At 42.3% G+C, this 140,186-nt stretch overlaps 1 protein-coding gene across 1 annotated transcript; it reads right to left on the reverse strand.

Moving 5' to 3' along the window:
* Positions 1-20,083: 20,083 nt before the first annotated feature.
* TPH2 (tryptophan hydroxylase 2) lies at positions 20,084-116,516 on the reverse strand. Its single transcript, XM_082742857.1, has 11 exons — positions 116,284-116,516; positions 113,663-113,815; positions 110,953-111,136; positions 110,742-110,842; positions 105,928-105,995; positions 83,590-83,786; positions 78,717-78,852; positions 58,857-58,983; positions 29,845-29,940; positions 21,579-21,712; positions 20,084-21,448 (listed from the first exon to the last, which is right to left on the reverse strand). Exons 1-11 carry the CDS (start codon positions 116,386-116,388, stop codon positions 21,274-21,276), a joined length of 1,476 nt encoding a protein of 491 aa, XP_082598983.1. The 5' UTR covers positions 116,389-116,516; the 3' UTR covers positions 20,084-21,273.
* Between the last annotated feature and the right edge of the window lie 23,670 nt (positions 116,517-140,186).

Here is a 140,186-nt window from a genome sequence, read left to right on the forward strand (position 1 = left end):
AATTCATCCAATTATTTTTTCATTCAGAAAATATTAACTGAAAGTCTACTATGTACCAAGCATTCTTCTAGACACTGGAGGTACAGCAGTGAACAAGAGGGGGAAAGATCTCAGCTAGAGAGATGTAAGAATAGAGCTTTGACAACTATCATATGATCTCCCTGATATGAGGAAGTGGAGATGCAACATGGGGGGTTAAGGGGGTAGGAGAAGAATGAATGAAACAAGATGGGACTGGGAGGGAGACAAACCATAAGTGACTCTTAATCTCACAAAACAAACTGAGAGTTGCTGGCTGGGGGGGGGGGGGGGGGGAGGATATGGACATTGGGGAGGGTATGTGCTATGGTGAGTGCTGTGAAGTGTGTAAACCTGGTGATTCACAGACCTGTACTTTGGGGGATAAAAATATATTATATGTTTATAAAAAATAAAAAAATTTTTTAAAAAAAGAATAGAGCTTTTATTCCAGTAAAGGAAGACAAAATATGAATAAAATATATGTATGTTTGATGGTGATAGGTGCTATGGAGAACCAATACAGGAAAGGATGACAGGAAGTGCTGAGGGTGGCAAGATGTGAGGAGGAGGGAGCAGAGAGAATTGAACAGTAATGCTTCACTGGAAAGGTAGCTTTTGTGCAAATACCTGAAGGAAGTAAGAGAGCAAGACATTGATATCCAGAGCAAAAGCATTTTGGGCAGAAGAAATAGCAAGTGCAAAAGCCCTGAGGCAGAGGTATGGTCGTTATTTTCAAGGAACATCAAGGAATGTGTTATTTCTGAAGTAATGTGAGGGGAGAGAGAGAGTAAACATGATCTCAGAGAGGTAAAGGATGAAGATTAAAAATCGTGTACACTCTTTTAGGCCCTTCTAAGAATTTCGGCTTTTTCTCTAATTTGAGAAGCTTTTGGAGGGATTTGAAATGAAAGACATGACCTGAGTTCCATTTCAACAGGATCACTCTGGCTGTGATACTCAGGAAGACCATCAGGAAAAAGGGACAGCAGCATGGAAACCAGATAGGAAGTTACTACAGCTATTCAAGTAAGACATTAATGGTGGCGAGGACCTGAGTGATAGCAGTGAAGGTAATGGGAACTGATCAGGCTTCAGATGTATTTTGAAGGTAGAGACAACAGGATTTATGGATTGAATGTTGGGAGCTAGTACAAGAAAGAAGGATTTGGGCTGATTGTGGTCAGCTGAATTATTGACTAATTCCTCATGTCTCCCAGCATTCAGCATCCTTCTCATTACCCTAATATGGGCAGCATCTGTTTTCCCACACCTTGACCATGGGCTCTACCATACACTTAAATTTGGCCGATGACATGTGCAGAAGTGACTACCTGCTGGTCCCAAACTTAAATCTCAAGAAGTCTCACATGTTGTGTCTTGCCTTCTTATACCTCTGCCATCAGCATGAAAGAATAGTCCCTGCCTTGTCTGCTTGCTCCAGAAAAAAAAGAAACAGGTGGACTAGAGCTGCTCGGGTGACCCCCAGACCTACAGTAGGAAGCAGAGTCACCTTAGCCTCTGAAGTTTAAAGCCCAGGTGCCTCAGCAAGGCCAATCTAGATTATCCAACTCCAAATCAGCCTTCAGATACAGGAACAATAATAAACGATTATTGTTTTAAGACTTTGAGAGTAAGATATGAAGCAACAGCTAACTGATACGTTGAACAACTTAAGAGAGATGTATTTACAAAAACAAGGAAACCTACGAGAGAGGCAAGTTTGGGGGAAAAAATCAAAGTTTTAGTCTTGGACATAGTGAGTTTGAGTTTCCCATTACGCTTTAAAGTGGGGATTAAGTAGAAATTGCACATATCAGGGAAGAAGTCTAGGCTAAAATATAAATTTAACAGGCATAGGCACTTAGATGTTACTTAAAGCTTAAGATTAGGTAAGATCTCCAAGGAAATGAGGAAATGAGTATTGCTAGAGAACAGGTGAAATCCAAGCCTTGGAAGCCTGCAACATAGAGAGGTTGAGGAAATGAGGAAGAACAAGCAAAGAGACTGAGTAGAAGCAGCCAGAGGCATAGGAGAAGGCCCCAAAAGAAGGCAGTGCCTGCAAGCCTAGTGACTAAAGTCATGTACAGAGTAAGAGAGCCATTGGACCAACTGTACTGAAAGGTGAAGTGAGAAAAAGACTGAAACATTACCATGAGGATCCTGCAACGTGAAGGTCTGACAATTTGACTAAGTTTCGGTAGAGTGGTAGGGGCAGAAACTCAGTTGGCCTGAGGTCTAAAGAGTGGGAGAAGATGGACAGGGTCAGTATGTATAAATAGCTCCTTAACAATTTTTGCTAAATAGCGGAACAGAGAAATTGGGCAATAGCAAGAGGAAGAAATGCAAGTTTAAAAAGTATATTGGGGGGACGCCTGGGTGGCTCAGTTGGTTAAGCAGCTGCCTTCAGCTCAGGTCATCATCCCAGCGTCATGGGATCGAGTCCCACATCGGGCTCCTTGCTTCGCAGAGAACCTGCTTCTCCCTCTGCCTCTGCCTGCCATTCTGTCTGCCTGTGCTCGCTCTCTCTCTCTGACAAATAAATAAATAAAATCTTTAAAAAAAATTTTTTTAATAAATAAATAAATAAATAAAAAGTATATTGGGTTGTTGTTGTTGCTTTTTAATGGTAAGGAGAATAGCATTGTTTTTTTTCCTATGGTGATGAGAATGATCCAGAGGAAAATGAAAGTTTAAGAAAGACAGAAGGTTGATAAATGGGTGAGAAGACAGTGTAGATGGAATTAGAGCTAGAAAACAAGTAGTTTTGAATGGGAGCTTATGGAAAGCCTTTTGACTACTTCTATTTTCTCAATGGAGTAGGAAGCAAGGTCAGCTAAGAGAGGGGATAGAGCAGGTGATATGTGAGCTTAAAGAGAGAGGAGAGGGGCATCTGGGTGGCTCAGTGGGCTGGGTTTCTGCCTTCGACTCAGGTCATGATCTCGGGGTCCTGGGATCAAGCCCCACATCCGGCTCTCTGCTCAGCAGGGAGCCTGCTTCCCCCTCTCTCTCTGCCTGTCTCTCTGCCTACTTGTGATCTCTCTCTCTGTCAAATAAATAAATAAAATCTTTTAAAAAGAGAGAGAGAAGAGGAGAAAGTCTGACATAATCAAAGAGAGTGGGAAAGTAGATGGACCACGTAAGGTCAGGCTGCATAAGCGCCTCTTGGGTGAGTGATAACAAATTTAAAGTGAGACCAAGCAGGGGTGCCTGAGTGGCTCAGTCAATGCGGCAACTGCCTTCATCTCACATCATGATTCCAGGGTCTTGGGATCAAGGCCTAAGTCGGGATCCCAGCTCCATGGTCTGCTTGTCCCTCTCCCTCTGCTCTGCCCCCGGCTCATGCTCTTTCTCTCTCTCAAATAAATAAATAAAGTCTTTCAAAAAATGGAAAAATCAAGTGAGATCAACCACAGTTGTGTGTTTGTCTACAATCACATTCTGTCGCATGGTTATAGGCATGGAGTAAGAAAATAGTATGGCTTACCCAGGTTGGGATTTTCTCCAGCAAAACTCAGAAAGCGAGAACGTCCATCAGAGCAGTTGAGGGTGTGTGCGTTATCACTACAATGACAGACCCTGAAATTTAAGCTGGAGAAGAAGGGAAATGTATACAAAAGGCAGGTGAGGGAGAATGGAAAGAGGATACCAGGACTTGCACGGTTGAGGTCACCGAAGGGAGCTGCAGAGTTGGGGTGGTGGTGGTAGGAAGAAAGTTATTGGAAACAGAACCTACAGAGAGGTTGCAGTTACTGGCGATAACAATGTTGGGGTATGCCAGAAAATGAAGAGTCGTGGGAGTCTGGAAGTCAGGTTGCGTGGTGCAGAGGGCAAGGAAACTCGAATCTAGTGTATTAAAAGATTCATCCAGGCTCTGATGTTAAATTGTAAAGAATCCCACCAAGAGGAATGTTAGAGAGAGAGCCAGCGGGAAAAAAGATAAAAATCTTCCAGAAACTCAAATTAAATGGTTTGGGGTTTCCGCAAAATATTTATTTCCCACTTTAACTGAGTTCATAGTAAGTAGTATTCAAATTTACCTATAACACATTTAACAGGGATCCTAGAAGTCAAGTGGAACTCTGTTAACCAACCTCCACTAACCAATTTGCCAGGTTAGCTGATACTCCCGGGCTCCCTCATGGAGCCAAGAGCCGCAGAAAGCCGAGGCCACGCCCCAGGCAGTTCACTCAATGGGGCTCCCATCAGCAGAACTGGGTGCTTGCCAAGGGCCGCTCTGTTTGTTCCCAATTCTGTTGATGCCATTTAACCTTGCTTTTGTATGTATAATTGCACAATTTAATGAAATATCATGTAAGTTCGTGATGTTGAATCCAAAATAAATAAATAAATAAATAAGCCCTGTCTTTGAAAACCATGTGGAATGTTTGGGAAAGACTTCATAAAGGTGAGTCACTAAAAAAAATATGCTGTCAGATTAGATGTGAGTGAGACAATCGTAAAGTATTTTTAAAAGAATCATAAAAATGAAGGTGTCAGTACCCAGGCTGCTGTGCCCATGTCTTAGGTTATTGCTCTACTTGAAGAAGCCAAAGCAGAACTCACAGACAATAAATTATGGTTGGGGCTGATGCAAGGAAGATGATGCCGAACTCCAGCCAGGGGACATGGACCCGAAATGAAGACGGCGGATCTACAGGAGAATGCTGGGGAAGGAATGTAAAAGTATACGTTCTTAACGTAAGTAAAATCTTTAAAGTGTCTTTTTTAAATAATCTACTGCTTTAAACAACTTCTCCAGTTAACCAATTTAACTACTGCCCTGAATGCATTAGATTAAAGGGCTTCTGATGTTACTTTAAACTAGACCGGCATCTAGACAGGCAAACCACAGAGATGAAACGATTCATTCCTGAAGTAAGTCCATTCCAAACACGGAAAGAACATTACCTGGTTGAACTGGACAGTGACTTTGATCTTCGCTGTTATTTGTGTAAAGTCGTACCATTACCAAAATGGGAACCGTGTTACACAAGCATCAAGGCCACACACTGGCCGTTAAGGCAGGCTGCTCCTGAATCCCTAAATAAATGAGAATCCCTGCATTGAAGTTTCCCTTTGATTCCTTTCATATCAGAATAAGAGTTTTGGTATGATGAATTACGTTGTAACGTTACATTCATCATTCACAGGGTAGGCTGCGTGAATGTGGTTATGGGGAACGTAAATAATTAAACTTGTCCAGAAGGATCTATATCAGTGTGACATAGGAAATATAACCGTGATTATGCTGCTGCACAATCTGACCAGTATTTCCACCCAAGTCCAGAATGTTAGCTGAACCAGGCAGTCCAGAGGACAGAGACAGATGACCCTACAGGGCAATCGCTGCCAGTAGAGTAAGGAACAGATGAGAAGCATTCAGCGTGGGGAAAAGAGGAAAGCCATGTCTTTTGAACACTGTGATGGACTCTCTATTTTAAGAAACAGAAGAAAATGAAAAATTTGTTGCAAATGGTAAGAAATGTCCTGTTCAAAGGAAGCAGCCTTCCTTCTAAGTAGAACAAGATCACCATGAGATACACAGAAAAGGATAAAAGAAAAAAAGTTGTGTGATACAAAGAAGAAAACTGGAACCAAATCTCTTTGCTCAGCCACATTTAACTAAGGTTTCTGCACATTCTTTACTGAGGATGATTGAAATTCTTGTCTCATTATCATCATTAAAATGTACCACATATGCTTAGACTGAGGTTAACCAAATACTACACCTTATATAGTTTTCATCTCAGAGCATGAATTCAGTCAAAAATTTCAAAAGTAAGGAACCCTTCCAGGTCTTGTAGGAGCTGTGATTCAAGACTGAGTTATAGCCCTATTAACTACCACAAGCAAAACCCTGGCACTCACAGCTGATGGTATCTCTTTTAGAATAATTTAGTGGTATCTATCAGGTACTATGAATTCTTCATACCTATTCACCAAGTGATGATACCTCCAGGAAGCTAGTCTATAAAAATGGAGAGTGGAAAGGCATTTATACACTAAGATTTAGAAACAATTCACATTAAGAGCTTTAAAGAAATGGTTAAGTAATACGGTGGTGCATTTGTATGTTACTGGGTCTTCAGCGCCCTCACAGAAGTCGTAAAATGGCCAATACATATGCATAGAGATGAGAATACTTGTTATTTTGAGAGTTGGGCCCCGAGTTCTTATTGACATAGAAACTACTTCATCATGGGAAAGAAGGAGCAAGCTCATATGCTAAAAAGAGTGGGGCAAGTGACAGAAGTGAGTGAGATGGCCCAGGTCTAAGAGATAACGTGGAATAGTGGGAGTGGGGGTGAGGCTCGCTGAAGGGTGCTTCCCCAGCTATAAAGACAACCAATCCTCAGCTCTGTCTGATTGTATCTGGGAGTGTGCACTTGTGTAGCTAGAAATGTTGCATCTCTTCTGATCTTTTTTTTTTTTTCTTGCTTTCTTTCTTTCTAAAGGAGCTAACCACCTGAATTTTTTTTAGGCTTTTTGTGTAATGGCCAATATTGTAAAGCACCACTTAGAGCTCAGGGGCTGCCAGGGTGACTCAGTGAGTGTGTGTGTGTGTGTGTGTGTGTGTGTGTGTGTGTGTGTGACAGAGAGAGAGAGATAGCAAGAGAGAAAGAGAGGGAGAAGAGAGCTGAGGATAGCCTGGGTAGACTGAGACTAGCCAAAGAATAGATAGCTAGACTACCCTGCAAAAAAGTTTCACTTGGGGTTGAGGGAAAAAAGAAAAAAAAGAGAAAGAGGAGAGAAAATTAAAAAACCAGCTAACATAGCCATAGACGGGGTACGAACTTGGAAGAACAAGGATTTTTTAAATATCTAATTCTTAGGGGTCACACAAATTTTCAGCAAAGAATGCCATGTGCACAGGTAGCCTGGGTAACAGTGTTAGGGGGAGAGAAAAGGACAGAAGCTGTTTGTTCTTCCACCTGGCTTAATGTAGTCAAGGAAGAAAGGAACTACTTTACAAGTGGAGAGAGAAATGAGTTCCAAGCTTTAATAAAACAGGAAATCAGAGAGAGAGGTATCATAAAAATATAATCCTCCAAGAAGTCCAGAAATCATTGCTAGGGCATTGGACAGCCCACGAGACAGAAATCAATGAGTGTATTAAGGTAACCTTATCTGCCATTCCTAGATCTCAGTGGTTTAAAACAATAGAAATTTATTTCTACTACACATCACAGTTCACTTGGTGATGCATAAGAGACTAGTAGTTCTGCTCCACACAGTTATTCATGTTCTCAGGCTGACAGACTATGTGACACATGAATTCCAAGGTTACCCAGGGCATTCGGCTAGCTCTTGGTAGGAGAGGGAGAGAATAGAGAACCATGCAAATTATTTCTATGACCCACATTCTACTATCCATAATTCAATCATATGGCCATACCTAACTATAAAGAAGGCAGAAAGTGTGGTCTAGGTGTATGCCCAGGAGGAAAGGAAAACTATCTTCTCTGACCCAGTTAATTCAAGCACATTTGTTTAAATCTTAAAGAACTGGGTAACATGTACATGGATGGATGGTTGGATGGATGGTTGGATGGATGGATGATGGATGGATGGATGGATGGATAATAGGATATATAGATTTGGAGGACAAGTCCCCAAATATTTGTATATGTATTTATATGTCTGTATTGGGGGGAATATATATCTTCATACATAATAGAAGTTTGTATGTTTGCTCCTTCTTAGTCTTCTCCCATTGTTTCCATGGTTCACATGATCCTGCCTCCCCAGACAAAAATTGACTAAATAAGATTGACTAAATACCTTACCCATCCTAGACCAGTCAGAGCCCCATTAAGTAGAGTTTGGAATTAAAGAAGAGAAGCTGCAGTTTGAGTTCTTTTTTTCTTTTTTCTTTTTTTTTTTTTTAAGATTTTATTTATTTAAAGGAGAGAGAGAGTGAGTGAGAGAGAGGCAGAGGAAGAAGCAGGCTCTCTGCTGAGCAGGGAACCCAACACGGGGCTCAATTCCAGGACCCTGAGACTGACCAGAGTCAAAGGCAGACGCTCGACCAACTGAGCCACCCAGGTGACCCTGCAGTTTGAGTTCTTGAATTGGGAAGTCCTAGCAGAGACTGCGAGTTGTCCACAGCAATAGGGTTGTAGCTGGATACCTGATAGCACCTTTGACATTTCCCAGCTTCAAGTGGCAAAGTGTGGTTAAGTGGTTTAGTTCAGATCAAAGGACTGAGAGCAGAAATTTGGAAATTCGGTATGTAACTTCTAGATTATCTCCTACTTGAAAGATAAGCCCTTTCTCCTAAACAAGTGCTGCCTCTACTCCATCCCACAAATTGAAAACTTGGATATGCTAGTGAGCAAATTTCAACCAGGCAGACCCTGTCAATACCCCAGGGAATGGCAGAGCAAAAAGATGGAAGAAACCTAGAATCCAAAATGGCTACATGGAGCAGACCTACCCCATCACCCTGGAGAGAGACAGAAATACACTTCTTTTAAGCCACTGCATTTCAGAGGCTCTTTGAGACAGGAGCTCAGTTTTTACTGAAATAATACAAAGGCCATGAACTAGAGTAGCCACATGCATGTCCAAAACTGAAAAAAATCAGTGTTCAAGAGCAGGAAAAACACCAAAAGGAAGCAAAGATAAGAAAACGTTCTGTCTTAGAGAAATGAAAAGAGTAAACATTATTGCTGTCTTGTCAAGGACCAGAGCCCTTCCTTCTTGATGTTCTTGAATTTCATGGATAGCCTTTCAATAAATGTCCATTTTTGCTTAAGCTAATTTGAGCTTCTGCTGCTTATAGCTATAAAACCTCTAAGACTGTAAGAGAGCATGAGTTTTAACAGCAGCTGTGTCTGTGAGGTATATAGGTCATATTTTTTTTAAGTAGGCTCCACAACCAGCATGGAGCCCAACACGTGGCTTGAACTCATGACCCTGAGATCAAGACCTGAGCTAAGATCAAGATCAAGAGACTTGAGACACCCAGGTACCCCAGTGTACATATCATTTATTTACATTTCATTCAATTTCCCAAACATCTTATAATGAAAAGACATTGCTTTTTTTTATAGGAGAAAGGTTATATTGAAATTTTTTTCTACTACAAGAGCGCTTAAATAGGACAAATAACCCTTCTAACAGAATTCTCTCTTAGCTATACTTCTTGTCTGGGTGTGCCAGATAATACATTAATAGTAATGATACTCTTCACCATATATCTATCATGGGCAAGACACTGTTACTATAAATTTTTAATATGTAATCTCATTTAATCTTTGCACCAAGTGTATAAGAAAAATAATATCTGCATGTTAAGAATAAAGAAATTGGTTAAATAACTTCCTCAAGGTAAGCAAAATTAAGCCACCCTCTCAAATGTCCTTATTCTTAATCTCTGGAATCTATGGATACCTTAGGTGAGGGAGCAAGAAAGAACTAAGGCTGCAGATGGAATTAAAGTATCTAATCAGCTGGCCTCAAAATAGGGAGATGATCCTGGATTAGCCAGGTAGACCCAGTGTACTCACAAGAGTCTTGAAAGTGAGGAAGGAAAGTAGAAAAGTCAAGAGAAAGAGATGCGATCACAGAAGCATGGTCAGAATGATGCAAGGTAAGGACTCCACCCACCATTGCTAGCTTTGAGGACAGAAGAAGGGGTCATGACCCAAAAAATGAATTTAAAAATCTAGAAGCTGGAAAGGGCAAAACAAAACAAAACAACAACAACAACAAATGAGATTCTCCCCTACAATCTCCAGAAATGAATGCAGCCTTATCAGCACCTTGATTTTAGCCCAGTCAGACCCATGCCAGACTTCCAACCTAGAAAACTGTTGTTCTAGCAGCTAAGGTTGTGATGGTGTTAGAGTAGCAATAGAAAAAATAGCACACTATTTCTGTGAGAGAGCGGCTTGTGGACGTGGAAAGAAAAGAAAGCAAAAAAAAAAAAGTTTTATCTGCCCATGTGGCTCAAACTGGCCCCAGAGAAGGTCTCCTGAAAGTGGTCAGAGAAAGTTGCAATTGGTGATTGAGGTATAGAAAGGTCTGGTGTTTTCTATGGTGGGTGGACCCTGAGAAATAGTCAACAATGTTAATACACTTTCTGGCAGATTCATCACCTCTGAAAACCTTCAACGACCATATGACTGAAGAAAAATAGGTTTTATGGAGTCTGGGAAAGAGCTGACCTAGAGATATTGTTATAGATATGTTAAATGAATTTTGAAAGTGGAAGTAATTTAGTGGTTATATAATCCAATCCTCTTTTCCAATTTTTTTATTTATGAATATTTTAACAGCTTTACTGAGGTATAATTGAGATACCAAAAAAACTGCATATATGTAATGTTTATAATTTGATAAATTTAGACACACAGTGAATCCATCAGCACAGCTGAGGTACTAAACATATCCATCACCTCATATCCCTTTGTTTTCATTTTGGTTTTGGTTTTGGTTTGGAGACTGGGTTTTTTGGGAGGTGGAGATAAGTTCTGGTAAGAACACGCAACATAAGATCTATACTCTCCCCAAAACTTTAAAGTGCATAATACAGTGTTGTTAATAGGCATAGTGTCATATAGCAGATTGTTGGAACTTATTTATCCTGCAAACTGAAACCTTCTGTCCATGGATGAATTCCCTATTTCTCCCTCCTTGCCAAACCTGGAAATCACCAGTTTACTCTCTGCTTCTTTGAGTGTGACCATTTTAGAAACTTCTTATAAGTGGAATTATGCAGAATGTGTCCTGTGGTTGGCTTATTTCACTTAACATAATGTTTCCCAGGTTCATCCTTGTTGTTGCATATGGCAGGACTTCCTCCTTTTTCAATGCTGAGTAATATTCCCTTTTCTGTATAGAAGAATTAACCTCATGTTCCAAAGAAAGGAAAATATCACTCCTGTAATAAGGTAGGAATCTGAGTAGGAACATATGGTCCACATGCATGGAACTTGACTGACTATGCTCATGATTATATCCAGGACACAGGTGTTCCATTCATACCTCTGCATGCCAAGGGCCCAGTTCTTTGGAGTCCATAATCCCTTAACCCTTAAAGTTCTTCTTCTTTGGCTTCTAGGACCACACATTCTTGATCCTCCTACTTTTCTTCATGCTCCTCCTCTGTTCTCATTTTCTTTCCTCTCTGCTCACCGCCTTTAGAGCCCACCAAGGGGTCTTTCTAGCCTGCATGTTAGATGATGTCAAGTACAAAAGTGGGGAGAGAGTAAAGAGGGGGAGAATGGACTGACCAGTGGTGGTGTTACCACTTGTGTAAGCTCACTTCATCCACTCAAAAAACTAGGACATTAGATGAAAAATCAGCACATGCAAAAGGGAGTGATTAAAATGAGATATCTGGGGTAAAGACCCACCTGAAGCCTCATCATTTAAGATCTAGGGACAAGCTCCATTAGGCACAATAATTTTTTTTAATGGGGCAATAGATATAGTCTGGACAATAAAAACCTAGTTGAGTTTCTACCCAATCCATCTTCTCCCAGAACCAACTCCCTGCTCATAGGAAACAGTCTCTGCAGTCATATTTAAACCACATTACTCTTCCATTCTGTCCACAGTCAATTAGACCATAAACAGAAGCTGACCCATACTGCAATAATCAGATTCTCTTTCCGAAGAACTTGAAATCTGAATTCAGATGCAGTGAGTCTGTCTTTCGCTAAAACTATAACATGTAAAACTCGGGAGTTCTGAAGTCCCCATATTCTACCACGCAGATGGGTAAGTATGAAAATCCCATCTGCAGATTTTAGAGAAGATTAAAAAAAAAAAATTCCCAGAAAGTAGAATGAAGCAGATGTGCAGAGAAGGCAAAGGTGAAAACAGAGAGCAAATTTAAAGTCTTTCCAGTTACCAGCTCTTTTTGCCAGCCCACTGCACCCCTGCTCTTGGGCTCCATGAGCCATATGTATGAAAGCTCCCCATCATTGGCCAAACCAACCCAAATGATACAAAATAATACAAAAACAAAAGTCAACAAAATAAACATTCAGGAATGGAAGATAAAGCTAACAGTCGATCAGTTTTTTATTACAATGTTTCCTGAAATGAGGCTTCATTTCAGTTCACATGTCCAATGTCCCTTCTCCCCACATGTCAGTTTTTGTCCCACCTAACCTCAGTCCTCATGTAAAGGCGATCACAAGGATAATGTCTACACTGGCGGTTAGAAAGAGCACTATATTCAAAGTTGTTTAATTTAAAACCAAGATGACAAGGATGTCAGAATAAAGCTCCAAGTAATTCTAAATCCAGCTACAGCTCCCCTTTCCATATTAGAATATTTTTCTGAAAGTGAATTCTCCAGGGAAGAGGACATCACAAAGGAAACAGATGGTTATTTTAAGGCAAGTAGGAGACACTCCATATTGCCTTTCCCTCGCTCCTTCCTTAAACAGGAAGGATTTAAGCAGTTACGGCTATTCCTCACACACATTTCAGCCATCCTGTTTATGCAGTGCAGTAGATAGACAGATAATTGTGCTACTGCTCTACAGAACAAGCAGCTGAATGTGCAATGGGACTCCGAAATGGAAACCTCGTCGGTTCGCGTTAGCGAATCATCACACGAAACAAATTGTTCACTTTTTGTTCAGTCCATTAGCTCCAAGGATGAAGCGAATTGCTCTCCCAATACATAATATTCCAATTTCCTCTTTTCACTTAGCACCTCCCTTTCCTGCTTTACAAATAAAATGCATTTATATTCTGAACTTAATTTATTCCCTCTGACCAGGACTTTATTCTCATTAGAGACAGCCCTAAGCAATTGCTCTCTGAAATGAAGCCTTGGGAATGCAGTGCCTCTGAGAGAGAAGAGGTTGGTTGGGCCTGCCTTTTAGTAGAGGGACTGATGACTAAAACATGGACCCACCAAGCATTCTGCCCTCTGGCTCAGTTTTTCTGAGATAGAGTTGTAGACTGGCCCAGAGCCAATTTATCATGATTCAATGAACTTTGAATAATAGTTTGATCTTCTTAGTGTGTTTCTTCCAGAAAGTTCCAAAATTTTATATTGTTCCATTAGTTTAAACAGGCTTTTATATTTTTAGCCCCATTTCATAGATACAAATTTTGATGTCCAGAGAGAAATTGAAAAACATCTCTGAGGTCACTGAATCAGGGAATATCTGTTGTCTTTGAATTTCCAGGTACTGAGTTAAGGCCATCATGCAAATGATCACAAGCCCACAGATTCACATCTGAACGAGACTCAGTTCTATTAACATCTGGTCAAATGGAAGTATGAAAAGTCACAGAAATAAAAACAATGACCCATAGCACTGGATGGTACTTCTTTGGGCCATTAAGATACAATGATTTCATAATCTAAATTGTGAGAAAAGCTGGAGATGTTTAAGGGTTCATGATTTTAAACAAGAAGAGAAAAAAATTAACCTTTGTGATGTAATTTTTATGGTTAGATATATATATGTAAAATTAATTTTTATGATAATTCTATAAAAACATATTCTCATTCCCATTTGCAGAAAACAAAACTGGAGCTCAGCTAGTAAGCAGAGAAACCAGACTATGTACTTCCATTTACCTGACTCCAGAGCCCATGTTCTTTTTCTAGAATCTGAGAATTTTTGTTTAGAGCTGCTCAATTCGACTGCAAATCAGATCCTCCTAACACTTACAGTAAAAAAAAAAAACAATGACAAAAAAAAAAAAAAACTGGTACAACAAAAGTCTTATCCAAGTATCTTTTTTTTTTAAAGATTTATTTATTTATTTGACAGAGAGAGATTACAAGTAGGCAGAGAGGCAGGCAGAGAGAGAGAGGAGGAAGCAGGCTCCCTGCTGAGCAGAGAGCCTGATGTGGGACTCGATCCCAGGACCCTGAGATCATGACCTGAGCCGAAGGCAGCGGCTTAACCCACTGAGCCACCCAGGCATCCCTTATCCAAGTATCTTAAGTTTAATTAGCCTTGATATTCTTTTTCTATGGGACAAATCAGTGGCTTCCAGACTGAATCTCAGAGAGTCACTTAGAATCCAATTAAACCCTTCCATTGAGCAAGTTTGCTGACCACATCTTACCGGAAGAAGTCATACCGCTTCCAGCATTAGAGGAGGATAAACAGGTCAGACATCCCAGACTTCTATGGCACAGAATAAACCAAAAGGATATAAATAGTACTTCTCCAGGAAGCTGTGATTTCCAAAACCAAGAGGAAAACTGTGGGAAAAAAAGCACGTCTAAAATCTCCTGCCTCTCCTTTTTGTGCTTTTATCCTAGGCATGAGTGCTTTTTTTGGAGCCCATGGCCACAGCAGGAAAATGAGAGCAAGGGAGGAGGGGCCATGCATTAGCTCACAGACCTGGCCAAGTCCAAAAGTACATCTTAGCTTCAGGTGCAGCTAAAGCCATGAGCTTGACAATAGCATTAAGACATCATCTCTATCTCTTGCTCTTGGTCCTACATTCTCTGCCTGGTGGCTCCTAGAAATTCTAGACTCATAAATTACCACCTTCTAGTCATGGAAGAAAGACAGCAGCACGCCTCTTTCCCAAGAGTTCCAGAAAAGGCCAGGGTTTGACTTTAATTGGCCCACCTCAGGTCATGGCCCCTCCCTGCACCAGTCACCATAATATATCTCACTGACAAAGCCTTGGCCATAAGCCCATCCCCGGAACTGAGAGAGTCAGCTTTACCCAAGGAATGAACAGAGTGTAGGGGGGTGTTCACAAAAGGAAAGGGAGAGTCACGGTTACTGGTAGAAGAGAGGCAAACAGCAGCTGGCCAGTGTAAGCAGAGCAACAACCATCCTCAAACGCATAGTTCCAACATGGAAAACCCTCTGTCCAGGCTCCGTAGGAGTCATGGAGACTTTTCCCTCTGTTCCCAGGCAGACTCATCTTGGCAATTAGCTGTCAGCTGATCACCAATCCAACGTGCTGGAGTGGGCTATGCTGATGATCTGTACTTGCTGTAATCATTTGGCTGGGTGAATCAAATTATACTTTCCAATGCCACTTCAAATCAGGATTTCTGTGTCTGCACTGGTTTTCAGCAGTAAGTATTACCCTGCAAGTTATTTTCTTTGATATTGACTGTACGTAGGGAAAGGGAGGAATTTCAGCTTCTTTTAAACTCTGTTCCACGGGAAAGACCAAAAAGTTTTAGAGATTTGTGAGGAGGCTTAATTAGGATCCATTCCAACTTAATGGCTAGGCTTTCACACTGAAAAGGATAGGGGAACATGTTCTGCCCTGGCAAGGTAGAGATTTTTCTTCCAAGTACCTATCTGATTGGGGAACCTCATTCTTTCATAATGTCATGTGCCGTGATCAATCAGATGTAATGATCAAACGGAAGTTTGCCTCGATCGATCCCAATAACAAATAACTGCTATAGTGGCAAACCTAATGTGTTCTTCACTTCAAATTCACTTGCCAATAATTGGCCTCATTAACGTCTGTGAAGTTAGCTGTTCACTAAAATTGGGCAAGCTGTACATTAGATGTGTTCAGTGGTTTTCAATCCTTTGGGAATAATAGACCTACTGAATCAGCATCTTGCTAGTTCCATGAAAATTAACAAGCTAAAAAGTAGGGACTGCAAGGGATTTGGATGGAGTGAAGGAGGCTCCAGGAAATTCCCACCACCTTCCTATTATTAATATTATCTTTTCCAACCTAAATATGAGGGCTAGGTTTGCATCTGTTTTAAAGATTTGATTCTGACAGAAAATGAACTTGATTTCTCAGTGCCATGAGCTTTGAAATTACCCTACCCACATCTGTCAGATGTTTTCGTTGTTCAATTATAAAAACTGTATCCAGACTGGATTATGAGAATGCTATTTGCAGGCATATCATGACCACAGATGCCCTTAAGTCAAACATCAGGCTCACTATGATCTTCCCCAAGAAGGAAATATACACCCAGCTGCTGCACCAGACCCAACCTTCTTGGGGAGAGGAAGAAATCACGGTAAGGGAAGCTTTCTGGGGTACCTGAAATATGCATCTGGGGAGATGGGAAGCAGCAAGAAGAATGGAAATAGACAACTGACTCACTTAGACTTCCATGGTCCACTCCCAACCAAATGGCTGGATGGCATGGTGAACACAAAAGTTCAGTGTACCAGGAGATGAGGGAGCTTTTTTGTCCTGAATTAGCCTAAAGAGAGCACTACCCATCAGCACCAAGAATGCCTCATTTTCTACTTCTGTTTTACTTACGCAATTAGTATTTGTGATTCACAAGGGGAAAAAAAAATAGGCATGGCTTTTTATCCTTAAAAGTTGGCCATGGAAAGTGTAACATGATGTTGCTTTGTCAAAGGAAGCTTTCTGTATTTGCGGAAGACACAGGATATCATTGGATATCTGCTTCCCTGGTCAAATGATAATCCAGGTACCAGTTACGGCAGTTTCCTAATTTTTCATCTGACAGTTCTAATCCACCCACTCAATTTAGTAACTTGTTTAATCACAACATCTTTTAATAGTGTCCACCGTGATCCAGCAAGACACTGTATTGCAATGGCCTCCTAACTGGTTTGACCCCACACTCCCATCACATCCCTCTTCAATTCACTTCCGCACCACAGCCTGAGTAACCTCTTAAAAATGTAAATCAGATCTTGCCACTGTCTTGCCATGCCCCATCCCCCCATTACTTTCCACCCCATTTAGAACATAACTGACCTCCAAGGGCTCCTGAGTGGGACAGTCTGCTAAGCAACACACTCTTGGTTTCTGCCTCAGGTCATGATCTCAGGATCATGAGATCAAGTCCCCTGTTGAACAATGTGCTCAGAGGAGAGTCTGCTTAGAAATTCTCTCTCTCTCTCCCTCTGCTCTTCCTACTTGTGTTCTCTCTCTCTCTCTCTCTCTAATAAACAAATAAATAAATAAAAACTTAAAAAACAAAAACCCGATTCCCTCTGGAACCCTGTATTATCTCATCCTTGCCTCCCAGACTGCCCTCTTGTCCTTCCTCGGAAGCCTTTCCATGGCTATAATCTCACTGCCTTCTCTTCCAGAAACCCTCTTTCCATGGGTCTCTTCACGCCTGGCTTCTTCTCATCCTATGGTTCTTAGTCAAATGCCATCTGCTCAGAAAAGCTTTCCCTGACCACCTTACTCCTTCCCCCTGCCCATTGCTCCTTATCCCTCCAATTATTTTCTTCATAAAACTTGCCATGGTCTCAAATAATGTTTTTTTCTCCTGTATCTGTCCACCAGAATATAAGTTCAAAATGGGCATACACTTCTCTGCCTTATTGACCGCTATATCCTCAGTGTCTAGAAAAGTATCTCAGATAGTCCCCGATATGGTCTAAGCCACTGAATAAATGTTTTGAGACCCAAGTCATATTATAAAGCATCACTGTTTGATGTTCCAGAACTAGTTTCTTTTGAACACACGTAAATCTTATATTAGAAGAAGTGTAATAGTCTCACTATTAATTCCCTTACCTCTTCCCAGAATATGTCAATCTACACAAGAATCATTTCCCAAAATAAGAGAATGCCTCTGGAAATTGAAGAAGGAGAAAAAGAAAAAAAAAAAACAAAAACAAAAACTCAGACACACTAGAAAACTCTGGGCTGCTTTCTTTTTCATTATAAGTAAGACAAGGTTCATGAGAGTAAGCATCAGTGTTTGATTCTTTAGAAGTTGAAAATTAGATCAAATGAATTGGAGGACAACTACATCGAGTGTTAATGTTTTCTTTCTCGAATGAAGAAAATGAGATGATGTGAGCCATGACTCCATTTGAAAATGAAACGTTGTATTTCTATTTGCTCCCACGTTAAAGCACACTGTTTTTCATTTTAGACTTTTCATGTTGGTAAATGTTGCAATACTTTACATTCATTAGGCTGAGGCCCATTTACTACGCGCAAGCAAGACCAGCACGAATATATCATCCCCATCAAAAATCATTTCTAAATTACACAGTAAATAAATGAGACTAAACTAGAAACCCAAGTTCCACAACCTTTACCACTAGTGTAATAAATAAATAAATAAATAAATAAATAACACCTTGGGTCAAAGTTCCCTACTTTAAAACATGTAATTTATGGGGCACCTGGGTGGCTTAGTTGGTTAAGTGTCTGCCTTCGGCTCAGGTCATGATCCCAGGGTCCTGGGATCAAGTACGGCAACAGGCTCCCTGCTCAGCAGAGAGTCTGCCTCTCCCTTCGTCTCTACCCCCTGCCTGCACTCTCTCTCTTTCTTTCTTACTCTTAAAAAAATAAAATCTTAAAAAAAAAAAAGATGCTATTTATGAACAATCTATTGAACTCTCATTATGCCAAATAAACTGATCATCCAAGAATGTATTGGATGCCTGATCCTAACTCATAACAGAAAAAATGCTCAAAAAAAAAAAAAAAAAAACCTGGACTAATCATATTCCGGCTGTCTTTTGCTAATTTGTGATGCATAAAAACCTGGTCTTACTAGAAATCTCTTGTTGATTTCTGATTAGCTTGTTATAGAATTTAGCAGCAAAGTCAAAATAAAGTAGCAATGCACAATGAGACAACAGTGAGCAAGAGTCTTCACATTTATAATTGTCCTTGATTCTATTTCATTTAGCTTGAAGTCATGAGTCATAACGGAGACAAATGGTTACACAGAGCAGGTATCAAATATGATGAGAAGCTAGCTGTGATTATCTTGTTGTACGATTTCCATTTGGGGACTTTTTCTGCCAACACTTTTCCTACGATGGCCATTAAATTTTATAGGATTTTTCCCACCATTAGTTGTAATGGCATTTGTGTGTTAAATGCTCACAACAAATGAAAACCATGATTCCATTGTTTCACACGGTGAAAACCATCATTACTGATTTTCCAAATGGAGAACAAGTCTAAAAAGAATCAAGTAATTCCTCCACCGTGTATGATACCTACATAAGCTCTGTGGGAAAGCCTATTTACTTTGCAACTCTTCTATTTTTGAAACAACATAGATTTTGCACATATTAAAAGAAAAGAAAAGAAAAAAGAAGATGCCACTACAAGACAAATCAAAAGATAGCTCAAACATTATTTTTGTTGAGGGCGTTTGTTTATAATTAATTATAATTCTTCTTTCAATTCACTTAGCTGAAAACCTCCCCTTTCATGGGGCTAGAAGGGAAAAAACCTAATGGCTATTTACGGCTTTTTTGTAAGGGTGGGTAAAGCAAACCCAAATTATGTAAACAACATAGAAGGCAAACAATAAGAGTTTCTCAGCCAATTTCCTTCTTTGAGAAAATTCAGCAACTAGTTCTGGAAATTTCTGGATTTATTGTTCTGGGTTATTCTAGGTTAGTATTTATAAGTAAATAATTATTCAGGATCATCTAAATCTAGCGAACAAGATATAAAAAATTATGTATTTGGGGACCTATAAAATTACTGAAATGCGCAACTACTAGATCATTCTAGGTCCTCTTGGTTCAGCTAGCTCAACATTTCTCTAACACCAATAATTTTTCAAGGCACTATCTCTTTCATCTAAAATAGCATTGAAGTACTAGGTGTTATACTTAACTAATGAATCATTGAAGACTGCATCAAAAACTAATTATGTACTATACGGTGTCTAACTGAACATAATTTACAAAATTGCATTTTAAGTTGCATGACTCTCACTTTCTGTCTACCAAATCCCCTTCCAAAACTCAGTTGTTCCAAGAATCCTTCAGAAATGAAAGATCCTCCCTCAGGAGTTAAGGAACCTCTATTCAAACCTCTGATTTATTTTCATCTACCTCTCTCTGAGTCATATTTTTACTCTTTGTCATGTCCTCCCTGAGTATATGTAGTCCAAAAGCTTCTGACTCCAAATGGCCCCATGTGAGTATCAATTAGTTTGAAATCACATGCAATTTGTTATTAAAAGAACACCTTGGAAATTGCATAAGCAAATATTTTAGAGCTGTTAAATTAAAAATCATTTGGTCATCTTTTTCTTCTCTTCTTTCCCCCCGCCCCTCTTCCCCCCACCCAGCATTCTGTATGACGAAAGGAGCGTGAGAGGAACCATGGTTGTTTTTGTTCAGAGAATCAGAAGAAACTTATTCACGCATTCAGTCGTTTTTTATTTGTTCACTTAATCACCTGATGATACCTCTTAGGGCAGAGATAACCAGACATGTGTGGTGTATCACTACCATTGGCCCAAATCTGCCCAAACTTTGGGCAAACCGAACAAGTCCTCAAGAGACCTGGCTTGGCTTGGAGCTGTGGGGGGAGACAGCTGTACTACTGGCAGCCCTTGATCACAAACCAAATCCTCTTTAGTGATAAACCTTAGTTGTGATAAGTATTGGTTTCCCTTCTCTGACTACACACAAATCCACCAAGTTGAAACTTCTCAGCGATCTAAAAGTGGGGTGCAGCGGGCTGTAAATGTTAGTGCATGCTGACTGTGCCTAGCACTTCAGCTCTCTGAGATCCATTTCCACAGCTCTGAAATCGAAGCTCTCTGATATTAGTGTTCTCTAAGAGAAATGGGCTAAACAATTGAGCATGATAATCTACTTTATTCCAGCATAAAATTCATAGTCTCAAGATTTTTTTGCCCACCGTTTAGTGTTTCCTAATGGCCCCTCTGGAAGCATTTTCTTCCAAAATTCTTTGGAAAGCACGTCACCCCTCAGTTTCTACATGGTCAATGTCCCCTATCTGTTCCATTTGTAAGATGTTCTCTTTTCTTACATTGTATAAATACTCAATTGAAAACCCATTCCAACTAGTGTGCTCACTAGTTTTCCCTTTTGAAACAGAATACTGAATCTTTTGTTAATGTGGTGGGAGGTTTCACACAATTCTGGGTTCATCTCAAATAATGCTGTGGAAACACTGGGGCTATAGAAACAGTTTCACTGCTATTTTCATTTTATCTAATGAACATAGGGGAAAAGCTCAGATCTGAGAAGGAAAAAGTAATAAGCTAGAATCAGAAGAGGGCTATTTGTTACCAATTTTAAAGAGCTGCAGTTTGGTTAAGGACACCAAGCAGGAAAGGTCAAATCTATTGAAGACGTTTAAACAGGTTACATTTCAAACAATGAGTGGTTATCTGTAGTCACTGGGTTCCTTATGATGTTTCACACATTAACACAGTAAATTACACGTAGATAGAGATATACAGAATTGCATGCTTACTAGCCAAGCCATGACACAACACAGAAAGTCATCAGTGTTACATGACATTGACTGAATTGCTGCTAAGCCCCCAAAAGATCACACTGGCAATGACACTGGTTCCAGGCATCAAATCCCCAGATACTGGTTCATCTTGTTCAAGGCATCACACACTGTGTTCAAATCACTGCGAAGGTCCTGCACCACATTTTCAATACTTCGGGTGTCTTTCAGAATTTCAATACTCTGTGTGTAGGGATTGAAGTACACGGAGAAGGGACGGGTAATTGACTTTGCAAAGTCCCTGCAAAATAAACGGAGATAGAAGGATATGCGATCAACTCTCACTGGTAGAAGAGACACAGAGAGAAGGAAGGAACAGAGCCAGAAGAAATAAAGTTATTTTCTGTAGATGGGAAAAAAAACAAGTCTACCTCATCTTTTCTTTGGCTTCTTCAAAACTTTCTGAAACAAAGTAGGCTTCCTGGAAAGTGGTGATAAGGCATTCCTGTAAGCAAGTTGTCTTTGGGTCAAAGGCTTTCACACATGCCTTGTCAGAAAGAGCATGCTGCAAAACATACCACAAAACCTGTTAAACTCCGTAATGAGACTTCCAAAGTGCCATGATGTCGTGTTTCTACAACACAGATCAGTATTTTTACAGAATTGTTCAGTTGCTAGTCGGCCATGAAATATGGTACTCTCCCTTACGCAGGGTAAATTGAGTGTTTGCGTTTTTGTTTGCTTTTGTTCAAGTCTGTTAGAAGCTGGGGGGGGTGGGGATGAGATTATGGTATTACTTTATTTATTATCAGACAAATTCATAAGGAAGGACAGTTTGGAGCTATATCCCAAAAGAAATGGAATTTTAAAACTATGCTATGAATAGAAGCAAGGAGAGAACATAAATATGGCCCTCAATTTATTGCCATAAGCAATGTACTGAAATTTCACTCAAATGGCAGAAGTAATAATTACCTGCGTGGAAAGGTAATTGGGACTCTGACTGAACTATTTGTGGCCTCATTACGAGACATTTTAAGGCCAGGTACTGTGTATCAACAGAGTCTGGAGTGGGCTTGAATATTTTAAGGATACTTGCAAAGCATTCATTTCCCTTCCAGCAAGCAGAGCAGAGCAAAATGCCGCAGATAAATATTGTCAGGTAGGCAAAAAGAACTAATATTAATAGTTATAGTTATGCTCAGACCAGGCGTTAGGAAAACAGGGAAGTCAGTGCAATTACTCTTTGAACCATCATTAGCTCCATTCAACTCACTACATGACTGGCACAGAGAACAGCAAGGAACAGTGAATGATTATCTCCTCGAGATCAGTTCAGCTAGGCTAAAAGTGCACGTGCTACCTGCCTTTTTATAAGCCCTGGGTTAATGGTTCTCAACCCTCATGTGCGTAAGAATGACTGAGGGGCTTGTGAAAAAAAAAAAAAATACAGATACCCAGCCTCAATTTTATTTAGCAGGTCTGGGTAAGTCCCAGAAATCTGCATGGTAGAGGCATCCAAGGTGATTCCGACCCCAGAGGTTGTGAAGTCTATTTTAAGAAATACTCCTCTAGATGTTGTGTTTTCCTGAAAGGTTCAATTAGCTGGGGGAGAGTGGTGGACTGAAAGAAGGGGCAGCAGGAATCTCCCTGATCTGAGAGTAAAGGGGCTTCACTCGAGATGTTGCTGCTGTCACGCTGGGTAACTGCACCATGGTCTTTCACCTCTCTGTGCCTCTGTTTCCCTAACTGTAAAGGAAAGGCTTGGGCGGGATGATTCCTGAAGACATGGCATTCCAGCTTCTGGGTTTCACCCTAAGTACTTTTCCACCTTCCAGTGTAAGAGGTGCATTGCTGAATTAACCAGAGAAATGCCACAAACCTTTCCCGTTCCATTTCTTGGTATATTCCCCAACAATTTCAAAATGCACGGCATGATTCACACCCTTCCACGAATAAGGCTGCGGTTCCCTAAGTCTGAAAATGTAACTACAAACCAAAAAACTGGCATGTCTGAGAAAGGGCACGCGGCCCTAGCCCACATGTGATTTGCATTCCCGCAAAGTTGTGTTATCCACGTCGATGCATCCGTGCATCAGGGGACGTGGAGGGCCTCTGGGAATGAACACATTCTTTTTGGCCCACAGGACAGTTTCATTAGAAGTAGAAGGTCACTACACCTGCAAATGTGTTTGTGCTAGATTCAGTCCAGGGCAGTGAACATCAGGGGATTTGGGTTCCACATGACTAATAATTCTGTCTACATTTTATTTTATTTTTTTTTTAAGAGTTTATTTATTTGACAGAGAGATCACAGGTAGGCAGAGAAGCAGGTAGAGAGAGAGGAGGAAGCAGGCTCCCTGCTGAGCAGAGAGCCTGATACAGGGCTCAATCCCAGGACCCTGAGATCATGACCTGAGCCAAAGGCAGAGGCTTAACCCACTGAGCCTCCCAGGCACCCCCTGTCCACATTTTAAAAACAACTTTACAGTTTCGAGAAACAAATGTCTTTTTTTGAGAACTGGCGCTGCTCTGCAAAGAACAGCCTTCCTACCGACTTGCTGTGGTGCTCAGAATTAGAAGCGGCTTCCTTCGCGGCCGCGGACTCGGGGCGTGCTTGACTTCGATGCGTCGTTCTAAGTGTGCGGTCCCCCACCAGCACGTAGGAAAGGAAGGACAGTGACTGACTCAGTGTCCTTGATCTTTCTGTTTTCTCATCCTCACAATCAGGGACGTGGGCAGAGCAGCAGCCGGACAGACTGTGAGAACACTTAAACCACTGCTGATGAGAAGGTGAAACTCATCTGCTTGGGTCTGAGATGCTTTGATGGGCCCTTAGCATGTATAACAAAGGCCTCCCGAATGTGTGTCTACAGCAACAGGGACGGAAGTCAGTGCAGCTGTAGAAAGAACTGTCACATGACATTCCACTGGATACTCAGATGAGCCCGTGTAGTCACTTTAACTAGTAAAGAGGAGAGTGGACCAGGAAAGAGCCCAGAGGACAGAACGCTCTGCCCCAGACTTCAAGGACAGTCAAGGACAGGCTTCAAGAAACCTGAGGCAAAGACCATCAGGCAATGCATTTCACACTTGCCGAATATAATATTCCAAGGAGAAACTGGGAGCTGAGTGTTGCAAGCTCTCAACAAGGCAGTCTACCCTCGGGAGCCTGCTGGGTCCAACATGCTAACTACCTACTGGGGACCCTCCATCCATGGGGTGTGGGACCAACGCTGCTCGTCGGCTATTACAAAAGGGAATGATAGTGGTACCTGTATTAGCCTGGAGCATGACAAGAGCCTGGAGTTCGGGGGGCAACCGCCAAGTGAGGCCGACAAATGGGGGGGGGGGGTGCTCACACCTGTGAGGGGTCGCATTTCCCCGACAGTGAGCTCTTCTGCGGGCTGCCTGCCAGGGACATCCATGCAGCCTGAATACTAGAGTGTGGCCCCAAGGCTAGGAAAGGTCCATGTCTCTACTGATGCCCCAGGGGCTGAAGCCCTGTTGAGCTCCTGTCACGTCTCTCTCTCCGCTGCCTCAACTTGAGGGAGCAGCCCTCCCTTCTGTGTCCACAGTGGATTCTCTGTAAACATTGAGCCGCACTGCTTGATGTCCCCAGGGAACTTTGTGGTGACTCCTTCCCAAAGTGTTAACAGTCTGGTATCCTGAAGTCCACAAGAACTCATCCGGCTTCAGCAGACAGAGGCCTTCTAAGGCTAAGAGAATGTGGCCGATGGTCCTTTAGTCTTACACCACTTGAAAAGTGCAGGAGTGCTTAAGCATCACCTGCCATCATCCAAAGTCTCTCTAAAAAGACTTTTTTGGATTTACCCAGAGTGCTAAAGTCAAGTAGGCAGGACTGGGAGCTGTGATACCGGGGTCCTAAACACACTGTTCCAGAAGCATGATATCAGAGGAGTGAAACTTCCCCAGGTGGGGACAGAATTTCCTCTTTCAGAAACTGAAAGGACCGATCAACATGAATTCCTTGCAGTATCATTTGAAAAGGGCCTGCAGATGCATTGCATTTCCCAGCCTCTCCTCCCTCTGGCCCAGGTGGCCCAGAATGGCCGTGGCCGCCTCTCCCACTGGCCTCAGCATGGCCTTCCCATCCTTCCCAACAGAGGTGGCCATTAGCAATTAATCGGCTTCGATGCACAAATTAAGGCTTATTTGTCATTCCAGCCTTTTAAATACAAAAATCTTTTTTGCAACATCAAGTTGCCTAGAACCAGTTGTTATCTAAAGTTCCTGCATGACTTTGGGTAAGTTATCCCACCCTATAAGTCTAGTCTAGTATTCGTCTTGGAAATGGGGATACGAATAGTATCTGTAAGCCAGGGTTGTGGTAAGAAACGAGGGGCGCCTGATTGGCTCCATCAGTTGAGTGGCTGACTCTTGATTTCAGCTCAGGTGGTTGAGATCGAGTGGCACATGGTACCCTGCACTCCACGGGGAGTCTGTTTTTCTCCCCCCCCCCCCACCGCCCAGTTGCTCTCTCTCTCTCTCTCAATAAGTAAGTCTTTAAAAAAGGGGGGGGGGACTAAAAGAGGTAATGCATACAAAGCACTTGGCTCATGGGAGTGCCTGGTTTACTAAGTGATCACGGACAGTTCAGCCTTGAGATGATGGCATTCAACCCCGCCTGTCACCACTGGTGCGGCTCTTCTCCCCCAGGGGTCCAGAACCCACAGAGAAAATAACATGGCCCCTGCTATGAGGCTTCCAGGTTTCAGACTACCACAGTGCCTCCCCTAAGTTCAATTTAAAATCTTCCTTCCTCCCAACCACCTGCCTTTGCAGGCACTGAGTTACTATCTCAACTATTCTCCATGGAAATCCTGTGATCATCACCCTCTATATTAGGACTGGTTTAAGTTGGGAAAAAAGTCAAGCGTGAAGTCAGGTTTAGAGGTAATTTGGGCCCTAGATTCTAAATAAGAATTTGCAAACACTCCCATGTTCACACTGTAATCTTCTTTTCCTCCATCATAACAGAAAATATATACATTTATATATGTACATATGCATGCATGTAGATAATATTTTTTGAACTTCCCTCAAATGTCCCTCCTAGTAACCAAGTACAAAGTGACATCCACACTGCTATTGCTCAATCTGGTGATAATGGCATCACACCTTTTTTTTTTTAATCAGTGATGTTGCAAGTTTCATCAATGTGAATAAGCTGCAGGCATAAGGGGAAAAAAATCCCTCTTCAAACAATCTCTTTATACAAGCTAAAGACCTGTTTCCAACTCCCCATGCTCCAGAGTTTGCTCTGTCTTTACTCACAGTGCTGGTTTCGGGAAAAGGTGGGTGGTGGGGAGGGAGTTATGAGCCATCTGTGCAGGGGAAAAGTGGGAGAGCTCTGCAGTGGTGAGTCCTAACTCTAGCCATACCGCTGACAGGATCCACAGGTGCCTCCAGCCTCTTCTATACGGCCTAGTGGGAATTCTAGCCACTGGACGGAGCTGCTGCAAATGGCTATAAACATGAATGATTGTAATAAACACAAGTCTGTTCTCTGAATGCTAATTAGTCCATTAAAAAGACAGTATGATAAAGTCAGTGTGCAAGGAGGTCCTAAAACAAGAGCTGAAAAAATAATAATAATTAAAAAATTTAAAACTATCAGCTTTGTCAAAACCTGAAAGCAGAATAGATGGATTGGTATGTACTGCTTCAGCAACTACTACGGGGTAGGTGCTAAGGCTGTTTTCAAAAAAATCTAATCCATGCCCTTAAGGAAATAGAGAACTAGACTTTACCTTTACCCATAAAAAAAGGAGAAATTGCCTTTTTGCTTTTTAGACGTATTAACATTTTAGGATAAGACTCAACCATTTCATCAGTTAGCAATCATTTCCTACCACCACCAGGAACAAACGTCACTGTTGCTTGCCTATGAGGCTTGAATTCGACAGCGACGCCTATCAACCACTTTCTTAAAATCTCCCTACTAGAGACTCCAAGTTCCTTGAAACATTAGAACTTTAATTGTGGCTTTGTTGAATAAAGTGAATAAATAAATGAGTGCATAATAAATTTAAAAATGAGACATAATATAGTAGGGTCAATTCTGAGATAGAAAAAGTGTGAAAGACCTATGCTATGGATAAACACCAATCAATCATCCTACTTTCAACCTTTTTTTAAAGTCAGACTTCCAAATGAGTTAGCTCATTATCAGCTGCTCCCCAGAGTGATGAAGGTATGGTAGAGGCCCTACCAAAACACACTTTTAGAATTCCCAAAAATATATCACAGAACAGAGAAGAGAGAGGGCAGCCACTGATGAGGTTAAAAGAAGTCTTTGTGCTATCAGATGTAGCTTGTACAAGCTTTTCCATATTTAGGTTCTCTCTCCAAAGACTGTCAAAAAACAAGCATTCTAATCATTAAAAAAATAAGAGGGAAAATGAAAGTTATCCTCCGAACTATACATACACCCCTTGGGAGTACTTGGTCAGCTCTGAAGTACAACACCTACGCCCAGGAAAATTTAGCCTCTTAAAGCAAATTTTAAAGTGTTCTGTTCAAGGAAAGAAGGTGCATTATGGATATTTATGTAAAAGTAATAAAGATTACACCAAAACCTCCCACAGCTTAGCTGGGACCTACATTTAGGCTACAGTTGGAAACAAGAGATCTTCCACTGCAAAAGGTAACTACTTTCGAAATTGTTAAGTGTGTTTTACACAGGAATTTTTATAGTGCTCTCACTAAAGCTATCTCCCTATCCTGAGTTCAGAATTATCCTGTGTCCGTTCAATTAGAAGTTAGACAGAAGTACTCGGAAGCTGTGAGAGAGTTCTGGACATTTGCAGAGATTGTAGCGGAGATGAGGATTGGGAAGGAGGTATGGGAAGCATCTTGTGTTATGTATTCTCCGTGAGTCACCAGGAGATACTTCTCATAACAAGAATTTCTGAATTGTAAAAATGGTCCAAAGTAGCAATCACTGGGAAGTTGGAGTGGAGAAGTTTGAGAATGGAAGAATGCTAATGACCAGAGGTGATGGACCAGAACAAGATTCACGGCAGACAATGCCCTTTGGTGTACGTAGCCCTGGCTGATTTCCATTTCCAGACATTTCTGTCCACACCAATAGGAACAAAAACAACACACTCAACCCAATGCTGCCTATACATGCCCCATTAACCCGATTAGAGGACCCTGTCGAAAGTCAGGGCAATGAGAGAGATTTGTTTCTTTTGTTTCTGGCATCATTTATAAACCTTCTGAGAATGTAAATAGATGTAGCTCAAGAGCTAAATCATTTTCTAATTCTTTTCTCATGGAAATCAAGAAGCATTTTACAGAAGGCATGGGTCTTGCAGGGATATGACATCATGCTATTGCTGTGGGCTTTGGCCGCTGTACTGAAATTAACGCCAAGTGGCTTTTTGTTGCTGTACAGAACTTTGTTTAAAAAAAAATATCAACACATTACATCAGGCTTTTGTCATGTGAAATGTTAGCATCTATTCCAACTACATGGAGCTCCAGCAGCTCCCCAAACAGACCAGGATTTGACAAGAGCACACATGCTGCTGTCCCCCTCCTCCTCCTCTTCTTTCTCCTCCCTCTCCTCCTCCTCTACTCCTCCTTCTTCATTATTTATATCCCCAGTGACTGGCACAGTACATGGCACATAGTAGGTACTCAACCAAATGTTTGAGGAATTAATGAATGCCTGAATGGAATCATAAAGTGAACACTCAATAAGACAACAGTTAACACTGTACCTTTCAAGAATATAAACAACCAAAAAATTCCAATAGTCATCTATTTGCCAACTATATTATATAAGGATAATCAATACCCCAAATAACAACCTCCGCTAAGTCAATAATCCTGATCTTAGTCTCAGTAATCAAAGAAAGATTAAACTATGTTTAGTACCATTTCCAGATTATACATCATACTGCATTCTAAATTCACCAAAACTTGTTACCTTCCCATGGTATGCACAGCAATTCTTAAGTAACCAGGATATTTAAATTATCAAATGATCCAGGCCCCAACACTTCTGAATAAATGACCAATTTACTGCATTTTAACCAACTGAGCCACCCAGCATCCCTTTATTATCTTTTAAGACCAAAAAAAAAAATAAAAAATAAAAGCATTCCTTAGGCATTACTATACATATTAGCTACCTTTCTGAATGTAGGTTCATTTAGATTTTTTTTTCCAAATTGTATATGTCCACAAATGTTTTAATACACATTAATTTTGAAAAGGCTAAAATAACCTCAAATTTCTCTTGGAGGAGTAAATTCTAGGGTATCCATGGGAGCCACAGGGATAACAGAAGTGAAAATACCCAAGATATCCTTGCAAGGAAATTTCAATCAGGAGGATCACTGCTAACTTGGCTGCCCACTTTTCAGCACTCAATTTAGGCCAGTCATATGTTATCCAACATTTGAGCATACATTCGTCTTTCCTGTTGGTCTGTGCACATGGCTGCTCGACCATCTGAGTCACACCACAAACCTACAAAGGCATGACCCATTTTCAGAAGTGCAAAAAGTTAGGTCAGTGCCCACATCTGAGGTGCCAAATCCTCTGTATTAAATATTTATGGGGTACCTACGAGTAGAACTGCTCAGACAAACAAATCAATATTTCCATGACCTTGAACCAGTTTGCCTGGGAAGGATGTTTTCATTCACAGCTTCGTACCTTTAATTCTCCAATGGAGGAAAGGAGTCCTGCTCCATATGCCCGCAGTTGCCCTTCTTGCTTGCAAAGGCCAAACTCGATTGTGAAAAAATAACACTGAAAAATAAAAAAAAAAAAAGAAAAGAAAAAGACATGGACATACATCCAGTGAACTAGTCAACATTGTTCTTCTATAGAATAAAATGGCACCCAAAATAAAATGGTGCACTGGGCATAGTTTCTTCAACAGTGTCAATTTAAACACATTTGAATTAAGAATATTCATTGAAATCTATTCCCTTGCTTAATAATCCCTCCCTAGGCTAAATGTGTATGGAAAACGTATTAGTTACTAAGAGATTTATGCTTAGCAGATTCAGAAACCCCATAAGTCAAATCATATCCCCAGCAATAATTTTTTAAAAATCACAGACTTAGAAATAAATGAATATGTCACAGTCATAACACTGTAAGAATATGCTACTGTTGGGGCACCTGGGTGGCTCAGCCTCTTAAGTGTCTGACTCTTGGTTTTGGCTCAGATCTTGATCTCATGGGTCGTGGGATCAAGCAGCACACGGGGCTCCATGCTCAACAGGAGTCTGCTTGGATATTCTCTCTCTCTGCCGCTCCTCCCACGCACACTCTCTATCTCTCTAAAATAAATTAATTAATCTTAAGAAAAATATAGAACATATTACTGTTTACCAAGTTGTGTTTCAGCTAACATAAACAAAGTTCATGGAAATGTGGAAAAATAACTTGGAACCCAGTAATTCCAAACTGATTTTTGCAGTTTGTTTATTCATTCAGCAAGCATTTGGTGAGTACCTACCAGGTGCCAATGCTAGGCAAAGAATTGTGGTAAAGAAACAAGAGTGAGACCAAAAGAGCAAGTACACACTTACCAAGTTACCCAACCAAAATTTTAGTATGATTTTTTTAGCAAGAACTTACATGTATATCTACATATGTTACACACATAGATACACGTATATGTGTGTATATGTAAAAATATATATATATGTATACATATAGTAAGAACCACTTCATTGACTGAGTTTTGCCAGCATCAACTACTACAGCTTTCCCAAGACACTGAAGTCTATAACTGTTTCTGTTGATTTTAGGAAACCAACCTAGACAGACAGAAACCTCTGCACAACCAAAAATCTCAGGATGCTCTTGAGAGAGGCTGAAATCACACTACTCTTGCCCAAGAGAAAAGTGAGAAGTTGACAATGAGCGAGCGAATTGCATCAAATTAACACTGTCCTGCATGAGTGACGACAGAGCACTGACAGTGTTGAGAAGGAAGAATTTACACACCCCTGGAAAGTGGAAAATGGTAATTATTTCTGGCCCACGGCAGTTTGCTCTATTTTCATTTGGAGGTTGAGATGTCCCCTGGTTCAGAAGGGTTTTATACTTTTTTAGGTGTGAGGAGGATCTGGGAGGTCGAGTGGGATGACCCCGAAGGACTGGTCCTTGCAGGTCATGGCACTCAACCTCTCGAGGAAAACTTCCTTTTCTGATTCACCTCCGCAGAGGGCTAAAATTAGAGTCCTTCCTACCCCCATCAGTACCCGCAATGCCCGTCAACTCTCCGGCTTACCCTGCTCTGAATGTTCTCTCTTTTCCATCATACCCTCTTTTTGACATGGTCTTTAATTTCCGTATGTATGTTCCCCATAGTCATGTGTCTCCCCACCCTAAACTCTGTGCTTTGTAGGACAGCACCCCTGACCTCCACCGACGAGATGTCAGCAGCAGCCCCCACCCTGCTTGCAACAGCTAAAAAGGTCTCTAGACATTAAAAAATGTTCCCAGGGGACCAACTCTCTTCTGCCTCAGAACCACTGATACAGAATTTTGTCTGAAACATACCAAGGGTGCAATAAATAGTTGGTGAATAACTAGCAAATGAGAGAATTATCTCTAAGTCAGGTTTGCTGTGTGGAAGTGTGACCAGGAAGAAAGACAGGAAGGGACCTGAGCTCTAGTCTCGGCCCTGCTTCTTTTTTTTTTTTTTTTTTTTCTATTAATTAACACATAGTGCATTACTAGTTTCAGGTGTCAAGTTTAGTGATTCATCAGTTGGGTAGAACACCCAGGGCTCATTAAATCCCATATCCCCCTTAATGTCCACCACCAGCCACACTCAAGTTTGTTCCGTACAGTTAAGAGTTTCATGGTTTGTCTCCCTCTCTGATTTTGCCTTATTTTATTTTTCCCTCCCTTCCCCTATATTTATCTGTTTTGTTTCTTAAGTTCCACGTATGAGTGAAATCATACGATATTTGTCTTTCTCTGACTGACTTGTTTCACTTAGCCTAATGCCCTCTAGTTCCAGGTTATTGCAAATGGTAAGATTTCATTCTTTCTGATGGCTGAGGAATGTTCCATTATGTGTGTGTGCGTGTGTGTGTGTGTGTGTGTGTGTGTGTGTACATACCATATCTTCTTTATCCATATATCTGCTGACAGATATCTGGGCTCGTTCCATGATTTGACTATTGTGGACATTGCTGCTATAAACACTGGGATGCAGTTGCCCCTTCAAATCACTATGTTTGTATCCTTTGGGTAAGTACCTACTAGTGCAATTTGCTGGGTCATAGGGTAGCTCTATTTCTAACTTTTTGAGGAATCTCCCTACTGTATTCCAGAGTGGCTGCACCAGTCCGTGTTCCCACCAGCAGTGCAAGAGGCTTCTCCTTTCTCTGCATCCTCATCAACATCTGTCAATTCCTGCCTTGTTAATTTTAGCCATTCCGACTGGTGTGAGGTGGTATCTCATTGTGGTTTTGATTTGTATTTCCCTGATGCCCAGTGATGTGGAGCATTTTTTCATGTGTCTGTTGGCCATCTAGATGTCTTCTTTAGAGAAATGTCTCTTCATGTCTTCTTTGGCCCCACTTTTAATTAGCTCTGTGACCATAACCTCTCTGGCATGTAGTTTTTCTACCCATGACATCCATCCATTCATTCATTCATTCTATAAACACTCCTTGAGCACCTATTATATTCCAGAATTTGCTTTAGCTGCTAAGGATATGCAATGCACACAGCAACAAAGTCCTTAATCCCATAAAGCCTATTTGCTACTGGGATGATATATAACAACAACAAAAATCGATATATAGGATAGTTGCAGGTGGGATATGCTATATAAATAATAAATCCACATAATGTGTCTGGTATTAAGCAGCAGAGATGACTGCTTTAGACAAAGTGGTCAAGGAAGGCCTCTCTGAGGGAGTGATATTTAAGCCGCAACCCACTTGAAAAGCAGCCCTTTGTGCAAGATCTTCGAGAAAGAGCATTCCCAGCTGAGGAGGCAGGTGCAAAGGCAGGAACAGATTTATATTTCTAAGGGCAGTGGGAAGTCATGGGAGGGGTTTCAGGCAACAGACAGACATGTTCTGATTTCATTTCAGAAGATTGTGCCAATGCTGGGTACAGAACAGGCCGTTGGTGGGGCAAGAGTAGAAGCAGAGAGATCAGTGAGGAGGCATAGGCAACCAAGGAGCTAGGAGGTGAATGACTTGGAAAAGGACTTGGGCCAGGGGGTGCAGGGCTTGGGGAGAAGTCAGTATCACAGAGACCTCAGCAGAAGAACCAAAATAAGAGATCTGAGTATGTGTCGAAAAGTTAAAATACAGCCCTCAAGTGTGTCTCCCCATCCCAAATTTTTATATATATATAATGTTTTTATTTTTTAAAGTAGGCTCCATGGTCAGTGAGGAGCCCAACACGAGGCTTGAATCACAACACTGAGATCAAGACCTGAGCTGAAATCAAGAGTCGGAGGCTTAACCAACAGAGGCCCTCAGGCACACCCATCCTCCAAAAAAGTCTTGCACAATCCTGGGTACAATGAAGAGAAGTGATTGTATTGTCATAGAACAAGAGTTCTGGAAGTTCAACCTCCCATTTCACCAAAAGGAAAATTCAAGTTTAAGGAGATAAAGTGATTTACCCCAGGACAGGTCTAGATGGTGAGATCCAGAGCTCCAAATTTGAAAGAGCTCGACCTCTGTCACATTGGAAAGTTTCTAGATAAAAGATTAATAGATGCGTGGTTCTCCCTTACCACCAAAATGGAGAAATAAAAGTCTAAAAGAGGAAAACTAGAGTTTCATGGCAACTTCTTAGTGTGTTTTTGGTTGATTTCCCTAATATATATTCCATTTATAGTGCATGAGGTAAAACCCTTGGAGGCTTAACATTAAATACAGAAGAGTTTGTTTAAAAAAAAAAAAAAAAGAGAGAGAGAGAAAGAAAAAAAAATAAAGAAGGAGAGAGAGAGCACGCTGTCATGTTCAAAAGCCTACAAAATAGCCATACGGAGAAAGCTACGGGAGCATTCAGGTCAGCCTAGTAAGGGCATTTTTACTTTTCCTTATACTACATCAGTGCATACAGAATGATCTAAATCAAAACAGGCTGAGAGAGCCCCTAAGAATGTCTGGGGAGCCACACGCACAGTCTTCACATAGATCTGGCATCCCTAACCTATTTTAAAACAGGAATTTAAAGGTCTGCATCAACTCAACTAAAGGTTCAAAGTTACATCTATCAGTGTGTCTTTGGTCCATGTGCTTCTAGAATCAGGGCAAGCTCAGAGGAAAGAGCCACTGTGAATCTTCCTTCGCATTATTCAGAGTGCTCTCTGGCCCCATACCTGGTCTGGGAGTCCTTCCAGAAACTTTGACCTTACAAAGCTCCATCTGTTCTTTTACTCTCTGTTGTCCTCAACCAAGGAAAGCCTACATGCTAACTTCTACAGCCTCTTCCCCCGAGAGAATTAGACCTTTGGCTTTAAGACGGTTTTCCATTTGCAGCTCCATGTGTGGCTAACAGATAGAGAGAAACGGCAAAATGTACCTGAACCTCAGATATTGGCAAAATTTTAATTATGGACATGCTCAGGACAATTCTTTTCTGTTTTCAAGACTAGTGGAGATCTCACAAGACAGTGCCCTGGGCGTGATCACTGACGGAGAAGCCAGGACAGATGCATCTTTCTTCTGCCTGGTTTTAAAAGAAAAGCCTGCTTAGAGTTGGACTGGCTGACCCCTTGGAGACCTTTTGGAATTCAAGGATAACTAATTGCATCCCCAAATTTTAAGAAAATACAATTTGTTTTCTTTAGAGCATTCTCCAGATGTGGATCTATAATATGTTCCCTAGAGATCTGCCAAATAAATATCCTACCTATTAGGAAAACAACAACCACCAAAAAAAAAAAAAAAAAAAAAAAACCAGGAATGTTACAAGAACACCTGTAAAAGAGAATTGCAGATTCTTGGCCACTAATGTCTTTCAAACAGAAACAAATAATACTGAGATTATCACCTCCCAATTAAGAGGTACCTTTCATCAAAGCCGATGTTCATGAATTCCAAATTTTACATACCACTAATATATGTAATTATTTCTAAATATTTTACTTGAATATAATTACATATAATCATTAGCTGAAAACCAAAACAGGAGTGATAGAGCGGACCTCTTCCACAGAAGAAAAGCAGAATCATTTACATACATGCAGTCATTAAGCAGAAAAAAATTCTGACTGACAATCTGAAATCCAAACACTGCTATGGAACAGAGCTACAGAATGTACCAGGCAGAGCAGGGGCTTAGGAAAATGAGATAGGGCACCCAATGCTGCCATCTTCAGGTCACTACTGGTAGTACACCACTCTCTCAACAGATGAGGTCTAGCCACGCGGGCTGTGGTGCAAGCTTGAGGGAACCAAGTTCATAGACACTGGACAGACCAGCAAATACACACTGGCCTGACATGGTGACTTCCAAAATCAAATGCTGCAACATATTTTTGCTGACTGGTGTTAGGCACCTGAAGCTTTTGCTAAGGCACATATTCCAATCAGAGAGAAATACAACTTTTTCAAAGAACTCTTTTTTTTTTTAATGATTTTATTTACTTATTTGAGAGAGAGCGAAATCACAGAGGGAGAAACAGACTCCCAGCTGAGCAGGGAGCCCAATGCGGGACTCGATCTCAGGACCTGAGATTATGACCTGAGCAGTAGGGAGATGCTTAACCGACTGAGCCATCCAGGAACCCCTCAAAGAACTCTTGATGAAAAAGACATTTAGTATTCCAATTGCCTTTCTAAAGGGCCCTTTTGCCTCCCACTTCCCCCCACCACCTGCATCCCTTGAAATAATTATATCTCCTCTTCCTGAGAGTCATTCTGTATTCTTAAATTGGATTGAAAGAGTGCCCACAAACTTCTAGAAAGAAGCCCAGTTGTCTACTTCTTTCACTTTCTCCAGGAAAGTGGTTTCCACACCTCACTTAGTAAGTGCCTGAAGGAGGGAGTAAATGATATATTTTCTCTACCACTTTGACTAAAAATCTGATCTTTACATATAGGTAGTATATATTTTTAAATAATTACATATATCCTTCCACATATAGAATTCAGTTATCCACATATCCAGGACACAAGCACAAAGCACAAAGCTAGCAAAGAAAGTTTAGAAAAGCTCTGAGATGTGTTAAACATAGCAAAAAGTTCCATGCTAAATTCGAATTGCTTTACATCTAAAAGAATCTCAGGCCCTCACTGAAATCTTATTTATCCTTATCTTGTACACAGTCCAAAGTTTACTTATGTAGTGTTAAGCCCATACCCTAACATAACAGGAGAACATGAAAAAATACATAAAATTCAGACCAAACAACTCAGAAAACACAAAAATATAAAATTTGACACTTGAGCATACAATCCTAAACATTTCCATACTTGAAGTTATCACTAAGCAGTTTAGCAATGATGCTAAAACATCAAGATAACAAGAAACTTAGCCAGAAGATGTCCCAGTTTAATGATGCAATCTCATGGATTTCACTTTACTACGAACTCATTATCTTACTGTAACTTGAGATAGAGCAGTTATTACTACATGTTCCCATTTTATAGATGGGAAGACTGAGACTCAACATTCCAGTGATTTTCCTAGATTCCACAACTTGTAGTAGGCAGGGCTAGGAATTAAGCTCATTTCCTAACTTCAAATCCACAGTTCTTTCTCCATCAACAAAGCACATTTATGAATGTAGGGTGCCGGTCAGTCAGTCACAGGGGCAAAGCAGTTCCTGCTGTTGAAACAATGAAATCCCAGAGTGGGTGTAGACCTATAACTCTGCCCTCTCCAAGTTCCCCACTCCCATGCTGCCCCAGCTTCTAGGTTGCATCCTCACACCCTCCCTACACCACCATCACCACTGCTCTATAACCTGGCACATAATACTCAGTGCCTGACAGAGTGCCTGGGTGACTCAGTGGGTTAAGCCTCTGCCTTCAGCTCAGGTCATGATCTCAGGGTACTGGGATCAAGCCCCGAATCAGAGAGCCTGCCTCCCCCTCCCATGCCCTCTCTCTGCCTGCTTCTCTGCCTACTTGTGGTTTCTGTCTGTCAAATAAATAAATAAAATTTTTTTAAAAAATACTCAGTGCCTGACTATAGAGCTGGGACCTCAGAACCCCATTCTCGTACAAGTGTTGCATGCATCTGTTCTATTTGGTCTCTGGATCCTAACAAATGAATAAAGGAAGAATGCTCTTCAAAGATGTTCTAACATCAGGGTCTGCACCTCTAATAGGTGCAAAAAAAAATTCTTTTTAAGCCCCCAATTCACAGTGCTTTCTCTAACATCTCTCCATCTTAGCTCAAACAAGTAGCACATCAAAATACACACTTGAGGACTGCTTGAAAGATGGAACCATTCCAGGTCTCCTCAAATTCACCCCTCTCCCACCCAGTCCCAGCTACTGGGGTTTGAATTTTAGTTCCATCAACCTTTCAGTTTATAAGCAGCAGCAGGTAACTTCTCTCCTTTGGCCCCAATTCCCTTCATCTCAATTAAATTGCAAATGACAACAGGATTGGGACTGGAATGAGGTGTGATAGCTAAGCCAGAAGCTTTGGGACAGAAATGTCAAGACAATACAAATCACCATTGGCGATCAGAAGTGAACACAGGGACTGCACTGTTTCAGGCACAGAAGAGGCTCAAGTCCCTGAAATGTGTCCCCCGCCCCAATCACCAGATGTCTGTTTCTGTTGTCGTTTCTTTGACCATTTAGTCTGCAAACACTCCCCAAAGTAGCGCAGAAAGCCACATCCCACTAGGAGGCTGTGACTACGGCAGGGCGGTGTCCCCAGAGCATGGCGTCTGGAGTGGGGAAGGTCTCTGGGACGGAGCTTCAAGAGAGAGCAGAAAGGCGGATTTCTTTGATATTTGGCCCCAACTAGTCCTGTGTAAAACACAAGTGTAAGAGACACTCAGAACTGAGAGCTAGAACCCATCCGTTGGTCAGCTGCAGTCCTGGGGTTACAGGCACATCTCAAAGCCCCTCCAGCAGAAGGAAGCCGCTGCTCCCATGTTCACAGACCTGGGGGGGCAAAGGGGGGCAGCGCAGTGGCTGTGCAGATTCCAAAGACTACTGTCCTGATGCCTTGTGTGATGGTAGCTACACCCTGATCTCTGCACATCTCTGTGGCTCTTGGCAAGCCACAACCTACTCCAGACACACTTTCTGAATTGATATTTACTCAATTTTCCTGTGCTAAACTCCAGGTGAGACTCCAAAAATAGAGAAAGATGTGGTCCCGGTGCTCGAGAAATGTGCAATATGGCTGGGGAGACCAGATTAATATAAAAATAATAATTAAAGAAAACCTGCTGTTTTTTTCTCTTGCTGCAAACTCACTCTGTCTTGAAACTAACTGCACTGTGCTTATCTGTCTCAGAGCACAAAGAACATGAAGTCTGTACTGGACTTTGAAGGATTAATAGGATCTTAGAAGGGCTTTGGGAAGTGTGGAAGTTAGCAGAAAGAGTCGTATCAAGAGGCTGGGTCGGGGGGTGCCTTCTGGGGACCCAAAATGAGCATCAAAGGAAGGTAGAGGTGAGTCAAATTATGGAATGTACTAGATCATAGGATCCACTTGAACTGACAGAGACGGCTTCTTTCACCAGGGGTTCTCCTCAAATCACGACAGACAAAAACAAGTAGAGAAAAAGAGGACGGTTGGGATTTGAGTAGCATCTTGTCAGCTAGAAAACAGTGATCCTGAGTTGTGGAAACGGCGTATATTGTCTTAGGTTAAGAACTGCCATTGAATGAATTAAAATGTAAAAACCTAAGCTCTGAGGAAACATTATAGCAAACCTTGTGGAAAATTGATCATCAAATATAAGAGGAACATCCGTAGAGGGGAAGAAAAGCGTCAGCAGAAAACAACTTTTATTGAAGAACACATCGACACAGGCGATTTCAGCAGCTCTGCTTTCATTGGGATTTTTTCTGTGCGTTTCTTAACTACTGCTTCCCATATCTTTCTGGTTGCTTCCACGAACAATTGGATGATTTTGTTTAAGAGCCCTCTGGCCATTTCAGTTTTATTGTCCGTCCTTCAGCTTATCTCTGAGCATTTTCAACTTCCAAGAAGGCCACCTTACTTATCACTTAACATTTACTCATTTTTACATCAGGCTTTAATAGTTTTGTTTTGTTTTTGTTTTTGTTTTTTTTAATTTTAACAAAGGAGAAGAAGTAGGGAAAAAAAAAAAAAAAAAGATGTATCATGGACTAACAGGAATGGTCAGCATTCACTTAACATCAGAGCCACCAGAGCAATTGGACCAGCCCTGAAACCCTGGCAAAACTCAGTCTAAGACTCTCTATCCCCAGAGCTAAATATCAGGTCACAGTGGCCATGTCCTGGCCCAATTACAGACCTTCACCAATGATACTCCTTCTCCATATGGCAGAAAAAGACCCTCCCCAACCCAGCCCCTGCCTCCTCCAGCCTCGTCTCTGAATCTTCTTCCTCCCTATTGTCCATCCCTCAGGGAACGATATGCTACTGTGCAGGTGGGCCATGTTCTCTTCAGCTCCCCATCTAAGCCTTTGCACGCTGCCTTCCCCCTGCATGGAATGCTCTGGTCATTGTCCAGCTCCCCTGCCTAATTCCTGCTGGGTGTAGGCGGCTCTCTTCTCTCTCCCAGTGCGGCACTGACAGGTCTGCATGGCAATCGCCAGTCTTCTTGCCTGTCCTCTCCACCAGGCTCGGACTGATTTGTTTTGGTTGTTCTTATTGTTTAATATCTGATCGTTAGCATCGTGCCTGATATGTAGCAGGTTCTCAGCCAATTTTGAAGAAGGAAGGAAATGGTTAAACGAGAAGAGTTTCCCAGTGGCCCGAGCAACGGAGTAAGTGCCAATCTTCCAAGCAGTAACTACTACCATCAGCAAATTCACCAATATTATAGACTTTTCTGTAAAGATGAAAACCCTTCTACAGTAGCCATCACATCAATTTTCACTTATAGCGTCAGAAGTGGACCTGTCCCCTGACCTCTCTTCAACAACAGCCAATGGCCCCCCCAAGTCAGCGAGGATGGGAGGAGCTGTCCTACTCGCAGGCCTTTGGGAGCTAAGTCTGAACCCGGCGACCAGCTGGAGACTCGCCAGGAAAAACGCGGACTGTGCTTTGTCGGAATAGTGAGAGTCCAACTGTGGCAGACCCGGGCCCTGAGGGCCCTCACGGCCCAGGCTGCTCAGAAGTAGCAGCCATGAGAGATTTCTACTGGCATCACTGCCCAGACCTTCCTTTAGCAGATGATGACACATGACATTCGACAGACACTATTTTCTCCCAGAGATGAATTTGTGAGATTGACCTCCTATCCAACGCTATTTTCCACAAAGTTCTGGTGGCTCTTTAAAAGGTATTATGAATACAAACTAGGCTTCTCTTTAATGCCCTCTGGACCTACAGGTATTCTGAGTTTCACAAATCAAAAGCTGGCTTTATATTCAGCAGCATTACTCCTTGGACCCTAGGTGTAGTACACGAGTCTCGATACATCTCCACAACAAAGCTGTTCACATAGTTTGGCTCTCTTTTTAAAGCAATTCCATCTTTTTTTCCAAACGACCATCTACTGAACTTATCATACAACTAGCTACCTTGAAATGCCTAAACTTCACCTTGAGTACAGACAGACACACAGACACACATGCACGCACCCGAATTATTTTCATACCAGCTGCACAGATCAGCATTCCATTTATATATATCCTGCACAGAAGACCTATTTAAGGAAACGCTATAGGTTTGGAAGGGTCCAAGAACTGACTTTTATAACCTAAGCAATTCTGAGCTCCTTGAAGGAGAAGAAAACTGATGAGCACATTCTGAGCCATTCATCCTATGGCATGTCCTAAAATGTTCTGCATCAAATCACACATTCTCCCCAGATGTGGTGATTTTAAAGGTCAGCTCTCGGAGGCTGGTATGAAAAATGAGGTTTTTACCGACTCCCCAGTAAGCTGTGGGCAGCCTTTCGAGGGTCATTTTATTTTTATCCCTGCATTACTAAAAGCAACACCCTCCCAGACATTAGGGCTAAGAGCTTGCACTTGCTCAACTATTTCTTTACGGGCAAAGCCCCGAAATCCTAGAGACGATTCTATGTCTGAAAGCTGACCAGAAAAGTATGTTTAGTGGGGAGAGCCATTCTCGCCCCTCCATTACACCAAGCCGTCTTCTATTTTAGGTTTTTATTACTGAAGTTATGTTTCTTTTCTAGTCACTAACAGTCAGCACTACCATCATCATCTCTCACACTCACAGTCGACACTAACCATCTGTATGTGTAAATGAGGTTGAGAAGATTTACCTGTGAATTGGGGTCCCTGTCACAGTGAGGGTCTACAGGTAATTGAACCTCCACATAGCATTTCAGCTCAATTGAGCTCCCCTCTCTCTAGTAATAACCACTGCCCGTTACTGAAAGCTACTGTCTACCATGGCACTAAGCACATTACATCGTGCTCACAACAACTCCGAGAGGCAGGCACTGTGACGGTAATGTAATACGGTAACTTGAGCACTTTGACGTTGAAGTGAAAGATCAAGCTTCAAGGGCAGACTCTGCCATTTACTTGACCTTAGGAAAGTTATTTAGCCTTTCTGAGTCTTGGGTTGTCCATAAAATGGAGAAAATAAAATGAATAACTAACGTATCTTGAATTCTTACTATTTGCCAGGGTTCAATCCACCATTTTACAGCTGAGGAAACCGACACTCGGGTTCAATAACTTGGGCAAGTAGGGGTGATAGAGCTGGATTGGAATCAGTTGGGCCCAACCCCCCAAGTCAGTGACGTTTGCCCACAATTTCACACTGTGTGCCGCTCTTGTCGGTGACGGAATGCTACAGGCCCCTAGAATTGATGTTCTTAAGAGCCGGGCATGGCATATGCCAGGAAAGCTGTCTAGCTTGCCTGCTGCCATCCTTCCATGGCTTGCACTGGGCTAAGAGCCTTCAACTCCTCAGTGGCCCCAGAATCGCACAAGAAACACAGCACACACCTGTCGAGAGCCAGAGAAGAGCGCGTGGTCATAACTAGTCATTATAGGAAGCCATGTCTTCTCAGTCCTGCAAGGGACAAAGGGTACTGCTAATAGCCTGGCTCGGGAGACCTGAGATACAATCCATTAGGCAAGGACATAAAATACATTGTGCCCGGAACACCAATTCCTCTATTCCTTTGCCTTCCTCTAGTCAGTAGATTCCCCTAATCATAAAGGTGGGGGGCAGGCAGGTGACCGAAGATGAACTTTTACTTCTCAGTTCAGGATCAGGTACCCCTCCGAAAAGAACAGCAAGCCTGCTCTGGCCAATTGTCTCCTTGGGTACAAGCAGTCAGACTCCCGGAGACTCTGGTCTTTTTTGAGAGATGCTAGGAATCCGGATGTTCGTGTGCTAGCCTCCGATGTGTAAATTCACACCCCTTTTTAAATTTAATTAAAGGGCAGGCTGTATATCTATATATTCCGCCCCCACACTTCACTCCCTGCCCCATCCCCCTCCACACTACCCCCAGCCCCACTACCCCACATTAGCCTGAATCCTGATTCTGTAACAATAACTTGCCTCCAGGACACTAAGCACATGTCTCTGCTGCCTCACCTGGTCACACCTTGCTCTGACATCCTAAACTCCTGAGAAACATTTGGGTGCACTAGATGGGGACTCGAAAAGTCTCGTAGCTCAGACCCTAGCACTATTTTACTGGACAGTCTTAGACAAGTCATTTCACTTATCTGAACCTCATTCATCTGTATAATGGGGATTCCTTTCCTCATCAAATTTTAATTGAGCAACCGTTGTGTGGATGCCAGGGACTGTGTTCAGGGGTAAAGGAGTCCCGCCCAACCTGAATTCTCATTGTGAGACTCAAATGGATACACACGTCCAATGCTCAAGCAATGCAAGAGCTGTAACTCAGACGAAGCTTCCCTGCTCTGAGGCGATGAAGACCACAGATGTCTTCATGGCTGACTTGTCCCATCTCAGGGCTCTGGCTCTATCTACACAGAGAAATTACCACAGAGAAATTACCTTCCGGGTAGGCAACTGTGGGCTTAATCACAGGTCAGCGGTTCCTGAAACCCAATCAGAGGAGCTTTCTGATATGCAGACAATCCACTAAGAAGCAGAAGCTTCCTAAAGTACTAGTATCTCTTCTATCAGTAACCATTTACAAGAGCAAATAAAAAATTATCTGACTCCTGGGAAAGTCTTCCCCTCAGAAACCACCCCTGATCATCCCCAACCTGAAGTAAGTGCCCTCCGTTCCTTCTCTTTGAACTTATCAAGTTATATCAAATCCCTGTTCACTGTGTGTATCCCTCACTAGACTCTAAGTCCCCAAGGAGCAGGACCATGTCGGCCTGCTTCCCGGTAGAATCGCCACTGCCTGACACATAATAGATGTTTAGTAAATGTTTACTGAATCAATAAACGAATAGGCCACAATTGATTCTGTCAGAGTCGTGGACAGTAGTAGGAATACAGCAAGGTCACACCTTGGTTAAAACGCCTTTGCAAAGAAGCGGAATCCAATGTCCCTTTTCTCATCAATTAGAGCTTTGGCTTTTATCTTGGAGGAACTAAGTCTTCTTCGTTTGAGTTGGGGGAGGAAAAGGTGAACAGCCCAAAAAAAGGTTGGGGGAGTGCTGAACAGTTAAATCTTTCTAAAGTATGCCATTTTAAGGCATCTCCCCATGTTTTATCACAGCGAACCTTTAAACCTTGCTAATTAGACACCGACATAGGACCCCTGTGTACAAACACAGACACATCCAAAATGCATCCAGAGTAGAGCAAACGACATCTTTTGGAATTCTTCCAGTAGCTTCTGTGCATACTTTTATGTTAATGCAACAGTCTTAGAGCCAAAACAGCCAGACTGCAAACACCTGGCCTGCATTCTCAGAAACTTGAACTCATCGGGAGGAGCAGCCAAGATGTGAAACCCCAAATTTATTGCTTTCTTTAGTTATTAAGGGAGTGCAGCATGTATCAATGAGCAGCATCACTCCTAATCTGCTTGCAAAGTTTAATCAGGAATTCATATTTCATGTGCTTTCACGGGCACAACAATATTTATTCATTTGTTCTCCGAAGCTGCTGCCTGCAAGCAGCCCTTCTCATTGTGCACTCAGGGGAGGTGTGCTATTAACTCCGGGGAGGCCTCCTCCATCTCCAGGGAGAAGCCTGACATCTTTTAGGGCAGGCCTGACCGTTATTATTTATGGTTAAAATGGTTTACGTTGCAAAGTGGCACGCTTCCTCCATCTAAAACCCCTTTGTGATATACACTGCACAGTCTGCATTTCGGAAGGGAAAACCTGAGTTGTTGCAAGGTAGAGAATTACTCAAGGTCACACGGGGGTCCTTTCTGCCCTTGAGTCTTACCGATATGGCCACCTTGATATCTAAGTGTACAGTCACGTCGAATATGCTAGCTAGCAGGAACTGAACGCCCGGCCCTCGGTTAAGCAGCTTTGCAATGCATTAGTCCTCAACGGCTCTGCAAGACTCAGCCGTATTTCTAGTCTCACTTTAAAAGATGAAGAAACGAGGGCACAGAAAGTTTAACTTATTCAACGTTGCCCAGCAAACCAGTGATGGAGCCTGGATGTGATCTGACCCTCAAGCTTGCACCCTGAATTACCGACCCACAGGACAGCCTCGCTAGCAGGTCCCTAAGGTGCACTGGCTCAAGGAAAACCACATAGTGTTGTACGGGGTGGGGTTCACTCTATTTTATTCTAGCTTTCCCTTGTGCTCCCTACCAGAATGCTTCTCTGAGATGGAGCACTAAGGGGAAGGATACTGATGACTTTACACAAAAAGAATAATAGGAGGAATGAATATGGATTAGATAAAAGTAGCCCTTACTGATAGGGAAAACCTAATGCAGAGTCAGAAAATGAAGATTAAAATATGGAGGGAGGGGCGCCAGGGTGGCTCAGTCAGTTAAGCGTCTGCCTTCAGCTCAGGTCGTGATCCCAGGGTCCTGGGATCAAGCCCCCACATCAGGCTCCTCGCTCAGCAGAGGCCTGCTTCTCCCTCTCCCTCTGCTTGCCTGCCTGCGACTCCCCCTCCTTGCGCTCTGTTTCTCACTATCTCTCCCTGTGTGTCAAATAAATAAAACATTTTTTTAAGAAAATATGGAAGGAAACCAATTTTTAGTTAAAAAGTCAAATCTGCTAACTTTTTTCTCCGACATAAAGGAAAAAGGAAAAGCCAACAAAGCTCATTAGCGACAGAGGATGTCTACCAAAATACTCTGCAACTTACCTGAGTAAAAAGTCATAAGCCCCATATTTCCAGAGTACTTCCAATTTATTCTTGCTTCTGGAGATGTAAAAGATACAGTCTCTCCTGACAGCACAGGTGTTTGATAAATGGAGGAACACCTTGTTGCTCCTTTTTCTGAAGGCACGACTCCCTTTCCTAAGTTCTTATTTGGCGTGGCAAAATGACTTCGGAAAAACCAGAAGGCTACATACCCAGTGTTAACAGCGGTGATCGCTGCTCTGATATTACAAATGATCTGTAGACTCTCTCCCTTCCTTATCCATTTTTTAACATTCTTTTTCCTACAGTGAATATATGTCACTTTTGTCAGAAGGAAGAGAAACAAAGAGTTTTTGTAAAGACTTTTTCATAAAGGAGTCCCCAAGTCACCCTGCCTCAGCCCTCCCTTCATCGCCAAGGGAATGATTGTTTATGGACACTATAAAGGACAGACTGGCAGGCCCTGAAAACAGCAATGAAGCCCCGTGGGTGATTTATTCCCCTCCACCCTTCTAGCATTTCTTACACCCACTGCGGATTTAAACCCTCAAATGACAGCATTTCCTTCTCTGGGAAACTTTTCCCCACTAGGAAATCCACTCATCGGAAATATTCCAGAAATGCCCATCTTTACAGTGACAAGCATATAAAACTCTAAGCAAATTACAAGATTTCTATGAAGGAAACAAAGAGATTTTTAATCACCATGTGTTCAGTCTCACGTCGTGTTTCCATTCATTGTGGTGGCTCATAATGTACAGTAATACATTTTACATCTACTAAATGTGTTCTGGGTTTTTATATCACAGTTCAGAAGAATAGCTTCGAAAATCCTTTTGACTCTTTTATTTGAAAACTACATTTGTGGAATGGGGTAATTAAATTCCTATAGTTCGATATAATATTACCTCTGCTATTCTAGCTCATAAAAAAAAAAAAAAAAATCCCAACCATCTTCTTCCTGCTTTTGCTAGAAATAGAATTACACCACAGATATTTCTGTTAATACAAGTCTAAGACTTTGAGAGCCTACTCCATTGTAGTTAAACCAGAAAACTCCCTCTTTTGTACATCTTTATGAAAATTAAAATGACTGCAGAAGTCTTCTGTGCTTGATGAATGCATACTAGCTTACTTTGAGGAGAAAAAGAAAGAAGGGTTCAATGTCAGGGTTTTTGAATCACAGGAAGACATTTTCTCTAGATGAAGAGCTGGAGGATTTAGGGCCTTAAAATGACTCTAAAATTAGGAAATCAAGAATACAGAACCTTTGGTGCAGTGGGATTTCTTGGGTAAAGGTAGGATCAAGTACCCTCCTATCTGAGTATGACATAGATAACTGCATGGCGTATATGTCACAGAAGTATTTCATTTCATTTGCTCCTCTTTCAGTTTCAGGTGGCAGGAGAATATCCTCACTTTAAAGAAGACATTGGAGGCATGAAGTGGTGATGTAATTTGTCCCGGAATACAAGTTGAGGAAGTAACCAAGCTGGTATTCCTAGCAAGAAGACAAGAGAGAGGGGTGCCTGGGTGGCTCAGTCTGCTAAGCATCTGCCTTCAGCTCAGGTCATGATCCCAGGGTCCTGCGATCGAGTCCCACATTGGGCTCCCTGCTCAGCGGGGAGCTGTCTTCTCCCTCTCCCATCTGCTTATGCTCTCTTTCACTATCTCTCTCACCATCTGTCTCTCTCTCTCTCTCAAATAAATAAATAAAATATTAAAAGAAGGAGAAAGAGAAGACAAGAGAGAACAAATGTTGGCAAAGAGGTGAAGAAAACAGGACTCTTTAGCCCTGTTAGGAATGTAAATTTGTACAGCCACTATGGAAAGTCGTATGGAGTTTCCTTATGATTGAACAGTCCTATTTCTGAATACATATCGAAAAGGAATGAAAATAGGCTATTAAAAAAGATGTCTAGTTCTCACTTTCACAGCACAGGTACTAAAATTGGAACGATAAAGAGAAGATTAGCATGGCCCCTGCACAAGGATGACACGTGAAAAAGATATCTATGCCCCCATGCTTCCTGCAGCATATTCAAAATAGCCAAGATACAGAAACAATGTAAGTGCCCATCGATGGATAAATGTGCAGCAACGTGGTATGCAACGGAACATGACTCAGCCCTGAGGAGAAGAAAATTCTGCCATTTGCGAGAACATGGATGGACCTGGAGGGCATTATTCTAAGTGAAATAAGTCAGAGAAAGATGAAAACAGTAAGATCTCACTTACATATGGAATATTAAAAAAGTGAAACTCATAGGAACAGAGACTAGAATGGTGGTTACCGGAGGCTAAGGAGTGAGAGAGGGGAAGAGGGCTTGCTGGAAGGGTACAAATCTCCAGATAGAAGACGAAAAAGTTCTGGGATCTTAATGTCCAGCATGAACATTAAAGAGTTAAGAATACTGAATTACATACTTGGAAGTCACTAAGAGAATACATCATCACAAAAAAGAGATGGTAATTATGTGATATGACACAGGCAACAGCTAACTACTCATTCATATTGTGATATAGAAGTATATCGAGTCAGCACACTACACACCTTAAACTTCCACAATGTTCTATGTCAATCATATCTCAATAAAGCTGGAAAAAGAAAAAAAAAAAACTGACACTCATCCCCACAGAGACTAACTTCGAGTTCAGGCCCTTTCCATCACATCATACCACACCACACACTGCCCATCAGACACCCCAAAAGCAGCTTCATCGAGTGCTGAGGGACTCTAGCCACTGGCTTGCAGTGCTCCTACCCAGATAAAATTAAGTGGGCTCCGCACTAACTCAGCCCACAGACAAAATGAACTGCTACAGAAGCAGCTCTATGTGTACGAGTCTCCAAAGACCTAAAGTCAGTTGTTGGGCTTGTTTCCCCTCAGCTGCAGTTATGCGATGGCTCTCTGAAGCCCCTAGGATACAGTTTTAAATGATAAATGAAAGATTGGGGTTGCAAAAATATACAACTATTCTAGATTGCAAATCAATTTGTTTTTAACCATAGCGAACAATGTAGAGCTCACTGGGTTTTGTTTGTTTGTTTGTTTTTTGGGGTTTAAGATTTTATTTATTTGAGAAAGAGATAGTGAGAGGGAATACAAGCAGGGGGAGTGGGAGAGGAGAAGCAGACTTCCTGTGGTGCAGGGAGCCCGATGTAGGGCTCAATCCCAGAACCCTGGGATCATGATCTGAGCTGAAGTCAGACAATGACTGAGCCATCCAGGCGTCCCTAGAGCTCACTTTTTAATTCCAAAATACAGTGGTGTCCTCATGATAATATAAATAGATGGCAACCCCCTCATAATGGCAAGGATGAATATATAACATACACAGAGAGAAAATAACCTTCCCAGTTCCCAGAAGAGAGCTATAGTCAGAAGGAAGCGTGCCCAGGCAAAAGAACACCAAGGGAAAACACTCAAAAAGTTAAGTTTTATGGGGCCAGCCAAAGAAATACAGTGTTCCTACAAGGTGTTACAATTTTTCTATATGCATAGACATGGAAGTAAAAGTAATGAGTTGGAATAGATACTATTAGCTTTTAATTAAGTTACTCTTAGAAATAACACACACACTGGTCATCTGCCCAAACATCTCAATTAAGAATGTGTAAAAGTGCATTCCTTCCAGCTTTTTGTCAGCTCTGTATCAAATGATCCAAACAGCTGAACTAGTTCAAAGACTCTACATGGAAGAAATAAGCCTGGGGCTTATTTCCAGCTTTCCGTAGAGATACTGAAATGGTCATTTTTAATGTCATCCATTTTCAGAAACAACTAGAACTAGGCATAAGTCTCTTAAAAGCATACATAAGTCTCCCCCTCCCAGCCAGGTAGTCAAAGACTAGATACCAGGAAACAAGCTAATGTCCTCCCGCAGGTAAGAAAATATTAATTAGCAATTCATAAACTAAGGTTACCTTTACAAGTGCACTTCTAGTATGAATTACAGTCGATTATGAGTTTAAGACCGACTATACATTTCATTACCACTCTCAGCATGAGAAAGTCCTGGTTATAACTGGAAATTCAAACACACTTGATTCATGACCATCAAAAGCTCCAATCAATGCGAACTCTTTTACTTGGAACAAATAAATTATTTCTTTTGATAAAGTACAAACAGAACCTTATATTATTAATTTTCTGACAATCCTATTCTGGGGGGGAAAAATTAAGTTGGTGACCAATTCTCTGTTCACAATGAATTCTACCCTTTCAAAAATCATTCTAGACCTGTATCTCCTAAACTTTGATCCTTGGAATATTAAAAGCTTAGGATGCTAATATGCGTTCTGTGGGGCAGCTGGGTGGTTCAGTGGGTTAAGTCACTGCCTTCGGCTCAGATCATGATCTCATGGTCCTGGGATCAAGCCCTGCATCAGACTCTCTGCTCAGCAGGGAGCCTGCTCCTTGCCCCCCTGCCCCCCCTCACCTACCTCTCTGCCTACTTGTGATCTCTGTCAAATAGATAAATAAAATCTTAAAGAGAGAGAGAGAGAGATGTCTGCAACCATATAATGTATTTCCTTAATTCTCAAGTTCACTGTTTTCACATTTTAACATTTCCAAAGTGGTGCTTCATCTTACAATGTTAAAAACTGTTAACTAAATCCGTTTTCCCCTTAGAAGAAAAAAAAAAACTATTAAATTAAGGGTATATTTTATAACCAATGACCTCTTAAAATTGATGAAATCTGGTAAGTTTGGAGAAATAATTTTTTTTATTATTTCTGTAGAGATTCACATTACCACATTAAAGTCTCTGAAAAGTCCTACACTCTACAAACAAATCTGTTTTCTTTGTTTGACTCAATGTCTCCCAAACATATTTACCCATAGATCCCTTCTTTTCTAGAACTCATAATAACATTTCCTGAGACTAATGTTCTAGGAACACATTCTGGGAAAGACCGCTGATTCTTTTATTACCCTTGGCCAAGACTCTTTGCTCATCAGCTTTCCAAGACCCAGTGACAGGAACCTTCAATCAAAAGTGAAGGTAAACGTGTTTCAGGGTCGACAGAACTGAATGGATGACCCAAAACTCTGCAGAGAGAACATTCCAACTAGGCCAGAGGCCGATTTATTCTGCTTGGAAACATCTGTGGTGTATTCATCCTGATTGCTTTCTCCACAAATGATGCACAGCTTTGTCTGTTTCGAATGCCTTTATGACGTGAGAAATGAATAGACAGAATTGAAGCCATCTGCGTGATAGCATGGGAAGTACCATAGGATGAGATGCACCGTTGGGTGAGAGACATCCCTGCACTTTGCCCAACATTTGGAGGGAAGAGAAATCAATATTTTTCCAGAACCAGTTTCTAAATTTACTTCATTAGCAAGTTACCATTTGTGCACTCCCATAAAATTGAATAAAATAAGTCATATGGTCACAGAGCAGGCAGCAGGTGAGTTTGAGCACAGACACTCAAAATGGAACCAATGACATGGCTCTAACTGATGTAAGCACCCATCTTTAGGCCCATACTAAGTCTTAAAGAAATGCATCTCCTACCACACAATATTTATCTGCCAATACCCTATTCATCCAGTTTGTAGAAAAAAGTATTAAAATATGGAAATAGGACTGGAAGATTACCATGTGCCTTTTGAAAGTTAGACTCAAGCACTGTCTAACAGGCCCACCTGTCTAAAAGGCCAACTGATTCTCTTGGACTAGCAGCATTGACATTGCATGGGATCTTGTCAGAAACGCCAGATCTCAGGACCCATTCCAGACTTATTTGATCAGAATCTGCCTCTTTGCAAGACCCGTAGGTTATTTCATAGACATTATGGTTTGAGCACCATTTTCTGACTTCCCGATTATGACTCATCGGGGCCCGGATGTTGTGAAGCTAGATGTTCACTTGCAAAGATGGCTAAACGGCAAGTTATTTTTGTCCACTAAGACATGCAAATGCTTTCTGTCCAATAAGGAAAGACACCCTTATGGGGGGGGGGGGTGCTGCCCTGTAAAATATAAACCATTTTGCACCTATTCCAGAATTCTCTTTTAGGGAAGACATGATCTCAGCCCCCCAATTTATCATCCTACTTTTCCCTCATTAATGAGTTAAATAAACCTTTGACACGTGCTCCGCACACACGCATGACAAGCATGCTTGTAACTGTTGACAGTTTAATTCAAACCTAATCATCTCTTGACAGAGAAGGAATACTTATCTCCAGTGAACACCACAACCACCCTTTCTTGGGAAAAATCATCAGCAAACAGTAATTAAGAACATCCGCTCTGACAGAGAGATGAATCTAGCATGGGTTTGTCCCTCAAGGATGGTAGGTTTAATATATAATCTGACTTCAGATACAAGGGCTGGCAACTGAGAGCCTATAGTTCTGTTCCGCCTTGCAGACAAGGTGTGCAGCTGAAGAACATTTTGTTTTGTTTTTAATTTTTGGATCTGAAGGCCTTTAGGTGTAATGTGTATTCTCCGGTTCTCCACAGGCTCCTATCCTCCTTATTATTGTATATCAGGCTGTTTCACACATGTTTGCTACCTAGCTGGCCCCTGAAGGCATAGAAGTTTACACCCCTTAAAGAAGGCACTAATCTATTAAATCCACTTAAGCCAGCACTACGGTGGGAAATGGCTTGCCTCAAAATCATAGCACACTCGAAGGAGCCCTTATTGGGAATATTTTTGCATATCTATCATATGCAGACCCTGGACAGCTATGACAAGTATAAAAAGAGTGCAGCTGCCAAAACCAGTGGCCTTATTCATTATCCACCGGAGGGCAAATTATTTACAGGTATAACAATGCATTTGAAATACATTTACTAAGCATCATCATCAATTTCTCCAGATACAGAAGAGTTTCATTTAAATGGCTCTCCAAGCACAGAAACCACTGCTCGCAGAAACAGCAGAGATAGCTTCATTCTCAACACTGAGCATTACGGAAATGTCAAAACAAATATCATGCAGAAATACAGCAAGAAGCAGCACTCTAGTGATAGGCAATAGCCGGGTCCCTCTGAAACCAAACCCAGGCGTCCAAAAGCGGCTCTGACAAGACAGAGTGTAGTGGGGCCAATCCGCCCTAGTGGACGTTGCTTTCTTCCTTGGATGGACTTGTTGACAGCACATCACAGAAAGTTCTCAAGCATCTGCCTTCACAGGCGTGACTCTCCGTTTTATAAGCACTTAAATTCACTCAACAAGGAAAAGCAAGCACTATCTAAACAGAGTCATTAATAATATAAATCTCACCTAGAGGAAAAGAATAATATGGCCTGTCTCATTGCGCTGCCTAAATACTGATTTCCCCGGTTTTCCATTTGTCCTCTCTATGGATTTTTCTCCTTTGGTACATCTCGTCTCTCATTTTACTCCAGGACTTCTTCAGGGGACTTAATGGGAACAACTTTGAGGAAATCAGCTAGTAACACCTCCATTTCTCATCTGGACAGCTATGAGGCCTCGCCAACCATCACCATCCCCCACCACGGGCCCTTCCACAATTCCCAGCAAGACCTTAGTTAGCCCCTGATCTCTTAGTCTTTGTACCTGGGTCACTAAACTGGGCGTTTAGCTACAGTATATGGCTTGAGGGTCATTAATATACAGTTATCCGATAGGTTATTTATCTCAGGGTTTACTTTGCAATTGTCTAGCTGGAATCTTGAGTTTTCTTTCAAAACCACCTTCCAGTAGTTTTCCATTTACTTTGTTTTCCGCTGAGAGACGGGATGTGGTTTCAGAATTCAAGAGGAGTTTCAGTAGCATTTCAGGGAAAATCTCCCTGGCCTCCTCACCCTGTGAGTTTCCCTTCCAGACTCCCTACATCACACAGAATAAAGCTTTCCAAACTTCTCTTCGGCCTGCAAACCGCTTTTCAAAGAAAATGGGCAGTCTCTAACACCGGAAGGAACTAGCGGAACCGGAACTGCAAAGGAACGAGAGAGGAACCGGAACTGCAAAGGAGAGAGAAGAACCGGAACTGCAAAGGAACAAGAGAGGAACCGGAACTGCAAAGGAACAAGAGAGGAACCGGAACTGCAAAGCCTGGGAGAGGCAGGAACTCACCGGGAGTGGGGGTGGGAATCGCTCAGATACTGCGGGCCAAAGAGGAATGAGTGGATCAGGCAAAACTGTGATGAGCACCACCACCACCCTAACTCTCCCCTGCGTTTAAAAGAGATTCAGAATCTTTTGTCTTAAGGTCTTTCGCAAATTCATACACACTTGGGTTTGTTTGTTTGTTTGCTTGCCTGTTTGTTTTAACTACCAAAGCTACTGTAAGATTCCAGGCAGGCTGGTTCCCCTGGGGGACACTTGATCCTCCTTAACCTGTCACCAGTTACTTTTTTGTTTTTTTAAGATTTTATTTATTTATTTGACAGAGAGAGAGAGAGAGATCACAAGGAGAGAGGCAGGCAGAGAGGGAGGGGAAGCAGATTCCCTGCCGAGCAGAGAGCCCATTGTGGGGCTTGATCCCAGGACCCCGAGATCATGACCCCAGCCAAAGGCACAGGCTCAACCCACTGAACTACCCAGGAGCTCCACCAGTTACTTCTTACATACAAATGAATCTGCTGGCCCCTGCTCCCAATTCTGGATCCCAGGCTCCACCACTGAACTCAGAACTCAAACACATTCCTAAAGTTCACCTTAAATCCACTTCTGCATAGCTCTCTTAATAAAAGCTGGGGGTGCCTGGGTGGCTCAGTTGGTTGGGCATCTGACTATGGATTTTGGCTCAGGTCATGATCTCAGGGTCACAGAATCAAACCCCATACTGAGCTCCATGCTCAACTCAGAGTCTGCATGAGATTCTCTCTCCTCCTCTGCCTCTGCCCCTCCCCCTGCTTGCACTCTCTTAATTAGTTAACTAAATCTTAAAAAGAAAAAAGCTGACACTGACTCTAGGTTTTCCATATTTTTGTGTACAGGGTCATGTGTTCCTTGATGCAAGTACTACCTTTTTGTACTTTTTCTATTCCTACCTCATGGTACCTAGTGCTCTTTATCCATTTAAAGACTAACCATTGATTGGTTTTTCAGAGATGCAGGTATATTCCAGGAAGAAGGCAATGAAAAAACTGAGAGAGAGAGAGAGACATGATTAATGACCTAATGATCTCTAACAGATGGAAGCATTTTTGGCTGTTGGAGCTAGGGCAATCCATAGCCAATGGTACTGGAATTATGCTAAGGAATTTAAGTTCCAAAAGAAAACTTACTCATACTACAAATGTACTGGTCCTAGCAAAACAGGTTTCAAGGTACAAGTGTTTGTTCTTTCTTGCCAGTGTAAGAATAGAAACAAAGAATAACCCACCCTCCCAAAGTTGTCCTGCCCTCACCCCTAGAATATATTCTCTTTCCAGATATAGTTAAGAATATGGACCTTGGGGTGCCTGGGTGGCTCAGTGGGTTAAAGCCTCTGCCTTCGGCTCAGGTCATGATGCCAGGGTCCTGGGATCAAGCCCCGAATTGGGCTCTCTGTTCCACGGGGAACCTGCTTCTTCCTCTCTCTCTCTCTCTCTCTCTCTCTCTCTGTGCCTGCCTCTCTGCCTACTTGTGATCTCTATCTGTCAAATAAATAAAAATCTTAAAAAAAAAAAAGAAAGAAAGAAAGAAAGAAAGAAAGAAAGAAAGAAAGAAAGAAAACGGACCCTGAAATGGGGAGGTAATTGTGAATTATCCAAGGGCGAGGGGTCCTAATCTAATCGCGTAAGTCCTCAAAAGCAAAAAACCTTTCCCAACTTTAGCCAGTGAAGAAAGATGTGACAGTGGAAGAAAGATCAGAGACATGCAACACGGGTGGCTTGAAAACAGAGGAAGAGGGCCACGAGTCAAGGAATGCAGGCCTCTAGACGCTGAGAGAAGCAAAGAAACAGATTCCCCCTGAGGGGCCTCCAGAGAGGAACCCAGCCCTGCTCACACCTTAATTGTAGCTCAGACTTCTAAGCTTATGAAACTGTAAATAACAAATTTGTGATGTTTTAAGTCACCTATAATTTGTTAATGGTAGTGACAGAAAATTAATACAAAAGGCAATCCTCATTTTCAGCATGGCCCTGTAAAGTGGTGAGTGGGAATTTACCGCCAGACCCCCAAACCAGAGAGCTGTCTTACTCTGGCTGAAACTGTCCCTTCAGGCCCCTTTCCCCCTTTGCAACTTGGCTGACTTGGTCATCTTTCAAGACTCTGCACCAACTTTCTCTCCTGTGAAAAGTCTTAGTTTTACCGATATAGGCTATACATTTCCCAGATGTGAGGCCCATGTTATATTCTTGGTGAATGTTAGTTTAAATGATGGACTTAAGTATCATTTGATGGAGTGTAAAAATAAGGCCCAGTAAAACTACTTTCTTGTCACCGCTTTTACGAAAGGAATAAGATCCCTTGCTAGGATCCGCCTACATTCACACCCATGAAGTCTTACCTTATTCCTTCTCCTCCTCTCTTTGGACACACACACACACACACACACACACAGCCTGGCAGAGTTGAATCCCAGTTGGTGAATGTTCAGAGTCAGATAAGTAAGGAATACATGCATCCCTAATAACGAGTACAAGCTGTAGGGGGTCAAAGACTGAAACCAGAAAGTTGCAAGGGAAATTTCTAAGGCATGGAAAAGTTTCTTACAATGTGGAGATTAAAAACAGAGTTAAGGTTTGAGAATGAAATAACAGAACTCAGCAGTGTGCTGGTTTTAAAATGTGTCTACAAATACTCCGACACTACTTTCTTCAAAAGGTGGAGACTAATTTCCCTCCCCTTGAATATGGGCTAGAGGGAGTCCCTTCTCATGAACACAGTATGGATGACATGAACAGCGTGTGATCACGTCACAGGAAGTCATTACGACTTCCTTCCCTCCATCTCTCTCTTCTCTTCCCCACCCCTGACCCCCTCATTACTTGCTCTAGAGGAAGTGATCTACCAATGGCCACATGAGTGAACTGTCTTGGCAGAAGATTCCTAAATCTTCAGACAACTGCAGACCCAGCTTACATCTTTTTTTTTTTTTTAAGATTTTATTTATTTATTTGAGAGAGAGAGACAGTGAGAGAGAGCATGAGCGAGGAGAAGGTCAGAGGGAGAAGCAGACTCCCCATGGAGCTGGGAGCCCGATGCAGGACTCGATCCCGGGACTCCAGGATCATGACCTGAGCCGAAGGCAGTCATCCAACCAACTGAGCCACCCAGGCGTCCTTCTTTTTTTTTTTTTAAGATTTTTATTTCTTTATTTGACAGAGAGAGAGAGGAGAAAGCAAGCACAAGCAGAGAGAGCAGCAAGCAGGGAAGAAGGAGGTTCCCTGCTGAGCAAGTAGCCTGATATGGGGCTCGATCTCTGGACCCTGGGATCATGACCTGAGCCAAAGGCAGAAGCTTAACGGACCGAGCCACCCAGGCGGCCCCCTCTGCAACCAGCCCACATCTTGACAGAAACCACTGGGTGAGTCCCAGAGCCAGAACCACTCAGCTAAGTTGCTTTCAAATTTCCAAACACAGAAACTATGAGATAATAAATGTTCGCTGTTTCCAGCCACTAAGTTTTAGAGTTATTTATTATGCAGTAATAGATAGCCAATATACATGAGACACAATCCCTCGGGCAGAGGTTGCAAATTGGAAGTCAAGATCCTGGTTCAGTCTGCAAATACATTTTCCTCAGCTCATCATGTTTTTTATGAGCCAAAATTTAAAAATCATTTAAATTCATTTGGAAATCTAGATTTCCAGTCTCTCTCAAAGATGTGGAAATCTGGCAACACAAAGGCCTGAGCTCTGGTCTGGCAGCTGTGAGGGAGAACTGAGGACCTGCCTTCTGCTATAGGCTCTCCCAAGCTCCCCGGAGCCCCCACTAACCCCAACCCCGTTAGCTATTCATCTCTGTGCCGCCAACACTAACAGCATGGCTTTTGTACTGCTCCTTCTCTTGTATTAGAAAAACATTTCTCATTTCTTATACCTCTGAAAAAACTAGGAAGCAAAAGATAAACTGAAAGGGCTTATATGTCTTAAGAAATCTGGGAGAACAGGGGTGCCCAGGTGGCTCAATTGATTAAATATCTGACTTTGGCTCAGGTCATGATCTGGGGGTCCTGAGAGCGAGCCTCACCTTGGGCTCTCTGCTCAGCGGGAAGCCTGCTTCTCCTTATCTCCCCCTCACTCATACGTGCTCTCTCTCTCATATAAATAAATAAAATCTTTAAAAATTAAAAAAGAAAGATAGATGTCTAGGAGAATACTTATTTCTCGGTGGGAGAGAAGACTCTCCCTGCATGCCTAATATGCCATGACTGAACGTCTGTGTCAAATACACACAACTTAAGATTCTAGAAGCAAATGGACTGGCCCCCGTAAATGTGTTGGGTGAAGCAGCTCTTTCTCACCTGGGCTCTTTGAAATGGGGTGAAGGTAAGGATGATGAGTTTGCTAGACTTGGCTTTGAGCATCTTAAAAGAAGCCACCAACAGGACACTTCTCCTCTCATACTGTTTGTTGTTGAGAACATGAGAGCTATCAAGTCTTCCAGTGTTGTACTAACAATAATTGCTTAGCTTCACATTCTTATAGCTGACTCACATCGTGTCGGACCACATCCGGATTGACTAATCAGAAATAACCTCAAGCACAACCCCTGCTTTTCCATAAATGCATATATTATTTTTCCTGTTTTCTCTAGAAAATAAACACTGAACTAGAACAAGAGTCAACGAATTTCAGCACACAAGCTAAATCTGGCCCACTGCCGGCTCTAATAAATAAAGTTTTATTGGAACACAGCCACACTCGTTCATTTCCGTGTTGTCTGCGGCTGCTTTTGCCCCATGGCGACTGAACTAAGTGTTACGACAGAGACTTTATGACCTGCAAGCCTAAATTTCACCATCTAGAGACACCTACGTGGCTCAGTCAATTAAGCCTCTGCCTTCAGCTCAGGTCATGATCCCAGGGTCCTGGGATGGAACCCCCAATTGGGCTCCCTGCTCAGTGGGGAGTCTGTTTCTCCCTCTGCCTGCCACTCCCCCTGATGGCATACACACTCACTCTCTCTCTCTCTGACAAATTAATAAATAAAATCCTCAAAAAAAAATTAATATGTAGCTGATCTTTGAACAAGAAGGATAAAACACAAATATTTTGATAGTTAATAAGCTAAGAACACATTTTTCTTCAAAGGAACACAACATGGGAAACAGTGAAGTCACCACACCCTCTCCAGAATATTTGCCTTCTAATTCCTTGTCAATAACTCTAAAGCTTGCTTTACCTTACAAAGAGACATAAATAAGACAGTGTTTTAAATTGAAAATGAACTCACGGTGGCTAGTTTCTGAACATCTTCATCAGATGCTCCCAGAGAGGCCAGGCCTATTTCTTGTGAAAACTGAGCAAACTTAGGATCCGCAAGTAGTGGAACATGTCCCAGGAGTTCGTGACATGTGTCTCTGACAAGAAAAACATTGTAAAAAAGTATTATACGAAAGGCTTTAAACTATCACCGGTAGAACAAGCTTAAAATCCTAACTGTAACCCTGATATTATAATTAATCACTGTGACCAAATTTCATAAAGTCTAAGACTTCTTTTATCACAGCTCTGAAACCCAGACACAACTTACAATCCACGGCGTCTTCAAGTGTATGATATCCAATATTTGTAATAAATAATAGCAACAACTATTTTCAAGGGCTTACCGTATGTCAACCACATGGTAAGTTGGGTTTTTTTTTTTTTTTTTTTTAAGATTTTATAAGACAGAGCATGGTCGGAGAGGAGAGGGACAAGCAGACTCCCTGCTGAGCAGGAAGCCCAATGCAGGGCTCGACCCCAGGACCCTGGGATCATGACCCAAGCTGAAGGCAGATAGCCAACCAGCCGAGACACCCAGGCACCCCACTGTAAGTGTTTTATGACATACACTATCCCTTGTAATCCTCAAGAGAAACTTAGGAAATTAATGTACTTTAATAGTGCATGATCCTATAAGAAGGGGCGGGCAATCTACAGTCACAGGACAAATCAGGCCCACCACCCGTTTATAAGTAAAGTTCCTCGGAATACAGCCATAGCCCTTTTATTTATGTACTATCTAGGGCTCTTTTTAACTAAAACCGCAGGGTTGAATAGCTGTGACTAAGACCATATGGCCGGCAGAGCCTAAAATATTTATTAGCTCGCCCTGTGGTGATCAAGCCAAAATTTGAATCCAGCTTATGGTGATTCGAAACTGTCGCTTTTAACGCTGAAGTTGCACAGCCTGCCATGTTACGCTTTGCAGACACTGGCAAACAACGGAGGATCATATCATCATCATCAAAGCGCCTTTCCCACCAAAGAGTTATCTGCCCATAACACAAGCAACTCCCTCGAACCTGCCCAGTGGAAAACCTTCCCAGTCCTCTGCTTTGGTTAGCCTGAACTAGGAAACAACAGACGCTTAGATCTGCTCTCATTTGCCCGTGCTTCTATTTGGAGCCAAATGATGAGGCAAAGACAGGTATGTGTCACAGGGAAGCGAGGCAGATGCCTTCCTGAGTCATTGCCATGAATCACAAAGTGTTCCCTGATCCCGAGCTATATTGGAATGAATCCTCCTATGATTCTCTGGGAATGGATCAAGAAGCTGCAATATTTTATTTTCCTGGCAAAAAGTAATTAGCCAGGTCGTATTTGAAAGATGTTTCCTAACTTCACCTGGGCTCCTCTCAAGTGTTTCACTTCAAGTAGATGCTAGAATATACATGCCAGGGGCTGCCACTATGATTAAAAGTATGAAGTATGCTGGGTGGTTCTGTGGTTGAAGCAAGTCAGTGGCGGTCAAAGGCACAAGATCGATGCCCACATACAACAGATGGTATTACTCAGTCTAAACATCTTGTTCCCACCACTCAAACCACATCCCCAGCCTTGGCCAGCCACTTCACAGGTACATCGGGTAGAACGGGTAGCCAAATGAGAACGTGGAGAGAGGACGCTAAAAGAAATTCCCAACGTATTCCCTGTCATCTGCATGCCAATAGCTTTCTTTTTACAAAAGACTGAATGCATGGAAGAGAACACATGCTTGTTGCTCTCCAATCCTATTGCTTAAGGCAGAGATTCAGACTCATTGAACTTTAGGGTATAAAGAGAATTTAAATATTATCTGAGTCCTTCATATTAAAGACAGGAAGAAAGAAAGACAGAAAGCTAACATATTCTGAGTTCTTATTATGTGCTGGGTACTGTACTAAATGTTCTCATATCACGTCAGTAATTTATCCTTATTTACAAAGAAGTCTTACGATTCCCATTTGATGAGGAAACGATAATTCAGTAAATGTAAGCATCTTTCCAAGGTCACACTCTTAAGAGACAGACAAGATTCGAAATCAATTTCCTCCAACTTAAAGCTGTGCTCTTCCTCTCCATTGTTTTAACTAGCAGATGTGGAGAAATGGAAGGGAAAGGTCAGGGGGTGCCGCTTACATTGTAGGGAGAGCGTTTAACGAAGCCGGTCAGCACAAGTGAAAATGTAGTCAGTACGTTACAAGTCTCTTTTCCTGCTACTCAGTGGCCCTCAATCTTCTAAATTACTTGAGCAGCATTTTTAAAAATACCAGTGACCGGGTCCCATGTAAAACCAATTCAATCTGACTCCTGGGGACAGACCAGAGCATCTGTATTGTTTCCAGAGCTCTGAGGGTGCTAATAAGACACAGCCAAGGTAGAGACCTACTGTCATAACAGATGATACTAGGAGCTCTCCTAGCAGGCTTCCAACAGCAAGGAATTGGAACGAAACCAAAGGTGATTTTGTAATTTTGAGCTGCCCAAATTTAATTCCACTGAAATTACATCAGAATCCTGGGGCATAATGAAAGGTGGTGAAAGAGAGTTTACTAGATAGCTAATTACTCCTCCATGTGCATTTGATTCAGTGAAAGCATCTAATACTCTATGCTGGGAGTGGACCCCATCGATGTACTCCTGTAATGAGTTTTTTAAAAGGCCGTGCAGTCCGCACTGATGTTGGGATCAGGATCAAGTGGCCCACCATGGATAAATTTGAATACCTCCATTGTAGCCTATAATGTAAATACTAAAGCACCCCTACCCATCCAGGCAGAAAATATGACACTGATCATTCCAAAATTAGACCAGATGTCAAACTTTAGGGAAACACTGAAGACGGCATAAAGAAAGTAGGTAAGCAGAAACTAAAATAGCAAGTAGTGTGACCAAAACATATAGAACGCTTGCTATGAGCCAGACGGTGTGCTAAGGGCTTCGCTGTGCGAGCGCGAGACAGGTCACGGCTACCTGGGCATTCAGGGTGCAATACTGGATTTACTTTTGAACTTGTCAAATCCTTGTGGAAGGCTGCTGCACACAGCCTTATATCTACCTAGGTACTAAATGAATTTGAAAACATACAGGTAGAAGGAAAAGAGAGAAGGTGGCAGTCAAAAAGGAAAAAAGAAGGAAAATACTAAGATCCAAAGACATGAAGGGGTCCATTCTCTGGAATAAAAGATGTCATTATCTGAAACCTGTAACTCAAAGCCAACCTAAGAAGTTTTAATAGCATCCCAATGATAAGGTAATGCAACTATTCGTGGAAGAGGATGAAAGAAAGGAATTTGAAAGAATGAAATCATGCAATATGGCAGAATATACTGCTTCATTAAGAATGAAAGTCTCCGGGGACGCCTGGGTGGCTCAGTTGGTTAAGCAGCTGCCTTCGGCTCAGGTCATGATCCCAGCGTCCTGGGATCGAGTCCCACATCGGGCTCCTTGCTCGGCGGGGAGCCTGCTTCTCCCTCTGCCTCTGCCTGCCATTCTGTCTGCCTGTGCTTGTTCTCTCCCTCTCTCTCTCTCTGATAAATAAATAAAATCTTAAAAAAAAAAAAAAAAAAAAAAAGAATGAAAGTCTCGGGGTGCCTGGATGGCTCAGGCAGTTAAGCATCCAACTCGATTTTGGCTCACATCTTGAATTCAGGGCAATGAAATCAAACCCCATTCCCAGCTCCAGAGTTCAGTAGGCAATCTGCTTGAGGTTCTCTCTCCTCTCTCTCTCTCTCTCTCTCTCTCTCTGCCCCTTCCCTCACTTCCGCCCATGCTTGCACTCTCCCTCTCTCTAAAATAAATAGATAAATCAAAAAAAAAAAAAAAAAGAGGGCACCTGGATGGTTCAGTGGGTTAAGCCTCTGCCTTCCCCTCAGGTCATAATCTCAAGGTCCTGGGATCAAGCCCCTCATCAGGCTCCTGCTCGGCTGGAAGCCTGCTTCCCTCTACCACCCTCTCTCTGCCTGTCTCTCTGCCTACTTGAGATCTCTGTCAAATAAATAAAATCTTAAAAAAAAAAAAAAAAAGAATGAAAGCCTGAAGCCAGGTGTCTAATAAAATTACCGATGGAACAGGAGGGATGCCTTTCACCCTGTTATAAGTAGAAATGATAGCATCTCACTAGTTTGTGTCCACTTCTCAGCTCCATGTCCCTGCAGAGACCCTAAAAACCACCAATCAGGCTCAGCGAGTGTGTGTGCACAGCGTGGGCAGTGAGCCCGCCTCTCATGGAGCCAAGGCTTTAAGCGCCTATATTTCAAGACCAGAAGCAAGGTTATCGTCTTTTATGACTGGTGAAGCCGTCTCAGAAATAAACTCTATCCCAGAGTCTTTGGCTTAGACATGGGGTGTAGACAAAGGAGACTGAAGTGCCAAGAAACCCTTCAACCAAACAGCAAAGAAAGATGTTTAATGTTACTAACAAAAGCAATTACTTAACTTCAGTAAGTCTCAATAGTTTCTCTGACACCGAAGGATTTAGAAGCTGGAGTTGACTCTGACTCAGAGACTGAAAGAGGCTCCAGACTTTGGGGAATCTGAAGGAAAAAGGCTATCTTTTCTCCAACCTTTGTATAAGTCAGGTTCTGGTGGGCTGAAATCACGCGGTTTCGCCCTATTTCACAAAGCACAGCTGTTATTATGTCCCGCATATAGAGTAGTTCACGATCCTTCTGTGGGCTGTGTCATCCACAGCTGGGACCCCTGAGTACCTAATTATGAACAGGTTTCCGAGGTGAGTCCACAACTATTGCCTTATCACACCAGATCGCTCTTAAAAGATTCAATTATTTGGCTATAATTGCACCTGTCAGCACATGCTGCCTCCAATCTCTACATCGGCAAACTTTTCTCTTTTTAACTCGCATCCCTTTGATGCATTTTCGCCTGAATAATGCTTTCAGAAGCCTTTTCACAAAAGCGCTCTGTTCACTGGAAATGTAGGACCTTTCAAAACTGTTAACACTGTAAAACATCATGTCTCCTTTTGAGGGGGGAAAAAAAAAGAAAGAAAGAGAAAGAAAAGCGAGAGCTGATATCAGACTCTAAACTTTTGCTGCTCTAAATTGGAATCTTTTCTGATAAGCCCCGTTAGGAGGATTTTAAAGCCTGCTGAAATGGGCCCACAGAAGGGCCTGGGCAAAATGCCTGCGGGGAAATCTTAAATCATTCTAAGAAAGTTGCGATCATCTTGCTGTGGGGAAATAAGGGTCCTGGTTGTTAAGTTCACATTCAAAATGAGTCTGGCATTTTTTCTCCTCTTATCAGTTTTCAAAGCTGACTCCTCACGCTACATGTTGAACAACTCCGTTTTATTTCTGCTGTAAATTAAAGCCTTTAAGAAGCAGTGAGCCAGCATCCGACATTGGCTTCTTATCCCAAATCAGTGCATCTGTCTTTTAAATCATATTGCTATAGGTTTTGTTTGTTCTAAATGACACAGAAGCCAACACAGTAGCTAAATCATGAAGAGAAGGAAAGCAAGACGAGCGGCAGGGGTGGGGAGTTCGCAGGGGTGAAAAGAAGCAGGAGGAAAAGCTGGGAGGCAAAATCGGGGATCTCTTTCAGCTTTCACACAACATTTGGTGGGTGAGTGCAAGAATCTGGGATAACACTCCGGGACGTACTGAAAAGGGGGTGACTTGGTTTGTTTTCACTGCACCAAGGAGATGATAACGGGAATTAATTTCGTATCGAGGCAATTCTTCTACAGCGCTTGCCTTGAACCCATGTACAGAGTTCCTTTGGTTTAGATTTAAAATAGCATACTGCAAAATCTGGCCCAGATAAAATTCTAGGCAGCCCTTATGATCACTCCCTCTTCTATCTCTATCGCGGTGCAGATAAATAGATATGTGGCCCTCTTTCTAAGAAGCAGAGCACTTAGATATCGTCCTGGAGGGAATCTTCTTGATTTTTTTCCCTCTAGGAATCATACGGAAGGCCACCAGTGTTACATTCCTTCACTACAATTCTTTTGAGACTGACAGAAGATACTGTAGTGATCTTTCTTGAAATTTCCTTCAAGAAGCATTTATCGTATGCCTATTCTGTACCAAGCACTATGTTAGGAAACAATACTTAAAAGTAAATAAGACATAATCCTAGAATAACTCTTAGCAGAGTCATGTTATGGTTCCATAAAAGGGCAAACAGCAAATACTAACTTTCCTGATCCAGGGAGAGACATACTTTCTAGCTCTTACAAGTCCCATAAAAGGGCTGCAAGGGAAACCGTGGCTATGTCTCTAGTTCCCCTATCATCTCAGATAGTTCTTATTTCTGGAATAAATAAGAGATTTTTAATTATTTCCCTGACGCCTCCCAAATCGCACTAAAGATTAAGGGTACAATATAACAGAATGGTTAAAAATCTATCTGAAGTCAGATCCAAGTCCATGTTCCATATTCTGCACTGGCAAAGGATTTAGACAAGTTCTATGCAAAAGGACTTTCTTCATCGATGGAAATATTTTATCTCTGCATTGTCCATTGTGGTAGCCCTTTGGCCCAGGTGGCTCCCGGACACTGGAAATGTGGCTTGCGCTACTGAGGAACTACAGTTAGAGTGAATTTGATTTTAATTAATAAATTTAAATAGTCATATCTCTAACATATTGGACAGCACAGATGTCTTGTTTTCTCATCTTTGGAATGGAAATTACATGGGTCCCTATCACATGGAGTTCTTTTTTTTTTTTTTTTAAGAAATTAGATTTTATCTTTTTTTTTTTTTAAGATTTTATTTGTTTATTTGACAGAGAGAGATCACAAGCAGGCAGAGAGGCAGGCAGAGAGAGAGAGGGGGAAGCAGGCTCCCTGCTGAGCAGAGAGCCCGATGCGGGACTCGATCCCAGGACCCTGAGATCATGACCTGAGCTGAAGGCAGCGGCTTAACCCACTGAGTCACCCAGGCGCCCTGATTTTATCTTTTTTTTTAAGATTTTATTTATTTATTTGACAGAGAGAGAGACAGCAAGAGAGGGAACAAAAGCAGAAGAGGGAGGGGGAGAAGCAGGCTTCCTGCTGAGCAGGGAGCCCAATGCAGAGCTCAACCTCAGGGCTCTGGGATCATGACCTGAGCTGAAGGCATATACTTAATGACCGAGCCACCCGGGGCCCCTTTCATGGAGTTCTTAAACAATGTAGTAAGATAACACATTGAAAACATCAGTTCCCAACGAGTTATGTATTATTCATCATATTACATTAAATTATCCTTACACCAACATCTATTTTGTACTTCAGTAAGGTTGCCCTTTTGGAAGATATTTTCTCACTTAAACAAGAACTTGTAATCTTCTCCAGGACAGATGTCATGCCATGGTCATCTTTGGATGCCTGACACATAAATAGATGCCCAATTTAACTGTCATTTAACCCAACCAAACAGAGCAGGGATGATGGGACTCCATGGCTCCATAAAGAGGGAAATCCAAGTGCATCCCATGTACAGTTTTCCTAATTTCCGATGTAGCATCAGGGCATCAGACTAGGTCTGGGTTTTGCTATATCCTAGTTGTGTGACCATAAGGAAATTACCTGACTGCCTTGAACTATGGATTTGCCGCCTGTTAAATGGTGACAGTCCTGCCTACCTCTTAAAGATGAGTGGAACGATGCCAGCCCAACAGAACATGTGTGGGAGAGGTCGGATCCCTCCTTCCTTCTCTTTTGCGATATCTTCTATACCTATCAACAGACGTAATTCTCTGCCCAGTAGTGAAGATGTCTGACCAGTGGTTGCCTTTTCCTTGCCTAAAATTCAATCACTTTAAATTTCTTCTTCTAAACTTGCAATTGAAAAATACAAATATTCCCAGAAAAAAAAAAATTCTCCCAGGTCATCTCGGTCTTCCACACCTGAAGGCACAGAAATGGGCTCCCCCTGACTACACGGCACTGAGGGAATGAGAACTGTGGTTCGGGTGCGGCATTAATTTCTAGATGACGAGCACCACACAAGGAAGGCAAACCTTGGACGGTGGAGGTGGGAAAGGGATCCTGCTTTGAATTGCAAATATATACGTATTTATATCCGAAAGCTTTACCCCCAGTCACGGTGGGTAACAGCCTAGAAGAACAGAAAGAGCCCCAGCAGGCACTTAGATATAAGCTTGGTTTCAAAATGCACAGGTTTTAAATAATGTATAGTGCTTTTTTTTTTTTTTTTTTCCATAGAATACCTATTGTTAGAGTGCTTGGGGCTCTTGAGACAAAAGGCCCTGTAAAAAGTCTTAAGGGTTATTTCTGTTTTTAGGCACCTCACAAAACAAGACACAATTTTATGATTGAAAACTCAGGAGTCCAGGTCTAGCAACATACGTGGCCTTGTAACTAGGCTGGAATTTTATGAGGTCCATCAGCCTCCTCATGAATTTAAGAGGAACCAAGAAAGAGTGGACCTATTTGGTATTTATATAAGGCTTTTTTTCTCTCTGCAAAGATCAAAGCATTATTTCATTATCCCTCACACAGAGAGGTTAAGTGGCTTGCCGACAGTCACACTGAGAGCTGATAGCAGGGCCTGGATTTCCAGCAAGCAGCGCACAGGTCCTTCTGCCTGAAGACACAAAGACCGCAGCCTCCTATCTGCATTTCTACCCTGAAGAGAGGAGCTAGCCTCTTTTTCCCAGTGAAAGAGGAGATGCCTCCTCTTGATAAATAGGGCAGGTTCCGTCCCCTGTGAAGATCAAAGGAGAAGGAGGGCTTCTAACAAAGACTGGTAGGGGGACCAAACGCTGATGGGACCTGCATAGCTCTAAACCACCTGAGAGACACAGACAGGGCTTCGGGTTCTAGCAAAGCAAGGGCCACCCAATGAAAGGAAGGGTGTTACTGTTGACTCTCTTACATAACATTTATAAATGAGAAAAACCAAGAAAGAAGCTATTCAACTTCACATGTTACAGGTTTTGAGTTTTCCTATTTAACGGTACCCTTTAACATGGAATAGTGGCTAATCTCACAGTCGCGGACACAGACTACTTGAGTTTAAATCCTGACTTCCTTGCTCCCCACCAGCTGGGTGCCCTTGGGCAAGTTGCTTAACCTTTCTGGACCTCAGTTTCCTCATCCATAAACTCAGAATAATAACAGCAACAACCCCTCAGAGCGTTGTTGTATTAAATGAGTTCAATCCATATACAACACTGAAAATCGTGCCTCGTCCATAATAGTCAATAAATACATACATGTTGTTAAGAGAAAAGAAAAAATACTGTTGTCACTTCTGCTCTACCGATATTGTTGCTGAAGTTATCTGTTAGTCTAGAAGGGACGACAATCCTTTAGGTCTTAGGGCCTCTGTCTAACGTCTTAACTGGCCCCGGGTAGAGCTCAAACCAAATGTCTCCTGAGGGGGACGATGGCTGCTGTGCTGAGGGTGTGAGCTCTGGGTTAAAACTCAGGAAAAGGAAGCCAGATGGGATTGGCTCTCTGAGACCATGCTGTCCGCTGAGACTCGCTAATCCTTACGCTTCTCTGCAATCCCAAATGGCAGCGATGAGAATAGAGTGCAGAGGAGGCCAGGTGGCTAGGCAGGGAAATCGAGGCTGCGCCCCCCTGTCCTCTGGGAAGGAGCAAGTTGAAGCTAAACTGAGCTCATAGGAATGAAGGTTAAACTCTCTAAAGTTCTGGTTTATCTTCCCAGTGCCGCAGTAAGTCCTTACCCAGACTGGCCTTCAGCCAGACCAAATATTAAAAACACCTGAGGGGCGCCTGGGTGGCTCAGTCGTTAAGCATCTGCCTTTGGCTCAGGTCATGATCTGGGAGTCCTAGAATCGAGCCCCACACCGGGTTCCCTGCTCATCGGGGAGCCTGCTTCTCCCTCTCCCTCTGCTCCTGCTTGTGTTCCCTCTCTCGCTGTGTGTCTCTGTCAAATAAATAAATAAAATATTTTTTAAAAAATAATTAAATTTTTTTAAAAAAGTAAAAACACCCGAGACAGTCAGGGCTTACGTCAGACAAATCCTCATGCCCAGAACCTCTCAGATGGTAGCAAGGAGGGAAAACTGAGACTGGAAAGATCCTCTTTTCCCTCACATTACAGACCTAGTGAGAGGCATCTGTTAGATCACGAGAGGGGCAGCCAAATTTTCTTATAAATGTGGAAGCCTACATCTTTACCTGCTGATATTATTACTTAACAAATGAGGATTCATGTCTGAGCCACAAGAAAATAAATGACATCTTCTGCCAGTTTTAGGGAGGGTTCTGTTCTAATAAGCAAGGGCTAAACATAAAATCCATTTACTTAGAAACAGATGAAAAATACTGTCAGAAATAATTCACTTTTATTTTTCTTGTAAAATTAAAATGCAGCACCAATTATAAGAAAAATCACCTGAAGGCAAAGCCTTTTTTTAAACTTTAAACAGTTATATTTAAAAATAACATTAATTGCCCCTAAAATGTTCAACGGCAACAAGAAAGAATTTCTCAATTGCAAACGCATTCGGTGGTATTATGGCAACAGACGTTGCAATATTAGTCAGTGGCGTCACAAATTATTTCCTAATGGTGGAAGTTTGCCCTTTGATTTGAAAAGTGACATACCAGGAAAGAGCAGAAGAAAATAAACCCCCATCACTCTGTGTTGAATGATCGATCATGCCGACAGAGCTCAGAGTCAGGGACTCCCTGACTGAAGAAGCTTATGCTATGTTGAGCCAAGTGTATTTTTGTTACTAGTATGTTAAGCCCAACATTGGAAAATAAAATAGAATGAATATTTTTAGACATTTTCACTGAAACATTGTTTAAAGGGATTCCTGGTGCAGAATCACGTTATTACTCTGGCAAGGGTTCTTCTGGAAAGACAGATATTATACAGGCTTGACCTCAAAAAACTGACCTCAAAGAATGTAGGTTTCTATTTAGAATTCCTGGTTGCTTCTCCCTGAGCAATAGACAATGAAGGAAAGCCTGTGCTATGGATGTGTATTTCACCATTGCCCTGGATAAACTTTAAAGTTTCAAAGCACACCCAGTGCAAAACCATGAGGAATCTGGCCACCTCCGTCCAGAAATCTAGATCACAGTAGATTTGGCCTATATTGAGAAGAACAAAACCAGATTATATAGGAAAAAATATATATATAATATATTTGTATATATAATATATAATATTTATACATATATAATTATTATATTGTTATTATATTTATAAATATATAATATATACTAAAATATATTTTATATATGATATTATATATATCATATATATATTATATATATGATGAATGCCTTAGAAAATAGGGTCTGCTTGCCCTACCCTTCTTCATTCCTAAGATTTCAGTCAATCCACACAGCTTCTGAAGGAAAGCATAAAATTTGGCCCCCAGAGAATAGAACAGTTTTCTTCAGCTATACATCTCATTAACAAACTCTGTGTTTCTAAGATACCACTGGGCATTGGGACTATCGAAGGCCCTGGAAATCATATACACAAGTACATGTGCACAGGCAAATTAAGCTGGCAGGTGCTCAACCTCCACCTTGCACAAAACACATTCAAGAAATCTGTAGAAACTATGAAGAATAGAGACCACAAATCCCTTCAGAGGAAAGGCCTAGGGAAAAAAAAAGGCAAAAGACTTAAAGCACAAATAGGGAGAGGGGAACATAGACCACATCTGAAAATCCAAAACACCTTCTGGAAACCAGAAGCCTGACGTCAGAGACCAAACCAGAGAGGGAGGGACAGGTCCCTCCCTACACCTTGCTTCTCTTCCCAGTATGCCTCCTAAATTGACTCACCACCAGTCCAGCAAGAAGCTTTGAGAGACAAATCCAGAGATTCCACTACCTCTCTGGTGGTCCATACTCCTCTCTGGGGGAGGGTTACCCACTCATACCAGATGTGGACGACACACCCATGCACACGGCTGCCCCTGGGGGGCCTGCATCAGTGCTTTCCTTCCAGAAGGTGTCAATCTCAGCAAACTTCTTAATGCAGTAATTTAGGTATTCGTTCAAATAGAATTTAGAACATGTTACAGAATGACATTCTTGTGAAAGCTAGGGCCATGAGCTTCCCTGCCTTTTGAGCGGGACAATATTTAGGATTAGTTACCCAAAGGGGAGAAAATATACTTTTTTAGCACCCTGAAAAGTGCAGTTTCATTCCTTCTCTCTCTCCCTCTCTCGTTCTTTCCTTCCTTCCCTCCCTTACTCTTTTTCTCTGGTTGACTGAGGGGGAGGTGGGGGGGAGGTGGGGACAACTTGCACATTTCCTTTTGTCCCTCTTCTTCAGCTTCACAGTGAATAATCACCTTCTTATTCTGAAACCATCTTTCTCCCAAAACAAAAGAGAGCAGCAGAATAGGTTTCCCCTTACTGGGCACATGGAAGAGAGGACTCCCAGCCCTCTCAGCTGCAGTGGCTGCCCATAACCCCACCCGCAAAGCTTCAGGATTTTACCTGAAGACACTGAATGTACAAAAATGCCTTAATCCTGGAAAGGTGTCCAGATCAGTCCCTGAAATCCGAGTAAAGCTACTGGGGAGGGTGGCGGGCACTCCCCAATACAGGACTGTAGCCTTTCAGAAAGAGGTCTGACCACCCCAGCCTGCAGGCCCAGGACTTCCAATAACTCCACAGCACTTAGTCCTCTGTACTCCCTCCCTCCACGGATCTCAGGTTGGGTCTCTGAGTAGACCCTGAGCCTGACACATCCTGGTGGCAGTGACATTCACGGCTTCACCCGCCAAGGACTCAGTTCTCACCTTATGTGCCAGGTTTAGGGATCCCCTGCAACCTTGGTCTGATCTCCTTGTTTCTGCATTGCCTTTATTAACTGACTTTGGGTTCCTTATAGTCCTATGAAGGAGACTGAGACATGAACAGATAATAACTACTCTGCATTGTAAGTACTAACATAGAAGGCAAAGTGTTACAGGAACACCGAGCTCTGCCCAGACAAATTTCCACAGAGAAGGCTGTGACTGAGCTCTAACCCTAGAGAATTAAGAGGATTTTACTGGAGTCACTCCAGGCCAAATGAACTCCCTGCACAAAAGGGTGAAGGCATGAACCAGGAGGATCACTGGGATGGTGAGAAGTTCGGTGAGGCTGGGGCATGCGGTTTTGGAGGAGGCAAAAGAGAAGCAGAAGATATGGTTTGATGAGATCAGACTTTATTCTCTATTTGCAACAAAAAACAACAAGTTAAACAAGGGAATTCTATACTGCATTTGTGTTTCAGAAAGGAAACAGGGTCTACAGACTGCTTCAAAGAGAAAATAAAGCAGTAATTAGGGGCACCTGGGTGGCTCTGTCGAGGCCTGGGGTCCTGGGATAGAGCCCCATATTGGGCTTCCTGCTCAGCAGGGAGACTGCTTCTCTCTCTTTCCTTCCCTGACCCACTCCCCCTCTCTGTCCCCCTGCTTGTGGGCTCTCTCTCTCTCTCCCTCTCTCTCTTAAATAAATAAATAAAATCTTTAGGAAAAAAAAGAAAGAAAACAATAATTGGTAGACAGACCAACAATGTTAACATGACCCATCAAATTTCTAGAACAGTGATTCTCCCTGGGAGCAGTGTTGCCCCCCTCAGGGGACATTTGGCAATATGTGCAGACATCTGTGGATAAGTGGAAGGGTGCTCTTGACATCTAGTGGCTAGGGGCCAGACATGCTCTTAATCATCCTACAATGCACAAGACAGCCCCCACAACAAAGAATTAGCTGGCCCAAAATATCAATAGGGCTGAGGAAGAGAAATCCTCTTCTAAAAGATGAGGTGGCCAGAGGGTGTGAGAAGACACAGCCACTGTGGATTTCCCCAAGAGGCAGAGAGGAGACGTGGAGATGGTGGACCTTCTCAAATGACCCTTCTGCTACCATTCATGGGCCAGGTCATGCTCACACACCTAGGCGACTTGGAACTCTGTATCTTTCCCTCTCATTCCTCAGAGTGAGAAGGACTCTTTTTTTTTTTTTTTTTTTTTTTAGATTTTAGATTTTATTTATTTATTTGACAGAGAGATCACAAGTAGGCAAAGAGGCAGGCATAGATAGAGGAGGAAGCAGGCTCCCTGCTGAGCAGAGAGCCCGATGTGGGACTCGATCCCAGGACCCTGAGATCATGACCTGAAGGCAGCGGCTTAACCCACTGAGCCACCCAGGTGCCCCAAGAAGGACTCATTTTTATTATTATTTCTGGAACATTATTATATTTTATATATATATAATATTATATATTCTGGAATAATAATTGTAAGGGCCTATTTAGCCAGAGGGATTCCATCTGGTTAAACAGTGATTTTGTTGTTTATGCAGTAAAACTTAAACTGACCCTGCCCACCCCCCCAGAGAAACCTACTTAAAAGCAAGTCCAGAAAACCAGTAAAATATGGTCACCAGTCCCAGATAACAGAGCCCAAATATAAGGGTGGGTCAGGTCAGGTAGAGATAACAGAACCCAGATGCAGAGATGAGTCAGGCCAGGAGGAGACATCCAATCAGTGGGGTGCACATACTGTCTCCCTAGCTACCAAGGAGTATGGGCCTTGCCTTTTGGGTGCCTTTTGAGCGCCCAAAATTCTGACCAAGGTGATAGGCTAATTCAAATAGCTCCTATGGGGTGAACTGTAATTCAGTTGGCCACCCGTGTGTGACCAACCATGACTGTGCAGCTTTCTCTGTGTGTTGCAATCTTATTGGCCATCTGTGTGTGGCCAGGCCCAACCACATGGCCTTTGTTCTATAAAAGTTAGTCTGTAAGGCAGGGAGGGGTCGCACTCTCTGTAAGAGGTCGGTTTGATTCTCTATGCTTGGCGCAAAATAAAACTTGGTTTGACCTTCGCTTTGTATCAGCCTCGCTCCTTTGATTACGGACCTAACAATAATATTATTACTTCTGGAATAACCTTGAATTTGACCCAATTGATTTACATAAAGGAAATTATTTACACACTTCAATACTCCATTAGGGGCAAAGTTACATGTGATCACAGCTGATCAAAGCAGACAGCCATGCAACAACAAAGTGCAGAATCACAGCCCTGGCCTCGGGCGCCGAGGAAGCGGGGAAAGATGGCTCTCCACTTCTAGCAAAATCAGTGGCCTTTCAGTCTAGGTAGAAACACTTGGAAAAGCAAGTCCTCCCACCAAGAAAATCAAGAGTCATTGACTCTCCACAACTTTCACTGCTGTCCGCCGGGCCAGAAAACTTTCTCCGGGGAACCAATCCAATCTGCCAGCACTTTTTAAATTAAAGTCTCACTCTCTGGCCAAGTTTAGGGAATACAAGAGTCTTTCAAATGTAAATTGTGAATAACAGGCCAAAGACACATTTAAAACCCAATATTTGTTGAAAGCTAGGATCTCAAAATACATTCTCCCCAGACTGAAAAGGAAAATAAAATTATTTTTTGCAGATAATGTCTTTTGGGGGCTTTCCCTCTCATTTCTACCGGTGTCAGGCATCTTCGAGGGCTCACCTATGTCCCATTAGCGCTGCCTCCAGGACAACAGTCCAGCAATTGAAGGCAGTTACTTGGAAGCAGAGTACAAGCACCAAACACAGGGGCCAAGTTGAACTTCCGCAAATTGAAGAATCTGCCCTCTCCTTGCTTTTCAATTGAAGAAATGGGGTTTCATTACAAAGACAATGCCTGGAAAAGTGCTTGGTCAGGAAACAGCACTCCCAGCATGGCGTCCCATCCATTCAATGCTGCAGGTGGGAAGGGATTTCGGAGGAGGTGATACATCTGGATTAAAGGGCTCTTTACCGAGAATTGTGTCTGCATAGTGTATTTCTGGAAGATGCAGGGGAAACTGGCAGCAGTGGTCACCTCTGGGGAAGTGAAGTGGGTGTAAGGGAGCAGGGAAGGTTGTTCATGGTACGTTTGGAATTCGGAATCATGTACGTGTATTACCTACTCATAAAATAATAATTTTTAAAAACGAATGAAACTTACACACACACAAAACAGATGAATGCCATAAAATCCGCTCTCCCAAAAAAAGAGTCTGTTCAAAAAAACCCAAGTAGGTGAATCCCATGTTTTCACCCTCTGACTTAAGCCTCGTCGTGTCTGGGTAGTGATGGGAGTTGTTGGGCTGGCAGAAAGGGCTACTTAAGATGGCGAAAGTTCCCACCACAAGACCTGAGCTCGGACAGGAGAACAAAGGCCCACGCGGGAATCTGAGACCCCCGCCCCGGGCTCCAGCGGACCATTGGGACCCCGGCGAGCAGGTGAGATACCCGAATAAGGGAAACTTGCCAAAAGACCCCTGAGCTCCCCTCGAGACCCCTTAAAAGCCCCCTCCTCCCTGCTTTGGGCGCGACTTCCGCCACTCTGCTTTCCAGAGTCACGGAACCTCGCCCGAGGGTGCCCATCTTCTCCTGCTGCAACTTTCCTGGCTCCCCTTCTCCTGAGCCCTGAAACTTCGCCGGAGAGTGTTTTTAATAAATCTTGCCTTGACCCACTTTGCCTGGTGTTGTGTTTATCTCGCCGAAAAAGCTTTACAGGAGTCATGGAAGAGAAAAACACTCACATCTATAGTGGGAGCTTTAAATTCACTTCTGAACTCCCGACACTTATTTCTACTATCAGGGCCTTTTCCAGGACACCCTATCCCTGAGCACCTCAAAAATAACGCATCCCAAACCCAAATCCTGCTCTTCTCTTTCCTCCTTTCTACCCTCTTCTCTCCAACACTGACCCTGCTCCAATAGCCTCAGTCATTATTAGAAAGAAAGAAAGAAAAAAAAAAAAAACCAAACTACCACTCGGCTTCTCAATCTAAAACCTCAGTGTTACCTTGAGGACCCTCTCCTCACCCTCGTTATAGTCACCAAATATTGTTAATTCCATCACGATGCTGTTTTCAAATAGATGACCTCTTGTCCTATCTCACTGACCTTTTCTAGTTCAAGAAACTATGAACTACATTCCTTCACTGGAACGGGAGCACCTGCTGGTTTTCCAAATAGTTCATTTTTTTTTTTAAGATTTTATTTATTTATTTGAGAGAGAGATCACAAGTAGGCAGAGAGAGGAGGAAGCAGACGCCCCGCTGAGCAGAGAGCTTGATTCAGGGCTCGATCCCAGGACCCCAGGATCATGACCCGAGCTGAAGGCAGAGGCTTTAACCCACTGAGCCACCCAGGTGCCCCTAGCTCATTCTTTACACTTCCCTACCCACCACCCCCACCCCTCCCCGTCTTCTTTCTGGGACACAATTATCCCATCATGCTTCAGAACCTTGGATAGCTCCCTAGTGCCTCCGGAATTTAGCCCACATGTCCTAGTTCGACAAATGATCCCTTACACTGTGACCTGAAGAAAACCTGCACCTAACACGTACCCTATGCTCTGGCCACTCTGGTGTCACCAGCCTTGCTCATTTATGCCTCTTTCAAGCCTCCAAACTTTCACTTGCTGTTTCCTTAACTTGAAAGCTTTCCCCTTCCTCCCCGCCCTGCCTTAGGCAAACACAATTTCCTATTCTCCCCCTTCCAGACCCCTACTCAGTTTATACCCTCTCTGAAAAGCCTTTTCAGGACTGCTTCCTCCTCTGTACTTCTCTAACACTTTGCACACACCCTCGTCATCACCCCAGCCACACTCTTTCGTAATTATTTATGTTTCTTTCTCCCCTGCCAGAATGTGAGCTGCGTTAAGAAACAGCTGCTATATTTTATTCATCTTCGAATCCACTGCACCTCCCTGCTAACACTGCCCATAAATGTTTGCTGAATGAATTGGCTGAAAGTACTTTGGTAAGAATGTAACACATTATCCCCAAATTTTATAGACCTCTGTGGCTAAAATCTCATTTCTTTGCCCTCTCTCTCTGCATACCTATTGGCACGCTATCACAGGTCCCCGGGGGGCCAGTTATTCAAAAGGAACTAACAAAGTGCCTGCTATTTGTAAACAGGGCCATTTGTAAACCCTCTGAGCTAGATTTAGAGATTGCCTTTTTAACGCTGACAATGCTCCTTTGAGTACTCACTCCACTATAAGAAGCATTTCTTTTCTGAATGTCTTGAGTCCTTTGTTTACCCTGAAAACACTTTCCAAGAAGCTGAAAGTAGTCCAAAAAAAAAGCAATGTAGTGACCTGGCAGGGACCTATCTGGTCAGTGAGCTTCTGGCCTGCCTAAGAGGAGAAGGGGAGATTCAGGGACTCTACTTCCACCACCAGAGACTACTCAACCACTTGAACTTCCAAGGACTCTCTGCTCCCCAGGGAAGATCGTGGAAGTCCATTAATACAAAATTATTCTAAGTAAGCATCACAAGGGAAGTGATAACCCCAGTGTCCTGAAGAACAGTAGGTAACAAATTCGGGTATGATTAGTGGTAGAGACTCATTCAGATGGAGCCCAAGGGGGCAGAGATCCAATGATAACTTCCAGCTTCAGAGTCTTTGGCTCTTGCTCTACCAGGAATATTCCACCAGGAGGTATTTACATTGAGGTCTCTGCTTGAATGTGACCTCCCAAGAGGTTTCCCTGATGACTCAATCCAAAAGAGCACCGTCCATTACTGGTCATCTCCTCACCCTGCTTTATCTGTCTTTCCAGCATCTTGAGCACATCCAAGCACTGGTAACTGATATCATCTTGCCTATGTGTTTGTATGCTGCCCACTGTCTCCCACTCCCACTCATTCACCCCAGAGAGCAGAGACTTGTCTTGTTCCTAGACCAACCAAGCACATAGTAATCTCCCCATAAAGGTTCATTCATTTTCTCTAAAAAAGCATGCAAAGAAATATTCAAGTAGCTGATGATTTCAGCAAAAACGTAAGACCCAAGTTAAAATGTTTAAAGTTAGCAAGGCTAAATACATGTGATAGATGGATGACGAGGAAAGCAAATGACAGGTTTGCTGAGGAAGGAGTGGTTGTGCATGGGGATGGCAAGGGAGTATTTCCCAGAGAAGATGAGATGCATGTCGAGCTCAAAGGCGCTGGAAAGTTCAGTAAGCTTAAGAAAGCAGGCCAGTGTTTCACCCTGGGAGACGATACAGTCCTTGTGTGATGAGGCCAAATGATTAACACATGAGGGTTCACAGCTTATCCAACACTTGGCCACCCACTGTCTAGGAGAGAAAGGATAAAAGCCCCTGAGGTAGAGTCTCTCCAGGAAAGCTGATAGAGTCAAAGAAGAATCACAAATCCCATATATATCTAGAAGTGATGGGTGGGACTAGAGGAGTGTTCAAGAAACAAAGACGGCAGGAAGAGCATAGCACAACGTTCTTGGTTTTGGGGAGGGATGAGAAACAATAAGGGAGAAGAAATCAGTAATGAGCCTTGAGAAGTGCCTTGTTGGGCCTGTATGAACGCCCTTAACTCACGAGAGAGGGTGTGAGTCCTGGCTGTGCCAACGTTGACTTATCCCTTTGTGCCTGCCTCTCCTCATCAGTAAAACCAGAAATAATAAATAATTTACACAAAGGGACTACCGTGGGGATTAAGTGTGTTGATGAGAACAGCCCCCTGGCATGTCAGGCTTGTCCTTATCGTTAGGATTTTGGGAGCCCTGATTCTTTAAACTCAACATTGATTTAATGGTCTCTATGGATCGTAGCTTTATACAAATTACCCGTTTTAAGGAGCGATATCATCAACAGCTTGGCCAAAGCAAAAGGTTCTGTGTTGGGACAAAGTTAGAGAGACAAACCGAAGTGAGCGTACTGGAGGACTGTGTCCCCTGCTGAGGAATCCAATCTTTCAGTGAGCACTGGCCTCTCTGGGTGAGCACGCTAGCTCTCGGATGAAATTATTTTGCAGGTAAAAGAGGGCCTGAGTAGCTTTCAAGTAGAGTGAGCATGGGCCGCTTAACAGAGCAGTGGGCCCCATCCAGCCTAGGAATGCCATGTGGGTACTCACGGTTCTGGGGTGTAGAGGGGGTCTGAGCCATGCCGGACGTACTGGGTACAGTGGAACACCCTGTAGGCCAGTCCCGCCAGAAAGTCTCGTGGACTCAGGTATCCAGCCACCGGCCTCACAGTGAAGCCTGATCTTTCTGAAATGACAATGGAAAGAGCCAACTAAACATTAACTGAACAGGACTTGAGGGCCCAAGCAGGGTGTCCTATTATTTATACGGACATCCTAGAAACAAAGTAATCAAGGTCTTTAAAACCCTTGACAGTTGAATGACATCTATGGTTAATAGCTATCACGTTTGTGGCTTCTGATTACTAAAATATACTCCGGCATGATGGTTTCCAGGGGAACAAGACATTCATTAAAATGGAAAGAAAGGTGAAAAAAAAGACGTTAAAGATTTAAATTCAGAAGCTGAATCAGGATAAGAAAGCTCAAATTCACAGGACAAGATTACAATTAAAGTGATGTTTACCACATATTACCTGGTATCTTTCTCAAAGACACACCCATACTGTCTGTCTATGTAAAGTTCACCCACAGCTAAATCAGCCCCCTCACGAGCCTTGTGGAATCAGTTCACACTATGGCTTTCTATTGTCAACACCCGCTACCTCCCTCATTCCACGTTGCTATTTTCTGTGATATTATGAAAACAATCATATTAATTACTATCATTTGAAGAGGTACACTAAAGCTCTACATGCTTTATTGGCTTCTGGGAGGAGGAGACAAAAGAAGCAGAACTCAACACGATGTATAGCTTCGATGTATGAAGCTGCCCTATACAACTAACCCAATTAGGCTGGGGGTCATCAGTGTTCTTGGTTTAAGGGCTACCTAATGCTTGCTTGTGGTGACAGCCCAGGAAATTTACAACAGAAGAGCTACCCTTATCTCTGACACCAGCATCGTGAAGGCTCCCATTCTGAACACCTCGTCTCATTAGGAGAGCATCTCAGAATGGTTAGAATGGTTTTAAAAGGCAAGGACCAATTAAGCTTATAAATCCCATCCTGGGATTTCTGGTATCTACGTGAAAAATATTCCTGTTCTCAGGCCTCCTCAGACCCATAATTCTAACAATATTATGCTCATTCTAAAAGCTTTTACTTTGGATTGTTCCCTACTGAATATCAAAAAGATAAGTGTACTTTCTTCTTTTTCTATTTTATGTCAATTAAACTAGTATATCCCACATGAGGGACCTGAGGGGTGATACATGGAGAAATGTTCTTTATTTGAAGTTATATATCTTATTTTTACATAATTTTTTAAAAAAATATGTAACTAACACATCAAGAACTTTGAATGTGTGGATATCATTGCTTTAGAAGTTTCCTTTTTAAATACATTAGGCATTTAAAAGCAAGTCAGTCAAAAAATAATAAAATAAAATTTAAAAAAAAAAAACACGCACATTTACTTGCTATGTGCCAATGAATGATGCAGACTGAGCTCCCCGTGTCCAGCTCACAGAGGTCTTGAAAAATAAAAGCAAGAACAATAGCAGTAATAATCAAGACTCTGCTATGCTTAAAATGTGTCAAGAAATAACTTTAGGGGGCGCCTGGGTGCCTCAGTGTATTGAGTCTCCAACTCTTGCTTTGGACTCAGGTCATGAACGCATAGGTCATGAAACAGAGCCTTGCCTTGTTCTGTGAGAAATCTGCTTGAGATTCTCTCCCTCTGCCTTTCTTCTAACTCCTTGCACACACATGCTCTCACACTCTCTCAATAAATAAATAAAATATTAAAAAAGAAAGAAAGAAAGATATAGGGTCACCTGCATGGCTCAGTCAGTTAAGTGTCTGCCTTAGGCTCAGTAATGATCCCAGGGTCCTGGGATTGAGCCCCTCATTGGACTCCCTGCTCGGCGGGAAGCCTGCTTCTCCCTCACCTTCTCCCTGATGCTCCCCTTACTAGTGTTCTCTCTCTCTCTCTCTCTCTCTCTCTCTCTCTCTCTCTGTCAAACAAATAAATAAAATCTTTTAAAAGTTAAAAATTAAAAAAGGAAATTAATGGGGCACCTGGGTGGCTCAGTGGGAAGCCTCTGCCTTCGGCTCAGATCATGATCTCAGGGTCCCCGGACAGAGCCCCACATTGGGCTCTTGGCTCAGCAGAGAGCCTACCTCTCCCTCTCTCTCTGTCTGCCTCTCTGCCTACTTGTGATCTCTGTCTGCCAAATAGATAAATAAAATCTTTAAAAAAAAAAAAAAAAGAAAATTAAGATTTTTTAAAGAAATAACTTTAGGGCTTCTAGGTATATCAATATCAGTTAGTGTCCCTTCCCAACCACATTTTGAGGTAGATAAAATGACAATCTCCATTTGCAGAGAAGAAACTGAGGCACAGAGAGGTTACGAGAACTCATCTGAGATCACACAGCCAAGACCTGGCAGAGTGGGGACCCAGCACAGGCATTCTGCAGCCAGAGTCCACGCTATACCATATGGCCTCTCATAAAAATATTAAGTTGGGAGACAGATGTGGCAAAAATTATGGGATGGTATTCTAATTACTGGGGTTTGGGAAACAACGCAGTAAAAATCAATTCCCATATATGAGTAATCAAGCCCATGGTAAATCTATAATATGCACATAACTGTGGGAAACAAAAAGGGACACGCCAGAGGCAAGGCCGTTAGGGAGAACATAAGCCACTTAAACAACATAAGGCATTATGTAATTAGGCACTAATTAAGCAACACTGATTAGTGGTCTCAGTCTTTTTCCTGTTGTAAGAAATATCATGGATGGTGTTTACACACATGGGGCTCTCCCATTGCGCTGGACGTGGTTCCATATACCTGCTCTCAGACCCTGCCTCCTTCTCCCCTGATACACCCATGATCTCAGAGGAACTCTGAGAGGGAAAGATTGTGGGGACTGTTAGGATCAGGATTCAGAGAGGAGACAGGACTTGCTCTGAGTCTTAAAGAATAGGTAGAATTTGATAGGTGGAGGAGGGAGGATTTTTCTAGCAAGGGAGAGAACCACAGAACCTGGCAAAGGTATGGAGAGCCCACAGGTAGAATGGAGGGTTTGCACGGCGAAATCGTCGAAGCACACCATCTGGGAAAGCCAGGTTGGACCCTTGAGTTGAGGCTGAGCAGTTCAGAACAGGATCATATAAACCAGAGATCAGCAAACTATGGCCCATAGTCCAAATCCAGTTTGTTGTGTGCACCCCATGAGCTAAAAATACTTTTTAGATTTTTTTTAACGGTCACACTTAAATAGTTATTGAAGTACTGACAGAAGAGCCTCCATTTGTCTCTTGGCCCACAAGAACAGGAAAAAAAAAAAAAAGTCTAACCCCAGTAAAAATCAAAGGGGAACCACTGGTAGCTTCTGAGCAGAGATGTCTGGAAGGAAGTGATACTTTAGGAAGCTTCATCTGGAAGCAGAGGACAAGAGAGTGGAGGGGAGAAAATACGGACATGAAAGTTGTAGAACAGGGACCTCAGTCTGGGTGGTGGCAGTTGGCAGGCTGACGATGAGTAGCAAAGCTAGAAGTGGCCCCACGTGGAGGCTGCAGCAAGCTGAGGCATAGCCTCCGAAGAGGCCCATGACCTCACAGCCTGAACCCTGGACTATGCAGCAAAATGGGCTTTGCAGGTCTGATTAAGTTAAGGATTTTCAGATGGGGCGATTATCCCGGATTACTCAGGGGATGTCTGAGATAATCATGAGGCTCCTCATAAAAGGGACACAGGAGGGTCAGAATCCGAGGAGGAGACGTGACGAAGGAAGCAAGAGGACAGAGCCACGTAAGGAAAAGGCCAGGAGCCAAGGAAGGCAGGTAGACTCCAGAAGCTGAAAGAGGCAAGGAAACAGAACCCTTCGGAAGGAATGCAGCCCAGCCAAGGCCTTGGTATTAGACTTCCCATCTCCAGCACAGTAAGATAATACATTTCTCTTATTTAAAGTCACGAAGTTTGTGGTGTTGTCTTATAGCAGCAATAGGAACCTAAAACAAAGACTGATTACCTAGTGGAGAGGGTGGGGAGGAATTCAGAGGGGCTCCTGAGAGGTGGGCCTGAGGAGTCTAGAGAATAAAGTGTTACAGATGGAGGGTAGGCAGGCGAGGAAGGCAGTTCCGGGAAAGAAGAAGGGCGGCGAAGGTTTTGCTTTTACAACTGCTACACTTGAGACGGGGGTAGAGGAAAGAATGGAGAACCCAGGACGCAACCCCAGGGAAGCTCAGAGGAGGAAGCAGGGCCACCAAGAAACCGGGCTTCCTGCTGCCACTCCTACAAGTTTCCCCCATTGCTGTCCCAGGAGAGCCAGTGAGGAGAGTGACCACACAAGGACATGAACTTGAGCTGACACTGTGTCTCATCTAGTTGCCTACTGTATCAGGCATGTGTATAGCCCCTGGCATATCACGTATATGTAAAAATATTTCTTTGATTAATTGACTGGTTTCCCCCAAAGGAAAGTCACTAGTGTTCAACATTATCCATGATATTTCTTATGCAATACTAATTTTTAACAAAGCAAATAAAATGTCACCTTCGAGGTCATTCCATCTCCATGTAGCCCCACAGAGTAGTTCCTGGATCAGAAAGAGCTTAAAGCTGAACTTGCCAATAACCTTTGGGGTTTACCGCCTAGAACAGCCAACCACGAGAGAGCCCACCAAAGCCCCTGAGCGGTGTGAACAGCGGAGTCCCTCTCCCTGCCCACGGTCTCTGCTCTGCTTCCCGCAGGTGGCCCTGGGGAGTCAATGGTTCAGTACTCCTCTCTTTAAATCAAAGGGAGTGTTTCTTTTTTTTTGTAGAAAGGGCCGTTTCTGTACCATGTGTCCTTGGGAGGCAAGTAAGGATGCTGGCTAGGAAGGCAAGAGACAGCCTGTGTGAAGACCTACCTTTCAGAAACACGGAGACATCTTGGAGTTGAGGCACATTGTCCTCCCGGTAGCCACAGTATTTAGTCAGCAGAGGGAAGTTTTTCAAATACTCTCGACAAGCATGAGTGGGGTAGAGCTTGGAGAGCTCGCGGAACACGACGCCCCACGTCTTCGTTTCTTCCTCTGTGTACTCCACCCTGGGGATGGGCTGGCCACTGGGCGGGAGAGAAGACCAGTGAATGACTCTAGCTCTGGAACAGAGTTAAACATCTCATTGCATACCTACCATTAGTCAAGTTCTTGTAAAGTGGGACATTGAGTGTCTGAAAGGATCCCATGCAGAATTATTTTTTAAATAAATGGTAACTTTTAATTTTGTATATTTGGACTTCCATACAAATGATTTGGTTAAGTTACATCTTCACACAACCCTATGGAAATTTGACAAGACTTATGTACTTACACTGAGATCAGTAATGAATAAGAGCTCTGGGTTGGAAGAAACTGGTTTGGGTACAAAGCTATGCTCTGGAAGCCTTTTCTGTAGTCACCTACTGAAGTCAATAAACAGATGTTGCCTCTAGAAAATGAAATTGCCTGTGGGTTCTCTCTGTCCTTGTGGGGAAACCGCCCCAATCTCCAAGTGTAATTTTGAGACTTTTCGTTCAGTGAGTAAAATGTCTGGGAACTATGAAAAACAAACAAACAAAAACTATACTGAATTCTTGGGGTGCCTCGCTGGCTCAGTAAATAGAGCATGCGACTCTTGAATTCAGGGTTGTGAATTTGAGCTCCACATTGGGTGTGGAGGGTATATAAATATAAAATCTTTAAAAAAAAAAAAAAAGCTGGGGTGCCTGAGTGTCTCAGTTAAGCCACTGCCTTCAGCTCAGGTCATGATCCCAGGGTCCTGGGATCGAGTCCCACATCAGGCTCCCTGCTTGGCGGGGAGCCTGCTTCTCTCTCTCCCTCTGCCTTTCCCTCCGCCTGATTGTATTTATTTGACAGACAGAGAGAACACAATCTTTTTTTTTTTTTTGATTTTTTATTTTATTATTATTTATTTGACAGAGAGAAATCACAAGTAGATGGAGAGGCAGGCAGAGAGAGAGAGGGAAGCAGGCTCTCTGCTGAGCAGAGAGTCCGATGCGGGACTCGATCCCAGGACTCTGAGATCATGACCTGAGCCGAAGGCAGCGGCTTAACCCACTGAGCCACCCAGGCGCCCGAACACAATCTTTAAAAAATAAATAAATAAACTGTACTGAATTCTAAAGTGAGAACTTTGCACAATGCACAATAGGGGAATTCATTACCCATCATGCTGGGAGGATCATACATTAAGCTTTTTCACTTTAGCAGAGGGGTCAGAAAACCTCTTCTGCAAAGGTTCAGAAAGCAAACTAAATATCTTAAGTTTTTGTGTGCCACCTGGTCTCTGTCACAACTGTTGAATTCTGCCATTGTTTCTCAAAGACAGCCAGAAATGACATGTAAACAAATGAACATCGTTGTATCCTCATCACAGCTGCATTACAAAAACAGACAGTTGGCTAGAGTTGACCTACAAGCCACAGTGTGCGGACTCCTAGGTCAGAATAGTGAGAGGTGGCTCGAGACTGGAAAGGGCATGGAGAGCTTCCTGGAGGAGGCTGAGCCTCATGGGCCAGGTAGGATCTGCAAGTTCCTGGACAGAAAGGTGATGGTGGGAATGTTGTTTTAATAGCAACCAGCAGCCATGAGCAGGAAACAGCTTGGGGTATGGGGGGGAGGTGCGGGGGGGGGGGGGGGATGGACAGTAGAACAAAGGCAGTATGGACATGTGCTTTTGCAAGCTATTGTTTGACAGACCTGAATCTGAATTTAGCCTCTGACTAAGAAACCTATTTTAAAAGTGAAATTAGGGTTTTGAAAAACCTCTCAAGACATCCTCAACAGCCACCTGCAGCACTCCTCCCCTCCCCCGCTGCCTACCCTGGCCATGCGGCAGAAGTTCCTTCCGCAGATATGTACATACAACATATGGAAGTCCAAATAGACACACATGAAACTAGGAATGCTACCTCGGCCATCTACAGAACCCAGCCTGCAGCAGGCAGCCGCCACAGGAACCCAAGCGCGGGCACCAACTGCCACTAACGGCTGCAGCAGCTGCAGGACCCCTTCAACAAGCTGGGACCACCCGGAGTACCCCCCTCCCGCCGCCCCACACCCCCACCCAGCGCCCCGCCCCCACGCCTTCCCCCACCAAGGCAGTGGAAAAGGGAAAGTGGACATTAACAAGATTAAGCTAACACACAGATCCCCCACCCCCCCAACCATCTCTATACTTCAGGGTGCTTGTGCCAAAATGCTTTCTGTTTAAACTTTAAGTCCAAATGTGGTTCCTACTGCCCCAAATTATTTTTATTAAAAAAAAAAAGAATAGAACTGTAGTATATGAGGGATAAGGGAAGAACACACTTAAGAAAGAACAAGAAATTAGCATTTGCTTTCTCTAAGTACCAAGAGTGGGGCTCACGCAAACCAAATTAGAAAGAGATTAGCCTTGTTTAAATTTGGCTCTTGATAACAAATAAAAAATTACAACCTGGCAAATATTTGCTGAGAAGATCAAGACTGCTAAGGCTTAGCATCTGTGATAAGTTTAGAATGAAAGCTTGAAATGGGAAGATAAAAATAGAAAGGATGCAAGGAAATAAATATATAAACGGTCTGCCTCCAGTTCCAGAAAATTCAACGAAATCAATTGGAGTCAGGTAAGCCAATAAAGCTAATAAGAGCTGGGCACGAGCACGAGGCAGGAAGGCGATGAGGCTGAAACAGTAAATGAAATATTGAGAAGCCATTTGAAAAGAATCGTTAGGTCAAACTTTTCCCCTGGATATGAATCTGCAAAACCTTCGGCATTTCCGAGGGGAGCTGAATATAGCCAACAGCAAGCAACAGAAGGAAAGCAAGTGTGAGCTGGAATGTGAGCAAAGAGCTTTACAGATCTGTTACTTAATAACGAATTTCCAGCATTAGTCATCCCCACCTCTCCCCCCCATTCCCCACCCCGCAGCCCTTGTCTGTCCTGCCTGAGTGGCTCACTGGCCTGGTCTCTGAGTCTCCATGCCTGTGTATGTGACTGCTACCCTGATAGCAGGTAAGTCTGACTCTGGCCATCTGGAGCTTTCTCGTTCCCTAGCCCCAGGTCACTCTTAAAGGCAGATGTTTAAAAGTCAACTTCATCACAAAGTAAATGCTAACTTTATCCATATTATTTCTCTGATTAATAGCCAAAATACCAAGATTGAAGAAAAAATAAGAAATTTCCTATTTTTCTCTGCAGCTAATAAGATTATATAATAAAAACCCATCTTTGAGAGTTCACTATGGGCCATTTTTCTAAGGCTTTTTAAGTATTGTTTTTATGAATTAATCCACTTGATTCTCACAACAACTCGGTGAGGTACACACTATTAGTATCCCCATTTACACATGAAGAAATTGAGGCTCAGAGAAATTAAGGTGTATGCCTAAAATCATGGGGCCAGGCTTAAAACCCAGTCAGTCTGGTTCAAGACTGGTTGTAGTCTTAATTGTTTGGTGTATACCAAAGAAATAAATTATGTATTCCAGAAACCAACCTATTTTCATATATCAAACCGAATAAGGCTTATAGGTATGAGTATTTATACATAGAAAATCTCATATAATCACATGTAATCGTGGTACTTGCTGCATTTGTAGATCATGGAAAGTTCTTCCATATTTACTCACTTATTAATTTCTCTCAGTAAGATCAGAGATAGTGGTTGGGGCACTAGGAATGCATGTATGCTTTTTTTTTTGTTTTTTTTTTTTTAAGATTTTATTTATTTATTTGACAGACAGAGATCACAAGTAGGCAGAGAGGCAGGCAGAGAGAGAGGAGGAAGCAGGCTCCCCGCCGAGCAGAGAGCCCGATGCGGGACTCGATCCCAGGACCCCGGGATCACGACCCGAGCCGAAGGCCGTGGCCTAACCCACTGAGCCATCCAGGCGCCCCTGCATGTATGTTTTTAAAACATTGAGATTCAACATTTGGAAACATAAAAATTGTGGTCCTGGGGAAAACAGAATGCATTGCCCTTCTTTGCCCTTGTCATGGATTAAGGTGTTTTGGTGTGAATTGTATATGAGAAGAATGACAGGAGGGTCATTGTTCAGCATCCTAAAACTCTCCTCTGGCCCCAAATCGAAGTCACTCAAGTACTTCACATTCTAGAGAAAGCCCCCAGCAGCTCGAGTCAGCCAGGTTATTAAGAGTCAGCAGAGCAAAGGGTGCCTGGGTGGCTCAGTGGGTTAAGCCTCTGCCTTCAGCTCAGGTCATGATCTCAGGGTCCTGGGATCGAGCCCCGCATCAGGCTCTCTGCTCAGCAGGGAGCCTGCTTCCCCCTCTCTCTCTGCCTGCTGCTCTGCCTACTTGTGATCTCTCTCTCTCTCTCTCTGTGTCAAATAAATAAATAAAATTTTAAAAAAAGAGTCAGCAGAGCGACTCCTGGGTGGCTCAGTTGGTTAAGCAGCCAACTCTTGATTTCAGCTTAGGCCAGTGAGATCAGGCCCTGTCTCAGTCTCCACACTCAGTGGGGAGTCTGCTTGAGGATTCTCTCTCTCCATGTCCCTCTGCCTTTCCCCCTGCTCATGTACATGCTCGCTCTCTCTCTCTCAAATAAATAAATCTTAAAAATTTAAAAAAAAAAAAAAAGGACACCGCAGGAATGGCCCTACCACTAAATAAGTTCTCTCAGGGGTACCTGGCTAGAATATGTGACTCTTGTTCTCAGGGTTGTAAATTCAAGCCCCACCCTAGGTGTAGAGATTACTTCAAGATAAAATATCTTTAAAAATAAATTCTGTCCAACCACCCTTCCTACCCACCCACAAACTCCTCCACTAGTCTAACAAAATAAGAGAGGCACAGGATTTCAGGGAAGGCCAGTGTTTAAGGGAGAGGGCAGGTTCTTTCCCCTCCCCACAGTGAGGAGAGTAGACTGCACCATGACAATCATTTAGGAGGACTGCCCAGGAGAAGTGGGGCCTGACATCACATTTCCAACCTGGACCACAGCTGAGCAGCAGGACCCCGGACCCTCCTGCTATGGCCACCAGACTAAAGCAGGAGAAAGACATGAGGGTATCAGGAAGCTAAGAATATAGTGCTCTGAGATAGAAAGTAGAGGTAGAAGAGGAAGTCTGACAGGTGTCCTCTGACATTTGAGGTTCACATGAATATGAAGTCAGATGCCTTGTAAACTCTAGAGATTTCTGTGGAATCCAATATGATGTGCCTGGGAGGAAAGAGGAGCTGTTCTGCTCAGCTCTCAGGAGACAGAAGGGGCTCCCATCACTTCCATCACTCCGGCTCTGTGAGGGGTTCCCAAGCTCTATAGTGTGCACAACCTAGAGAAAGGGTCAGTGGCATGACCACTGCCAAGGCCACAGGGATGCAGGGTGCAGACAGAGGGGAGGGTGCTGGCCTAAGAAGCTATAAAAAACACTCTGCAGAGACCCTTTCTACAGAGACCAGCCCATCAGAGAGAATCTGTCTAAGCCAGCATGAGTGTGGCCTGCAGTCTGCCCATCACCGATATTCTAACAACCCTGTAAAAAGCTCTCAGCCGCCTCCCTCCCTCCTCTCAGCTTCCAACTCCAGGGAAGCGAGGTCATGGAAGAGAGAAGGGAGGAGGTCTCAGAACCAGCACACACACACATCTTGCACACAGACGCATTCCCTCCAAATAACAGAGGGCGGGGCCGGAGGATACACTTTGCATCAAATTTGAGATTAATCTTTTTTTTAAATGAATGGGACGAGGCCTTAAATACCCAAATGAGACTACACTAATAATTGAAAATGACAGCAAATTAGATGTTGCTAAGGAACTTGCTTCCCAGCAGGAAAGTAGAATTCAACACAATACAGTTGAAAGCAGCGAGTGGGAAAAATAAAACCATTTTGCCGTTGGAATAAACCCCAACAACATGAGACTTCTCAACAAACTAATGACATGTAAATATTATAATTAGATCTTTAGGGAGTCTCCTCCATTTATATGGAATTAGTTGGGATTCCAGAATTCTCAATAACCACCAAAATTATTATTCACAGATTCCTAAATCACTGGAGGGAAACAGATGCGACTTTCAATAGCTTCTACTCACTGCAGACTCAGCCCTCGTGCCAAAGAATGGTAAACTAAGGCGTTAGAAACTCGACAGGGAACCAGCGTTCGGTGAAGATGGAACTGGAAAAAGCATGACAGTGGTCACCACAGAAATCGAGGCTTGACAATGGGAAAAGTCCCTGATGCAGTAGGTTACTCAGAGAGGATGAAGAACTTTCTTGAGAAATACTGAAAGCTGTGGGAGGCGTTTTTCTGCCTGTGAAGTGGAACGCTACTCTTCCTGGAGGCAGGGGGATGATCTTGAAAAAACCTGTCCTGTCCCCCCCAGATGGACATTGCAGGGGCAAAGGTACCTTTATAGTTCTAAGTTCCGAGCTTGTTCAAGATGTTTAACAAACATATTGTGGATCCTGACATCCAAGGACACGTACCCCACTAAGGCTGAAATTGCGGGAGTTCTTTCTTTAGCCACATGAAGAAGCAGTAACCCTTTCGTTTTATTTAACGATCTCTTTGATCTTCTCCTCCAGCAGGTCCAACCACAAGGCTGGACTTTTCTTCTACCTTTTTTTTTCCCCTAATTTGGGAGATTGGAAAATATTTGATTACAGTGGCACATCCTGGCTGTCTGCTGGAAGCCTTGCTGCTAGAATTTCACAGGTGAGATGCAGTTTCTTTGTTTGCATTATGGTTAGAAGAACCCCAGCGCTGGGAAGCAGTTCACATAGTCCATGGAGGACAATGTGACAGGCTGCCGTTGACAGTATTTACATGGAGATGGCAAGACTACTGGCCGCAGCACAAGGCGGACTGTGTTCTTTTAAACAGTTGGGTCTCCTCAGAGGCAAGACCCAACCAGAGCAGAAGATAAACAGAGAATCCGTTAAGGGGGTGGGTGAATCTGATAGAAGCAGTTAGGAATGAACTCATTTTTTATTTGATTTCATTACATGTTTCTCGGGCCAGGAGACGCCTCACTTATTCAACAGCTGTTTATCTGCCTGGAATAGACTGTCCCTCTCATCTCTGCCTCATCTTTTCTTCCTTCCCTACCTTAGGCAGTTCTCTCTTGATTGACACTTCCACCTGGGGGTTTGCAGAAGGGAAATGAGGAGAGATGAAATGTAAAACCCCATCAACTTTGCAACTCATTAGCAATTAGCAGTTCCTCTAAGGGTCTGGACAGGGCCTTTGGAGAAAGAGCATGGAAACGTGAAGGCAGGAGGTCTCTATCTTTGTTCCTTCTTGACTTATGACACATGCACGTGCTGCCTCCCCAATGCACATACCCAGAATTCTGCGTAATTTTCAGGGAGCTATCTGCAATTCATCCTCTTTCCTTGCCATGCAAGGAAACATAAGAAAATAGAAGAGGAGATTGACATTATTCTAACACCGTAAGAATAGTCTTTATTTCAATCCAATGTTATTTTTTAAAGATTTTATTTATTTGAGAGAGGGAGAGCATCAGCAGAAGGGAGAGTCAGAGGGAGAGGGAGAAGCAGACTGCCCACTGAGCAGAGGGCCAAGTGCGGAGCTCCATCCCATGACCCCAAGATCATGACCTGAGCTGAAGGCAGATGCTTAACGAATTGGAGACACTGAGGTGCCCCCCCCACCATGTGATACTTTTTAAAGAAATATTCATCATTCACTAAATTTACTATCGATTGTTACCAAGCCTTTGTTCCACGTCTCACAACTGAAGTGACATACTAGTACACAGAAATTTCCATCAGTACTTGTAACCTCATGTAACTGGTGACCACAATGCCACCTAGTACCGTGCCAGTTGGTCCCACCTTCATGAAACAGTATCACCTGCAACCAGGTGTCTCGAGCAGAGAGCTGTCTGGTCAGTGGGAGTTCAGCAGGAAGATGGCTGACACCTCTGAGACTAGAAACTATGTTGACACAAGCCAGGATAAACAAAACAAAACCTAAGTGGAGTCCATGGATTCCATTAAAGTTTAACCAGAAAGCAAATGCCATTTTTTCTACTGATTTCCAAAAGTCAATGAGAAAAGTGTAAGTCTCCTGCATTTGATAAAGTTACACTTCAGAATTCAGACCATAAAGGACAGTCAATAACTTTATGATGAAATAGTGTCAATAATCCAGGCGGAGCAGGGCACGGGGAGTAATAGATCCAAAATATTAGTCTGCTAAATCTATTCCCCCATTACCAGGTATGTTCCTTCAAGGCAGGGGATTTTTGTTTGTTCGTTCGTTTTTATATCCCTGCTACCCAGACCAGAGTCTGGAATATATAGGTGTCCAACAAATATTATTTGTCAAATAAGTAAATCAATCCAGCTGAAACAAGCCACATATTTAAAGGTTAAGAAGAGGGGTGCCTGAGTGGCTCAGTGGGTTGAGCCTCTGCCTTTGGCTCAGGTCATGATCCCAGGGTCCTGGGATCAAACCCCACATCGGGCTCTCTGCTCCACAGGGAGCCTGTTTCCCTCCTCTTTCTGCCTGCCTCTCTGCCTACTTGTGACCCCTCTCTCCATCAAATAAATAAATAAAATCTTTTAAAAATAAACAAATAAAGGTTAAGAAGAATTATAGTGGTGTGTCACAAAGCCAGACAGATATACATTTGTCTTACTTCATCCCTGCTTCATATTTTAATTGCTATGGAAGAAGCAAGTCCAAAGACTTTGAGATATTAGTAAGTTTTCTGGTAGCTCCTGATTATCCTCATGTACTACATACTTTATATGTAAGTGTTTCTTTTTTTCTAATTTTCTTAACTCAGTCTTCCTAGGCATATCCTATACTTGTAGCCACAGTTTTCAGGAGGAAAGAAAGCAGCATATGCAAACCCAAAGGGACATAAAAGCCAAACTTGGCTGAACACAAAGATGTTTCCTTTGCTGGACTTCTTACGGAATGAACTTGCAAAGATGTTTCCAAAGCTACAGAGCATGATGATCAAATGCAATTTTTCAAAAAGGAAACTCACAAATCAGTACAGTGACATAACAGCCGTCTGAGCTATATCCAGATTTCAAACCGTTGAGTTGTCTGACATAAATAACGTAGCTCGTTGAGGGTCATTTGGTAAGGAGATCGGGCAGCCCGAGACAGCTATGCCACACCACAGGGTAGACGTAAAGGCACAAACTCATTTTCAGCGAGTCCCCTAGGCCAGTCAGGTAAAGAGCATTTGTGATCACATATTTTATTTGCTTTTGCAAATGAGTTTTGCACACATGAATTTTCGCAAATGAGTCTTTGGGCCCTAAGGAACTTTCAGATGGTAGCAAACAAAAACGTTAGTTTGTTTGGTTCACATTGTTAATATTGGTGCTGCCTTTACAGAAGACATAATGAAAATAAACCACTACACCTTGGGAGCCTCAGGGAGAGTGAAAATTTAACTCCTGGAAATTATTTGTTTTTATTTGTCCCGTGCACCCCAGGATAGGGCTTCCCACTATTTTTTCACCTTGCAGAAAGCCCTCTTCACATTCTAGAGGAGTGATTTTCTTCCACAAAAACCATCATGAAATTAACTATGAACAGCCACAGCAATGGGTCTCACATCCATCGCTACGTGCGTGTTCAACACACAAAAGGAAGGGGAACTCAAAAAAATGCAACCCAGAAATGAGCTGAAATGCAATAGCGGCCAACAATCTCAGGGCATGGATATGGACAGACCCAGGCTGGGGGCTCCAAGGCCTCCAGATTTAATCCCACCCATCTTGCTCCCTGGCCAACAGGGACCGGATGTTGCTAACTACTGGACCCCCGCAATGTCTTATATAAAGTGGTGGGTGAGGGAGTGTGGTTACCCTACAGGTCATGGCCCTAAGGAAATTAATAATAGCATCCATCCATTCATCTACCTGTAACAATAGCAATATAAACAATAACAATATAATAGCACCTCACCTGGAGAATGTCATATACTGCTCACCTTACAGAGTGATTAAATAAGTATTAGTCTCCCTATTTTATGGTGAAGGAAACTGAGGCTCACGCACAGTAATCTAAGATCAAACAGCTGGTAAGAGGCACCGCTGGGACTCAGATTACAGAGGGCAAGCTCTAGAGACCCCCACTGTTAACCAACACACCTCAGTGCAAGGTACTGAGTACCTAATGTGTAAGAAGCATTGAATTTGGCCTCCGTTTCCCCATTTGAAACTCAGAGAAATAAGACAGCCACACAACACTGCAAAGATCAGGTGACGTCATCTGCAAACCCGCCCCCCCCCACCCCCCTACCCCTGCCATGCCTAACACCTAACGCTACTCAGTTTAGCTGGATCCCTTCCTCCAGGCGTCCAGGAATGAATGCAATTTCATCCCTTCCCTGCAGGGTCGGGAATAGGCCTGGAGATGACAAAACAGTGCTCTTCTGTGTGAATCCATTCACCTCTCAGACAGAACTTGCGGAAAGTAATTTCAGCCCTTCACATTCATGGAAATCATTTTAAAGTAAAATGCCCCTACCTCATTCCCCGCGAACGGCGTTAGAACCTGGTGCAACCCCTGTCCTTGTCAGGAAGTGACACAGGGCCATACTGTGCTAATGTTTTCCCCAGCTGCTGGAGCCACGTTATAATCAGACAACATCCTACTGAGGCATTCACGCACATCTAAAAAACCCGCCAAGCTCCAAAAATGAAAAAGAGAAACCTTTTCCAAATCAATTTTCCCTTTTGTCTTTCTTTCCATTCTCAGGCTCGCTTCCTTTCAGCCACTGAGCTGAACTTCAGGTAAAAAGAAACATTTGGCATGAAAATGATTCTTCCATAAAGCCTGACATCTTTTAAATACTTTGAAGAACTGTGCATTTCAAATATGCTGAGAACTCTGTAGAGAACAGAGTAGCTTTTATAAAACCCGGTCATTTAATTCTGTTGCTCTCGTTTTTTGACTTGAGGATGATACCACCTATGTCAAAGGGAAGTTGCTATGTGGATTGAAAAAAAGGGCAGGGGGGTGGCGGGGGAGGGGGTGGCCTCTTGAGTGGAAAAAGATACTCAGGTTCTATGGAAGAGGCCCTCTTGAAAACCCTAATGTGACCTTCCTCAGAAACCATTCCAGTCATCTGGGAAATGACCCCAGCACAACAAATATTTGGTTTTGTTCTACTTTTCAATTTACCGCTCCATTTCAGAGAAATTAAAGCATCAACAACTGGTGTTTATGCAGGAGTCACAAAAACCCAGCCACATATATCTCAGTTTCATTCAAAACCTGGGAAAGCAAATCAATGGGGGATAATGGAATGGGATAAAATTAGCTCCGTCGGGGAGAAAACATATTTGCCTTCTAAGGTGCGTCTTCTCAAAAAGGCAGAAGAGGCAAAAAAAAAATTAAATCTCGGTCCCATCTCACAAGAGCCCACAATTCATCAAGGTGCCCATCTGCCAATGAAACCGATGAGAAAAACAGAATTAAAGACAAAAACTTGCAACCTTCCAGTTAAGTTTTCTTCCCTGGGAAGAAAGCGTAACTTGTCCCTTTCATCCTTCCTGCACCTTCTGTTTGTGATGTTTCCAATTAAGATTCGCCTACCTAAAAATAGGTAATGTGGCACTCACAACTCCTGTTAGTAATGTATTTCTTTTCACTTTTCGCTTCTTAAACCAAGCAGGATCCATAAATCATGCCTCTTCTCGCATGAAATGAGAAATACGAAGGTCAACGGAAATTTCTCGGAAGGTGGAGCGGTGGAGCCACCCCAGTTACAGTTCTGCAAGTTGCAATAATTGCACATGCCTCCTAGGAAAGACTCGGTGTCAGGAATCCTGCAGCTCAAACGAAAGCTAACTGGTCACAAGAACCTGGGAGTCGGGAAGGCCCCCGCGCGGTGCCCACGGATGGGCGGGCACAGGCAGCATCCGCTACCCAGGATCAGTCCTACTCACTGTCTGGAGCCTACCTTTGTTTGCCGCCGATCATCCACCTCCTTCCTCTTCTTTGCAAAACTAGAGTGACTCCCGCAGAGTCCTGTAGCACAAGTCTTGTAAACAAGACCTCCTGCTGGCGTGGAAGGCAAATCCATTCCCTATTATGTGTCTATTCAGTGTCTTAGAGTGTGTGGCACTTCTGTCCCAGAGAGCTTCCTGTGGACATGGAGCATCTGGGGCTGTGGGTCGGGGGAGAGGAGGGTAGCAAAAAAAGGCTTTCCTCTGCTTTGATAGGAAAAGGAAGTTAGAACCCTCTCCGCTCTGTGCAGAATGAGAGGCTTCTCTCTCTCTCCCTCTCTCTCTCTCTGATGGAACGGAGTAGAATATTCACAAGCTCCCCCAAATTGAATGAGCCTGCTGGGTTGGCGATTGCACTTTTCAAATATGCCAGTCCGCATTCGGGACTGTTTTGTTTTAGGGTCTCTGTTTAACTGTGTACTTACGCTCAGAGCAAATGAATCACAAAAGGGTGCGATTCTGTTAAATCAAAAAATCAAGAAATGAATAGTCTAGTGACTAGAAAAAGCCAGAGAGGGACAAATCCCTGGCAGTCGTTTTTCAAGCGTCAGCCCAGCTGTGTTTATTTCCATCCATCATTTATCCCACGGGGGTCAGGCCCTGACAGGCAGGACAAGAAGCGGGCAGGACCAAGCAGAGTCAGGCAGAATGGCTGAGCAGGCTGGAGCATGGCTCTGCCCCACCAAGCCCCCCCCCCCCCCCCCGCCCACCGGGGAAGTGCCAGAGACTCGAACCCTGCTGAGTTGAGTCCTGGCTCCCTAAAGCCTGGAGTGAACTAAATACAGACAAGAACCGTGCATTTCAAATATGCGGAGATTCTGTGAAGGGAATGACTTTTTAAAACGCCAAGTGTCCGTTCTGTGACTGCTCTTTTCAACCAGTGTACAATACTGCCTATGTCAAAAGGAAGGGCCACAAAACACAAAAGACCAGACGTGGCTTCTTGGGCAAAGAGAGAGAGAGAGTCTTCAAGAGAAGCACAGGACAGCCCCGGAAGTGCCCTTACCCAGAAACTATTCTGGTCATTTGGGAAATGAACCGAAGCCGATAGTATTAGCTTTTGTTCCCCTCTTCGACTGCTCCATTTCAGAGACATTAAAGCATCCACCGCTGGTGTTCATGCAGGTAACGTGGTCAGCTCTGTCGCCTTCAGTAAGTTTCCTAATGTATCTGCAGCTCAGTTTCCTTGTTTTCAAAATGAGTCCAAGAACGGCACTTATCCCAAAGGCTCTTTGTGAGCTTAAATGAGCGAACATGAGCAAAGTGTTGAACACACTGCACAGCACAAGGCAGGCATTTAACCAAAGGAGGCTAAAACTACCCAAATATGCCAGCTGAGAGGTCCCTACCATGACTATTTCTACCACCCTCAGCCCTTCAGGGACTGATCCAACACAGTCCAGTGGCAACCCACACCCTCTAACCTTCGCTGAGACTTCCTGGCCTGGGAAGGCCATGGAGAGAGCCGCTTTGTTAACTGAGAAGCAAGCTGTATGCATGAGTTACAGGAAACTGAAAAGTGTACACACACACACATGCTCACGTATACACACACATATGTTTTGGAAAAGCTCCTTTAACCCAGCCCACCATGGAGCCTGAAATTTCATAATTCATTCACTCCTTAAGGTCCTTTATTCATTTTACATGAGCTCAACAAATGATTATACGGAATTGAGGAACCATTAGCTACTTAACACATGATAATAAGAATCATATCTATCATAGATTCAACCCCAGCTTGCACCAGCCAGCATCTGGGCCCTATAATCACTGCTAGTCTTCCCAACCACACATGGTAGAAACATACTGTGCCCATTTTAAGGTAAGGGCACTGAGACTCAGCAGCTCCTAGGTGGCTCAGTTGGTTGAGGGTCTGACTCTTGATTTCAGTTTAGGTCATGATCTCAGGATCATGAGATTGAACCCTGCATTAGGAAGGAGTCTGCTTGAGATTTTCTCTCCTTCTCCCTCTGTCCCTCTTCCCTCCCTGCCCATGCTCTCTCTCTCTCTCTCTCCATCTAAAATAAATAAATAAACCTTAACTTAAAAAAAAAAAGAGCACTGAGACTCAGAGACGCTGGATCAATGCTCATGGCTACAGAGCAGGAATTCAAACCCAATGCTATCTAGCTCCAAAGTCTATACATTCTGCCACATGTTCTGCCACACCTCTGCTTCCATAAGGATTACTTCTACAGACAACACCTTAGCGCCCATTGTGGTAGAGCTGATAGAGAGGGTTTTGAAGAAAAATTGAACGCAACTTAAATGTATAACGTAGCCAACCTCCAAGACGGTCCCCAGGAAAGCCTGCCTCCTGTCTTTCATCCCCACGTGTAGTGCCTTCCCACAGTATAGCAGGGTTGGCCATGAAACCAATAGAGTCTATCAGGAGGGATGGTATGCCACTTCTGAGGCTAGGTTATAAAAGGCAGGCTAGGTTCTACCTTGCTTTCTTTGGGACCACTTGATCTGGGGGGAGCCAGTTGCCATATCTTAAGGACACCTGGCAGCCTTATTGGAGGGGCCCATTTTGTAAGAAAATTTGGCCTCCTGCCAATAGCCATGTACATGACCATATTGGAAACAGTTCTTCCAGCCCTAGCCTTCTCTCGTCAACCTGTTGACTCCAGCCTCATGAGAGACCCTGGCCCAAGACCAAACAGCTAAGCCATTCCCTAAATCCTGACCCTCAGAAGTTTTGTGAGAGTTGGGCACCTGGGTGGCTCAGTTGGTTGGACAACTGCCTTCAGCTCAGGTCATGATCCTGGAGCCCCAGGACTGAGTCACACTTAGGGCTCCTGGCTCAGCAGGGGGTCTCCTTCTCCCTCTGACCCTTCCCCCTCTCATGCTCTCTCTCTCTCACCCTCTCTCTCTCTCTCCCCCATTTGCTCTCTCAAATAAATAAATAAAATCTTTAAAAAAAAAAAAAAACTTTGTGAGATAAGAAATGCTTGTTGTTCTAAGCTGCTCAATTTTGGAGTAATTTATAACACAAAGATAATTACCTAAAACAGTGTAAAAATCAGACAATTTTAGGACTTAAAGAGTCTTGGTGAAGGGGAGTGGAGAAGGATATTAACCAAAAGTTAATAAAAAGATCTGGAAGGGCGCCTGGGTGGTTCAGTTAGATACATATTCAAATCTTGATTTTGGTTCAGGCCATGATCTCAGGGTTGTAAGATGGAGCCCCACATTGGGCTCCACGCTCAGTAGGATTCTGCTTGAGAGTCTTTCCTTCTGCCCCTCCCCCAGCTCACACGCACACATGTGCTCTCTCCAAAATAAATAAATAAAATCTTAAAAAAAAAGATGTGGAGCATGAGGGTAGACAAAAAGGAGAGACAGCTGAAGTCAGAATAATTATAATAATATTAGCAAATACTTACATAGCATTTCCTAGGCAGTGTTCTAAGTGTTGTTATTATGTTAGCTCACTTAATTCTTATAACAATCCTATAAAGCAGTAGTAGAGTTATTCCCATTGTACAGATACGGAAACGGAGGCACAGAAGGCAAATCATTTGCAGGAGTCATTCAGCTGGCAAGTGTTTAAGGTTGGAATTCATCCCAGGCAATCCAGTCCAGCTTCTGTCCTCTTAAACACACCACGCCCTACCTCTCAGATTGAAAGAAAAACTGGATAAAGCAACCAAGACCTTCAAGTGGGCCAGGGGCTGAGTAAACCCCAGGCTTTTGGTCTAGATTCTTTGACTATATTTTGAGAGAGAGAAGGATAAATTATACTGTGTAGCAATGCTCTATTGATTTCATTTACTCCTCCAAATACTCCCAGGGGAAAGGCAGAGGAGCTATACTATTATCCCCATTCCACAGAAGAGAAAACTGAGGCCGAGAGACGGATTCAAGTGGTTCCTCCTGAATCTGAAGTCAGAGGAGTTTCCTTAGCAAGTTGGGGAATTTTCCAACTTCAAGCAAATTCTGGTCTTTTGAAACTCCCTTGTTTAACTTATTCATTGACATCGCATTGACCTATTTACATTTCAGATTCCATGGACTAAAATAACTAATAAATCAGAGGAAGCAGCCCCATGAGAAGGACATGAGGTTCATGTACCACCTCAATTTCAGTCAGAAGAAAGTACATTCATAGCAAAACACAATCACAATAATATTCAAAATCAATTGAAGCAAACAAGAGTGGCATAATTAAAGTCAGAGCTCAGGGCCTCTTTCCAAGAGAGTAAGATGGATTGAAATAACTACCACCACCTTCACCAAAAATATAATTAAATATGTATGCGTATTGTTGAGGAATAATCATTATAATAGCCCTCAAAGAAAAATGTGTTTATTTCTAGCCAATTGAAAAAAAAAATGAATTACTGATTCTTCTTCTCCAATAATATAGCAATTGTGAACCCTACAGAAATGCAGCAAAGCAAATGCCAAGGTTAAAATATGAAGGTGCCAATGACAGAAAGCTGGGTGGTTGCAGACAAACCTAACAGCCACCCCCTCCCCGTCATCATTTTCTGTTCCTCCACCCCCCATCTGCCCCCCACACCCTTGCATAGTCTCTGAACTGTCTGTACGTGTGCTCCACATCGCCTCATCACAGGCTACTTCTTTCTCTGCTTCTCTAAGAATTTCTGTTATTTGGGTCTGGGCAGACAGGGTGGGATACACACCCTCTTCCCTGCGAGTTCAGAATCAGCGCCCTCTCAAGCCAGGGCAGGCATTCGGGGGTCTTCTATGGAGAACGTATTTGCACTAAGGAAGGTTTCCTCTGCCATTATTGAGGCAATCAGGCCTCCCCGACACGTGGCCAGACGCGTCTGCGGGCATCGCAGGGCCCCTGGGTAATCAATCCTGTTTCTCAGCCGCGCTGTCAATCAGAGCCGCGCCTGAGTGCCCCCTATCGACAGCTCTCAGCGTGCGGCCGCCTCCCCCGCGCCCGCTCCTCCTTCAGGTTCACGGTAAGACAGACCTCCAGCCTGCTGTTTTTTCATCAGAGACTGGAATTTTTTCATTTTCTCGGCTTGTGTTGATTCTTCCCCCCTGCCTTCTCCTTTCAAGACTATCATAGAAAAATACAGTATTCAACACGAATCCCCCGGAGGGCCTCTTGGCCATGGTTTCAATATCTATCAGTCTTCCATTCCTTCCCCTCTGTCCTTACCTTCAGACACCTCAGACCGCAGCCTGCCCATCTCTAGAACAACCCCAAACATCTGGACTCCAGCTTCGTCTCTCTTTCCAACCATTTTTTGACCTGCTCGGGGTCCAGAAAGCCTTAACAAATTATTAGCAGGAAGCTGAATTGTTCTCCACGTGTCAGAATGATCCCTCGTTTTAGCACCAAATTGTGTGCGCTGGGACCTCACATGCCAAATTTTTCAGGACCGCCTCAATTTCCAATAGTCTTCTTCTCCGACCGGGGGTTCCAAGCATGGGTTTGGAAAATCTGAGTGCAGCATGCCGCCAGAAGCCAGTCTAATGAGCTTATTTTAAGTAATTATTGTGTACATCCTTTCCCTTTGCTCTCTCAGAAAGCCATCGGCACTAGAAAAATGCCTATTTTGATCAGAAATTGCATCTTTATTCTCTGTGAACGAAAAGAGCACCTAACTTACTTCATGGCACACTGGAGACGACAGGGACAGGCCCACTTGGGATTTGCTAATACCTGTGCCCCGCACCCACCAGCCCCTAACACAAGCTTGACCTCCTGCTCTCCGTGTGCTTGTGTGAGCCCACACATGTGCACGCATACATGAATAGCTAGCCCTTAACCATTCTCAAACTTATTCGGAGAGAAGCCACTGCAGCAATGGCATAGAAGACAATAAGGAATGACTCTTTTCTCTCTACTTTCCACAGTCCCTAGGTTTGTGCTTTCCCAAGGTAGCCACCCCAGCTAGGTACCTTCCTCCCTCTGTCAACTTACAAGAAACACCAAGGCAACTGACAATCTGTTATCTATATTTTGGCAGTTTCACACACACACACACACGGGATATGTGATTGCTTTCTATGAAATATTTCCGTAAAGAAGGATGTTGGTCTGCCACAAAAGCTTCGGTATGGGCCACAGTCTTTAAATGGGGAACCGAAGAAGTTTTCATTTCATCCAAGGATGACTTCGAGGGACATTTGTTAAAGTGGCAGCTAAACCATGGTATTAACATAGCTAAAGAGTTCGATAACAGGTCAGCTGGAAACTGAAGACAGCCTGTGGAAAAGGGGCAGGGGAAGATGTAATGATATGGAGTGACACGATCATAAATTGCCTGCCAGGCCCTGCACTGGGCACAGCACATGTCTTCTCTTGGGCAATCCCTGCTACGACCCCAGGAGACGGGCCGTATGTGTGCTGAGATGCTCTTTCTGGATGAAGAAACAGGCCCAGTGAGGTTGATCACACTGGATTGTTTAGCCTCTCCGGGGTCATGATAATAGGGAATTTTTGTAAATCCCATGAGAGTGGTTTCTCCCTGTAAATGATGAATTGACAGTTTTCCTGCCTACCTCAGCCTCTTGAACATCCAGTTACTGAGTCAGAGCCTTTGAACCAAAGCACTCCACAGCTCTGTAAACTGGGACCGATCCTGGAACACTCCAGCCACTCCAGTGCCTTCTGTGTATAAATTATCCACCATCTGGGGCACCTGGGTGGCTCAGTCAGTTATGCATCTGCCTTCAGCTCAGCACTTGACCCCAAAATCCCAGGATCTAGCCCCATGTCAGGCTCCTGCTCCACAGAGAGTCTGCTTCTCCCTCTCCTCGTCCCCGCCCCCCCAGCATGCACGTGCTCTCTCACTTGCTCACTCTTTCTCTCAAATAAATAGATAACATCTTTTAAAAAATAAATAGGGGCGCCTGGGTGGGTTAAACCTCTGCCCTTGGCTCAGGTTATGATCTCAGGGCCCTGGGATCGAGCCCTGCATTGGTCTCTGCACTCAGCAGAGAGCCTACTTCCCCCTCTCTCTCTGCCTGCCTCTCTGCCTACTTGTGATCTCTCTGTCAAATAAATAAATAAAATCTTTAAATCTATAAATAAAGTAATTAATAAAATAAAATAAAATCTCCACCATTTCCAGCTGAGAATCCTGTGGGTCTGTCTCCTCTCCAACAGCGTTTGAATGGAACAGACCCAGGGGTGCCCATTCCAGCCTCCCATGACCCTCCAACCTCTTTTCCAGTCACAACGTTCAAAGCCATCTTCTCAGCACCCTCAGCCTCTGGAACCAACCAATACCATCTTTTGAGCTTAGCTTCATTACTGGTCACCAACCATGAGCTCCCAGATTGGTCAGAATTATTCCCTCGAGGTGGAGGCCACCATTGAAGGCCTGGTCAGCATGCACCTGCAGGCCTCCCACACATACCTCTCTCGGAGCTTCTATTTCTACCATGCTGGTGTGGCTCTGGAAGGCGTGAGCCAACTCCTCCTCAAATTGGCTGAGAAGAAGCACGAGGGTGCCCAGTACCTCTTGTAGAGGTAAAAATGCGGCAGCCAGGCCCTCCTCCAGGACGCACGGAAGTCATCCCATCATGGAATCTTCTGGGGTTCCGGAGAAGAACCTGAAGCAGGCCCTTCTGGATCTGCCTGTTCAGGTTCTGCCCACGCAGACCCACAGCTCTGTGATTGCTGGGGAACCACTTCCTATATGAGCAGGTGAAACAGCAAGGAGATGGCAACCACCTGGCTAACTCCGCAGGCTGGCGGCCCCCAGGCTGGGCTGGGTGGGTGTGTCTTCCAAAGGCTCACCCTTTGAGAGGCCCCTCTGGCCTCCCCCTGGTCCCAGGACTCCTGCCTGAGCCTCTCCCTGCAGCCGTGAGACAACGTTTTAGCCACCCTGGAGCCTTCTCCTGAGTGGTGGACCAAACAGAAACAATAAAGCTTTTTGCAAGAAAAAAAAAATCTCCATCTCCATCCACGAATTTATTCTTTTGCTTTCCACAGACACTGCACCCCGGTTTTCCTCTTTAGCTAAGGGAAGGTGGCAAATGCATACTCCCGTTAATGCTTTGAGAACTTTACCCTCCATCATTTTCATTATATGCTCTTTCCCTCTTCTGCCCTTATCAGGATGTTCTCTTTAGAACCAAAAGACTCCCTATGTTCAATGCCCCTTGAGAGCGCTTGACTCAGATATACCAATTCAATTAGTGTCACCACCATATCAGCTTGCCTTGTCCTGCTTCTGGGCTCGCTCTCTCTCTCAGGAAGAGATAAGTAACCTCTGAGATAGTTCCTTGATTACCATGCTAACAAAATTCTTTAAAGACACACACATACCTAGGGGTGCCTGGGTGGCTCAGTGAGTTAAAACTCTGCCTTCAGCTCAGCTCATGATCTCAGGGTCCTGGGATCAAGCCCCACATCAGGCTCTCTGATCAGCAGGGAGTCTGCTTCCCCCTCTCTCTCTGCCTGCCTCTCTGCCTACTTGTGATCTCTCTCTCTCTCTCTGTCAAATAAATAAATAAAATCGTAAAAAAAAAAAAAAGACACACATACCTACACACATAGATTTTTCACATAGATATCATACATGTACCATCTATGCATAAAATACATATTTATCCATCTGTTCTACCTAAAGAAAAAAGCTCTGCCAAGCACTGAGCTTTTATCATGTCATGGGCAGGTGATGCCCCAAACACCAGTCCTGCCTACACCCCTTCCAAGGACCCGTGTTATGACCTGATTCTCCGGGGGCCAGTCTGTGAACCAAGGGGAGCCAAGCTGAAGGCTCACAATCAATGATCAGACCCTGATGTGAAACAGTGAGCCCAGCCCGTAAGGATCCTTTCTTGGTAATCTGACTGGGAAACAATGGGAGAAGGGTCTCCTGAGTGATGGTGCTGAGGGAGGGAAGGGGGCTTGGGCCGGGATAAGCCTCAGGCACACGGACATTATGAGGGGGTAGAAAGCCACAGGAGGCTAAAGGCAATCAAGAAGCTGCCTGGAACAGAGGAAGACAAAAATGGAGTAGACAACATGTGGGAAAAGCACATGGCAAGTAGTCCTGGTGTTTAGGATCATAAATACAGGAGAGAAAGAACGAAGGACGCCTGAGGCTTGGGAGGAGAAAAGAAAGAGAACCCAAAGCCTGAAAGGAACTTAGAAATGAGCAAACAGCTGATGCAATCAGAGGTGTGATGTGGGATCCTTTGACTTGGCATTAAGCCTTTGTGTGTTATACAAACTGAGGGTTGCTGGGGGGAGGGGGTTTGGGAGAAGGGGGTGGGATTATGGACATTGGGGAGGGTATGTGCTTAGGTGAGTGCTGTGAAGTGTGTAAACCTGGTGATTCACAGACCTGTACCCCTGGGGATAAAAATATATGTTTATAAAAAATAAAAAATTAATAATAAAAAGAAAAAAGAGGAAGAGAAAAAAGCAGAGGCGGACATGCTTTCTAAAACACACGAGATGTGTGAAACTCTCACCAAGGACAAGCCTGCCCCACACGACAGTCCAACTTCTCATCTGGTCACAACTAAAATAAGAAAGAACATTTCCTATGGGGTATAGATTTACATTTTGCTCTGAAGACAAGGTCATGTTGCTGATCACATACCAGACAAAGGAAAGGCAACACCATGATGGTCTACATGTTTTCTTAATGTGAACAGAATAAACAGAGGCCTACAACCCATTCCTGCATCGACACATGACATTATGGCCGGTCCCAAACATCCTGTCGCACGGCATGCACCAGGCACCGTCCTAATCCCAGTCCGGAGGTTCTCTGACTTCATCCCACCAGGGATCTGGGATTCGGCATGAAACTCTCCCATACGCCCTCCAGCTTACAGGGGACTTCCCTTTCCATGTAAAACGCGCACATTTCTTTTCTATTAAGGCTGCTTCCGTGAACCCTCATACCATTTCTGAGTACCCTCCTACTTTCCCCGGGCAAGCTGGACATTGAAGGGGTTACTGACAAGTCACATCGCAAGTACAATTCAAACGCATTTTCCAGACCCTGCAGGGTATATACAAAAATGGCCCCATGCCTTGGTAGAGCAGCAAACACAATGGTGAAAATGGAGCGCCTGGCATGGGGCCTGCTGGTCTCATTCTGCTACAATTACACCCGCAAGTGAAAAATCAGTGTTGGCCTTTAAACCCCACCAAGTTGGGGAGGGTTTAAAATGGTTCGCTTCTGCCTTCTGCAAACGTTACAGTGAAGACAAGGCTGGGCTGTCTCACACGGCACGGGCTTCCCCTAATTGGCCAGCCGCAAGTCGCAGAGAAGAATTACACAGGTACTTACTGTTTATAACCTATGGCCACATCCACAAAATACTTTCTTCTCTGTCGATAGACATTGTCCTTAAATCCCTTAAACAGAAAAGAGATTAAGTTATTTAACAAAGTGCCGAAAAATCGACCGCAGTAGTCCTGAAAGAAAATCGCCATGGTGTTTATTGAGTGTGGGAGTCAAATGTGAATTTTATCCTTGGATGACCATCTTGATGGCATAGGCAGAGGCGAACCGGGCTTACAGTAAGACCTCGTTCCATTTGGGCTGCACTAATTTGGGATGCATGGGAATTTAGGCTACAGTGAATGGTATCTTTGGTTCTCAAGTATCATTTATGTGTAATTGATGTTAATCACAAGCTAATCTTATCCTGTTCATTAAAACAGGTCCCTTTAACATGGTTATTCAGTAAGTTAACCTAAATGTAATTGCTTTGGGTACACAGCCAATAAATGCACATTTGTTAAAAATTCTATCATTCAGAATAATCACTGAATCCCCCAAATTAGCATAGATTAAAGAGGTTTTGCTGTTTTTTATGAGTAGAGCCACATAATGCAAAATCGGTTATAAGGGATTCATGCACAGGAGAGCAAGTGAGCTCCATCCCACTCTGAGGCCCCCTCAATCCTGTTTAGTTTTTAGGAACTTCAAGACTTCTGTCCATCATCATGCACTTGGGAAGTTAAACATCCTGTCTGTCATTGTTTTGTCAAGTACAATTACTTCCGAGAGGAATTTTCCAGAATTTCAAAAAATTTTTTCCAGATTTTCAAGAATCCCTCCTCTTGTCAACAGACCTTCCACTTTCCTTTCTTTCAGGTACCTTCATTCCATTCTTTCTGGGCTGGTTTCTTCAAACTGCTGGAAACCCAGAAGGAATTGTTTCCATGTAACGTCTTACACGTCTGCAACCCTGCTACCTCAAAGGTAACCAGGAAGCAGCGGCCACTCTGAGAATGGAGGCCAGGTGAGACGGGTCTCTGGGGTCATGGGCTCTGTTAGGAGAGCGGAGACAGGCCCATGAAGGCCCAGGTTACCTCTGCTCTGGCTTGCCTGCTTCTGCAAAGTCTTTGAGGTTCAAGAGGAACCTCAAACACAGAGAAAATCACCCTGTTCTCTTGTATGGTTAGCGGAGAACTGGCCTTAAGGACTGTCTGCTGGGCTGAGGTAAAGAACTTCCACAGTCAAAGGTCTTTCTCTTGTAAGAGCATCACTGTCAGCGGGACACAGAGAGAGCAGCCCGAGATCACCCAGACACCCTGCAGAAATGAGGTATGCCGACCAGAGAAGCTAGCACTTTCTTCTGCTATGAGTTGGTAGTTTTCAAACTGGTGTTCACATGCAGGCTTACGAGGCCTTAAATTCTGTCTACACAAAATGTTGTGACCAAGCTACCGCATTCACAGATGGGTCTGTGACCTAAAAAAAGTTCTGCTCTAGAGGAGAAAGTACAAGTTTGAAGTTCCTAGGAGTACCAAACAGCCGAGGACGGCAAAACAGAAGAGTTCCAAGCACCTGTGTGACTCAGAAGGAAAGCAGGCTATGACGAAAGGCAAAGAGTCATGTGAACACACAGCACCTGTTCCCCAGCTCCCGCCAAACCAGACACCATCCTGCAAGAATAGTTACCGCCTGGGCTTCCTGAAGATTCTCGACTGCCTCTCCTTGGCAAACACCTGCACCTTTTCCAGGCATGCGAGAGAGTGATTTACTCATCATGCCTCATTAGCCTAGTATGGCTGTGATTATGCAAATATCATTGGCGAGCCAGAGCTGCCAGGATTGAACTGCGGACTAGCAAAATAAAACAGGAACGCTGGCTACACCAGTGATCACAGAGATAGCATTCCTTGGCCATGGATTCTGGACTGAAGGCCGGGATAAGGTTACCAGATAACAGAGAGGACCCCCAAGCAATGGGGGGGCATACTTATACTAAGAAATGATTCCTTGTTTACCTAAGATTCGCATTAACTGGGCAAAAAATATATATATATGTATATATACATATATATTTTTTTCCCCCTAAATCTGGCAAGGCTAATCCCCACAGAGTATCTGCAGCACACTCATGCTTCCTCCAATTTAAATCCAGAGGAACTGAAGAACCCCCCAGCACCCTAAAACACTCAGCCAAGTGTGCAGTGGCACTCAAGTAGCTATCCCAAACAGTTCGGCCCTGCTGAAATATTAGAATCCTCCAGGGAGTTTTAAAGAATACTCCAAAACTAGACACATTCCCAGAGGTTACGATCTAAGCACTCAGAGGTGAGACCCTGGCCTCAGTATTTTTTTTTTTTTTTAATTCCCCACAGATTATTTGAATGGAAAGTTAAGGTCGAGCATCACTGAGCCAGAACATTTGTTCTCAAACACTAGGGCTCACCAGAATCTGGCTCACCAGTCCTTTTAAATGCAGATTCCAGGGTCCATCCTGAAAGTTCTGATTCAGGGGGCTTCCGATGAGCCCAAGGACCTGCATTTTTAACAAGCACTTTGTGGCTGGGCCTTGAACCGCACTTTGAGAGACCATCCCACTCTAGATCCCCGCTGCTCAAGGGGTAGCAGACCTCCAGAGCCAGCCTCAACTGGGAGCTCACTAGGCATACAGAACCCCACTCCGCACTTTGAAAAGATCTTCCTGGTGGTTTGTCTGGCAAAGTCAGACAGACGCTGACCTAGATAGATGGTTAACCCCTTCCAGCAAGCCTCGGCACCCTGCCTCTCCCATTCCGGTTCCTTCTGAGCCATCTAAGTACAAGGACACCAGCCTGACACAGTAATCCCTAGCTCAGAACGGGGAGTAGTCCCAGGCACCAAAAGTCCTTAGCCCTCTTTCTCCATGCTCACCAAATAATAACTTTCAAAAAACACCCACTTACCAATACCAGATTTTGCATCATGAACATTTGGTGTGCTTATAAAAGAAGTACATGGGGTTTAAAAAAAAAAATGGTGAGTGAGGTTAGAGATTGCTAAGCACTTGGAATTATTTCAACTGACTACACAGAAAATAAGAGAAGGTATCATAAGGTGAGTACAATTAGGAGTAATGGATCAGAAATAAACACAGGGAAATTTACACTGGGTATTGGAATCCATTTTTTCACAAGGTCAGTGGTTCCTATGGTTGTTCCTCTAAACAAAGCAAACCCTCTTTCTCCTGGTTGAGTAATTTAAGAACTAGACTAAGGGGAACATTTGGAAATAGGAGGTTAAGCAAGAAATCCTTTACTATCCAGACATTGATCTGAATGATTTACTACAGCATTTCCATTCCTGGGATTAGGCATTTACTCTTGCCAAAATGCTTTCCAGTTGTTTTATTAACGAGGCCTTTCAAATGCCCCTTGGAGGTCAATAAGGATTTTATTTCCACTTTTTGCATGAAGAATTTGAGGCGTGGAGGTAGGGGGACTTGCCCAAGGTCATCCTGCAAGTTAACAGCTGGTATCTGGAAAGTCCTATTACTGCTAATCTCTTAAATCAGGCTTCTGTGCTAAGTCTGACTCCTCTGAACACTGGGCTGGCTTGGGGGGCAGTGGGGAGATAATAAGTGGATGACCCTTTAAGGCACTTAGAGTGTTCAGAAGCCTTCCATGTGACTTACTGTGAATTATTCTGAAATTTTGGATTGGCAACTGTAACACCGTATCTTTGAGTAAATTAAGCTTCTTGAAAATAATGCCATTGAGTTAGGTCTATGGGACCATTTGCTTTAGTGGTATGTTATGCATTAGTCTGAATTGGTATATTATGCCAAATGACTAATTCGATTGGAAATTTTCCTCTTTTGGAGGTTGTCACGGTTTTCTCTACAGGAGTGGTTCTCAAACATCCGTGTGAGCTTGTGGAAACAAACTCGTGGGTAATGTTGGGGCAGCTGAGCCTGGGACCACACTTGGAGAACCACTGTGTAAGGTAATAGTCACACTTCAGGTTTCTAGATTTCCTCCTTTTAAATAAAATGATTATCTGCAAATCATTACCCTCAGACCACAAAGCCCTTCTATAAGCATGGCCAATCTTCTTGGGTTTCACCCTTTCATCTGCCCATTTGTAGAAAGGGGCACTGGGGGGAAAAAAAAAAGTGCTTGTAACAAATGATTCTATTGCTTACTTCTCGCAGACTCTGAACTGTACTTCATTCTGACCGTAAAGAACTTCCAAGTCTCTTGTGTTAAATAAAATCTGATGTAAAGGGGAAGGGAGGAAATAATGCGAAATGCCTCCCTACGTATCATATTTCTTTAAAGGTGGTCGTTTTTATTGGAAGAGAAGAGAGATCGTGGTCAATAGATTCAGGGTAGATGTGGGAAGAGATGTGTTTTCCATCACGACCTTATTCTAAAACTCTCTGCCTTTCCATTGAGACTGAAGTCCACCACATTACTCTACTCCTAACTACCTCCAGTCAAGGAAAATAGAAAGGGGAATTTTATTCTCTCACTGAGCTCCATAATGCCTAGTCCTCCCTCATTTCTCAAAGGGGTGATCAATTTCAGTTCATCGTTTTTCCAAGGGTCACCATCTGCAAGTATATTTCACGCTGTCTAATGCTACAGAAATATTCTCCAGGGTTTAGAATCTCCTCTATCCAACCCTTTTAAGAACAAATGCTACATGGAAATGCCATCCTTCTAACCTACTTCCAGCCAATGCACATGTATAGGAAAGCTTCATCATTGGAAAGCCTGCTCTGTGTGATGGGGAATAAATAATAAATTGCTCTAACAATGAGGCACACAATATGGTATGCTGCCTGGCACACGCACGGAGCTGGGCCAGCATGTATGGAATGGATTGGACTGGACACTTACTGGGTGGTCGGCATCCAGCTCGGAACCGTACATGAGAACTCTGTGAGAGCATCTGTCTAACTCAGAGATCTTCCGGGGGAACCAGGGCACATCCTCTAGTTCTGTTGAAAACAGAGTGTGGGTTCAAAAGTATGAGCTCACAGATTGTATTTTCCTTTTTGCAACATTTGTCAGATTGCTAAATCACCCGACAAGGAAAGGCTGGGCTTGCCTTCTTCCTCCGTCCAAATGTTCTCCGGCGGATTCAGCGTCACGATTGTAGTTTGAAATTTCAGCAACTGAATGAGCTCGTTGAATTCGGTTTTGCCACACTCGCAGTCCACGAAGATTTCAACCTCTGAACTTCTTCGCCGGGATTTCCTGGACTCAATATGAACCATGTTGACATGTTTTTCCTGTGGAAATATAAGCAACATCTCTAAATTACCTTCACAGCACAATAAAAAGGACTCCAAGGGCTCTTCTTGTTCAGCTCTTAAGAACAGGTGCCAACTGCCCACAATGGAGAAAAAGACAAACTTGTTCTTTGGTTACTGAGACAGGGAAATGTTTCCAACCAGTTCCTCTATTCATAGGAGTAAAGACTGTATGTAGGTTTTCCTGTCTCTTTTTTTTTTTTTAAAGAGCGTATATAAAAGCATATAAAAGACCCTATTAGATGTATTATAATTATGAGTATCATCATTTCCCTACACGGTCCACATCCCATTGGGGATGTGCATAGTTACATGGGGGAAATATTAGCTTATCGCATCATCGTATCATCCCCAAATTTACATTTTTATTTTCAGATGTTTCCAAAAAACATAGCTAAAACTCAACACCCTGATTTAATAGTGGTTTCCACTACAATAAAGTTTAAAAATAACCTTTGAAAAAATAAGTAAATAGTACAAATAGCAGGCAAATGAGGCAGATATTGGGCAGGTGGTCTGCAAAGGACTGATAGCTGGGAGACAGAAGCCAAAGTAAAGGAAGAAAAGCAGCCAAGAAAGTATCTCTACAGGCAAAAACACGAGCAAAAAAAAAAAAAAAAAAAAAAAAACAACAACAATCAAAAAACACACCTCAGTGGGACCACTCATTAACTGTTCGGTTTCAACAATATCCAGACTAGCTTCATGCAAGGATACATCATTGCAACCATCACCCCCCAATGGGTTTCAGGGGTAAATGTCTCCTTACACTAAGGTGTTTGGTGGTGGGGAGGGGAGAGGCAGCAATTTAATATTTAAACATTAGGTTTAAACTTTCCCCTGAGTTAACTGAAGATCAAGTTCTCATCTCCACACTGACCCACCCCTGAATAAGCCCATATCTCTCCATTACACTGGCTGATATCCTGTGATTATCAATTCACATTCCTAATGCAATTCTGGATGGTCTTGGAATTTTCAGCAGAGGAGCTGGAGAGGTAGATTCCAGGGCCAGAGTAACATCAAATCCAACAGGCTCCTCCTCTGAATAGAGAAACCAGCCCTGTGACCGGGAAACTAGATGCTCCATGTCTCTTTTTATTAAACTTTACAGTCACACCGTATTTTCTAAATTGGCTGATAATAAAGGTAAGACTAATATTAAGGTCAAGAGTTTTCACACCCATTGTATCACTTTGGGCTTTTAATATCCATTGGTTAAAGCAGAGTACATATTTTTAGACAAGGGAATGAAGTCCAGATGGGTTAAGTAGTTTAGCTAAGACCCCATGACTAGCTGATGGCCAAGAGAAAACTCTGGGCTGCTAACTCCTTCTCCAGGGATTCCAGCCTGCCTTGGAGCACCGAGCAGAGACAGCACTGGTGGATGTAATTATGTGTAAAATATTTCCCCGGATTTCCATTACCACTGTTTATGGTGCCTGATCCTTTCTTCCAGGTCAAGAGAGAACAGGGAAATATTTGCCAAATCAGGCTGCTAATTCCCTCTCCCTGGTCATCAAAGAGACCTCACAATAGAGGCCTCATCTCGTACACTTTACAAGGCACTTTCACTCATATTCCAGCATCACAACTACCTCGTTAGGTGGGAATTATGATCGCTATTTTACAAATGAAGAAATGGAAGCTAGGAAGCAGCTAGTGATTAGCCAAGCCAGGAGAACACAGCTCTGACTCCTGTGACTGCAATTCCAATCCTCTTCCCGCTGCACCGGCTGCCCCAGGCACCGCGCAGAGAGAGGCTCCCTATCTGACAGCTCAAATCAGCACCCGGAGCCCCCAAACAAAATGCATTTGTAAGGGACGACGCTTGCTGTAAGATAAGGTAGCCATCAGGTTCGCCCTGGCCAGAGGGCAACAGTTTTTCTGGGGTTCTTTAACCTCACCCTCAACCGGGCTCTTTCTTCAGGGTTCAGGCTACCAAACTGGACCTGGAAAAAAGGCTCCTGCATTTCTATAAAATAAAGAGAGAGAGCTAGGCCTGCCTTCTATAGGAGGAGACTCATCTCCGCAAAGACATGTCTAGTTCATGTAACAGTGAGGCTCATGGGAGTACCAAATGCCTCTACTCGCGCATCTCGGCAGATGTAATAAATGAGCTTTCAGACGTGTGCACAATTCAGATGTTAACACATCAAATCAGGCTGCAGTCTCTTGATATCTAAAGATCCCCCCCTTGGCTCCTTTTGCCAAACAAAAAAGGGGTGAGGCTCCCAGTTTTTAATTACTGACTTTCTTATCTGGTGATAGTCTGTGGAATTACTAGCAGGTTCACTTGGAATTAACAAAACACAGTTGACACAAATCTGCTTATTTCACCACTTGGCAGACAAACTTCCCTTATAAAGCTTCATGAAATATGCTTTCTTTGGAACTTTGAACACATTATCCAGAAATGGTCTCAGTAACATTTCACAGCAGAGGACAGGTTTCTCATCCAGCACCCGGTCACTTGTAAGGTTTGGTAATGATGTTTACATTCACCTGGAAGAGGTTCAGCACTTTGACCAATCCGCCAACTTCGTTTTTCAGTGAGAATACAACAGCCGTCTTGCCACCTTCGGGACTGGTTTCACTTTTGCTGTTTCCCTTGATGCCTTTTTTATCATCTTTTTTGCCAGAGTTAGCTTTATTTAACTTCAAGAAGGTAGAAACACACACATACACAACAAACATTGGTTAGGATCCCAGAGTTCTCATAACTAGATTTTCAGTCAAATAGTCCATTCATATGCTAGAAGCCTCAGTAATCATATAAACTCAAAGAGAGGTTGCCACGTCGCTTATAACTCTCGATCATAAATACCAGTCTAATTTACTCTGGGACACTATTTTCCAGTGTTCCAAGGTAGCCAGTGGTTGAAATTAAAGGGGGGGAGGGATCAGATTTGCTTCACTTTATTTAATAGCAACAAAAATCTGACCATCATCAAGTCTCATATATGACTACTTCCTGTTTTACTTTCTAGGTTTGTTTTACAGCATGAAATTTGGTCTGTTAGCCTAGTTGCATAATATGGAAACTCTATTAATTATTGAACATAACAAGAATAAGATGAAACCTATTGTTCACAACAATGATTTTAGCTTCAATTAAATCTTAAAAACAAAATATTCACTTCATTCTGAAATATGTCAGGACACTCCCTGAAATTGACAACCCTCCTTTCTGCAGTTAGATCCACATTGTCCTGACTCTGTCTGCAGAAGTTCAACCCCCGGGGAGTATTCCATGAAGGCCATCCGTGTCAGCAGAAGATTCCTGAAAAGTGTCTGTTAAAATCCAGCCCCAAATAGGAGAAAAAAGAGAGGGAAGGAAGGGAGGAAGGGAAAAAAGGAGAAAGAGAGGGGAGGCATAGAGTGGGGGCAGAAGGAAAAGAGAAAAAGAAAAGTAGCTAAGGAGCTAGAGTAAAATCTGAGAAACTGAAAAGGATTAACACTTCAGTAGCCACTCAAATTACTATACTACAGAACTAAGTGATGACTATTAGTCCTATTGGTTGAAAACAAAAAGGGCAGATTTCAGAAACTTGGATCACACTGTCAGAAATACCAAATTAAAAAGCTTGAAACCTTCAGTGAAAAGACATAGTGAAGTTAAGGTGTACTTTTTTTGTGTTCTTTATATGCAAATAAAGACTTGAGCAAACAGAGAAGCTTCTCCCTGGCTAATAGTAGCACAGTGCAATCAGACCCAGTCTACCACTTCCTCATGAAACTGAGAAAAAGACATGTGATATGGGACACAGTGAACAGGGACTCACCACTGTCTTCCTCGGATGCCCCCACTGGCTTTATTTTCACGTGTGTCACATTTTCCTATTGCCTCACTCACTAGATTTTTATATCATGGAAATGAATATTTTATTAGTTATGACTTGAAGAAGACAATGCAGACATTGGCGTTTGACACTACGTTTGGTCATTAAAAGCTCAAATGTCTCCGCACTCCCAGCATCTGCCTTCTTCCTACCACATAGCACACAGCTCTTCTATATTTAAGTAGAATTTTTTATATGAAAGGGTCATCTATTAACTGTAACTCTGAGTTCTTTGTTTTCCTTCTAGCCATTCATTATGACTTCAAAATTCCTCAGTGTAATATCTCATCCAAATATGCATGATGTTTAGATATTCAAAAAAATCTATTTACATTTTTGGACTCATTTCTGAAAATTGATTTAAACAGTTCTACAAAACTTGCCCTGATTACTCTTCAACATTTTCAGCAATAATAATACACCAGCACAATATAACCTTCTGGCACATGTTTGGAACTATGATATTAAAATAGAACTTTCTGTGATACAGACTGAATTGTAATTGGTTTGGTGAACTCTGTTACAGAAATGAAAGAGCATTATTTTTCTTGACTAGGAATCTGAATTTTTTTGTTGTTCACTGTCTTTTTCATTAAATCCCATCACTATTAGCTCAATTTTTTTGTAGGAACTAAAATCCTACAAAATGTTAACTTTTTTCCTGTTAGTATTTAAATTAAAAAACTGCCTTAAATACTAAAACAAGTTATGTATTGCTGTCATTACTCTAGTAATTAAAATGAAAAATGGAGTAATGAGGAAAACTTTTTAAAGGAACCAATCATTCTTTTATCCCAATAATCAGTACCTATAGACAAGTTAAAAATATTACCTCTGTGTTTAAAGAACAGGCTTTGTAACTAGGAAAGGGTATACGAGACACAATCATCTTGCAGGAACCATAGAAATCTATTTAATTTCTTCTCCCTGTTCCTACTCACAATAAGTGGATTTTCGAAATCCTACACACTTTTTTTGGTTGTAGATGTTAAGACAATGGTTCATACAACCTCTTGCTCTTGGTGTTTAGGAACTCCTTTTACTTTCTACTTATAAACTTTGAGGAAAGGAAGTTTAGAACAAAGTGAGCAGGACACCCACTTTACTTTATGGAGAGAGAAGGAAGACTGAAGGCAGACAGGAGGCAGGGTATACAGACAGATGCTAGAGAAACAAGTTGAGGTGTGCGTGTGCTTACTCTACATCAGGTGTCCACAGGGCAAGGATAAGACTGTCGCTACCTTAGAAGGCACTCCTCTATAGTGCCAGCTACTCAGTACTCACTGTTAAGCTGCCAAGGAGCTGATGCTCTTCGGGTACCGCTGAATCCAGAGAAAACCCTCTCCTTGCCCAGTATTTACTGGAAAACATCATCATTGCCGGCTGCATGGATCCCGGTGTAATTTTCTTTTTCTCCAGCAGGGGGTACTAACGGGGCAGCAGCCGCGCTCGCGGAGACTGAGAGAGGAAGGGAGGGGGAGGAATATCAGCACGCTCCAGGCTCTGTCCAAAACCCTGGTGCTGAAGAAAGAGCAATGGGAATCGTCCTCTCCCCAGGCTCCTTTATATGAGTGACTGGGGACTGATGGAAAGCTGATTAGAAAGAAATTCATTTCTGGCTGCCGATGGCCACGATCAGATTACAGACCTGAAGCCTGGGGTTATCTGTGCTTCTGGTGCAGTCTGTTTCATAGGTCGAATAGACGCTTGGGCGTGGGTGGTGAGAACAATACATAACGGGGTGTTAAACGTAAAAGAAAACATCTGTCCCCTGATATTAGCTCTCATCTCTCAGACCTGCTACTGGCAAGCTAATCTCAGCTTTTAGGGGACTATGAGTTCAAAGGTTCTGTGCTTTCTTCCCAAAAGGAGCAAAATTAGAAAGATCAGCGTTACTGAATCCTTAAGCCATTTTGTTTTGTATTAATCAGTGCTTTCTGCTCTGATGTGTTACGATTGGATGTGTGTGACGGCTTTCATAAAAGGCACTGCTTCCCAATCCTGTGATGCCGCTATGTGGTGATGTTCAGGCAATTGTACTGTAAAGGAAATGTAAGGCTTTGATTTAGCCACTGTATAGATATAGTTGAGACACTAACCTTAGAATCCTCCTCACTACGTGGAAGGAAAAGGAAACTAAATGCCTATATATCAGTCATTCCTTTGATATTATTGATGGTTACTGAATTTTTCCTCTCCACTCATAACTAGATCAAACCCAACAATTTGAAATGCATAGATCAAGTGAAGTACTTACTATTCAAAACTTTAGTAAGTGATAAAAATCACCATGTCATAGGAAAATTTTACCAGTCTCCCAAAAGATGGACGACTCTTGACCAAATGTGCTTGTTTGACTGCAAAACTAAACAAAACCTGGGGCTGGCACTGTTCTTCTGTACAGAAAATAAGATGAAATTTTTTCAAAACCAAAATGGATGACTTAATGTTAACTGGATGTTAATTGTTTCTGGAATCTTGAGGGGACATAAACATCTAATTTTGGAAATACTATTTGGCAAGAATTTCCTCTAAAAATCAGCTCTGATGAACAATAGGGAGGTGAAGGTTGGTTTTTGTGGGGTTTTTTTTTTTTGTTTTTTTAAGATTTTATTTTTAAGAAATCTCTACATCCGGGGTGCCTAGGTGACTCAGTGGGTTAAGGCTTCTGCTTTCGGCTCGGGTCATGGTCCCGGGGTTCTGGGATCGAGAACCCGCATCGGGCTCTCTGCTCAGCGGGAAGCCTGCTTCCCTCTCTCTATGCCTGCCTCTCTGCCTGCTTGTGATCTCTGTCAAATAAATTAAATCTTAAAAAAAAAAAAAAAAGAAATCTCTACATCCAACTTGGGGCTCAAACTTACATCCGCAAGATCAAGAGTCACTTGCTCTATGGGCTGAGCCAGGCAGGTGCTTCCAGGAAGGTGAAGTTTAAATACACTGATTGAGGTTTAGAATATAGGATTTTAAGATTGTCTAGTGCTGTACTAAACCATTTAGTAAGGGGCACCTGGATGGCTCAGTGGGCTAAGCTTCTACCTTTGGCTCAGGTCATGATCTCAGGGTCCTGGGATGTAGCCCCACATCAGGCTCTCTGCTCAACAGGGAGCCTGCTTCCCCTTCTCTCTGGCTGCTGCTTTGCCTACTTGTGATCTCTCTCTCTTTCTCTCTCTCTCTCTGTCAAATAAATAAATTAAATTAAATTAAAATTAAAATAAAACATTTAGCAAAACCATGCTACTTCTTTCTATTAAAAGATAAAATTAATACATACATTGCTTGAAGTAATGATAATAACAATAACTAATATTACTGAGTGCTTAGTATTTGCCAATCTCTATTCTAAGAAAATTTTTAGGTAAAAATATGATTGATCATCACAATAACACTTGCAAGACAGTAACTATTATTTTCATTTTATATAAAGAGACACTGAGGCACGAAGAATTTAGGTAACTTGCCAAAGTGTTCGTGCAATTAAAGAAGCAGGATTTAAAACTCAGGCAGTCTGGCTCCAAACTCCATGTTCTCAACTATTACATTCTACAACCTCTTAAGTATTCCAAACAAGGAAACATAAGTAGGCTAAAGGGACCACACACAGATAATTTCAGCTAGAATAGGGTTTGGGATGATGTGTCATTCAACAAAATTCGTTAAGTGGTCATCTTGTGTTAGGCATTGAAACTGAGTCCTGGCAATGCAAAGATGAATGAGATATAGTGTCTCCCTTCAAGGAAATCACAGACAAGCTGCAGGAAGCACACATGCAAATAAACAAGTGAAACAAAATATATCGAATTATCTACAGAAGACACTAGAAACACAAGACACAGAGTGCTCAAGGCTACCTTACGAGAGTCAGGAGAGGCTTCTAGGAGGCATTGCCTGAGCTGAATATTTAAAAGTGAGCTTGTTCTGGGTATTTACTCTAGAGAAATGAGCTTATATTCAAACAAAAACCTGTACACACATTCATAAGGTCAAATACTGGAAACAGACCAAATGTCCTTCAGTGGGTGAATGGATACACAAATTGGGATATTCACAAAATGTGATATAAAAGCAGTAAAAAGAACCAACTATTAACATATACAACCTAAATGAATCTCTAAGGCATTATGCCAAGTGAAAGAAGCCAGGCTTAAAAGGTCATGTACACTTATAGGACACTCTCAAAAAGATAAAACAATAGTGATGGAGAACTAACTGATCAGTAGTTGCCAGGGTTTGTGGGTGGGGGAGGGTGTGACTTCAAAGGGATAGCAAGAGGGTGTTTGAGGGGCAATATTTTATATCCTGATTATGCTGGTGGTTACACTGATTTATCCATGTCAAAATTCAAAGAACTGTACAACAAATTGATTTTACTCTACACTTATTTAAAAATAAAAATTTAAGGGCCGCCTGGCTCAGTAAGTTAAGTATCTGCCTTCCGGCTCATGTCATGGTCCCAGATCCCAGGGTCCTGGGATTGAGCCCCTGCTTCAGGTTCCCTCCTCAGTGGAGAGCCTACTTCTCCCTCTCCCCTGACCCCACCACTCATGCTTTCTCTCTCTCTCTCTCAAATAAAGAAATAAAATCTTTTTAAAATTAAATAAATAAAATAAAAGTTTAAAAGCTTCCCAAAAGTGTTTGTGTTTGTTAAGCAAAATGGAAAGGGAGACAGAAAGAAGGCTACTCTAGGTAGAATATAAGAAAATATACAGAGAACTGTTGTTCAACAATGCTGCCATATGGGTTTGGGGCAAGGGTACCCGGCGAGAAAGAAGGCTGAGGAGGAAAGCAGGATCAAATCCTGCTAAACCCAAATGGCTTTGTACTTTATCACCTTCTGCTGCGGGTGAAAGAAAACAATTGGAAGGGGTTCATGCAAGTCAATAATATAACCTCATTGGTATTTGGAAAAGCAGTAGCTTGGAGGAGGACTACGAGACTGAAAGCATACACCACTTAGGACTTGAAATATGTAGCCAGGAGATGATGACCAGGATTAAGGCAATGGCATTAAGGATGCCATGAAAAAAACAAGAGGTGTCAAGGGGTAAGATCCATAGAACATCTCTACTTGGATGTGGGAGCAGGAAAAAAGATGCCAGAACAACTTCGAAGTTTCTGACTTGTGGGACTGGGTAAATGATAGATGCCATACATTAAACTAGACCACACATAAATACTAGCAATTTAGGAGGAAATTCCTAAAAAGTTAGATTTTATACAGATTGCATGTGAATGGCCAAGTGAAGATGTCCAATGTCCATATATGTCCACTTAGATATATGGGTTTTAATGTAGAAATGAGACCTAAGCTGGATATAGAGGTTAAGGTATTGCCAAATAACTGAATTTATGTGAGTATAGCCTTACTCATGGAGAGTAGGTTGTCTGAGAAGAAGAATCCTGACCAAATGTAAGAAACAATTTAAAATAAATCCAAAAAAGGAAAATCAAAAAGTTCAGAGAGGTAGGGGGAAAAATGTCAAAAGAAGATAAGTTTCCAGAAGACGAATATAAAATATGAAAGACAGGATAAAGACTGATTATTTCAAAATTTAAATGGTAGGATTTAAAAAATTATATTTGAAGAGGAAGCATTTATTATTGTTGAATTGGTACTATAGCCTATGAAAGTGAAACGTTAGTGGGATTTAGTCTAGGCAAAACAACCACTTGGAGGAAAAATGATAAAAGCTGGAACTCGATGGTGGCAGTTATGAGTAGAAAAAGGAATGTCAAAATGAGAATCAACAAGGAGTTAGAGGCTCACTGAATATGACCTCAGAAAAAGAAGGCAAAGTCACATATAAGCAAAAGATTAAACTATCAATCTCCCAAAACTGGAAATAGTGGCATTTCCACTATTTCCAAAGAAGGAATAAGTTTTGGGATAAAAGAGGAATTTTAGGGACAGGGAATTTGAGTTGACTGCAGTACTGTACTATCAAGTGACTTTATTTTTTTTTTATTGATGCATTTTTTTTAATTTTCAGCTATTGTGACAAGTGTTGTATCATATATTTCTTTACTATATTTTTATTTTTTTAATTTAATTTTATTTATATTCAACCAATTAACATACAGTATTTTTTAGTTTCACAGGTAGAGGTCAGTGACTCATCAGCTGGATACAACACCCAGTGCTCACGACATCACATGCCTTCCTCCTCAATGCCCATCACCCAGTTACCCCATGCCCGAACCCCATATCAAGTAACTTTACATAGCGTACAATTATAAATGTGGGACTGGAGTTTAGGAAATAGATCATAGCTGGGAATAGAAAGTTTAAAGTAAATCAGTGAACATTAGCTGACAAATAAAAAAAAAATAAGAGGAAAGAAAGACTGAAACACTTGTGCACGGTTGGGGAAACTGTAAACTGGTACAGCAGCCATGTAAAGCACTATGGCAGTTCCCCAAAAAGGTGAAAACAGAATCACCATAGATCTAGCAGCCCCACTTCTGGATGCATGTACACACACACACACAGTTGCCAAATAGTTGAAAGCAGGGTCTCAAAGAGATAGTTGTATACCCATGTTCACAGAAGCATGATTCACAATAGCCAAAAGGCTGAAGCAATCCAAGCGTCCATTGATAGATGAGGGGATAAACAAAATTTGGTATACACATACAATGGCATATTATTCAGCCATAAAAAAGGAAATTCTGACACATGCTACAACATGGATGAACTTTGAGAATATAATGCTAAGTGAAATAAGTCACAAAGAGACAAATCCTATATGATTCCACTTACATGAGTCATCGTGAATAGTCAGTCTCAAGTAGAATGTTGGTTACCAAGGGCTGAAGGGAAAAAACAATGAGGTATAGATGGACAATGGGATACAGAGTTTCAGTTTTACAAGATAGAAACTTCGGAAGATTGGTTGCACAGCAATGTGAATATGCTCAACACTACTGAACCATGCACTTAAAAACGGTAAAGACGAAGGTGGTAAATTTTATCTAAATTTTTACTTAAATTTTACAATTAAAAAAATTAAGAATAAATAAATAAAAACCAAGAGAACCCAGGAACTAAACCCATTGAAGACACTCACAATTAAAGGTAGAGAGAAGCCATCAGGTGACAAGATGGTAAAAGGAAGCGAAGCATGAAGGCTTAGGAAAGAGATAAGAAAGATTTGTGGTCAGTAGTTTCGAATCCAGCAGAGTAGAGGAAGGAAAAGAGGATGAGAGGAAGACCATGAGATCTGGCTATGAAACTGTCGTTGCTGACCTTAAAGAGTGCAGTTTTAGCCAAAGAGGATCATAAGACCTAGATTATGGAGTTAGAAAGACGGGGTGCTCAAGGGCAGACCCAGGTCTAGATCATCTATATACAATATCAAAAGACTCTTCCTGAGAATATACTTAACCACTTCTGACCCTTCCAGAAATCCAACTAGAGTGGTAGTGTAAGATTTCCTTTACTTTTTTAAGGCACAAAAGAAGAGCATAAAATCAAGAAACAATAGCAAGAGAAATTCAAAGCCGAAAGGAGATGAAGAGCGATCAGACTTTGCAGACAGCAGAAAGCCAAACCTGAAGCTACCGAAGACTAAGAAGCAACTCAGTTGATATTGTAGAATCCCCAAAAGGTTTAAACACCTCTAGAAGTGGGAGTAAATGGAGGAGACCGACAAAGAGTGGTTGGAAGTCTGTTCATGAAGCAGTTAATTTCAAAACTTAGTAAAATTATAGTCATCAAATCAAGATGCTATAGGGACAGCAAGAGGGACTTAAGTCCTGTAAAGCTACTGGTCTGAGGCAAGAGTTAAAAGTTTCCATTCAGGGCGCCTAGGTGGCTCAGTGGGTTAAAGCCTCTGCCTTTGGCTCAGGTCATGATCACAGGGTCCTAGGATCAAGCTCTGCCTTGGGCTCTCTGCTCAGCAGGGAGCTTGCTTCCCTGCCACCTGCCTGGCCCACCGCCTGCCTCTCTGCCTACTTGTGATCTCTGCCTGCCAAATAAATAAATAAAATCTTTGGGGAAAAAAAAGTTTTCATTCACTTGGAGACAAATACCTCCTTCTAGGAAAGAGAACAACTGAGAGATAACAGCTGTTTGGAAGTAATAGTTGTCAGATCAAAATTAGAAATAACAATTTAAAGCCTGCTTGCAAAGTATTTCTATTTTCCAGGAGCCCTAAAGAACATTGACAATGAAGAAAAGCATCCTGTGACTGTCGTGGGTCCACTAAAAAGTAAGGACCACAAGATAATGACCATGGGACTGAAGGACACTTCCCCACTCCCAGCCTCTCACCCTTTGGAAAGCTGCCTTTATAAGCCTAGCTCACTACCCCTTTGGGGAGTGAAATTCCTCTTCTTGTTGGCTCCTTTGGATGCAAGCTCTCTCTAATAAACCCTGCCTCCTTTCTTTCTCTTGAGTTCGGTGTTCATTTATGTGACAGAGAGACTCAAGAACCTGGTGTTGGGGATCTGGTAACAAAATCAGTGTGGTACTGCAAAAGGACAGACACATAAATAACTGGAATCAAATTTAGAGTCCATAAATAAACCCTTACGTTTATGGTCAACTGCTTTTCAACTGAAGTGCCAAGACAATTCAATGGGGGGAAAGAACAATCTTTTTAACAAACAATTCTGTGAAAACTCTGGATATCCACAGAAAAAGCAGTAAGTTGATTCCTACCTTACATCATACCCAAAAGTTAACTCAAAATGGATCACAGATCTAAACATAAGAGCTGAAACTATAAAACTCTTAGAAGAAAATGCTGGACTATATCTTAATAACCTTGTGTTAGGCAATTGTTTCTCAAATATGATACCAAAAGCATAAGCAACCAAAGAAAAAAATAGATAAAATTTTGAAAATGAAAAACATTTTCTTTAAGATTTTATTGATTGATTGATTGATTGATTGATTGAATGGAGAGAGAGAGAGAGAGCATACACAAGAGTGGGCAAGGAGCAGAGGGAAGGGAGAGGGAGGGAGAAGGAATGGCAAGGAGACGCCACACCCAGCAGAGAGCCTCATACAGGGCTCAATTTCACCACTCTGAAATCACGACCTTACCAGAAACCAAGAGTCCAATCCTCAACCAGCTGAGCCACCCAGGCATTCCCAAAACTTTTATTCTTCAAAGAACTCCATCAATAAAATTAGAAGACTAAAAAAAAAAAAAAAAAAAAAAAAAAATTAAAAGACAACCCATGGTTTGGAAGAAAATATTTGCAAATCAAGTATCTCATAGGAGACAGTATCCCAAATCTATAAGAAATTCCTACAAATCAACAATGAAAAAAACAAACCAATTTTTAAATGGGCAAAGGATCTGAATAGACCATTTCTCCAAAGAATATATGGCTAATATGCACATGAAAAAAAGTTTAATATCATTAACCATTAGAGAAATGCAAATCAAAAAAGCTTAATGAGACATGGTTTTGTAAACCACTAGGATGGCTAAAATAGAAAACACGCAAGTGTTAGAAATGGAAAAACTGGAGCCCTCATACATTGTTGGTGGGATTGAAAAACGATAGAGCCATTTTGAAAAAGTTCGGTAGTTATTCAAAATGTTAAAACATAGTTACTGTATGACCCAGCAGTTTTATTCCTAGGTATATGTGCAATGGCGTAGACACTTGGGAAAAATGTTTGATAGCTCCCCCAAACCTTAAACCTAAAGTTACCATATGACTCAGCAATCCCACTCGTAGGTATACACCTAGAAAAATGAAAATATATGTCCCCACAAAAACCCGTACATGATTGTTCATAGCAACATTATCCATAATAGCCAAGAGCGGGAACAACTCAAATATCAACTGACAAAAAGATAAAACAAAACATGGTATGTCCATAAATGGCAACACAAAACAATGAAGTACTGATATGTGTAATAACACAAATGAATTTTGAAAACACTATGCTCAGTGAAAAAAGCCAGTCACAAAAGACCACATATTTTATGGTTCCATTTACATGCAATATCTACAAGAGGCCAAAAGAGAGGGAGGAAAAGAGACAAAGAGACATACAGAAAGTAGATTAGTGGTTGCTAAGGGTTGGAAGGAAGGGGTTTTTTTTTTGGTGGGGGGAGTAGGAATGACTACTAAGGGGTTTCTTTTCAAGGTAATGAAATATTCTAAAATTACATACTGGTGATGGCTACACAACTTTGTGAATATATGAAAAAACACTGGACTGTATACTTTAAGAAGGTGATTTTTTTTTTAAAGATTTATTTATTTGACAGAGAGAAATCACAAGTAGACAGAGAGGCAGCCAGAGAGAGAGAGAGAGGGAAGCAAGCTCCCTGCTGAGCAGAGAGCTCGATGCGGGACCCGATCCCAGGACCCTGAGATCATGACCTGAGCCGAAGGCAGCGGCTTAATCCACTGAGCCACCCAGGCGCCCCAAGAAGGTGATTTTTATAGCCTATGCATTATATGTTAATAAAGCTTTTTCTTAAAGACACTTAAAACCCTATTCTTTTCCTCCCCTATTCTATAGGGCCAATCCACTTCCCTTCCCGTCCTCAGTAAATGAGGGGAGCTTATTCTCCGGGGTAAAATAGAGGCCTCTGAACTGACAGGTACCAGACAGAGTTGAGAATAGGGGTATCATCCTGAAAGGAAAGAGATGAAATGAACATATGTGCTGGACACAGAGACTCACAAACCTCAGGAGGCTCACCACCAGGCATTTATCTACCCTCCAGTCAGGCAAAGGAAAAAACCTACAGAATCTCAACAAAACAGAGCCATCAGATCACCCTACAGTGAAGCCCACAGTTGACAAATATTAAGTTAAAAAAAAAAAAAAAGAATTAGGTTCCAAAGGAACATGAAAGTTGGGGTTAAACTGTCTGAGCTAATTGCTTTAACCTAATCAATATTATGATATCAACTATATCAGAAGGTAGAAAGATAAAGAAGTTCGCATGTTTATAGTAGGGGTTAGGGAGGGGGGAAGATGAATAAATCCACATCTTCCAAGATGGGGAGTCAGTGGATAATGCTTAAAACTGAGAATTAAAGTAGGAGCAACGCAACCATATTACAGCATCGAGAGATACAGAAGTGAATACCAAAAGAATCAGCTGAAAGCTGAAAATCTTGCCACTGGGGAAGAGGAATTGGAGTAAAGGAAAAAGTTTCTCCTAACAATACATCTTGTGAAAACCATGTGCATGTGTGACATTGATTACAAAAATTTAAAAAGTCTACTGCATCAAAATAGGACATTGGTTTTGGATACACCTGAGTTTAAATCTTAGCTTGGCCACTTACCTATACTTGAAGACATGTTACCTCATTTCTCAGCTTCCATTTCTGTCATATAGGGTGATTAATATTTACATTTTAAAGGACTGTTATGTCGATTAAATTGGATGTGTTTAGAGTGCTTACCACAGTGTCTGACAGATATTAGATGCTCAAAATGTCAGTTATTTCTTCCCTATCCCCCACTGGTTCTGAAACAAGAGTGATATAAACTTGGGCACTGGTTTGGAATCTTTGGAAGAAATTTTAGAGATGTGGACACCTATGTTTTCATGGGGCAGCTGTTCTTATAGTCACGGTAAGAAGGCAGCCAACAGTCTTAAGATGAGCCAACAGAGTTGCTTTGGACCAAGTGGTTAAAAGAGCCCACATGTCAGAAAGTGGAAAATAAAGTGGGAACATATAAAATGAGATAGTCTCAAATAAAAAGACCTCCAAATACAAGATCATGTAATCATGAATGGTCATGGAAGTAAACAATTGAGAGATGAGACAGGATCTACAAAACTAAGTAAGTTTTATGTTAAGGATATCAATGAGTCTTGAACATAGGTATTTGTCCTCCTTGAAGACAGTTGTAAAAACAGGAGAAATAATATAAGCCATCCGTTAATCACCTGAAAATAGAAGTGGGTCCTGAGATGCTTTTGACTCTCAGGACAAAGATTTGGAAAAGGTGATATAGACTAAGGGAACCAAGGACTATACCTAGTTCACAGTTGGAGGACAGAACTTCCTACTCTATCAACTTCCCCCACTACACACACATACTTCAATTTTGTAGGCAAAAGGTAAGAGAGAACCTGAGGACTTCCTACTTCTCCCTCACCATTCACCCCCATCACTCTGGCCAAATGAAAAGCCAACCAGGAATAGAATGGCATCAAGAGAAAAAGAAGCTTTAGATACACAAAGAAATGTGTTGGGGAAAATGATAAAAAGAAATAAATAAACTGAAAGTAAGGAAGAGCTCTCCTAGCCACACCCCAGGATGGATGAAGAAAGCAGGTATGAAGTTACTAAAGAAAAAAATGGAATGGCAGGTGGGTGTCTGGGTGGCTCAGTTAAACATCTGCCTTCAGCTCAGGTCATGATCCTGGGATCCTGGAATTGAGCCCAAGGTTGGGTTCCTTGCTCAGAGGGGAGTCTGCTTCTCCCTCTCTCTCTGTCCCTAACCCTGCTTGTGTTCTCTCTCTCGCTCTCTCAAATAAACAAATAAAATCTTAAAAAGAAAGGAAAAGAACAGAAATTGAATGGGAAAGAATGGAGATAACTGAAAGAGAATCAATAGTGACTATGTCAAAATTGGAAATCAACAAAAGTCTGATCTCTTTCCCTTAAATAACTTGTTGTTTGGGTTTTAAGCCATCATTCCACTGTATCAAGTTTATGTCACATGATGTATGCCTTTTGTGCTTCAATTCATGTTGAACAAAGCAAAAGAAAAGGCTGAACTTTATAGCACAAAACCAACCTAATAATCAGTTTGGTTGGATTTTTTTCCCATTGACTTTGACTCCTAGATCTTACAGAGTGAACTTCAGGTTCTGTGGCAGGAATTGTTCCTTGTCAGTACCATCCATTCCTAGTTCCTCCAACTGAACCATATGAATACCATGCCAGTATAAATTTATACTGCAACTAAGGTAGTTCCTTGGTTTAGTAGTAATTTATCAATAAAAGGAAATGAGATAAGTCTTAGGAAGCTCAACCAGGCCCATACACACCACCATTTTCTTTTCAAGGTATTCACAAACAAACATTATATACATAGCATGAAACAGCCATCTATCTGGTACTTTAAATATCTATAGAAGGATTAAAAAAAATAAGCCAGCAGTCTGAAAAAACAGTCATAGATTCAACTGAAATCTTATAAAACCTCACTCTAACCTTTGAGTCTTCATAAAATTGATATCATGATAGTTAACATGAGTGATGCTCTTGTGCTCACATGAAGAAAATTTCCAAATACCCCACAAGTGCCCTCCACCACTTCAACTCATATTACACCAGATGAAGGGGTTGATAACACAATGGAAATGCTTTTATTCCTATTGGGTACCCCTGAATACCACAGAAACTATCATTTTGAGGGGAGAAAAATATAAACGAGACAAAGTTCTATTTAAACCTTGTGAAGAGTTTGTCTAAACCCACCAGATATCTAAACAATATAATCTGAAATTAAATCACAAAAGACAATTTGCTATCAGTCTAACTGAACTGACCTAATGCTGAAAAATAACCTAAAACAGCAGCCCACCACCTTAGGCATCAGTTTGTTCCCTGATAAAATGTTCACTGTTAAATAGACACTGTAATTTCCCATACTACTAAAAATGCTTACGGCAGACAGGCCTTGTGATTGTTTTTAATTCTTATGATTGCTGTATTTGCTACATTGAGGGTTGACTTGAGAGTTCTCAGACTTCTTTAATAAGCAAAATATGAGAAATATCATACACTGGTGTTCTTACTACATTTTTGTAACAACTTTCACAAAGGGAGATTGCTAAGATGAACACATTTATGCACAATTTGAACAAGAGGACAGAACTGAAGCACAGAGGAGATAGTGCTTTATTTTGGAGTCAGTGAGGCAGGGACTCAGATGAAACCAGAACACATAGTTCAATATTTAAATTCAACATAACCTCAGTCAGTGGGAAACACACCATATGGTGCCCCAAGGCTATTCCTGTAGGAAGGTATGTTTTGGGGAAAAAAATCACAGACCTTTAAGATTAAAAAAGGCAGCCTGTGGCAATCTCTATTTGGTTGTCATCAGTTAACAATGATAACATTTATCAATGCTTAATCATGCCATATTAAATAATACACCATATTAATACACCCTATTAATATACCATATTAAACACCATATTAAACGTTGTGTAAATGTTGTTTTCCGTTTACTCCTCACTAGTGGGGTATTATCATCACCTACAGATGAGAAACAGAGGGCTCAGAGACAATAGTTATGGTCACAAAACTAGGAAGCAGCTGAGCCAGGTCTCAAATCGATGACCACCAGACTTCAAAACCTGTGCTCTTACCCAGGTAGCTTAACTTTTTGGTTGCCCATTCCTAAGGACGGTGGGCATTCTCTAGTATAAACAATTCAATCACTTTGACTGAATCTTTTTTCTGATGTCTGACTCCGAGAGCTTACAGGATAAACCCTATGTCTGCAGCATGAACCTTATGAAGCAGGAGGTAACAAAAGCATCCACAACCTACTCTAAGCTACCTTGAGCTCCTTGAAGAAAAAAATGCCTCAATCAAGCTATACTCTTTGTCCAAAAGTACCACCTATCAATTCATACTTTGTCTTTACATAGGTATGTAACTCTAAATTATGACTAAGGAACTTTGAATTGGTGATAAATAACAAGAAAAATAGGGTATGCTGGGGAGAAGCAAGATGGCAGAGAAGTAGGAGACCTAAATTTCATTAGGTCCCAAGCATTCATCTAGATAGTTATCAAACCATTCTGAACACCTACAAACTCAACAAGAGATCGAAGAAAAGAATAGCAGCAATTCTAGGAACAGAAAAGTGACCACTTCCTGGAAGGTAGGATGTGCAGAGAAATGAATCCAAGGTGACAAAGGGGAAGATAGACTGTGGGGGGAGGGGCCAGCTCCCAGCAAGTGGTAGAGTAGCAGAGCACAAAATCGGAACTTTTAGAAGTCTGCTCCACTGAGAAAGGTAGCTCCAGAAGCTAAGTGGGGGTGGAGCCCTCCCAGGGACAGCGTGGTCTCAGGTCCCTTGCATCACAGAAAGACTGGGGGTGTGTGAGTGTGGCAGAACACCCAGGGAGTGGAGTAGGGAAACAGTTACAGAGACAGAGCTGAGGAGTGGGCTCTCAGCTTGGGGTTACCTTAAACTATGATCCAAGGCACAGTTGGACCACTGTTCTTCAAGCAGGGACCCCACAAGTGGCAGATCTGGGGAGACTCACCTTCTTCCCCCAGAGGGCAGTGGCACAGGAGCTCACAGCAGGAATCTGCTGGGTTTGGAGACTCCAGACAGCACCAGAGATAGAAACGTTCCATCACAGACCAGGTGAACACGGAGCATGGCCAGAGACCAGGGGCATGGGAGTGATTGAGTGCTTTTCTCCGAGGGCACACTAAGGAGTGGGGCCCCGAGCTCCCAGCTCCTCTGGGCTGGAGATAGGGAGGCCGCCATTTTCATTCCATTCTCCAAAGCTGTATGGAAAGCATTCAGGGAATAAAAGCTCCAAGAGCGAACTTTGTGGACAGCCTGCTCCACCCACTCTGCATCCCTCTCTGCCTACCTGTGATCTCTCTTTCTCTGTCAAATAAATAAAATCTTTTTTAAAAATCTTCTTAAATTTTCATCTTTACAGTCATATTCCATCCCTATATCGTGTTTGCCCATATTTTTGTATATATATAAATTTTTCTTTCTTTAAAATTTTGGAAGGCAGTGGTGCCTGGATGGCTCAATTGTTAAGCATCTGCTAGCAGCTTAGGTAATGATCCCAGGGTCCTGGGGTCAAGCCCCACATTGGGCTCCCTGCTCAATGGGAAGCCTGCCTCTCCCTCTCCCACTCCCATTCCCCGTTTATGTTCCCTCTCTCGCTGTATCTCTGTCAAATAACTAAAATCCTTATTTTAAAAAAATTGGAGGGAGGCAGTTTCTAATAAACCAAAATACACCCAAAACCAAGTGTGTGGCTCTGTTTCATTCACCAGTCTAAAAATATATATATACATATATATATATATATGTATATGTATATGTATATTTTTTCCCCTTTCCTTTTCTTCTCCCCCCAGTTTTAGGTCTCTTCTGATTTGGTTTGTGTATATTTTTCTGGGGTTGTTGCTATCCTATTAGTATTTTGTTCTCTCATTCATCTATTCTTAATTTGGATAAAATGACAAGGTAGAAAAACTAACCTCAAAAAAAGAAAAAAAAAAAAAAAGAACAAGAGCCAGAACCAATGACTAGGGACCTAATCAATATGGACATTAGTAAGATGTCAGAACTAGAGTTCAGAATGACAGTTATAAAGATGCTAGCTGGGCTTGAAAAAACCATAGACGATACTACAGAATCCCTTTCTGGAGAAATAAAAGAACTAAAATATAACCAAGTTGAAATCAAAAAAGCTATTAATGAGGTGCATTCAAAACTGAAGACTCTTATTGCTGGGATAATTGAGGCAGAAGAATTAGTGAATAGAAGACCGAATGATGGAGAATGAAGAAGCTGAGAAAAAGAGAGATAAACAACGACTGGACAATGAGGGAAGAATTTGAAAGATAAGTGATACCATAAGACAAAACAATATTAGAATAATTGGGTTCCCAGAAGAAGAAAGGGGGGGGGGGCAGAAGGTATACTGGAATAAATTATAGCAGAGAACTTCCCTAATTTGGGGGAAGGGAACAAGTATCAAAATCCAGAAGGCACAGAGAAGTCCCCTCAAAAATCAATAAAAATAGATCCACACCCCATCTTCTAATAGTAAAACTTAAAATTCTCAGTGACAAAGAGAAAATCCTGAAAGCAGCCTGGGACAAAGAGGTATGTAACATACAATGGCAGAAATATTAGATTGGCAGTAGACCTATCCACAGAGACCTGGCAGGGACGGGCTTGATATATTCATAGCACTAAATGAGAAAAACATGCAGCCAAGAATACTATATCCAGCTAGGCTATCATTGAAAATAAAAGGAAAAATAAAAAGCTTCCAGTACAAACAAAAATTAAAAGAATTTGCAAACACCAAACCAGCCCTACAAGAAATATTGAAAGGGGTCCTCTAAGCAAAGAGAGAGCCTAAAAGTAACAGACCAGAAAGGAACAGAGACAATATACAGTATCAGTCACCTTACAGGCAATACAGTGGCACTAAATGCATATCTTTCAATAGTCACCCTGAATGTAAATGGGCTAAATGCCCCAATCAAAAGACACAGGGTATCCGAATGGATAAAAAACCAAGACCCATTGATATGCTATCTATAAGAAACTCATTTCAGACCGAAAGACACCTCCAAATTTAAAGTGAGGGAATGGAAAATAATTTACCATGCTAATGAAAGAAAGATGAGGTGGCAAAGCTTATATCAGATAAATCAGATTTTAAGCCAAAAACTATAAGAGAGGAGAGAAAAAAAGAGAGAGAGAGGAGGAAGGACACTATATCATACTTAAAGGGTCTGTCCAACAAGAAGATCTAACAATTTTAAATATCTATGCCTCTAACATGGGAACAGCCAACCATATAAACCAATTAATAACAAAATTTTTAAAAAACCACATAAACAGTATCAAAATAATAGTAGGGGACTTTAACACCCCCCTCACTGAAATGGACATATCATCCAAGTAAAAGATCAACAAGGAAATAAAGGCCTTAAATGACACACTGGGCCAGATGGATGTCACAGATATATTCAGAACATTCCATCCCAAAGCAACAGAATACACACTCTTCTCTAGTGCACATGGAACATTCTCCAGAATAGATCACACCCTGGGTCACAAATCAGGTCTCAACCGGTACCAAAAGTTTGGGATCATTCCCTGCATATTGTCAGACCACAATACTCTGATGCTAGAACTCAATCACAAGAGGAAATTTGGAAAGAACCCAAATACATGGACTAAAGAATGAATGGCTCAACCGGGAAATTAAAGAAGAATTGAAAAAATTCATGGAAACAAATGATAATGAAAACACAACTGTTCAAAATCTATGAGACACAGCAAAGACAGTCCTGAGAGGAAAATACATAGTGATACAAGTCTTTTCAAGAAACAAGAAAGATCTCAAACACACAATCTAAGCCTATACCTAAAGGAGATGGAGAAAGAAAAGCAAAGAAAGCCTAAGCCCATCAGGAGAAAAGAAATCATAAAGTTCAGAGCAGAAATCAATGAAATAGAAACCAAAAAATCCAGTAAAACAAATCAATGAAACCAGGAGCTGGTTCTTCAAAAGAATTAATAAGATTGATAAACCCCTGGCCAGATTTATCAAAAAGAAAAGAGAAAGGACCCAAATAAATAAAATCATGAATGAGAGAGGAGAGATCACAACCAACACCAAAGAAATACAAACAATTATAAGAACATATTATGAGCAACTATATGCCAGCAAATTTAACAATCTGGAAGAAATGGATGCATCCCTAGAGATGTATAAACTACCAAAACTGAACCAGGAAGACACAGAAAACCTGAACAGACCCACAACCAGTAAGGAGATTGAAGCAGTCATCAAAAATCTCCCAAAAAACAAGAGCCCAGGGCCAGATGGCTTACCAGAGGAATTCTACCAAACCTTTAAAGAAGAATTAATACATGTTCTTCTGAAACTGTTCCAAACAATAGAAATGGAAGGAAAACTTCCAAACTCATTTTGAGGCCAGCATTACCTTGATCCCCCAAAACAGACAAAGACGTTTTCAAAAAAGAGAATTAGACCAATATCCTTGATGAACACAGATGCGAAAATTCTCAACCAAAATACTAGCCAATAGGATCCAACAGTACATTAAAAGGGTTATTCACCATGGCCAAGTGGGATTTATTCCAGGGCTGCAAGGCTGGTTCAACATCCATAAGTCAATCAATGTGATACGATACATTAATAAAAGAAAGGACAAGAACCATATGATACTCTCAATAGATGCTGAAAAAGCATTTGACAAAGTACAGCATCCCTTCCTGATCAAAACTCTTCAAAGTGTAGGGATAGAGGGCACATACCTCAATATCATCAAAGCCATCTATGAAAAACCCACAGCGAATATCATTCTCAATGGAGGAAAAACTGACAGCTTTTCCACTAAGGTCAGGAACACGGCAGTAATGTCACCATTTATATTCAACATAGTACTAGAAGTCCTAGCCTCAGCAATCAGACAACAAAAAGAAATAAAAGGCATCCAAATCGGAAAAGAAGAAGTTAAACTACCACTCTTTGCAGATATACTTTATGTGGAAAACCCCCACAGGGGGTTTTTCCAAATTTCATAGAACTTGTACAGTAATTCAGTAAAGTGTCAGGATATAAAATCAATGCACAGAAATCAGTTGCATTTCTTTACACCAACAACAGGATAGAAGAAAGGGAAATCAAGGAGTCAATCCCATTTATAGTTGCACCCCAAACCATAAGACACCTAGGAATAAACCTAACCAAAACCAAGTTTTCTGTACTCAGAAAACTATATAAAGTACTCATGGAAGAAATTGAGGAAGACACAAAGAAATGGAAAAATGTTCCATGCTCATGGATTGGAAGAACAAATACTGTGAAAGAAGTATCTATGCTACCTAAAGCAATCTACACATTTAATGCAGTCCCTATCAAAATACCATGAATTTCTTTCAAAGAAATGTAACAAATAATTCTAAAATTTATATGGAACCAGAAAAGACCTTGAATGGCCAGAGGAATGTTGAAAAAGAAAGCCAATGTTGGTGGCATCACAATTCCAGACTTCAAGCTCTATTACAAGGTTGTCATCCTCAAGACAGTATGGTCCTGGCACAAAAACAGACATATAGATCAATGGAACAGAACAAGAGAGCCCAGAAACAGACCCTCAACTCTGTGGTCAACTAATTTTTGACAAAGCAGAAAAGAATGTCCAGTGGAAAAAAAGTCTCCTCAACAAATGGTGTTGGGAAAATTCGACAGCCACATGCAGAAGAATGAAACTGGACCATTTTCTTACACCACACACAAAATTCGACACAAAATGGATGAAAGACCTCAATGTGAGACAGGAATCCATCAAAATCCTTGAGGAGAACACAGGCAGCAACCTCTTCGACCTCAGCTGCAGCAACTTCTTCCTAGGAACATCACCAAAGGCAAGGAAAACAAGGGCAAAAATGAACTATTGGGACTTCAACAAGATCAAAAGTTTTGCACAGCAAAGGAAACAGCCAACAAAACCAAAAGACAACTGACAGAATGGGAGAAGATATTTTCAAACAACATATCAGATAAAGGGCTAGTATCCAAAATCTATGAAGAACTTACCAAACTCAATACCCAAAGAATAAATAATCCAATCAAGAAATGGGCAGAGGACATGAACAGACATTTCTGCAAAGAAGACATCCAGATGGCCAACAGACACATGAAAAAGTGCTCCACATCACTCAGCATCAGGGAAATACAAATCAAAACCACAATGAGATAACCACCTCACACCAGTCAGAATGGCTAAAATTAACAAGTCAGGAAATGATAGATGCTGGCGAGGATGCAGAGAAAGGGGAACCCTCCTGTTAGTGGGAATGCAAGCTGGTGCAGCCACTCTGGTAAACAGCATGAAGATTCCTTGAGAAGTTGAAAATAGAGCTACCCTACAACCAGCAATTGCACTACTGGGTATTTACCCTAAAGATACAAACATTGTGATCCAAAGGGACACATGCACCTGAATGTTTATAGCAGCAATGTCCACAATAGCCAAACTATGGAAAGAACCTAGATGTCCATCAACAGATGAATGGATAAAGAAGATGTTGTATATATATATACAATGGAATACGATGCAGCCATCAAAAGAAATGAAATCCTACCATTTGCAATGACGTGGATGGAACTACAGGGTATTGGGCTGAGAAAGACAATTAACATATGCTTTCCCCGATATGAGGAATTTGAGAGGCAAAGTGGGGAGTTTGGGGAGTAGGGAAGGAAAATATGAAACATGATGGGATCGGGAGGGAGATAAACCACAAGAGACTCTTAATCTCACAAAACAAACTGAGGGTTGCCAGGGGGAGGGGGTATGGAGACGGTTGTTGGGTTATGGACACTGGGGAGAGTACGTGGTATGGTGAGTGCTGTGAAGTGTGTAAGCCTGATGATTCACAGACCTGTACCCTCTGGGGCTAATAATACATTATATGTTAATTAAAAAATTTAAAAATTAAAGAAAAAAGACATGGCATATATATTCAATGGAATATTACTCAACCATGAAAATAAAATCATAAAAAGAAATCTTACTTTTGCAAAAACATGGAAGGAGCTACAGTATAATGCTAAGCAAAATAAGTCAGAGAAAGACAAATACCTTATGATCTCATATATGGAATTTAAGAAACAAAATGGAATACTACTCAGCCATCAAAAAATGAAATCTTGGGGCACCTGGGTGGCTCAGCCATTGAGTGTCTGCCTTCTGCTCAGGTCATGATCCTGGGGTCCTGGGATCAAGTCCCACCTTGGGCTCCTCGATCAGCAGGAAGCCTGCTTCTTCCTCTCCCACTTCCCCTGCTAATGTTCCCACCCTCGCTGTCTCTCTGTCAAATACATAAATAAAATCTTAAAAAAAAAAAAAAAGAAATCTTGCTATTTGCTACAATGTGGGTGGAACTGGAGGGTATTATGCTGAGTGGAATTAAGTCAGAGAAAATTATGATATGATTTCACTCATATGTGGAACTTGAACAAAATTTTTAAAAAACAGAGGATCATAGGGGAAGAGAGGAAAAAATAAAACAAGATGAAGTCAGGGAGACAAACCACAAGAGACTCTTAATCTTAGGAAACAAACTGAGGGTTGCTGGAGGGGAAGGGTGAGGGCATGCAGTGACTGGGTGATGGACATTAAGAAGGGCACATGATGAAATAAGCACTGGGTATTATAGACGACTGATGAATCACTGACCTCCACCTCTGAAACGAATAATACATTATATGTCTATTAATTGAATTTAAATTTAAAAAATGAAAATAAAAAAAGAGTAAAGGTTAAAAGACAATCCAAGAAACAGACTCATAACTATGAGAACGGATGGTTACCAGAGGGGAGGTGGTGGGTAGATCGGGGAAATAAGTGATGGGATTAGAGAGTATTCTTGTGATGAAATAAAGCGATTTAAAAGATAAATAAAATAGGGGCACCTGGGTGGTTCAGTTGGTTGGGCAACTGCCTTCACCTCAGGTCATGATCCCAGAGTCCTGGGATCAAGTCCTGCATCGGGCTTCCTGCTCCTCAAAAGCCTGCTTCTCCCTCTCTCTTTGCCTGCTATTCCTGCTTGTGCTCTTTCTCTCTGTGTCAAATAAATAAAATCTTTGAGAAAAAAGGGGAAAAAATTAAATAGACTTTTTAAAAAATTCTCCTTTTCCGTAAGTTCTTTGAAAAGATTAAGAAGGGAACTAGGGTCTCATGTCTGGAATGAGACATTTCCTTGGTCCCTGTTAGGACCAAGGGAACAGATTAGGGAAAGCACCCTGCTGAGGCTGTGACGGCCCTAACTTCCCATCACTTGAATTCAATCTGCTGGCTACCAGCTTATGCATTATTCCCTAAGAAAAGATGTACCTATGCTAAGGCTAACCTACCCATTCCATAAGTTCTAGTTTATGAAGCTAGGGTTTCTTTTGTCACCCTTCTTAGTTATGAAATATCTATAGAAAAGGATTCTGCTCCCCTCTATTCTCACCCACCAGTAAAATTTTGGCACAAGTCATACTAAACACCAAAGTTTAAAGGCTGATTGGAAAACCAGGTAACAGGACGTGAAGGAAGCTACCGCGAGCCAGAAGCCTGGATTTCCACTCCTTTAGGAAGTCCATTAGCCTTTATACAGAATCCTTAAAAGCTCTGTAAACCAAAAGGAAATAAGGATTTGTCCCAAAGTTATTCAGAAGTTGAATTGAGCAATTTAACAAAATTCCGTTTTTAAACTTCTTTTACACCCTGATAGGTGTAAAAGAATGTATCTTGAATTTTTTCCTCCTTCTGGAAGAGGATATAGGAGCATCTATGTGTTTCTAATAGCTTGTCTATTAGGAGCACAAAAAGTAAAAGTACTTAAACAATTTCACTCAGAAAACGTAACAATTTGGTCTTCACATTGTCTATTTCGGTTAGATGCTGCTAACTGCTAATGACTTCCTAGTCAGCAAATACTCCATTTGGCTCATTTAACACTTGACTCAGCTAACGAAAGCATGTGGCCCAAATTTCCTCTGGGTGTATCCTGCATAGTTGTGCCCAACAGTGACAGCAGCATGCAGTGTAATTGCTGAGCACTGAGAAGTACCTTGATGGCTTCTCCACTGGAGAGCAATTTTCTTTACAAAGTGATCCTGTAACACTCATCAAAGAGATTCTAGTCCCTTGTACAATTGGGCCATACAACATTTAAAACAATTTACAAACAGTCCTATTTGTGTTTTTAAGGCAGTCTACTAACCCACTGGGTCTCATGCCCCAAATCAGACTAGTGTGGTCTTGGAAACATCTATTTATTGACTATCACAGCAAAAGCCCATCTCTGAGGTTAATACATCTTCTTAATTAAAAAAGCTGAACCACAAACGGATTGGTCATTGATCACAGCTAAGCTTATTGGAATGTTCTTTCATTCTGTTTTCTTTCCCACATAGATAAGAAGCAATAGACCATATAGATATTTGGAAAGGAATAACAGCTGGCTCCCTACTATTCTAACATTCCAATTCTTAATTTAAGCAAATATGATATTTCTGATTCCTGATAGTTGTTAGAGAAAAAGATCGTGATTGTAATCAGCTTTTCTTTACAGTGAGTTTGTAAATAGTGTAATTTCCCATGGGCTCAAAGTGCTTTGGATATCTAAAAAGTTACAGAAGTATGTCCAGTCTAATTGCCCTACCCTACCCTACCTTTGCTAAGAGCAACACAATGTTTTTCTGTCAAGATGGATAACCTAAAAAACAGGACTCTGTTTACAAGACAGAAAAATATTTGTAATCAGAACAATACTCAAATATCTACAAGTTAAATCCCCATATTATAAGAACCCAAGAGGAGAACAGGTCACAGACATTGCATTATTCATACGGCAGTGTATTCACATTAGAAGTACAGATAAGAACAGATGTTTGGTATCAGGTAATGACATTAGATACTGATGGAAACCTCAGATTTCATTTTAAATTTAATCCTGTTTCATGTTTAGAAACGAAGTAATACTGGAAGTTTCTCTTCAAAACATACAATGGAAAAGGAAGTCTATCTAAAATAGGCCATGGCAACCATCATTACTTTATACTAAAAATGATGGCCCAAACCAGGGCAGATCCACCTTAGAAAATCAAGAAACTACTTTTTTAAAACTCAGGGACTTGTCTACCTGACAGTAAGTCAAAATGTTACCTTATGAAATACAATATATAATGGCAGTTCTCTAACTTCAGGGAGGCTCAGGAACCATCTGGATGCTTGGAGAAAACTATGTGACCTGTCTGCAAAAATAGGCATACAAAACTTCAAATATATTAAGAGGTTCATACTTCTCTGAAAGTAAAGAAATCCAAGCTAGAAGGATATTACCTGGTTACACAGTAACACTGAGTACAAGTCGGGTAAAGTTTTAAGTTCTTCAACAAACATTCTGGGTTACTACGTTTAGTGATGGACATAATTATATGAATATCCCATAAGAATTAGTTGGCATCTATAAAATCTTTGGAAAGGTCAGGCTCAGCAAGAATAACTATGTATCCCAAAATGCTCTTTTCCTTATTCAAAAAAAGCTCTAGTCATCACCAAGACTAAAGTTCCTAACATACAAAGAGATAGAAGAGTCCTAGGCCCATGAGACAATTGAGATAGGGATGTTCTTAAATGCAAAGAGGCTTCCCACAGACTCTCAGTTACATTAGGAATTACTTAAATTTTAACATTAAATATCACATTATAAAGCATATATTATACACGCTATCAGGGTACGAACAGAACATCTTGTGAAAACTGAAATAAATAAATCTTTAAGAAGTTAGTCTAACTTACCTGACCTACCTGTTTTAGCAATCTCAGTAACTCAAGTTTATATAGAATTTGCTAACTGGATTTTGTAGACTCTCATTAAGACTTTATCTAGCACTGTGCTGTATTATTACTTCCCCATC

Source organism: Mustela nivalis (assembly GCF_964662115.1).
Source record: "Mustela nivalis genome assembly, chromosome: 7".
Lineage (NCBI taxonomy): Eukaryota > Metazoa > Chordata > Mammalia > Carnivora > Mustelidae > Mustela > Mustela nivalis.

Excerpts from the sequence above, each read along its gene's own strand:
- TPH2 (XM_082742857.1), bottom strand. The coding sequence starts at position 116,388 with ATGCAGCCGGCAATGATGATGTTTTCCAGTAAATACTGGGCAAGGAGA. Across the intron at positions 110,843-110,952 it reads CATTTGGACGGAGGAAGAAG|AACTAGAGGATGTGCCCTGG; the intron begins GCAAGCCCAGCC and ends TGTTTTCAACAG. Across the intron at positions 29,941-58,856 it reads ATGTTCAGAAACTAGCCACC|TGTTATTTTTTCACAATCGA; the intron begins GTGAGTTCATTT and ends TTTATTTTTCAG.